The sequence below is a fragment of the Mauremys reevesii genome, linkage group 1 (assembly GCF_016161935.1).
Source record: "Mauremys reevesii isolate NIE-2019 linkage group 1, ASM1616193v1, whole genome shotgun sequence".
Classification (NCBI taxonomy): domain Eukaryota; kingdom Metazoa; phylum Chordata; order Testudines; family Geoemydidae; genus Mauremys; species Mauremys reevesii.
Genome location: NC_052623.1, coordinates 345010959 through 345153594, shown reverse-complemented (window position 1 = coordinate 345153594; position 142636 = coordinate 345010959). Strand labels below are relative to the sequence as shown.

The 142636-nt window shown below is 44.4% G+C and overlaps 3 protein-coding genes and 1 long non-coding RNA gene across 7 annotated transcripts; 1 reads left to right on the top strand and 3 right to left on the bottom strand.

The window, feature by feature from the left end:
* Positions 1–3814: 3814 nt before the first annotated feature.
* Positions 3815–10055, top strand: LOC120387200. Its single transcript, XR_005590059.1, has 3 exons — positions 3815–4185; positions 7636–7776; positions 9776–10055. It is a non-coding gene; the product is annotated as an uncharacterized LOC120387200 (long non-coding RNA).
* A 4723-nt stretch (positions 10056–14778) lies between these two features.
* Positions 14779–25214, bottom strand: UCMA (upper zone of growth plate and cartilage matrix associated). The gene is made up of 5 exons (XM_039507548.1): positions 25087–25214; positions 24489–24554; positions 24272–24367; positions 17455–17553; positions 14779–15221 (listed from the first exon to the last, which is right to left on the bottom strand). The coding sequence occupies exons 1-5, from the start codon at positions 25142–25144 to the stop codon at positions 15124–15126; spliced, it is 417 nt and encodes a 138-aa protein (XP_039363482.1). The 5' UTR covers positions 25145–25214; the 3' UTR covers positions 14779–15123.
* A 20973-nt stretch (positions 25215–46187) lies between these two features.
* Positions 46188–64317, bottom strand: PHYH (phytanoyl-CoA 2-hydroxylase). Of its 2 annotated transcripts, none has more exons than XM_039519379.1 (9): positions 64076–64317; positions 58601–58656; positions 57544–57654; positions 57161–57329; positions 56002–56083; positions 54699–54880; positions 52676–52825; positions 50913–51047; positions 46188–47439 (listed from the first exon to the last, which is right to left on the bottom strand). In XM_039519379.1, the coding sequence occupies exons 1-9, from the start codon at positions 64151–64153 to the stop codon at positions 47386–47388; spliced, it is 1017 nt and encodes a 338-aa protein (XP_039375313.1). In that variant the 5' UTR covers positions 64154–64317; the 3' UTR covers positions 46188–47385. The 2 variants fall into 2 exon arrangements, with proteins under 2 accessions (XP_039375313.1, XP_039375314.1); XM_039519380.1 differs by lacking the exon at positions 64076–64317 and adding an exon at positions 61775–61792.
* Positions 64318–89859: 25542 nt separating this feature from the next.
* Positions 89860–116358, bottom strand: SEPHS1 (selenophosphate synthetase 1). 3 transcript variants are annotated; one of them, XM_039519377.1, is made up of 9 exons: positions 116234–116358; positions 112660–112918; positions 109725–109828; positions 103510–103617; positions 102336–102490; positions 101333–101423; positions 98301–98400; positions 95543–95755; positions 89860–91168 (listed from the first exon to the last, which is right to left on the bottom strand). In XM_039519377.1, the coding sequence occupies exons 2-9, from the start codon at positions 112850–112852 to the stop codon at positions 90954–90956; spliced, it is 1179 nt and encodes a 392-aa protein (XP_039375311.1). In that variant the 5' UTR covers positions 112853–112918; positions 116234–116358; the 3' UTR covers positions 89860–90953. The 3 variants fall into 3 exon arrangements, with proteins under 3 accessions (XP_039375311.1, XP_039375310.1, XP_039375312.1); XM_039519376.1 differs by lacking the exon at positions 116234–116358 and adding an exon at positions 115403–116153; XM_039519378.1 differs by lacking the exon at positions 116234–116358 and adding an exon at positions 114878–114898.
* Positions 116359–142636: the final 26278 nt, after the last annotated feature.

Genomic DNA, 142636 nt, shown 5'->3' with positions numbered 1-142636 from the left:
ATCAAGACTTTTAGACTGATACCTCACAAGGCATGCTTTGTACAAAACATATCATAATTATATAACAGTGGTGGATCTGGCATTCAGGCCCCCTGCTTAGCAAGTGCAGTTCAGTTGACGGTAACCAGCACTTAATTTGTAATGAAAGAGGTGCTGGAGCTGATGCAATTAGGTGCCAGGGCTCAAGTAAGTTTTTTACTTTCATAACTGATGTGGCAAACCCAGAGCTCCTGCGACTATGAACTGCCAAGCCTAGATATGCTGGGCTCAGCCCTGATAAGCCCCAGAACAAACTAAGCACTGAGTGTGACCCCCCTCAATAAGGACAGGCTACGTACAGTTCTTCTGCCCTTTACTCATACAATAAGAATAACAACATTTTATTACCTGCGCGTTACTTTTTGCTATGACCTTTTGAGATCATGTTGAGATCATAAGTTAAGCAGGACTGGGTAAGAACAGTATTTGGATGGAAGCCCTGGTAAGAAGAACCAAAGGTGCTACAATCCTGATGGAAGTGGTGGTGGGTCAGCAGATGACCTTTCCTCTGAGTCTGTAAGGAGCTGAAAAACCTTTGCATTATGTTCAGAATAAGATTGTGCTTCTGAAGTTGTTGTCTCTTAAATAAGACTTAAAATGGACCAATTGTAGCTGAGTAGGAGTGTTTGCCCAAATAAAAATTTATTGAAAACACTAAGTTTATCACAGTCTGCTTACCCTGTCGTTTCAATAGAACTAGATACTGTCCACTTCTTATCCAAAAACATACTGTATTGTTAAACAGTTGTGGGGTTTCAAAGGTCTTGCCTTTCAGTAGTGGGTGAAATAATTCCTATATTTATTACTAGTTATTATTCAGATTATAGTAGTTCCTACATGCACTGAACAAGACAAAGGTCCCTTAGTTGTAGGTAGTTTACAAACACTTAGGCGGACAGAATCCCTTCCTCACAATCTAAAAATAACACAAGACCTAACAAATAAATATAACAATAAATAGGCTGGAATGGAGGAGAGAAATGGTAATAAAGCCACTCGATAACATAGACCAATGTTGTGATAATACTTTCTATAGCATTTTGGGTTCCCTCTGGATGAAAGAAACTATGTATATTCTCTCTTCTAGTTTTCCTCAGTGTGAAAATCCCCTGTAAGGATTAGTTATCCTAGAACGTTTTATCCCATTTTTGTTTTTAAGATAATGAAATGAACTAATAGTATTTGCAAACAATCAGTTCCATTTTCCTCATGCCCCAGGGGATGTTGTAAGATCTGTAAGTACATTAAGTATAGAGCTGAGCAAATGAGTGATCAAAAGATTTTAACCTCTTTTTCTCTTCATAAATTGTCTCTGAACAGCTCATGATTTTCTGAAATGTATTCATTATTCAGTCAGTAATGTCTGCAAATGATTCTTGATTCATAGATTGTGCTGGAGTATTGTATCTGATATGGAAAAGTAGAGCTGTGTTGGTTAGGTTTTATTGAGCACATAAGTCAGTTAGTGTGATGCTTTTCCCTTCAGCTCTTAGGCCTATTTTAGCTAACATATATAAAAGTCTAGTATAGACAAAGTCCACTGCCCTTAACACATGCTAAATTGGTCGAAAGAGCTGAGCCAAATATGGAATTTCTGTCCCCTGTGAAATTACAAGATTTCAAAATTTGATTTAGTCCCAAATCAAGATAAAATGTCAAAATGTTTTTATGAAACAAAATATTCCAGAATATTTCATTTCAACCGTATTGAAACAGTTTGTTTCAACTTTTATGTTAATAAGTCAAAACAGTTAAGTCAAAATGAAGTGTATTGACTTAGTCTTTAGCAACAAACTGTTCTGACCATATCCAAACTTTAAGAAAATTTCGAAGCAATCATTACATTCCTGTGATATGTTTCCATTTTGTCAAATTAGCTTTTTCCGATGGAAATGGCTCCTGAAAATTTTCTATCAGTTTTAGTGGTTTGAGAACTGCTGAGTTAAAGACCAGGCTAAACTCGATCAATTTAGCATATGTGGAATTTATGCACCTTGTCTACACTAGACTTTTGAAATGTGGTAACTAATATGTGCAATCATCCCACCTTAAATCCTCCTCCAGACACGACCTTAGAGTCATGTGTTCTTGTAAATACTTGCAATTATGAATTTGAAATAAGTTGTCTGAAAGTATTCTCCAATATTGCTTTTTACAATTTTCTGTTTCCATTTCTTTGAATAAAATGATTCACTAAAATATCTATGGTCAGCAAACACAACAGAGATATAAACATACTAAAACAAATTTGTTAAAAAATCCATCTGAAATGAATATGCATTGAAATTGCATACAGTAGTTACCCAGTTTAGTTAGATGGGCTCAAAGCTTCTTTTCTGAAGGTGGCAATCTCTTTTAAACATGTCAGCCCCATTCTAAATGTAGCAAACCCTTCCTCGGTGCTTTAAAGAGAGAATTAGACATTTGTGGCATTATTCTACTCTCACTTCAGGTCCGTCTTACACACTGACTTTAAGGGAGTTATCCTTGTTTTCCATTGGTGTAAGTGAGAGGAAAACTGGCTCACAAATTCTGTAATTAAGTAAATATTTTAATGCACCACTTAAGAATTTTGCTGCAGAATTAAATACATTTTCAAACACTGGATAGACAAGGGGAAAACTGCAACAGAATTAGATCAGAGTCAACAAAATCTAAACTTGGATCTGAAATCTATGATAATATTTTAGAGAGATTATTAAACATCCATAAAATTATCAGAGCATTTCACTCTTATTCATTTTGTTGGACCATCAGACTCCATAATTTGAAAAAGTTTCCTACTGTCCGGAACCATTGAGTCCTGTTCATTCCAGAGCCATGAATCAGCAGGGGATGGAAGAATACTGTGCTTCCCTTCTCCATAATGAGGTGAACCCTATTCAGAGATTCCATAGTACACCTTATGAACACCACCCTAGAAACAAACCGAAACTGAATTTACTTCATGGGAGAACTAGCATCCATAAAACTGCTGCCGCATCTCAGCTTTGGAAAACTCTGCACTATTCCATTTCAGGTCTCCGTTTGATTGACACTGGAGTTGACGTTTACTAACCAGGCTGGCAGCTGAGTGGTAGATCCTATGTATTGCATGTGGTGCTTTGAACACATCCAGGGAGGAGGACGACATTATGTGAAAGAGACTTTGTGCAGTCTGCTTGCATCCGAAGAAGTGGGTATTCACCCACGAAAGCTCATGCTGCAAAACGTCTGTTAGTCTATAAGGTGCCACAGGATTCTTTGCTGCTTGTGAGAGTAAAATGAAGCATGGGAATAAGCATTTGCAGGGTTGGAGCCTTTGCCCATAAAGTATATATGGTCTACTAAAGTAACATCACCCATACTGTAACTAGCAACACAAGTCCAGCCTGATTACACAGGAAGGGGTAAGGAAATGCAGACAACAAGGAGAAAGTGAATGAAGTGGCAGACCAGTGTAGACTCAGGCTAGATTAATTCGAGCTCCATGGGAAGGAGCTAAAGGTAATAATTGGAGATATACCAATCTCCTAGAACTGGAAGGTCATGGAGTCCAGCCCCCTGCCTTCACTAGCAGGACCATTTTTTGCCCCAGATCCCCAAGTGGCCTTTTCAAGGATTGAACTCACAACCCTGGGTTTAGCAGGCCAATGCTCAAACCACTGAGCTATCCCTCCCGCTGTTTTTTGGTTACGTATCTGTGCAGCGCCTGATGCAGTGGAACTCTGGGGTATGACTGGAACCCTTAGGTTCCTATGGCAGTACAAATAAACAAATACAGAAATAACAATACATTCAAGGTCTTCTCCTTGAGCCTAATCCCAACAGCTGTCCATGCTCAGACACTAGCTGTATTTTAGGGATTCCACCACTCGGCAGGCACTCACATTTCCCTTGAAGTACTCCCTGGGTTTGTCTTTACAGGCTTGTATTGGAGGGTGGGTTTTTACAGTACTACATTGGTATTTTTATTGTGTTTATTATTAATTGTTAGTCAGTGCCCCCAACCACCTCAGAAACGGGCTGCTTCATCAATAAGCTTATTAACTAACCTATAACAGTGCTTTCATTCAAAGTTGCTTCCCTTCTGCATTGAAGGATTAGCCAGCAAACTCAGCATGACATGTCACTCGTATTTCTCCCTGAGATTCTTTCCATGGTCAGGTAAGACATGGCTAATATTAGTGTGACTATGTAGCTTGCTATAATTAAGGTCATGTGAGTGCTTGTCTTGAAGGCTGTTTATAAACTGGGTGTAAAATTTGCTCAGGACTGTCACAGAGCAGAACAAAGCAAGAAAACCCTGGCTGGGATTTTCAAATGGGCATATGGGATTTACAGGCCCAAATCGCATTTAATTTAATTGGGAGTCAGGTGCCTAAATCCTTTATGCTCCTTTAAAAATTGCATCCTACAATACCAGCCATTCTTGGGATCTCAACTCTCCTAGTATTTACCAGAACTAAGCTGTTTTAGCAATTTACCATCCAATTAGATCAGGTCTAGTCCCACGGGTACTGTGCAGTTCCTTCAGTTGTTCCTTCAGCTGTGACTCAGATAATGCACTCGATCCCAGGATGTACTTGTGCTGTTTCTAACCCTTCACTAGTGATGTCACTGGGGGAGCCAACTGCAGCAGCCACTGACTTTGGAATGACAATGATTTTCCTCCTTTTTCTGCGCCTGGCCCCAGACGATGTGTGGGCACATGTGTGCGATTTCTCACTCCCACAGCTTTCCCCAGCACAACAGATCTAGCTGCAAAGGGTGCTGTCGGGAGGCTCATGCTAAATCAGAGTCCTCCACTCTTCCTTCCCTACCCACTGCAATATAGTGGGATGGATGGACCTTTCAGCGCCGTTCTCCCACCACTTAGAGCGCTCCTTTAATAATGTTGTGTACAGAAGTATTTGCTGCAGGCTATTTACTTGTACTTGCTTGTTACTTACTTGCAGTATTAAAAATCCCACACTTCAGCTAGACCAATAATGAACATCAGGTGTCCAGTTACAATCCAGTTGATATGGCACTGAAGGATGAAATAAGTAAATAATGCTACCACAACAGTGCAGCATACAGCACTCGTTTATCCGTTCTGCATTTCCACATCCGTTCTCTTTAGCAGTGTGAGATGACTTGCTGAGAGTGCAGAACATCTGTAGGGTATGTCTTGACTGAAAAAAGGGTATGTTCTTCAAATGTGTTCGTTCAATCAAGTGGCTTTTCCATCACCTTATGTTCTGTTAAGATGCAGGCTAACATAATAGGGTTAAAAAAAAGGACTAGATAAATTCAAGGAGGATAGGTCCATCAATGGCTATTAGCCAGGATGGGCAGGGATGGTGTCCCTTAGCCTCTGTTTGCCAGAAGCTGGGAATGAGTGACAGGGGATGGATCACTTGATGATCACCTGTTCTGTTCATTCCCTCTGGGGCACCTGGCATTGGCCACTGTCGGCAGACAGAATCCTGGGCTGGATGGACCTTTGGTCTACCCAGTAGGGTCATTCTTATGTTCTTATATTTGCAACTATGTTAACTGGTCCAGATCAAGCCTGAGAGGAGCCTAGGCTAGAACAGGGCTTCAAATATATTAGTGTTAGAGGTGGTTAGAATATTGGGGGACGGGGGTCAGTGGAAATTTTTGGCTTTTCATTGAAAAGCTGAAAGCCCAAACTCCAGAAATTTGTCATTTTTGGTTTTCAGCAGTTGGACAAAAAAATTTTTTTCCTGCCAAACAAACCAATTTTCAGGTTTCTTACAAAAAGCCAGGGTTTTTTTGAGGAAAGCAGACACTTAGAGAAAAAGTTGTATTTTCTCCAAAAAGTAATTTTCCTTTGAAATGAAGCTTTGATATATTTTTTTCAATCAGCCCCAGTTAACCTGCATCCCATTCCTAGCAAGGCTTTTCAGTGGTGTTCAGCTAATTCAGTTGAGCTAATATGACTGGAAATACATATCCTCAAGACAGGGCCTTTCAGCCACAAGGCATCATCTCTCTTTTCGGAACTCCTGGTAAACAGGAGCCTAGGAAAGATGAGTGTTAAATAGTAGTACACATTCCCATGCACTTTGTAAACTGCACAATGGCTGAGAGTGAACTGCAGTAAAATCCAGTTAGTTACTTTGAGAACTCACAACTATGGATTCCTTTTTCTGAAAACAAAAGCTTCCTAGTAACTAGTCATTTTAAACATATATGCCAACAGTTATTTGTAAAACCAAACCCCACCAGAATGTTGGGTTTTTTGACCTGAGCCAAGGACCAGTATCTGACGCGCTCTTCATTTTCCTGGAAATTCTGAATTTTAATAAGCAATTTTTCATCTAGAATGTTGTTTGATTTAGCGGCGTCCCAATCTCTCGATAACATCAGTCTATCTTGCACCTTTGTTGCAGACCTTTATAAACTCAGTTCTGGAGGGTGGAGGAGAAGACGAAAACCATTTTAGTTTTCAGGCATTGCCACCTCACTATTTTAAAACATATTACCCCAGAGTCTCTGCCTTGGCAGTTTTGTGTTGCCAGAAACAGGTGGAAAGCTGCCCTAACTGGGTAGCAAAGGATGTTCCCTGACACAGGGGACACCTCAACTGTGGTGCAGCCAGTAACTTTAGGTAGTCGTGTTGAGCATAAGAACGGCCATACTGGTCAGAGCAATGGTCCATGTAGCCCTGTATCCAGTCTTCCAACAGTGGCCAGTGCCAAGTGCTTCAGAGGGAATGAACAGGACAAGACAATTATCAAGTGATTCATCCTCTGTTGTCCTCTCCAAGCTTCTGGCAGCCAGCGGCTAGGGACACGCAGAGCATAGGGTTGCATCCCTGACCATCTTGGCTAATAGCCATTGATGGACCTGGCAAGGCAAGGTAGCATGCATGCCAGGGACATGAGGAAGTGGAAGATGTGTGGCACTCACAGCACTCTGCCCTATCCTCAGCCAGTGCGTAACTTAGAGCAGCTAAGGCCTTGGGTGGCCCAGGATTAGATGAGCAGAGGGTGGCTCAGAGACAGCTTTCTTCCCTTACTCGCAGAGCAGAGGAGAAAAGCAGGGGGCCAAAGAAGTGAGCTGCAGCTCACGAAAGCTCATGCTAAAATAAATTTGTTAGTCTTTAAGGTGCCACAAGTACTCCTGTTATTTTTGTGGGCCATTTGGGTGTCTCAGCTGCTTTATACAGTTCACCCTTGGCAAAGCCGAGGACCTGGCCTACTTTCTTTCTGTTATTTAATTGAAGCAATAAGTCCTTGATTACTGAGATGCTTCTGTCTTGTGACAATCCAGGACAGTCCAAATTAGTTGTGGTCTGAAAGAATCTGATTGTGTTGCTGCAGCTTATCACTGTGTACCTGAAGCGATCAATGTCTTCCTCAGAAACCAGACTCTTAACCATAATGTAACCATTTTCCTCACAAAAGCACCTCTCTTCTATGGTCAGCCGATCATTCTCCAGGCTGCAACTGTGAGGGGAATAAAAAAATCTTCAGGGAACTCATTTAGGCAAGAAGTGATCTGAACAGAATGGTCTCAGCAGTTAAAGGAAGAGAATGGAGTTCATTTAAATATAGACAGAATGTCAGCAGTTAATGTTACTAAATCTCCGTAACTTGATACTAGGCCCATTGGAGAATCTTCTGTGAGGTTCAGCCAAAAGAGGGATGATGCCATGGAATGGCTGAGCCTGCCTTGTGCACAGTTGGGAGAAGATTCTTGTGCAAAGTCGTTTCCTTGGGCAGATCTTGGAAGGATGATGGGCCCGTGAGTTCAGAGCTATGGACTTGCATGTTTGCAAGATTGTGTTCTAAGTGCCAGATTGTCAAAGGAGTCTAAACATGCAGGTAGCCCCTTAGTGGGATTTTCAAAAGCACCTAAGCAGGTTATGTGCCTAACTGCCATTGAGTAGGGGATTCCTCCCTAAGTCTCCTGTTCCTTGTCCCCTAACTGCCCCCTCCTGAGACCCCTCCCACCCTAACTTACCCCCTAGGATCCTACCCTCTACCTGTCCCCTGACAGCCCCAACCCTTATCCACACCCCTGCCCCCAGACAGCCCCCTGGGACTCCCACTCTCCATCCAACTGTATGAGAAGTTGTTGTGACCTTGTGTTAGATAAGTATGGAATGTAGACTAGAGTGTAAATAGAGGTGAGAAAAATAAGATACAAGGATGACCTATGTATAAACAAAATGCAGCTGTTGCTTATTATTGTATGAAATCAAAGGTATAAATGCTGCTGTAAATGTTTACCTGGAGAGAGACCTGCCTAGGTGGGGGAAACCCTGTGTCCTCGTGCACTCTCTCCCTCCATGCAATCGCTAGAGAATAAAGTATCTGACTTGCTGCACCCAACAAGAGAGGGAGAACTCTGTTTTTCTCTGACAATATTCACCCCTAAGTGAGCCAGGACTTTTCACTAGTTTAAACCTGATCTGTTTTACTTATTTAAAACGATCCCACTGCTGCGAGATGTGCACCTCTTGTCAGTGGAGACGCGTATTATTATACCATCTTCCCCTCCACCATTCCCTCCCGGCAGCTTGTTACCCCCATGCAGTGTGTATAACAATTACAGTGAAGTTGGAAGCTCTTTGGAGCAGGGACCACCTCTTCCTAGGACTTCGGCGAAGTGCCTCGTTTAGTCTGGAACCCTACAAAATAACAATGATAATGGCTGGGGACTGGAGCATTTGGTAGTTCTAGGAAGCAAAATTGAGCGCAGAGGGTATAGGAAGTGCACAGAGCCAAATAACCTTCCCCAAAATAACTCACCTGAAGGGGCAAACTGTGTGGAGATAGTTTGTGGGAAAGGTGCCAGTCCCAGGGGATGATAGAGGAGCGTAGGTATTTCTTGGGCCCCCACGTCACGCTCAGCACGGTACAGATTTATAGGAAGACACAGTCGCTGCCCCAAGGGCTCTATTATCTGTACAGAAAAGTCCTGTAGAATATAATCAGCATGAAACTTATAGGATTCTATAGATATTGAATAAAGTTCAGTAAAAATTACTCCAAAACCCAATAGACGTCCTGGTTTAAACATTCTCTAGAACAGTTTTGAGTCCAGGACTTTCCCATAAGGGAGGCAGTGCCGTCCAGTGGCTAGGACACGGCTGGGAGTCAGCAGGTCTGAGCACTAACAAGCCTAACCTTGCTTTATAAAGAGCTTTGAGAGCTACAGAGAAAAAGCACCAAAAAGATGCTAGGTATTATGATTAGTAAAAAAATAAATAAACCACAGAGACACACCATCTGTGAAGCCAACGGGGTCAGTGTGTCCTCCCCACCCACCTGACACGACAGTCAGCGAGAAAATCCTCAACCCAACCTGCAGATTTAAAACACACTTTCCCCCATTCAGCACTGGACGCAGGTCCACAGCACAGACTTACAAAGGGACGGCATTGCTCCGTGGGAGGGATACACAAGTACCAGAAGGGGGAGAGATTGTTGCTGAGTCCAGAGCTGCCCAGATCCGCCCCTTCTCCCCAAGCCCCCGGCCTTGCTTCGCCCATTCCTCACAAGGCCCAGCCCCCGCACTACCCCTTCTCCCCCGCCCCCATGCTCTCGCAGCCGCTTTCTCCGAGGCCCGCTCCTGCGCTGCCGCTTCCTCACAAGACCCTGACCCCTCTTGCTCCTCTCCGCCCCCTCCTCCTCACTCGCTCCCATGGCCAGTAAAAAGTGGGCGGGCCTAACCTGCCTACTTTTAAAAGTCACTTGTCTGTACTGATGCCTTGTGATGTCTTACTTGCCTACCTCAGTGCCAACTGTTAGGCGCTCCATGTGAAGAACTGCACACAAGATTTTACCGGCACCGCACAACAACAACAACTTTTATGGGTCCTACAAAATGCAGGAAGCAGCCTACATTCTTGACCACCGTCTGCTGCCACCGTGTCTACTAGCTTACAGTTCACATAGCTACAGCCATCTCTAGTAACACCAACTGCCCAGCTCCTGCCACTGTATCCTTCAATCTCCCATTAATGCAAATAAGAATGGCCATAGACAAGCAAAAACATTGTTCATTCCATGCAGAATGTTATCTCCTGCTAATGGCTGAAATAAATAAAAAAAAATCCTACAATTTGTCTGAAACTAATCATAATTTCAGTATGGTAGTGTCATAAACTAAAGATGACTACAACGTGGCTGAAGTTGCTTTGTTTCTCATGTGGGCATTACATGACTTTAAGGGGTGTCGAGGAAGGTTTCCTCCAGCTACTTTTCCTATCTAGGTATTAATTATTATTATCCAGACAATGGATGCATATACATTTTTCTACATATACAACACCCCCATAGTAGAAGGAGAGAACCTGGAGTACAAGGCCTGGTGCAAGACCTGAGGTCGGAACCAACGGTCCAGTGAGCGCTGCTAAAACACTGTCACTCCTAAGTACTAGGTACAGACTATCCATGTAAACGCATTCCCGAGAGATGGTACAGGAACACACCAACCCCGAGGAAGACAAAGATGGGAAGATAGAATGATGGATGGGGATGTTTGGTTAGAATGAGCAGGTACACGGGTTGGTAACTAACCATGTCAGGCATGTGATACGTAACTGGTTTGTACCAATGTATAAAAGAGAAATCATTGGAGGGGCACCTTTGTCCAGCCTAGGGGGGCAGCAGAAAGTCCCACTGCTGATTGAGCTGAGTCCATTGTGATGAGCCCACGTGTTAATGTACCTGTCACCATGGAGCCAGGGTGCTAGTACTGTGCTTTGTCGATAATAAATGTGGCAGAGCACCTTCGCCACCGAACTGAGTCTGTGGTCTTTCTGGGTAGTACTAGTAAGGTCTGCTGAACTAACTATCTACGCAGAGCCAGGACAGCATACGGCGAGAACACAGACACACGCCAAGTGACAACATCCCTTGAAGTATATAGACTGAATTCTGCTCATTAATTCCAAAGGAATGAGTCTGGGTTAACACAGAGCAGAATTTGGCCTTGTGATTATTTGAAGGTTGTAGGGAAAATACAACATTTAAGGGAAAACACAGGGCTATAAATTCAGGCACTGGGCTCAAATTAAGCTGCAGAAAATGTAAAAAAAAAAAAAAAAAAAAAAGCCCCGCCCCCCCCCAATAATAATAATCCTGTCAGTGAGATGTATCAGACTATGGAATAGTCTCCCAAAAGAAGTAATGGAGCCTTATTGTTTGAAACATTTAAAACTAGATTTGTCAAAGCCTTAGATAATGTACTTCTCTTAATTAACTACATTAATTAACAAAACCAGTGTAAGATCTGAGGCCATTTCAGCAGGGACATTGGAACAGCAGCAGCCATCAGCCAAGCAGCAGAAAGTCACCACCTCACAGTTTATCTAAATTCCATTAAAACAATGTAACATTGTGCTGTTAAGAAGGTGTTCCTGTCCTAATAACACCCACCACCACCGAATAAAGAAAGCGATCTTTAGATCGTTTAAAGAAAACGTTAACAGCCTTGTGTCTGGCAAGGAATCACTTATCGACAATTGGGGTTGTGAAATCTCTGCTTCTTTATTGGTTTGCCTTTATGAGCCCTACTTCTCTATTATATGTACGGTTTGGGGGTCCCAAAGAAAGTTCTTTGGCACCAAGGCCAAGACACAGCCCGAGATCAGAAATGCCAGACCTCAACACCCTGCCAACTATATTATGCAGAAGCTGGAGTCCCCAGATGACCTGATCCTGGCTGGCCACCAGGAAAAGTTCATCTGCCTTATTGTGAGTGGGGAGCATTGTATCCTTAGCATGTGCATTCTGTTCTGGTAACTGTTAATAAATAGAGGTTCAAGATATTACTGTGTAAGACTCTTTCACTGCTAAAAGGTCCCATAAGCCCACAGACGGTTGTGCCCTGAGCCCAAGGTAGGGGTAAGAGGATGCCTAAATTACCTGTGTTATGCCTTGAGCCCAGGGAACTGGGTAAAGGTGGATGCCCTAGTGCAGTGGTCCCCAATGTGGGGGCTCATGGGTGCCATGGCACCCACCGGGGCATTTATGTGAGCCTGCCTAGTGCCCAGCAGGGGAGAGAAGCCACGGCCCTGCGCCTGCCGGGGACAGAGAACTCCAGGGCCCACTGGCTGCGGGCACCGGTGTTCTCTGTCCCTGGCAGGCACGGGGCTGCAGCTCATCTCCAGCTTCGAAGCTGGAGAGAAGCCGTGGCCCCACGCCTGCCGGGGACAGAGAACTCCAGGGCTGCAGGCTTCATTCTATGTTAAAGTAAGAATAATAAATAAAATACATTTGGACCAGCAGTTCAACAATGTTTAACTTTTTTAAAATAAATAAGATGAAAACCGTTTATGATATTTATTTTGTAAAAACTCCTTAATTTTTCTTACAGGTAGTTAAAAATTAGCAAATTCACATGGCAAGGTGAAAGAGTAATTGCTGAATAATTTAATTAATACCTTTTACATGTAAAATTACTCTTTTTATCTTATGAATTCATATATTATGTAATATTAAATATGATGTTTTTCGTATTATTTAATGTACAAATACAAAATAAGCCTTGAAAAATTGTTGGCGCCCGCCACACTCTTCTGAAAACATGAATGTGCTACTGGCCACAAAAAGGTTGGGGACCACTGCTCTAGAGTGTGTGGGTAACACCAACAGCTTCTCACATAAGCCTTACAGTCCTCAAATGAGTGAGCAGAGTGGGAATGCAAGCGCTGATGCATCACCGGGGATGCTTTACTGACATCAGTGTTGGCTGGTCAGGGACGGTGCATGATACTTATCTCTTTACAAATACAGGATTGTTCAGAAAGCTACAAGCAGGGACCTTCTTTCCCAACTGGTGGATTACCGTTGGCAATGTTGAAATGCCAGGAGAGATCCTGGGGGATCTTGCCCCCTTATTCTCCTCATGAAGCCATACACCGGCCACCTCAAGAGCACCAAGGAGTGGTTCAGCTTCAGGCTTAGCATGCAGGAGTGCTGTAATAGTAACATATACAAGTCTGCCTCCTGCCTTCATAAGATGGACAAGCCATTTTATCCTGGGAAATTTTGCATTGTGAAAGCTGTGCCCTAGTTTTGTCAACCATTTTTCATTTCATGCAATGTTCTGATCACGTGATAATTGATCTAACATGAATAAACGGTCCCATTCCAGTTCCCAGTGGCTGAAGCCACATTCCATAACCTACTCCTATTAATAGCCCCCCTCGATCAGTCTCAACTGAAGGAAACTGAACTACATCTGATCCCTGCAAGTGATCCTGACTCATCACATTTACCCTACATTGGCAGCCAAGGGTTTTATAGGTCTCTGAGTGGAGAGCTCCAGGTATCTTTCCCGGTTCAGTGCATTTGGAACAGAAAGAAAGTAGCTCTTAGCACTAGCATTTCTGCAGGGATTTCCCTCCTTGATTAATAGCAGGATAATTAGCCAAAGCTTCCAATGGTGCTGTGCTTCGATTTGCAAGCTAGCAACGTAGTTAAGTGTTTGATCTTCCCCGTTGTGAGATATTACATTTTAAAAATGTGTCCCCTCCCCCTGCCCTTGGTTCTCCACAAAGATATTATTGTGCTGGGGCATCTTTCCATGTGTTCCCCGTGTTCTTCTTCCCTCATTCCTATAAGAATTGCTGGTTTGAGAGGGTTTCCCTGTGAGAGAAATTGTCTCTCCATGCCTCCTGCCCATGAACAACTGTCACAGGCTCTGATTAATTTTGCCCCAGTTAACAGAGCTTCTGTATACAGATAAGAATGGCTATACTGGGTCAGACTAATAGTCCATCTAGCCAGTATCCTGTCTTCTGACAGTGCCCAATGCCAGGTGCTTCAGAGGGAATTACCAGAACAGATAATCATCAAGCAAGCCATCCCCTGTTGCCCATTTCCAGCCAGGGGTGCTGGAACAATTTTTATAGTGGGGGTGCTGAGAGCCATTGAACCAAACTGTAAACCCTGTATATGATAGAAACCACTTCAAGCCAGGGAGTGTGGTAGCATCCCCAGCACCCCTAGTTCCAGTAACTATGTTCCCAGCTTCTAGCACACAGAGGCTAGGGTCACAATCCCTGCCCATTCTGGCTAATAGCCATTGATGGACCTATCCTCCAGATGGAAGTTCCCTAGTGTGATCCTAGCTTGTACTAGAATCATGGTGGAGCACTATTTCACGAGGAGGGTGGTCAAGCACTGGAATGGGTTACCTAGGGAGGTGGTCTTAGAGGTTTTTAAGGCCCGACTTGACAAAGTTGGCTTGATTTAGGTGGTGTTGGTCCTGCTTTGAGCAGGGGGTTGGACTAGATGACCTCCTGAGGTCCCTTCCAACCCTGATATTCTATGATTCTATGGAGCTATGTTTATTGATAAACAGCTATTATAGAAAGTGAAGATAGTTATTTAATGGCTGGTTAGAAAAGGAATAATGTAGAGGAAACATTTCTACTGTGTAAATGCAAGTCTAAGGATAGTTTCAAACTTTCTTCTTATTAGTTTTCCTGCATATAACTTACATCACTAGCTGCTTATGCATCTTGAAGGGACTGATGATAGTTAAAAAGGAAGTTATGCTCTTTCAAACATACAGAATTTCCATTATTTATAAGCTTAGTAAAGAGGAGTAATATTGAGTGATATTGCAGAAGCTAACACTACTGTTTAATTAAAAACTATTAGAATGTTAATACAGTTCCTTTTTTTAAACAAAGTAAAACATTACAGAGACCCTGGGATTACAGCAAACATAGCTTTTCTTTTCAGTGATTCCCAAGATATAGTGATTTGAAAAAAACAACCCATTCTTATCAGTTTACATGGGACAAATTCTGAACAGCCTAAACTATCCTGATTTATACGTGTCTCAAGGACCTAATTCTGTCTGCATTGATCCACTTTTGTGTTTTAAATCCAGATTTTGTCACACATACGAGCACCTCAAAATACAAAGCAAAGCAGCACCCCATGAGAAGCTCTATCCATTAAAACAGAGTCAATGCAAATAATATAGGAGGAGGGCTTGGTGGAGTAGATTGCACAGTGGGATCCATGACATGGCCAAGACTTTGGAAATGTGGTTGCTTCTTTGGTGTCCTGTGAACGGCTTAGTCAGCAAATATTTAACTTTTTTAGTTCACGCTTCTCACATCTAGATGTGGTGACGGTTGTACATGTAAGACGGGTAGAGACCGTCGTAGTGATATTGACGCCATTGCTCGATCTGTTCCCGGCTTCTCTCCTGCTGCTCTGTAAATGGGGGTGGGAGGGGAAAGAACAAGAGACAATGTGAACTGCGATTCATTTTCTGACAGCCAACTAATCTAATGCCAATCCAGCATTGAAATGGTGGCAAGGACTGTTGGCTCTCAAATCTCCAACTGTGCATCCCTGTCTGTCAAGCTCTGTGTATCATATCAAGGGAGGTTGTGGGGTAGGTTAGGCCCAATATGCTTCCCCAAAGACTGAGGGTTTGAATGTGGTAAATCACATGGGCCTCTGGGTTTTGTTGTGACTATTTTGCACAGCATGACCCTCTTCCTACCTCCAACGTATACTGGATCCAGGCTTACTATTTCAGGTTGATCTATCTAGGTACCTACCTGCCCCATCACTACAGTATCTTTGTATTAATCTTACAAACACACAATTAATGGGAGGGTTTTAATGTTCACGATGAGTGATCTTGGGGAAGTGAGGAAAGGTTGCCTTACATTTTATTTATTTCGATGTATGTTCCTCAAATCATTCTCGAATTATTCATTAACCCTTTAGGTGCTGGTCCACCATAGGCCATGGTGCCACCATATATGCTACTGAAGTCACTGGAATGATCCTTGCTGGCACATTTGATAGCACAGCAGGATGCATCATCTTGGCGATGCTTTGACAGTTGGGCTCTAGACGAAGTAAGTTACTCTGAATGTCATACAATGGTGTCACTCACATTTGCCAACTGGGCTTTGAGTGTTCCAGGTACATCCCCCGTATGTCTGGATCACACGGCTGCGTGAAGTCCAGATTAACTATCTGATGGGTAAAGAATGCTCAAGCTATTGTCAAGTTAGCCTGCACCTGCTGTGCTGCTGAATGTAACAGGTGTGTGCTGATCACCCATTAACAAGTGTAAATTCTGGACTTCACATAAACTTTGGATAGGTGCATCTTAATATCCACACTCTAAGTACTTATTTGGTTGGACAACGCCGGTGTTCTAAGGTTAATTTCAGTAGTATGGCACAGGCCCACAGAAGCACAGTGTGTCCAGCGCCAGGGCTAGCAGGTAAAGGATAAAAATGGTCATCAGGTTTTTAGGCTTAAGGCTACATTTAATTTCCTAAGGGCAGGTCTACACTATGGGGTTAAGTTGACCTAAGTTACGCAATTCCAGCTACGTGAATACCATAGCTGGAGTCGACGTAGCTTAGGTCAACATATTGTTGTGTCTACACCATGCTGGGTTGATGGTAGAAACTCTCCCATTGACTTACCTTATGCTTCTCATTCCGGTGGAGTAGCAGAGTCGACAGGAGAGTGATTGGTGATCGATTGAACGAGTCGTCACAAGACCTGCTAAATCGACCCCTGGTGGATCGATTGCCACAGCATCGATCCACGGTAAGTGGAGACAAGCCCTCAAAGGCACAAATATAGACATTCTCCAAAGCACCATTTTAAAACAGTGTGGATAGAGCACTGGACTGGGACTTGGGAGACCTGGAGTCTATTCCTAGCTGTGCTACTGGCCTGCTAGGTGGCCTTGAGCAAGTCAGATGGAAGTGTTACCATGCAGGATGCAAAGCCCAATTGAAACCAGAGGGGTTTCAGATATATGGGATGTGGAATGCCCCCAAATGATGGCCTCCAGGTACAGTGTTTGGTATGGAGGAGTTGCTGCTCACACTGGTTAGCAGTGACTTTATAAGAGTGGTCAGCTGGCTAGAATGTGTGGAAGCAGTGAGAAAACGCAATCCAAGAGACATTCTCCATTCCTAAATTCCCATCCCAGTAAACGGAAACCTCATTCCAGCAGCCCCTTTTCATCTTAAGGCAATAAATAAAACCTCATGGAATAGGCTTTCGCAGTGGCAGTGACAGTGAAGAGACTCCACAGAATCACTCCTAGGAAATGCAAACCTAGAATCCCATTATATAGTCCTATCTAGAATTTGAGCATCACCAGTAGGTGGGGATATAAATCATATGGTACAGAACAGAATATTGAGCCTGTGGGAATGAACAATGTGAAACCTCTGTAGAATTTGGCAAGAGTTGCTCTCTCGAGCAAAGAGTTTGATTGCAGGTTCTTTGGGGCAGGGGTTGTCATTTATTATATGTTTGTACAGCACCTAGCGTAACAGGGACCAACCTCATTGTGGCCTTTAGGTGCTGCTACCATATCAATGTTAAATAACAGTGATAATAATAATATCCTGCCAGCCTCCATCTAAAGTTTCACAATTTGTTGTTTTGCTGTTCTTACCTTTACGTTCTTCCTTCACAAAATTCTCAAATTCATTCCTTTGCTCTTCAAAGTACTCCCTCCTTTGCTCATCAGCAATCAGCATTTGCCGGGTCTCCGCTGCATAAGAGATGTTTATCGTATTAGCAGCAAAAAAATCTTAAGACGCCAGAGCATAACTTTTGTCCTCAAAACCCAGTGAATCTGATTAGCCTTGTATAGCAGCACCTGTATCCTGGGCTTTCACTGGAGGCTTAGTTGCTAAAATCCTTGTTTACAGCAGGCTAAGAACTAGACAATCTGTATTTCATCATCCCATTGTGCAGTACAATGAAACAATACATGCAATGATGCTGGTAGAGAAATTGCTAGCTCCCGTGTTATGCCTTTTAAATTCCATAGGTAAAACACAGGTTGTTCTAATTTAGTTTAGTGGATTGTAGTTATCATATTTGTCCAATGATTTAAAACCCTGTTATAAATGTCTACTAGTTAAAACTTCCTAATTAAAAGTTCCCAATGAAAATGAAATCTTATGACATTGTAATAATACCCCAAAGCCAGCCAATGTCAAAATGCATACTATGTTTGTTGAAAAGTTTGCTACGTTTTCAAATAGAGAGGAGCCCAAATTGAAGCCTCTGATACAGTCAACCTTTAATTTCAGGCTGTGGATTGGAATCAAATCCTGGATTTAGAACCTGATTGTGTTTTGGGATTGTGTTCCCAATCTTTGACCATGCTCTGTGCCCTTTCAGCTGTTCCAAAAGGGGGACAGAGAGCTGGCTTAAACAGCTGGCTGGAGAACTGCCCTTGCACAGGGGAATTCCAGGGTGGCAAAGATGGCATAGCAGGCTCCTCCTCTCATGGCATAGTCATCTCCTCTTCTCTGGGGCATGCTGGGGCAGGAGGTGGTATGGCAAGAGTGCCTTATGCTCCAGCAATCCTGGTTGACAGAATAGCTCCTAGGGGGCTATAAACAGCCAGCATAATTTAGAGTAGCCTTCAAGTCTCTCTAAATTGCACTGGAGGCCAAACTGTCCCCAAGACTGGTGAGGCAGCAAGATGACCTAATACCCTTCTGTCTCTACCTTTTGGATCTTTGGATACAGCCCCAGATGGTGGAAATCTTGTGTGACTTTCTTCAGTCACACTATTTCTGCCCAAGCTGGAAGAAAGTGAACAGGAAAAGCTAATTTTGTGAGATTTCTGCCATTTTGGGTTGAAATCTCATTAAAACAGCTAGGAAGATGACATCATCTAGCCCTGGTTTGGTCATTTGCACCTTGCTTGGTGATAATTTAGAGTCCAATCTTAGAAGGTGTAGGTCTCTGCCAGAAGATGAATTTTTCTAGAAAGTGAGTTTTAGTTGGAATTTGATAAGATTTTTGGCAAGGTATTTTGGTAGGAGATGCAATTGTTGTGCATATCCTCAAGATGCTTGTACTTCATCTGTTTCTTATGTCCATGTGCTTATACATATTTCTTACATCATTTTCTTTCCCTCTATTTCTTACATCACTCTTTCTCTCTCTCTCTCCTTTTACCTGTTGGCTTGCCTGGAAATGCAAAGTAAATAACCAGTTTCTATTTACAGCCATTCTTAAAATAAGGCTTTATAAATTAAGGTCTTGCTCAGTGGATGGGCAGACCTAGATAGAGTAACTTTGGTTTAGGGACCCAGGAGAATTTTTACTAGCTAGTTTGTTGAATCAATTCCCAAAGAGTTCAAGTGTTTTTTCAGGCAATAAGCAACATGAACAAGATAAAAGCTCCCACCACAGACCACACATTTCCCCTGTACTAGTGCTTTGCTGCAGAGGTAGCAACCCACACTTGTGACAAGGAAGGTTGAACTCTCAAGAACCAAGCCAGTCCTGTCCCACCCTATTATCAAATAGGATGTAACCAAAGAAAAGGTTCACAGACAATTGAATAAATCTCATTGTACACATGGGACTGGGAACCGAACTGAGAGAATCCTGAAGAATGTTATTGGATAACTGAGGGTGCAAGCCAAAGGAGCTTGTTTGAACGACAACGGAATTGGCTAATCCTGCCCCTTCCAAAGATTGCTTGAGTCAATATTGTTTAGGAGAGATTCGGGGAAGGAACACCTGAAAACAAGTGTAAAGCAAGCACCGTGACCACTTTATAGGAAGCCTTTGCCATACACTTGTATGGTTCCTAGTGTAATGCTGACAGACCCTGGTCGTCGGTGGGCAGGATCAAACCATGGACCTCTGGAGCTTAGTGCATGAGCCTCAACCACATGAGCTAAAAGCCAACGGGCTGTTAGCTCAGGCTGTAAAGCAGACTCGTTTTATCTCTCTCTTTAAGTGGCCTCGGTGCCACTAGATGGGACAGAACACCACACCCAGGAAGTGTGTGAGTTACACTAGCACAATGGGGCGCCACCTTGGGGGCAATGTAAATGTTAAATACTGATAATCAAGACTAATCCTATAAATAAATGAAACTGTTTGTATTGATGGCCCTACGTGTCATTAGTCGAAAGACTATAGGTATTCAAATAGAGAAAGTCCAACAGGTCTCCTTGGCCAATGCAAAAAGAACATGAAAGAACAATATTCCAGTCCAGTGCTTCAGAGGCAGAGCAAAGTGAATTTCAGATGAGTAGAAAGAAGTGAGGGATGGAAGTGCAGGGATTTAATCCAGGAAACAAACTTGAGGAGGTGGAAAATTAGTGCTTTTCCTTGAGATAGAATAAGCAGGAGGAATTCACGCAAAAGAGCAGAGCTAAGTTCTGTATCGTACTAGACTTGGCATCAATGAAAGACAATTGCAATTAGCTCATTTTCTTTGGGTTTGTTTAAGGTATAGATATTGATAATAGGTATTAAATCAATTCCCATGTGTAGGTATTTTTAAAAGTAGCTGAATACCTGAAAGTTCAGAAACCTGCTTTGTGACATTGGAAAAGAGATGAATGTAAGAATAGCTTTGAGAAAGTGGAATATAAATATATTGGCTTGAAAGAAGAAGGTAACATAACCACTGATTAAAGAACTGTAGGAAGTAGATGAGAATGGCTGAGGAAAATGGAAGGGAACAAGTATTGAGTTAATCTTTTGTTCCAAGATCTATCGTAGTTCTGGATGAGGTATTGACCCCAAGGTAGAGCACTGCACATTTAGTTATATTTGGAAGGTGTTGCACCTTCCTCTGAAACATCCAGTAATATTGGCCACTGTTGGAGACAGATGGGCCTGTGGTCTGCTCCAGTCTGCCAACTACTTAAGGTCTCATGTTTCTGGACTCGACCTAGAATAAACAGTATTTTACGTTCTCCTTCTCATTGGCATCACTTTGAATGTGTACCAATGCTGGGGTATAGATCTTTGCTTGTTGGGCGAAGGAGAAAACTGCCCTTACATTTAGCATATGATCATCTATGTTGGTACTCAGACTCAGTTCAGATGTGGTCTGATTAGACTGGAAGTTTAGCAGTCTTCAGTTGGGTTTCAGGTTGGGTTTGGGCAACTGGAAATATCCTTATTTCAGGACAGTGCTGGAGAGGCACAGGCTCCTTGCATTTTTTTTTTTTATGATGAGTGATAGGAAAAAAACTTGATGGGTCAAATTCCTCTTTCACCTACAGTGACATAAATCCAGTGTAACACCATTCAGAGTAACTGAAAGAAAAACATGAGCCAGTGTCTCTTTCTAAAACATCAGGCTACAGAATAAGGAAGATGTACTATAAGCTTCCCGAATGTGCCGAATTGCCAGTCAGATGCAGAACATCAGGACATCTCCAAGGTATAATTTTCTGTTCATGCTAAATATTCCCAGAGGATTAGGACAAAAAGCACCATGCTTCTCTTAACTCATAACATAAGGATGTGATCGGAATTGTGCACTGATGAAAGGCTGGTAATGTAACCAACTGTGCCATCTGATGCTAGTGTTGGGCAAGAATGAGTTCATCCAAACTATCTTGAGTGGGAGGAAATTGTTCTGGTTCGCATCAGCCAAAGCCTGTCTGTATCTCTATCTGGATGCAACCCTTTATAGAATAAACCAGTACTTGTTTGACGGAGGGTGACTAACCTATTTTTCTGCCATGGTTCAGAGACACTTCTACATCATTTAATAGCAAAGGAAGTGCCTGACAGTTAGCCCTCTGTGTTACAGGACACAAATATCATGAAACTGTTTAATTTATTAAGCACTTTACTGCCAAGCACCTAATCCCAGCTAAAGGTCCCCATCACCAGATCACTAATGCATGGAAGGATGGATGGAAATGGAGGTTCTTGGTTAAACTGGATTAAACAGAAAGGATGTACAATGACTCTGTGGACTCTGGCTAGACTTTGTTAGGGAGGGAGTTCTACAGATCAGACCCTACCACTACGAAGCTCTGGATCTCAGCCTGATCCCAGGTTGAACATCAGGAGGCTGATCATGGACAATCCCGCTGCTCAGTTATTTGATGGAACATCATCCACAAGTAATGACCATATAATCTGTACGCCTGTGCATATTTAATAAAACTAATGGGGCCAAATTTTACTCTGAATCACAGCAGTGTAAACTCATTCACTTCAGTGGAATTGTGTATTGGAATAGTGACTTTCACTGGGTTTACCCTAATGCAAATGAGAATACATTCTGACCCAATGGCTTTATTAAATGTCTGGGAAAATAGGTTACATGGTGTCACGGGGTTGGGACTCACCACCGCAGCACCACCCGCTGGTTACCTCTGGAATTAGCTCAGTGCATGGGGAGCACCCTCTGCTGGTGGTGTCCTGTCCATCGTCTGTTCCTTGCTGGTGTCTGGACCCGCGTTGCTCCCTGCTCAGCGGCATCCTCTTCAGGACGCTTCCCTCCAGCAGTGCTCCCTAGTCCATCCTCACCCCCTTCCAGGGGGGGGACGGGGACGGGTAGCAACAGTCTGTGCACTGGCCTCAGTAGGCAACCACAACCTCCAAAGTCTAGCCCCTTGTCTCAAGGGCCAGTTGCAGTTTGTTTCAGCCACCCTACTGCATGGCCAGGTGCAGTACAAGGGAGAAGGCGGGTGGGGGGGGACCCAGGCCCACCCACTACTCTGGATCCCAACCCAGGGACCCTTTAGGGGCAGCCTCCCTGCCCTCCTTCTCTCCCCTTGTCCATTTGTCCCTGGGCCACTTCCCCTCTGGCCCCACATATCCTCTAAGCCCTTTCTATCAGGGCCTGCAGTCTGGCAGGTATTGGGCCCTACTATGCTCCCCTTAAGCCTGCCCAGCACTGCTCTGTCTGAGGTGCTGGTCTCCTGCTCTGGAGACAGACATTCCCCCCATGAAGGTCTGGGACAGACTGCCTGCTGCACTTCTGGGCAGCCTTTATATAGGCCCATGCTGAGCCCTGATTGGCTGTCTCCAATCTCGGCCCTGATTGGCTCTCAGTAAGCCCTTTCCTGATTGGCTGCTGACCTGCGCAGCCTCTCTGGCCTACTTTAGCCCCCTCTCACATGGGAGTGGGGCAGCCGCCCCACCACACATGGTATATTGCTTCTGGACAATAACCCATCAAGTAACTGAGATCGGCAATGGAATGGCAGAAGGTTAATCGTGCTCACTTTATATAACCCTAAAAAATTGCACCTCATTAAAATATTACATTATCGGTTACCTCACTGCAAGTATTGTTTTTATAGACTCTGTTGTAACTTACCTGTAATGTTAGAAGGAACACACACTATCCTCCTCCTCCTATATGTTTATTACCCAATTACATGGACACTACCTGGTAATTACAATGTAATTAAATAGTCAACGGTTAACATACTATTATATAGTAAATACATGATATTTGTGCCCTGTATTTTAAAGTGTTACCAGTTAAATCAGCCCTCCCTTGCACTTTAACTGAGCTAATTTTCAGATTATTACTGAAAGGTTAACATCTCTCCCAATAACCTAGCAGAAGTTTTGCTGAACCAGAGGATAGATAAATTCACTGACTTGGGACTGTTATCCTCTTCAGTGCTTCAGCAAACAAGCCATGTGAATTCAGTTATGTTTTCCATCCCATGTGGAAATAAAACGGTGTTGCGAAAGCCAGGTGCATATTACTTAATGCTACATTTGCAAATGTTTTCCAAGAAGAGCTGAAAACATTCATTCAGCACTGGGCCTGAAACCTGCTTGTTATTTACCAGCTTTCATAAGATGACAGTGTGAAAGGAGCTGAGGAGAGGAACTAAATAGGCCCCTATATTCACTTCACCGTGCTGTCCTGCACCTCCTACAACAGCCTGCTGAGCTCGGCCTGCCCTGCTATATGTCTCAGCCCTTTTGAAAACCAAAGAATTGGCATCCACTTCAGTTCTATTAGCCAATTTCAAGAGATTTTGTAGATGAAAAATATTTCATTTTCCAAAGTTACCTCTTGCCTCATTTAAAAAGATGCCAATGAACAACCCTCATTTTGGAGAATTCAGTAACGACCGATCCCTTACACCCACCCAGAAATGATTCTATATGCCCTAAATCTTCCAGACTGAAAGTCTATAAAGTTCATTTTTTGTCCTTCTCCCATATTTTTTTTATTCAATTCATAAAAATTACATTTCCATCCACTCTCGCTCACACACTAATCCCTCTGGCTGCCCCCCACCAATTGCTCTTTGTAGGTACATTCCATAATTTAAAATGTAGATAATTGAGAAGAAACCTGTTCTAATCCAAAAGAAACAACAACAACTTTGATCAGTGAATAAATCCTTGTAGAGAGTAGCAGGCAACTTAGAACTGTCTCAAGGGAAGCGGGAGATGAAAGAAGGGCAAAGAAAATACAGCTTTCCATAAACACTCCTGAACAGCCTCACCATTGAGCTCATCTCTGGATTTGGTGGCTCGCTTGCCACGCTTTTTGAAGAAGTTAGAGGCATCCGATTCTTGTATAAAAATCTTCTTTTTCATACCTGAAAGCAAAGAAAGAGGACTTGATCGGCCATGGATAGTAAATAGGGGCATCAATGTACATTTGAAAGCCGTGGGAGCAATTTTTCTCCTCTCCCTCCTAAAATTTGCAGCTCCACTTACTTTCCTTGTCCTCTTCTCCAGCTGCCTTCCTGGTGCCCACAGCAGCGCTGTCGCTTTCCTCAAGAACTGGATGACAACAGCACAAACATAGTGTTGAATTCAGTGAAAAAATGCAGCATCCCACAGCAAAAACCTCAAGCAGACGTTGAAAGCTGCTACCTGCTAAAACCCTAAAAATCCTGCAGTCCAATAACAATCTGCCTGGGAAATTCACTTTTACACAGCAAGAGCAACAGTACAATCAGCAGCTATGTAGATATATATATTTTATATATCATAAAAATATATATATTTTTATATATCATAAAAATAGCAATTAACAAGACCTATGAGGACATTTAGTCCAGTTTATCCCATTATATTAAAAAAATTGTCTGTGTATTCTTAGTGTAACTTGATGCCTTAATCCTGTAGAGATTGTACTAGATTACAGTGGATTAGATTAGATTCTCACATACTCTCATGCTCATTTGACTAGCAATGTGGAAAATGACAGTGTTCTTATGTTACCCCAATGACACGAGTTCAGATTTCTATCGTTCCTTCCTGAAATTCTATGTTTCCTGCTAGCATTGTTATTACTCTGGATCATACATACCAATCAAGAGCACAAAAGTTGCAAAGCAAGAGAGAAAAAGGATTTCTTTCCAGTTCATCTTTGTTGCGCTCCGGTTGACTCCTCAGAAAAATAGTGAATATCACAAGAAGTTTCTTGAGATCTGCTTGCAAATTCCTCCTGTTAGCTGGAAAAGGAAGCAGGGAGCAGGGATGTCGGGGGGGAGGAGGAGCACTGGGTAGCACTTCAGCTGGCTGCTCCTTGCCAGACCAAAGGAGGTTTCAGGCAATTTGAAAACATCGTTATAAGATATATCCTGTGATCATCAGCATTTTGATGGAAGTCAGAGTTACAAACTGACAGGCAGTTGGGATGGCCTGGCTGGGAGATGACTATTATAAGCAAAAGATTATACAGCATATTATTTTTGGTCATCTATTGTATATAGTTTAAAGTACAATTAAACTCTGGGGGAAGAAAACCCTTTGTACTCGGAAGATCTGCTCTCTGCCTGTATCAGAGTCAAATCTAGTGAGTTTAGTGACTATACGAAGTTTTTAGTGCTTTTTAAACTTCCGTTAACCCTCCAGAGTCAGCACAGCTAAGAAAGGAGCCTGATTCTATTGCTGCTAGTGCATTACTAGCAGAATGGTTTACTGTGTTCATTCATTTACATCTGTGCAAGTGCCATTGAAGGCAATGCGACTGCACAGGTGTCACTGAGGACATAAACATTAGGGCCTGAATTCTCAGATGCACAAATGCCCCTTCACATAGCACTGGCAGCATAAAGGGGCCTTAAAATTGGTGTACGAAACATAGTGTCTGGAATTCTATCCCTCTGAGCTTCTGGAAAGCCATTAAGTATGTGCCCAGAGCTGGGAATATGTAGCAGCAGCACAGTCAAACCTTGTTTATCTTAACAGCATGTGGAATATAAAAATAATGTGGATAAGGTTGGGAGGAGTTTGGCTACTTAATGAGTATGGTATCAGACGAAAGCTCATGCTCCAATATGTCTGCTAGTCTATAAGGTGCCATAGGACTCTTTGCTCCTGATGAGTATGATGCAGGTCAAGAGACATGACTTCATTTTAAATAAGAGGAATTTTTGGACAACTTTAACCAAAGCTTTAGTGTAACACCTTGTCTGACGTTTGGATGGATGTTTGAATTGCCTGACTTCTTGAAGAACTCCAAAACAACCTGAATATTGCCTAGGGCTACTTTTGAGCTTCTTATATTATCATATTGCAGGACACTCATCTGTGGAAATGGCTTTCAGAAACTTACATTCTGGAAATAAGACTAACAGATTTTAAGGCCAGTAGGAACCGTTACAATCATCTCTTGCATAGCACAAGCCATAGAATGTCACCCAGTGATTTCTGCATCAAGTCCAACAACTTTAGGCTAAGCTTCAGCATATCTCTTAGGATGACATCCAGTCTTGACTTACAGACTTCAAGCAGTGGAGAATCTATCACATCGCTTGTTGGCTTATTCCAATGGGTAAGTACCCTCACATTTAAATATGCACACCTCATTTCCAGGTTGAATTTGTCTAGCTTTGGCTTCCAGACACTGGATCTTGTTATACTTTTGTCTGCTAGATGAAGCGCCCGCTAGTAACAAATATCTATACTTTCTGCTATATCAGTACAGGGCTGCCCAGGGTGGGGGCAAGAGGGGTAATTTGCCCCAGGCCCCGCAGGGCCCCCCACGGGAGTTTTTCGGGGCCCCTGGAGCGGGGTCCTTTACTCGCTCCGGGGGCCCCAGAAAACTCTCGCGGGTCCCGGGCCCCCGGAGCGTCTTCCGCTCCTGGTCTTCGCCAGCGGAGGATCCTTCCGCTCCGGGACGGAAGGACCCCCCGCCGGCGAATTATCGCCGAAGTGGGACCCGTTGCCGAAGTGCAGCTGGGTCTTCGGCGGTAATTCGGCGGCGGGGGGTTCTTCCGTTCCGGGACCCGCCACCGAAGTGCCCTGAAGACCTGCGGCAGGGACCCCCCGCCGCTCAATTAGCGCCGAAGACCCGGCTGCACTTCGTCGGCGGGTCCCGCTTCGGCAGTAATTCGGTGGCGGGGGGCCCCTGCCGCGGGTCTTCAGGGCACTTCGGTGGCTGGTCCCGGAACGGAAGGGCCCCCCGCCGCCGAAGACCCCAGGCCCCCGGAATCCTCTGGGCAGCCCTGTATCAGTATATAAATCTGTGTGCATTAGAGAGAAATTGTAAATTCAAGAAAATTAATTATAGGGAGGTAGAGGGGAAAACTGCAACATGAATTAAAGTCAAGAAAGATAGAAATTCAGTTGGTGGCATCAGCTCACATTGCCTGTTATATCAGATGGGGGCACAGAAACAACCTGAGTGAAGGGAAAGGGGTGTTTTACATAGAAAAGGGGGTGATCTCGCTCTTTCAGTGATGAATATTGAGAGGCAAAGATTCACATGCTGGACTGGACATTCCAAGGGTCAGAAAAATTGTGTTGGCAGTACTCAGGTAATGGAATATACATGAGGGTTTGAAAATAAACAATGTGAATGCTAGAGCTGTGCACTTGGCTTCGTAGCCTGAGAATTCAGTGAATGTGTGGTTTGTGTTCTGAATTCCCTGCAGGCCTTGACATTTTGGCACAAGTTGGGTGTCACACTTATGTACAGTATGTGAAATGGGTAAGTCACCAGACCTGTCTGGATCTTGGCTCCCGTCTGCTTTTATTAATGATGAATTACCCACCATAAAAAATAAAAGCAAATATTAGCTTTGTGTTTCCTCAATTAAAATGATGTACTTATTAGCCACCTAAACAATTAATCATATAGAATTATTCCATCGGGACATGTTGGCGGAAACACAATAGCACACGGCACAATTTGCCACATTGGCTCACTCCAAAGCATGAGATTTGATTAAACTTCTTATTTCATAAAAGAAGTGAGACCAATGAACACAAAGTTAGCCACACAAGGTGGGTGAGGTATTATCTTCATCTCTGTGTGACTCAAAAGCTTGTCTCTGTCATCAACAGAAGCTCATCCAGTAAAAATATTACCTCACCTGCCTTGTCTCTTCTATATCCTGGGACTATAGTCATGTTTTCAAGCTTTTCTCCATAACCATGAGGGGCTAGAAGCTTCCTTGAAAGCTGAGGTTCTTGTGCAATCACAGGACTCCAGGAGCTGGGATTTAAGACCACCACCAAATATCATGAGATTCAAAATAAAATCATAACAGATTATAACCATTTGAAACAAAGAGTAATAATTCAGCACAATAAAGACCTGAATTCTATAGAGGCATACTCAGAAAACAAATCCTAAACTTGGTGCCCAGCCCAAGTTGGGCTGGGTGCTAGGCAGATGTGCATGGGGAAAGAATCCTGTGCTGTTGTGTAAAGCTGTGGGTTGTCCCCATACACCCCCTTGGAACCCAGTGTGGTATTGCAGATATGCTCTGCCTTAATGTCCTCTGATTGGGGCAGCAATAAATTTTCTATAACAGCCCATGGCAAGGAGAAGCCAACATATCGTAACAAAATAGTGCATCCCAGTTTGATAAAGCTTCAGAGCAGAGGAAATTACAATAAACCATTCATGAGGAGCTTGATTTACTGCTCCCGAATTTAAAGGCTACAAAACCAAGACTGAGTCAATTTAGGCTGGTCTCTTGTGGGGGGATCCATGAAGGGATTTAGGCATTGTAATTGCTGAGTGTGACACCACCTAACTTTTAGGCACCTAGAAAATCCAGGAACAACCTTGCAATCCACCAGGCCAAGTTACACACCTTGGCTCCTTATACAGTGAATGGGGAGAGAATGGCGCCTGAGAATGGGCTCCACAGCAGCCAGCTTGCAAAGCGGGGAGCAATGGGAGGTGCTGACCGGAGGGTTCTGTGCTGAGCCCCACCCCTCTCCTGGTGACAGACCCTTATCCCTGCTGCCCATTCACCAACAGACAACGCTTTGGCGCCGAAGGGGTTCCTTGCGGCAACGAGTTAGGCACCTGCCTCGTTCCACACAGAGGAGGTGGAGGGATGGTGGGGCCGTTCCCCTTATACTTTTAGCTCAGTGGTTAGAGCAGGCCAGCTAACAGCAATTCTGGGCCCCAAGGCAGAACAGTCAATGGGCCCCCGAGCTGCTGGCTCTTCCACATGCCCGCCCGGCTGCCTTCGCTGTCACCCGTACCACCCTGCCCACGCCTAGGAGCATTGGCACCGACTTCCAGCATAGGCGCTCGATCCCCCCACTCCATCCTAGGCCCCTTCCCCCAATCCTGTTCTGCCCCCGCCCCCAAGGGCGCCCCATATACAACTGGTGCCTCCCCATAGTGGGGGGGGGGATGATCTAAAGGGCAGGTCACGTGTCCCACTCCTGCCAGCCTAGGGCCACCGCGCTCTACCCACCTCATGTTACCTGCAGGGGGGGAGCACTTTGTTCTCTTGCTGCGCCTGCCTCCCCCCTGCAGCACGTTCTGCTGCTCTCCCTAGCGGGCAGGAGCCCAGGTGGGGAGCAGGAGGGAGCCGGCCCCACCCAGTCGCTGCTCTGCAGCCCGGCCTGGCAGCTGCCTGAGAGAGCCAGGCTGGGGAGGAGGTGGCTTCCACGCCCCACCCGGCTCAGCGCTGGGGACCCCGACACCTGAGCCCGGGCAGGGAGCGGGGACGAGCTGATGGGCAGGGGTTCACGGGGAGTCACAGTAGAACCAAAAGTGGGACTTAGGCACTTAAACCCTAAGTCTGGGGTTTAGCCCCTAAATACTTTTGTAGCTCTCACCTCTAAAGCCTGAGAGAGAAAATAGCTCCCACAGGCTTCTCCCTTGCTCAGCTTCCTGGTTAAATAGCCCAGCCACCCTAAGCCTTCCTTGATTATGCCCCAGGCTGTCCCAGCTGTATGCTCTAGCCTGTCCCTCAAAGGGGTAGTTCACTCCTTCATATATGGTCTGGTCTGATTAGCTTCTACTGACCTTTATGTGCCCCTCCCCCCACCCCCCAATAACCCTGCAGGAGGGAGGACTAGCAAATCCATGTGACCCCTGCTTCACCATGTGAATACTGCATGGGAGGTCCCATGGGGGAGTGGAGGGCTGTTCTTGTTGTGATTCCTCCAAAAAAACCCTGCACTTTCACAGCAGAGCCACACCATTTCCTCTGCCTGGGCACCCTCTGCTGCCAGGAGGCAGGGGACCAGATGAGCCCCTGAAACAACCATGCACTGTCAGAGATGTGTTACTCATATTTTAACAGGAGCCTCCCACAAAGGTTTCCTCTTCACCTGTGGTAAACCCATGGAGTGGGGCCCATGTACTCAAAGGGGAGAGGAGAAGGAATGGGAAACCTATTCATGCACTTTCCTATTTAAACAGGAACCTTTTCCCCTAACCACAACCACAATCAGGGAAGAGGGCAACACTTGGCAAACACACTTACGTACTGAGGGCAGGTGTTTTGACAAACATTCCGACTAACCAGGTCCCTCTGATTCTCAGCTGTGTCCCAGGACTATGTCTACCTTTCCAGGAGATCATCTCTTCCCCCCTCCCCACACTCGCGCCATGCTCCGCTTCCTCTGCATAGGCATTTGCAGTGGCTGCTGCCTCGGCAGGCTTCAGGGAGACAGCCAGGCCAAGGAAAGGCTTGTATCTCCTGCTTCAACCCTTAGTGAGTGTCTCTTGTTGGGAAGCTTAGGTGGCTCTAAGGGCAGAGAGCTGTTTCCCTCCTGGCCCACGCTGAGGTATCACCGCTGTCCCCCTTTCCCAGGCAGCAAAGGGGCAGGCAGGATTGAAGATGCTGGCTCTGCTGGGTAAGACGCAGCCCAGGCTGGGAGGGGTCACCTCTGTCCTCTTTCTCCAGGCAGGAAAGAAGGCGAGCAGGATTGGAAAAGACATGGCTCTGGGGCAGGCAACTCCCGCTCCCCCATCTCTGAGAGGTGAGTAATGGCAGAAGGGCAGAGCACCAGATGGAAGATAGTGCCTGAATCCCTAGAGTCCACACCTCGTCCCCTTTCACTTTCCCGCAGGGTACAAATGGAGGGCACCAGACACAGCATGGACACTGCTGAGTCTGGACAGTGCATAAGGGGCCTTCAGGGCCAGCTCTGCCCTCATGCTGCCTCCTCTATAACAGCCTCCTCTACCCCCAGAAGATACCTACTCATATCCCAGGCTGACAGCCATCTGGGGGCTTACGTGGATCCCTTGAACTAGAGAGGGGTAGAGCATCTGGAGAGCCCATCCTTGAGTGCCAAGCCAGAACCTTCCTTGAAAGACCCAGACGGGGCTCATATGCGGGATGGGAGACATAAGCCCACCACTCCCTCACTCAAAAGGGAATTCTTTCTTCGGAGGGGAGGAAGGCTGCAGTGGATTAAAATAGTAAAATATATTAAAGAAGAAGAAGAAGAAGAAGAAGAAGAAGGGGGAGGGGGAAACCCACCAGAGGAGTGACACTTTCCAGCACAGTCTGGACCAGCGCTACAGAAGGATGAGACACACTTTGCCAGTGGGCGTCACAGATATTTGCTGACAGCGGAGGAATGGTCAGACTCAGGAATCTTGGGTTCCATTTGAAGTTCGGGAATATTCGCCGGTGGACACAGACTTCTGTCCATTGTCCCGCCACCCCTGCTTCACCCCCTCCTGCCCTTCCAACCTGTCCCTGTCAAATCCTGTCTCTTTCCCACCCCGGTTCTTATCACCGTCCCAGTCTCCTTTTCGATCGAGTCTCAGTCCCTATCCCTCAGCTGAAAGGACCTCTTTAAGCCAGGCGCTCGAATGCCAGACCCCTGTGAAAGCAGAGGGGGTGGGGACAGGTGTCCCAGCCAGAAGGTGTGGACTCTCCCTAAGAGTCCCCGGTCTGGTTTAACCTGTTCCTCCTCACTGTTCAAAGCAGAACTAAATAGCCTTCTCTAGGAGCCTCTTTGTTATTTTAAATGCCCAATAAGAGCTGAAATCACTCGTGGTGGGACTGTGTTTCTTCCCAGCCTGCAAAGAGCTGAAAATTATTGAGACTGATGTGCAGAGATTACAGCAGAGCGGCAGCAGAAGGTAACTGATAGTCATCCAGTGAATGAGTGGCTGACGAGGCAACGAGCAGCTGGCGAGGAACCACGGCTGGTGGGATGGCCAGTGGAGAGGAACCACGGCTGACAAGGCGGCCAAGCACCGAGGAACTGTGGCTGGTGAGGCAGCCAGCAGAGAGGAACCACAGCTGGTGGGGTGGCCAGGCAGCGAGGAACCACGGCTCAGTGCTCAGATGGCGCCTTCTTCCCCAGGAGGGAGATGAACTCACACAGATACACCTCTGAACCCTAGGTCCTCACTGACCAAGAACAACCACTGTGAGTGGGGTGTGGTGAGGGAGCAGAGAGGGGCACAGAAAAGGAACTTTTGGTTGCAGAACTCAAGAACATGAGGAAGAAGACACTGCTCCACGCACTCTGAGGTGGGTGTCCTGCTCACAGTTTTATGATTATGAATCCTGCTTGTGGCATTTTCCCTAATTAATATTGTGTGACGTCCCTCCTTTCATTAAAAGTTTATTTTCTACCCTCAGACTCTGTGCTTGCGAGTGGGGAAGTATTGCCTCTCAGAGGTGCCCAGGGTGGTGTGTAATTTTCCCAGGTTACTGGGTGGAGGCTTGAGCCGGTCCTGTATTGTATTGTTGAAAAAGAACCCCTAGATATTGAACCCGGCCCTGCTTCCTGCTGGCTCCACCTGGCAGAGGGGTTATACGTACAATAATAAAACATACCTCCTTTGGAATGTCCACATTTAAAGGATGATTCTGCTTCCCACACTTGAGGCACAATGCTATGAAAATCCCATTGTGCTGGAGCCGTGTGAAGAATAGGAATATTTATCCATGTTTATCTGAAAATTTCTTTTGAGCAATAAGGTCCACAGATATGAGTCACCCTGCAGACCAGTGGTTCCCAACCAGGTTTACATGTACCCCTCGGGGTACACAGAGGTCTTCCAGGGGTACATCAACTCATCGAGATATTTGCCTAGTTTTACAACAAGCTACATAAAAAGCACCAGCCAAGTCAGTACAAACTAAAATTTCATAACACAATGACGATTATACTGTTCTATATACTATATTAGGAGTTCTCAAACTGTGGGCGAGTGTTAGACTTGCTGGGACCCAGGGCAGAAAGCCAAAGCCCGAGTTTTTAAGTGAGGTGAATCTTAGGGTACTCAGACAAATCAGACTCCTGAAAGGGATATGGTAGTCTGGAAAGGTTGAGAACCACTGCTGCAGACAAATGGATCACTCAGAATAGAGCTGAAAATTGACAATGAAGAATTTGGGTTTGTTGTGGGAGTTTCCTATACTCTGCCACAGACTTCCTGTGTGAGCTTGGGCAAGTCACTTGGTCTGTCTGTGCCTCAGTTTCCCATCAGTGAAATGGAGATAATAGCACTTCCCTACCGCACAGGGCTGTTGTCAGGATAAGTATGTTAAGGATCATGAAGTGCTCATACATGCCCTTATTTCCATTGACTTCACCTTGAACTGTGGGTGCTCAGCACTTCTGAAAACCAGGCACAAGGTGTTCCAGGTTGATGCCCAAAATCAGTCAGCACTTTTGGCTTTCATGGCTGCCCATGGTCACACAGGAAGCCTGGGGCAGATGTAGGATTAGAAGTTAGAACCCATGATGTCTCCATACTTCCAATTCTGTGCCTTAGGCACAGGTGTATTTCTTCTGCCCTACCAATATATGACTGTTTATATTGCTCAATGTATGCCATGACTTAACACAGGATGTGCAGCAAGGGCAAGTTAATGTTTTTGAGGGAGCTTCAACTTTAGCATTTCTTGAGAGTTTGGGTTGTAAACCCAACACTCAATACTGCAATAATGCAGGATATCATTTTATTCAGTCATTTAATAAAGCTTGTAAAGACTTCAGGAACGATCTGATCTAGTATCTTTCATCCAATGTAGGTTCATTATTACTACCACTAAATCCAGCCACAGAATTTTTCTCCATGACCTTCAGATGAAGCCAATGGTTAAATACACTCACAATTAACAATCCATGCCTTATTGCTAGTCTGAATTTGTTTAGCTTCAACTTCCAGCCATTGGATTGTGTTATACCGTTCTCTGCTAGATTGCAGAACTCAAATTAAATATTTGTTCCCTCTGTATGTACTTATAGCCTGTATGTCAGAGAGTGTAGTCTGTAGTCTGTCTAAAGAGCAAGAAGTGCACCTTATAGACTAGAAGAACTTTTTGATGCATGAGCTTTGCAGAATGAGCTTGACTTGCAGATTGCATGGTGAAGAGTGGGTATTCACTCAGCTGCAAAAAAACATCTGTTAGTCTATAAGGTGCCACAGGATTCTTTGCTGCTTCTTATAGCCTGTAATCAAGCCAAGTTTTAACCTTCTTTTTGTTAAGACAAATAGATTGAGGTCCTTGAGTCTGTCATTATAAAATAAGCTTTCTAATCCTTTAATCATTTTTATGGCTCCTCTCTGAATCCTCTCCAATTAATCAATATTTGTCTGGACTTGTGAGCACCAGGATTGTACACAGTATTTCAGCAGCAGTTGCACCAGTGCCAATACAGAGGTAAAATAACCTCTCGACTCCTACTTAACATTTCCCTGTTCACACATCCCAGGATTGCGTGAGCTCCCAGTGTGACACTGGCCAAAAGAACTACTGTTCTGCTGATTATCCACCATAGCCCCCAAATCTCATTCAAGGTCACTACTTCCCAGGATAGAGGCTCCCGTTCTGTAAGTATGGCCTACATTCTTTGTCCCTAGACGTATACATTACATTTAGCTGTATTAAAATGCATATTGTTTGCTTGTGCCCAGTTAACATGATGTCCCAACACACACACATATCATATTAATACCATGCACATAATACCTATTAATGTGGTGTATACTGTGCCTAACATATGTATTGGCTAACATACTATACCTCTAAGAAAATCCTGCTCACTTTACTCATGCCAGTAGTGCCAGTGAATTCATGGAAGTTCTGTCTACTAAAGTTTTGCAGGATTGGGAGTAAAATGGGTTAAAAGTTGCTGAGAGTCCACAGACTATTGGTGAATGGGCAGCTTGACACTTTGAAAGAAAGAGAGAGAGGGCAGTTCAAAGCTGTCCCTTTGGGCTAGATCGGGGTGGCCAACCTGTGGCTCTTCAGAAGTTAATATGCGGCTCCTTGTATAGGCACCGACTCTGGGGCTGGAGCTACAGGTGCCAACTTTCCAATGTGCCGAGGGTGCTCACTGCTCAACCTCTGGCTCTGCCACAGGCCCTGCCCCCACTCCGCCCCTTCCTGCCCCCTCCTCTGCCCTCACTCCTCCCCCTCCCCCCAACAGCTTCCTGCGCACCATGAAACAGCTGATCAGGTGGTGCAGGGAGGGAGGGGGAGGTGCTGATCAGCAGAACTGCTGATGGGTGGGAGGTGCTGGGAGGTGGGCGAGGAGGGAGCTGATGAGGGACTGCTGATATATTACTGTGGCTCTTAGGCAATGTACATTGGTAAATTCTGTCTCCTCCTCAGGCTCAGATTGGCCACCCCTGGGCTAGATCCACAAAGGGGACTTAAACTCATGTTGCAATGCCTAACTCCTGCCACCTAGTGCAATCCATACCCCTGAGTAAATTCCCAGGCTCCCTATACAATGCACAGGGAGAGTTAGTCACCTAAGAGTGAGATTCACAGAAGCCAGCAAGCTGAGTTGGGAGTCACCTAAACTAGCCAACAGGAAATACTGAGGCAAGGGGTGTGGTCTATGCCCCATCCCTCAAAGAGAGATAGGCATCTAACTTGGGGCTGCTGGGGGTGCCTCTCTCTGTTCAGGACTCACAGCTGTGAGCCCTCTGCTGGAGGTAGGTATCTAAACCCTTTCTCAAAAAATATGAGACAGTGCCTGCTGTTAGCCCAGTGATTAGAGTACTTACAGGGCTGTGCTAGACCTAGGTTCAGATCCCTCTTCTGCCTGATGTGGAGTAGGGATTTGACCCTAGGTCTCAGGCGAGTGCCCTAAGCACAGGGCTACGAGATATTTGGGTGTGGGGTCGCTGTCTCTCCTGTTGAATCTGTTCCCCTTTGCATATATAAATCATTAGGCCACAGAAAACACAAGCTGGACTCCATAGTCCTCTGGTAAGGGCATTCAACTGGGATGTGGGAGAGCCAAGTACAAGTTCCCCTTCCACTGACTTTTTATACAAAATTGGGACAAAGGAGTTGGTGCATGGGTGTTGCATTGTCAAAAAGGCCAGCCAATCTAAATATTCTAACAGTAACCATTCTCATTGCCCTTCTTTGAACCTTGACCATATCATCCCTCTGGCTCTCATTAAATCAGGTAACAGTAACCAAAAAGAACAATGCATGCCAGATGAGGGAGTTTAATATTAGGTATATATCATGTCACTAAGATTGTCCATATGACGTTCTTTCCCCTTTACACGTGTACCCATGCACCCTATTTGCTTTCTTTACTGCTGCAGCACACTAGGCAGGTTAGTTAAATTATACCTGTCAGCTCCTTAAGAGTCTGTTTTACATGCCCCACTTTCAAACCCAATCCATTACAGTAGTGTTGTACCTGCTGCCCTACATTTCAGATTGTTGTAAGATGCTCCTTTATGTAGCTGGATAGCATTCTCCATCCCAAACAGAGGCACATTGTCACCACCTAAACCAAAGGCACATGAGAGCAGAGCGGTTTCGCTGGCTATTGTTTGATGAGAGAAACAGTAGAAAGGACAGAGAAGGAAGTATCAGATGTAGCAACAGAAGCATTAGTAGCATGACCTTGAGAAAAAGCTAAATGATAGAGCTTTTGGGCAGAGTGCTGGAGTGGAAGAGGCTTGGAGTTGTGAGCAAAAAGTCTTGATGCTGTAAGCAAAGTAACTATTTTCTGTTTGATCTCTCCTGTGTTCAGGGAAAGAGGACTTTGTACACTCTAAAAATAAACAGGGTTGCATCAAAGACAGCTGACTTCATCATCAATTTATCCTCCTAATGGAATCAATCTGCAGGGCCACAAACTTTAGTTAACTGCTCCGGGTCAAAAAAGGGGAACTAACAGTAATATTTTTGGAGAAGAGAAACAAATTTCCTTTTCAATTGGCTGTTGCATAGTTTTTTGCCCCATTATCATTTCCTGTTGTATTGAAATAATCCATCCAGTCACAGCAGATTTTGCATCTGTTACTAGCCCTCAAAAACCTGCTGTTAGAATGCAAGTTACTTTGTACCCCTAAGCTTGGAACTGGTCATTAATCTGCTGTTTGTGGAAGTAAACTGATTGCATGAACGTTTTGTTTTGTTGCTTGGCAAAGCTTCTCATTAAAAAAAGCATCAATGGGGGAAAGTGTGCATAGCCTCTTTCATTACACAGTGAGCTGTCTTTAGCAGTTCAGACTCTATCAGGTGAAATATACAACAGTCTATTGGGGACAGTCTGTTTTCAACTCAGTATTTATTTACTTATATTTAATATGTAATCTGTAAATAAATGGTATGGCCTAACCTCTTAACACTGATGCCATTGCACTGAAGCCAATGCATCAGTTATAGCGTAACTGAGAGAATTTGGCCTTGTAACTTTACTGACAACCCGAAATGGGACTGCATCCAAACTCCATATCTCAACATCCCCAGCCCTTGGCATAATTTTGATCTGGAACCCAGCTGCCTATAATGACCTGAACCAAAGCCTGTGATCTGAACAATTCAAGCCATTGGGAACTTCAGCTCCAAACTTTGTGGTTTGGGCTCATTATCTACTGAGAACTAACAAACAATCTTATTTTGTTGTAATCCTTCTGACAGTCAGAGTTGGCAGCAACAAGGGCCAGGTTCAGTATCTAGGGGTTCCTTTTCAACAATACAACACAAAACCGACTTGAGCCCCCACCCAGTGACCTGGGACAATTACACACCACCCCCGGGCGCCTCTGAGAGACAATACTTCCCCTCTTGCAAGCACAGAGTCTGAGTGTAGCAAAAAAAATTTAATAAAAGGAGGGAAGTAACTTTGCATTAATTTGGAAAAACACAGCAAACGGTTCATAAATATAAACCATGAGCAAAAGACCCACCCTCAACTAATTTGGACAGTGTCCTTTTCCCCTCAGGTTCTGAAATCCAGCAACCCAAAAATCCCTTTAATGTGCCCGTCCCTTCTCTGTACTCCACTCACAGCTGCTGTCCTGGGTCAGTGCAGACCCAGAATTCAGAGGTGATCTACAGAGTTCACTTCCCACCCTGGGGTAGAGGAGGAGGATAAGAAGGCACCTTACTCACTCCGCTGCTTGGGCACTCGGTCTCCGGCCCTCTCTGCCAGCTGATTACCTTGCCTTTCCTCCAGCCACCCTTCTCACTGAGATGTCTTCAGGGCCTACCTCTTAACACAGCTCTCATTGATTTCAGCTGTTTGTTAGGGAGCCTGACTGTTGGTACATACTGTGCAGTCTCTTGCGTCAGAGACACTATCCCAAAGCAGGTCTAATACTTAGACCTAGATATCAGTGATTTCAGCTCTGCAGTGTGTAACAAGACTCTCAATTGAGTCTAAATTAGCTCTGTTATTACACAGTGGAGAGAAAAAAGGTCAAATAGTATCTACAACCCTTAAACAGGACCCACACCACAAAAGTAAAGTCAAGTGCCATGCTGTGCTCCCCTCCCCTCAACTTTGGCACCCATGTCCCCTCCCCTGCCTAGCGAGTGCCATTCAGTTGAGGGTGAGTCCCTCCATCGGGCTATGCCACGTACAGTTCTGCTTCCCCTCGATTCACACAACAAGGATTACAACTCTTTATTGCTCCTGCCCCAATAACAAGGAGACTGGGGATCCAACACCGGCCAAAAGTGATCATTTGGGCAAGCAATCCCATCATGCTGAGCACCTAGGCAGGGTGGGTGTGCCCATGCAAACGAGATCAGCTCCTGAAGTCCTCTTCCACAGCTCACCACTAGATGCCAGCGGAGAGCTCATACAGAATCTGCTTACTCTGTCATCATGGCAAAGGTAAACCCCCATGGCCTTTGATGGCATTTTCCCAGGGCTCTGAAAGTTAATGATAATGACTGACATTCACATAACGATTTTTGACTAAAAGCTCCTGAAGCACTCAACAAAGTTTACCAACCAATTAAAAACTCTGTGGGACTACATCTAGTTATATTGCCCTGCTGGCCTTGGTTGCATCAGTGAGTGTGACTGTACCCCCGAGCCTGTAGGGGCAGCTGTGCCACACGGCAGATTCACTCCCAGGGATTTCACCAAGCAGGAGCAACTTTAAGTTCCTGGCTGGATTGCTCCAATTTCTGGGCTGCTCTGGCCAGCTCCAGGCCCTCTAGGCAGAGTGTCTATACACTAATGTTAGGAGCCTGGATAATAAGCAAGAGGAATTGGAATTGTTTGTTTATGAGCATAAACTGGACTTAGTTGGTATTACTGAACTGCGGTGGGAAGATTGGCACGACTGGAATGTTAAAATCACTTGTTCTAAGCTATTTAGGAAGGATTGAGTAGGCAAAAGGGGTGGAGGAGTGGCACTCTGTCAAAAAATGGCATTACCTGTTTCTGAGTCACTGACACCTCCTGAATGCTTATGGATCAATGCTCTAACAGATAAAGGACAAGGCGGGGTGCTAGTTGGTGTCTGCTACAGACCACCAAATCACACTAAGGAACAAGAGGCTCAGCTTCTTAACCACCTATCTATATTATACTGGGATGGGAGAAAAAAAACTTGTATTATCACTTGTATTATCATTATTATTCAGTGTGAGTGATATATGCTGGAGGTCTCATGCTGTCAGTACTAAAATGTCCTTGGAATTTCTAAAAGTGATAGATGACAGTTTCCTAACTCAAAAAGTGTTGCGTCCAACTGGGATAATTCTATATTAGCCCCCATCTTGACAGATAAAGATAACTGATCACAGAATTAAAAGCTGATGGTTACTTAGATGGAAATGACTATGACACGGTTACATTTATTATGTACAAACAGAACAAAATCTCAACACGCTATATATACAGTTGGTGCTTTAAAAAAAGCCAGTTTCACAAAGCTAATTTTAATAATTTAGCCAAATCAGCTGGGGGAAAGTTCCAATCATCATTCATATTTTTCTGTTTAAATTCTATCTAAGAATATTTTCTGAGATGCCCCAAAGGCCACAATCTGACAGAGAAAGAAAGCTACACTGGTTACAAAAACCAACCTAGGGACAGTTGATCTGAATGAATATAAATAAGAAACTAGAAGCTGTAGCGCATTAATAAAGGACACAAAAGAACCCAAGGAGAATCTATGGCCAGCGGAGTTAAGGACAATAGGAAGGAGGGTTGTTTTTGTAAGTACATCAGGAACAAAACAATACTTAACAATGGTATTAGTCCATTACTAGATGTAAATGGTAGAATTATCAGTAGTAATGCAGAAAAGGTACAAGTGTTTAATAAATATTTCTGTTCTGTATGTGGGAAAAAGCCAGATGCAATACTCATGTTCATAAGCTGATGATGAAATACTTTACATTCCAACAGTAACTAAGGAAAAATTTTTAACAGCAGCAAGTAAAGCTAGACATCTTTAAATCAGCAGATCTGAATATCTTGCATCCAAGAGCTTTAAAAGAGCTAGCTGAGGAGCTTCCTGGACCACTAATGCAAATTTTTTTTTATTAAATCTTGAACAACCAGGGAAGTTGCAGAAGACACAAAGAAAGCTAATGTTGTGCCAATGTTTAAAAAGTGTAAACAAAATGATCTGAATAATTATAGGCCTGTCAGTGTACTCTCAATCTTCAGCAAAACAACATAGCAGCTGATACAGGACTTGGTTAATCAAGAATTAAAGGAGGGTAATATAACGAATGCCAATCATCAGAGGTTTATGGAAAATTGATCTTGTAAAACTAACTTACCTGTTTCCTGATATTATAACTTTAGTTGATAAAGGTAGTAGTGTTTGTTACCAGAAATTGGGCCAGCTAGTAAGCTTAGGGAGGACTAATGACCCACCAGAGTTTGGCAGAAAGAAGCACGTTTAGTATATTGATAGCTAGCTCAAAAGAAGCAGGGGGGGTCACACTCATATTTGCATACTCACGCTCCCAGGACAGGCACGGCACTGGAGATGTCAGGATCCTTCAAGGTAAGTGTTCCACAGCACAGTGATGGATGGTGCGCTGTAGGTAAGTCTTCCCGAGGCACGATGGAATGCAACACGGTGAATCACTGGCCAGGTGGTCCGGGCGAAGGGCCTTCACGAGAGGTACAAGCTTGTGAGTGTACTCCTGAGCACAGAGCCCCTTCCCCTTTTAAGGACCTGCTCCTCATGGCCTGCGACTAGAGATGACTTGCCCGCACCTGGTTGGTCACACTCCATCTCGGCCAGTGTCCATGCAGTGTCCATGCATTGGGTGTGTGAGTGCTGCCTAATTAGAGTCCCAGACACCTTGTCTACATGCGTCTGATGAAGTGGGTATTCACCCAGGCAAGCTTATGCTCCAATACATCTGTTAGTCTTTAAGGTGCCACAGGACTCTTTATTGCTTTTTACAGATCCTGACTTACACGGCTACCCCTCTGATACTTGACTACCTGGAAGCTCTTCTGATCTTCCAGCTGTTCAACCAGCCCATTCATCCCACAAGCATTCCAGGAAGGAGGGGTGGGGGAAGCCACTTCACAGGTATTCAGAGAGGAAGCGGAGACAAAAGGGTGTGGGGGGGAGAGTACAACAGACCTTTTGAGTATACAGGTTATACATAGCATAGTTATACAGCACATACAGATCACTGCTGCTCCTGCAACACTGTTGATCTAATATAGTTAGGTCATCTGCAAGGCATTTGACTGCACAACAATTTGATTAAGAAACTAGAACAATACAAAATCAACATGACACATATTACATGAATTAAAAACTGGCTAACAGGTCTCAAAATGTAATTGTAAATAGGGAATCATCATTGAGAAGGTGTGTTTTTAGTGGGGTCCTATAGGGATTGGTTCTTGGCTCAATGGTATTTAATATTATCATCAATGACCTGGAAGAAAATATAAAATTATCACTGATAAAGTTTGCTTATGACACAAAGATTAGGGACATGGTAACAAATGAAGAAGACAGGTCACTGATATAGACTGATCTGCATTGCTTGGTAAACTAGGCACAAGCACACAATATGCATTTCAGTATGGCCAAATGCAAGAGAAACCAGCCTCGAAAGCTCTCCCTTAGCTGAGCTTTGGACTATGGTCAGTTCTAGTAGGAGGGAAGAACAACATAATGCTCCCCTATAAGTTGTGGTGTGATGCATCTGCCCCCCAACTTGATTGATTTATGTCCCGAATATCTTCTCACACTATGCAAACCTTTGATCGCAGATTTGGAAAGAGTGTTAGTCTTGCAATTTGTTTTCCCTCCAGTAGCATATTATTGAGCTTGACTTCCAGAAAATAATATTTTTGACTTTGCTATTCTGTACTATTGATAGGCTGAGTCTGATACCATTTAAGTCCATGTGAGTTTTGCCACTGGGTTCAATAGAAATAGGACAGAGCCCATTTTCTTTATTGCCACTGAACAAAGTAACCGAAAGGGGAGCACGTGATATAGACTCAGCTGGGCACTGACAAATTCATTGCTGGAAACCAGTCTGTCTCCCCTGTGTGGTAGTATGGTTAAGACAGGTATTGAACTTAACATAAAGTGTTTAGTATTTAAACTTTGATATGCTCATAAATTGCTGCATGTATTAAGCTCACTGATAATAGCTTTATCACGTTATTATGCTTTTGCTTTATGACTGTACAAAATGTTGTTCTGAAACTGTGAACCCAGTCAGGGTGAGATGCCATCTCCTGCTGATTATAGCTCATCTTAATTAGCCTCTTACAGTTGGTATGGTTACTTCCACTTTTTCATGTTCTCTGTGTGTATATATATCTTCTTACTGTATGTTCCATTCTATGCATCTGATGAAGTGGGCTGTAGCCTACGAAAGCTTATGCTCAAATAAATGTGTTAGTCTCTAAGATGCCACAAGTACTCCTATTCTTCTAACCCTCAAGAAGGCCTATGAAAACTGAATGGGCCCCTGTGAAACATTACAATAAAAAGACTTTGTTAATTCCCCCTTCACACCCAAGAAGAGGCTATGTGCAAAAAGACTCATCCCATCATCATGAATCCTGGATGAAGGAAATAAAAACAGCTGGCCAAAAAAAAAAAAAAAAGATGAAAAATGTGCTTTTTGGACTCTCAGCAGAAACAGAGATCTCCAGGGTCAACCAGGGTTAGCCTTAAAAGACATTCAGAGCTGACAGATTACTACAACTGTCACCTTTTAAAACCATAGACTAACTCAGGGTTTCTCAAACAGGGGTCACCGCTTGTGTAGGGAAAGCCCCTGGCGGGCCAGGCCAGTGTGTTTACCTGCCCTGTCCGCAGGTCTGGCCGATCGCGGCTCAGTCAGTCAGCATGGATTCACCAAGGGCAAGTCATGCCTGACTAACCTAATTGCCTTCTATGACGAGATAACCAGCTCTGTGGATGAGGGAAAAGCCGTGGAAGTGTTATTCCTTGTCTTTAGCAAAACTTTTGATATGGTCTCCCACAGTATACTTGCCAGCAAGTTAAAGAAGTATGGGCTGGATGAATGGACTATAAGGTGGATAGAAAGCTGGCTCAATGGGTAGTGATCAACAGTTCCATGTCTAGTTGGCAGCGGGTATCAAGCAGAGTGCCCAAAGGGTTGACCCTTGGGCCAGTTTTGTTCAATATCTTCATTAATGATCTGGAGGATGGCATGGACTGCACCCTCAGCAAGTTTGCAGATGATACTAAACTGGAAGGAGTGGTAGATACGCTGGAAGGTAGGGATACGATACAGAGGGACCTAAACAAATTAGAGGATTGGGCCAACAGAAACCTGATGAGGTTCAACAAGGACAAGTGCAGAGTCCTGCACTTAGGATGGAAGAATCCCATGCACTGCTACAGACTAGGGATTGAATGGCTAGGCAGCAGTTCTGCAGAAAAGGACCTAGGGGTTACAGTGGACGAGAAGCTGGATATAAGTCAACGGTGTGCCCTTGTTGCCAAGAAGGCAAATGGCATTTGGGGCTGTATAAGTAGGGGGATTGCCAGCAGATCAAGGGATGTGATCATTCCTCTCTATTAGAGGCTGGTGAGGACTCATCTGGAGTACTGTGTCCAGTTTTGGGCCCCACACTACAAGAAGGATGTGGAAAAATTGGAAAGTCCAGCAGAGGGCAACAAAAATTATTAGGGGGCTGGAGCACATGACTTATGAGGAGAGGCTGAGGGAACTGGGATTGTTTAGTCTACAGAAGAGAGGAATGAGGTGGGATTTGATAGCTGCTTTCAACTACCTGAAAGAGGGTTCCAAAGAGGATGGATCTAGACTGTTCTCGGTGGTACCAGATGACAGAACAAGGAGTAATGGTCTCAAGTTGCAGTGGGGGAGATTTAGGTTAGATATTAGGAAAAACTTTTTCACTAAGAGGGTGGTGAAGCACTGGAATGGGTTACCTAGGGAGGGAGTGGAATCTCTTTTTTTAGAGGTTTTTAAGGTCAGGCTTGACAAAGCCCTGGCTGGAATGAGGTCCCTTCCAACCCTGATATTCTATGAGCTATGGGGTATCTCAGTCTTGCCTATTGAAGCTGCTTCACTTTGTATACAATGCTTAATTAGTCATTGGGGACAGGGGTTAGAAAAGGAGAAAATATGACTTTATAGCCCAGCCCGGGGGTAGGAGGCACTCACCTGGGAGAGAGTCACTGCTTCAGTGACTAAGGGCTAGTCTACACTGGCAGTGCTTTAACATGGCTTGTGTGGTCGCAGCACACAAGGCAAAACCACCTTCACAAGAGGCATAGATAGCTCCCAGCGCTGGTGCACTGTCTACACTGGCACTTTACAGTGCTGAAACTTGCTGCGTTCAGGGGAGCGTTTTTTCACCCCCTGAGCAAGAAAGTTGCAGCACTGTAAATTGCCAACAAGCATTTTCTCACTGGCTTCATTCTGGTATTGCGTACACAGTGAATGACGACCTCTCATATGCTATTTTGGTGACCTGATCTACTCCAGACAAGAGTCACAAGGAAACATGGCAACATCTCACTTTTGGGCAACTAGAAAAATCACTGGGATTCACAAAGCCTGAGTTAGGTGCCTTGGCTCCCAGCACAACGAATGGGGAGAAATAAGCATCTGAGGGTGGGATTCACGGAATGGATACTTGCATGGCACAGGGATGGTTTAAATGATATAACTGTGTGCAATCCCTGATGAAGGCTAAATTAGCTTAATGAAAAGTGTTAACAGTTGCAGCCTACAATATCATGTGTGCACACACAATTCGAGGCTCACGCCAGCTCCCACTGAAGTCAATGGGCATTTTGCCATTGTGTCTAACTCTAGTGGTTCACAGGTAGTAGAAGGGCTGAGTTTAGATTATAGAGGACTAGTTGACCTTAGCTGTGTCTTTCCATACTCTTTAAGGAACATAAAAATCATTTTGGCTGCAAATTCAAAGTTACAGGATTCTGTAAAAATGTAAATGTTCGCTTAAGGGGTTTTCCCTGAAGTGATAAATTTAACTCAAAACTTAGCAAACCTTTTTTTAAAGATGGAGTTAACTGGGAATTTGAGAAAATCTGCAGCTCTTCCATGACCACAGCTCCCTCTGCTGTCAGCTAAGTTACATGCACACAGCTGTAAAGAATCAAGTCTGCTAGTGAATCTTGTCTTTAAGATGTTGCTGTCAGATGTCACCACAAAGATCCCATGAAGGTAGTTAGAAAAGGTCTGATCCAAAGCCTACTGAAGTCAGAGACTCCCATTAATTGAAGAGGGCTCCACTAGAGAAATTCAGTGGGCTCTGGATCAGGCACAAAGATGCCATAGAAAAATGGTTTCCATGTTTTCAGGTTAAGCATATTTTAACTATTTATGGAATAGTTTTAAGGCTACCTCTTAAAAGGATCATGAAATTGACAGAGATCAATCACCACAAGCCACAATCTTTCTGTCATAAGGGTTTTCTATAGATCTGTCACCAGACTATCTAATATGTACAAATAATACAACAATGCACCCATGATACTTGGTTTTAGCTCTAGTTTAATCTGTATTTCAAAAAAACATTTTTATTTTTGAAACAAAATGATTTAAAAACAATTGCATTTCAATACACCACAGATATTATGCCCTGTGATAATTATGAGCATCCCCATTCTTCCAATTTTTATTTTCTTTCATTTTGTATAACTTTCCTGCACTGGAGTCAACTACCTAGCCTACCCCTACAAATGCCAGCTTCAAAAGAGGAAACCCCTTCTCAGTTGTTTAAAAATGGGAAAGGATGCAAGTAAGGTTAAAGATAAGTTACTCAACCCCACACAATCAGTTTCAAATGAATTCATTGTCCACAGAGATAACCACTGTTCCAGCGATGACTATACCACAGTTAAAATTGCTTTGCTTCCGATCAGAATATTACATGTCTTTTAGGGAAAGGGCCATTTTCCTCCAAATTGTGTTCATTTCAATATAGTACATGCTGATAGTTACTGTGAATTCCATGCACACACTAAGTCTTATTATTTGACGCATAAGTAACAAGGAAAGAATTATTTAGGATGATAGGGAGTAATGGTAGAAAGTTGAAGAAGGGAAAGGTAGGCTAAATATTAGGAAAGACTTCTTGGCAGTGAGATCCATTAGACTCCGCAATAGCCTCCCAAAGGAACTGGTAAAAGCACAATCGCTTCAGACATTTAATAAACTAGACAAAGGACTAGAAAATGCACAGTCATGCTCCAACAAGGGGAAAGGGCTAGATGATGCTATTGGTCTTTTCCACCCAGGTTTACACTCACTAGAGCCATGAGTTAGCATAAGAGTTACATTAACAGCAGCCCAAAATTACATCAGGATAGAATCTGAATTCAAATTGGTTCTTAAGTAACACAGTGATGAGTATTTAAAGAGCTGATCTTATGGGAGTTCTCATCCATTTAACAAACAGTGGATTTTAAAACAAATGATTTTTAAAATTACAAAAATAGAAGTATTTACTGTAGTGAATAGGTTAAAAATATGCTAAGTATATTAGCTAAATTTTGTTAAACTTCAGTGCATTCATATTACAATATTTTGTTGTAAATGAACATTTGGTACAATATTTGAATAAATTCAAACAAAAAAAGCAAATGCAAATTTGTGAGGATCGTGGTTTCTGATCAGGGAACACAATACTCAGGCACACATTTTTCTAACTCTGCCATCAAAAAACTATTCTAAAGATTAGTTCTTTCTCCTTTTACAAGCCGCCCTCGTATCATCCAAGTATCCTAAAAAAAAGAGCAAAGACAGAAGAGCTTATTACACAAACCAGGACACAATGTTAACTTCTGCTGTCTTCAGAAATAATTCTCTCTACTTACATACATATTTTAAAAAACAACAAAGTACAACATCAACAAAATTATTGATCTTCCCTCCAAATCCATAGGCTCTGAACACATTACCATTTGTTGCATTATAATTTATTAACGTCAAACAAAAATATTGAAGATCACCAAAAAGATGAATTCATCTGTGAGATTTATATGAATTGCATGATGCATAAAAGGCAATCAAGAAAGGCAGCAACAGGAAGAGATACATGAACAGCACTACACTGAAATTATTGAACCAAAACCACAAAGCTGTCACATTTAAAAATAATGTTCCTGGCGAGAATCAGCCTTATATTGCAAATAGAGAAAGCCAGATGACAAGGAAAAATAAACATTCCTTCTCATTTTCTTGTACACATTATATTATGCCTCCTCAATGCATTTTCAATTGCTCCTATCTTCTCTACAATTCAAAAAGCACAAGGGATTTCTCAAAGTCCATCTACTGCTGGCAATGAACATTATGTAGGCATGCAATGCTACTACTTATGCACCACACAGAAAGTAGGGAGGGAACAGATTTAAAACAGAATTCAGTGGACCAATATCAACTGCAAATAGGAACTTTCTCACTTTTCACTTTAGACAATTAAAGAGCAAGGAATGATTGTTTATCATGATTGCTATCACAAAGCAAAGAGTCACAGTGGTGCCAATTGATGAGATAGCAGGGGGGGGAGGAGTGATGGGCTGAGGCTGAGCACAGAACTCAGCTATTAAGTCAGCTTTGACTGCAGTTCTGATAGCAACTCACTCTTGCCCTGGGCGAGTCATGCAACCTCTCTACCTCAGCTTCCATATGGGAATATTTGGAGATGCTGCATGGATTAGTTATTTTTAATCTTCAAAGCATTTACAGGCATGAACTAAGTGCTAAGCATTCTTCAGAGGAAGCTTAAAATCTGATTAAAACAGATTTGAAGAATGGTGTACTCCTGGGGGAATTCTGTGCCAAAAAATAAAAAGTTCTGCAAAATTCTGCATATTTAATTTGTCAAAATAATGCAATATAAATCACACCAGTTTCAATTATGTTGGTAATTTGTTTCAACTACAATACAGGAAATAAATAGTCACAATAACTATCCAGTATTTCCTAAACACATGAAAGTTAAGTTACAAATACTTGGTAACCTCATACCCTGCATTCCAGCTATAATCCAGAGGGGCTACTTTGGGCTGATATTTTATTTGCTCTCAGTCTTTTTTTTTTTTTTTAAATGGGTAAGTAAAACAGATCCTGAGTTGTAACCACTGTGCCACTCTGGCACAGAAAAAAAAAAAAAAAAAAGAAGAGCAAGAAAGCACACAGATCTCCCTGACGATGTTTACAATAAGGCTCCTTTACACCACTCTGGCAATGTAAAGGAGCCTTAAAACCTTTACATGTGTTTTATGCTCCTAGGGGGAATTGACTAAGAACGGGAACAACTAACAATAGGATCATTAACACCTACGTAGGCAGGCTGCTACATTTCTGCTCTTCCTCAGGGGCCTGCCTCAAGCCCACAAGCCCTACCCGTCCATGCCGGGTGCGTGCGAGGGACAGAGTTTCTCACTTGCACGCACAGCACCACCCCCTGGCATTGATTAATGTCTTCACACACACCCAGCACACACACATACCCACTCCCTGCTGTTACACCTCTCCCAGCTGCTCCAGGCGCTCGAACAGATGCGCCCGGGACCGGGTTGCCGGGGAAGTGGCACGTCACCTGCAGATTTTGTTGCTTCCCCATTTTTCTGTGGGGAAGCAAAGAAATCTGCGGATAATCTGATTTCTGTGCCTGCGCAGTGGCGCAGAATTCCCCCAGGAGTAATGGTGAAATGCACTGAATTAATTTAGATGTAAAGGGTTATCAATGTAAGCAAGCAAACTATAGAAACTGCTCATTTAAACAAGTAACTGTTCCTACATTAACACTCAAAATATCAGTGTATAACTAGTAATGCAGGAGTCAAAGGCAAAGCAGACTTACGCTTTGCAGATAAATATACACTTCTAACTCGACATAACGCTGTTCTCGGGGGCCAAAAAAACCCCAAAAGAACCTTACCACGTTATAGGTGAAACCACGTTATATCGAACTTGCTTTGATCCATCGGAGTGCGCAGCTCGCCCCCACCCCCACCCCTGGAGCGCTGCTTTACCGTGTTATATCCGAATTTGTGTTACATCGGGTCACATTATATCAGGGTAGAGGTGTATTTAAAAATCTGTCCCTAGATACTTAGGGGCCTAAAGATGCAGAAAGGCACCTAGTGAGATTTTCAAAAGCGCCTTGCTGCCTAACACCCATTGATTTCCAATAGGAGTTAGCTGCTTTTGAGAAGTCCACTATGTGCCTAATTTTTTTTTTTTTTAAATCTAACCCCAGATACTATATTGATTGGTGGTTTAGAAATGCAGCAGATCTGAGTTTGGAAGATTAGGTGGCACCAAAACCCAAAACAATAGTTGGATTTAACCCACTCCAGTTGTCACCCCACTGTAGAAACCAGATTTTTGTACTGCGGATTTGAGAAGAACTTGCTGCATTCGTTATTTTTGGAATGGATCAGAGCACAAAGGAATACCTCCCATGCATCCACTCCCTCAAAATACTCCAAGTTTAAGTGGTTGCTACTGGATTATATTAAAATGAGTCAATGTTTGCCATCAGATATATGGGTGTAAGTAGTGATTTCAAACAGGAGTCGCACCCATTACCTGAAGACAGAATTTTGCCCTAATCCTATAACCATGCACTAATCTTATTTTTCTGAACATAGTAGCATTCAGCCTGTTGCTAACAAGTACAAAAAAACTGCATCTGCAAATTAGGAGGGCAAGTACCTTCTAGCTGCTAATATCCATTCTGTGCAGTCCACATGTAACTGAAAAGAGCTTTTAAAATTTTTTTAGATATTCACCCACACTGTCAACCTTAGAAGGAGGAGTATTGCTAGCAATATGAAATCTGTATCCACACTGCCATATAGGGGATCACCTCATTAGCACTATCCCTATCATTTCCTAAGGTAGCTCTGCCATTCCACACAAAACAGTTAAACCAGTTAGAGAAAGGTGCTTTAATAAAAGGTGTGATTAACAACAACTAAATCTGCCAGCCACCATAACAATTGTCTTCCAAAGGAAATCAGGATTTTTTTCCCCCTCAGATAAGTATCTGCTTAGACCCAGGATCAGTCCTACTTAAACCCACAGTGTTATATATGATTGGATGGGTTGATGCAATTAAAACTATTATAAAAAGCACAAGTAGTAAACAGATACTTATAGAAGTAAAATGTAACTAACCCTTTGCTGTGTAAATAGAGTTAGTGTGTAATATACTGTTGTTGCAGGACACTTTTAAGCTTACCTTCAGAGTGATAGGCGTGCTCACACCATATTTTCTTTGTGCAATTTCTACAACTTCTTTCTCAATGTTTTCTTGACTCGTGCCCTTGACTTCAATATAGTGGCAATCTGCACTAGCATAGTGACAAGATATCGCCTGCATGAAGAAAGTCAGGAGTAAATCACAACACAGCTCGCAAGTCAAGAATTGTTGATCAGTGACCTGTATTAACACCCCACTATCTTAAATGCAAATATCACCATTGTAACCAAATTTGAATATTTTCTCTGTTTCTCAGGCTTTTGGAAATGTTCACTTGGAAAAAAAAATCTTGCTAGAGATTCACACAGAAAACTTGCACAATAACGTAAGCTTAATGAATCACTTTTTCCATCTTCTCCTCACTCATGCGGTGAGGTCAAAGCACCCATTTTGTGAAATTGCACATGATAAAGACATAATTATGACTGCTCTGAAAGGGTAAGCTGGACTGGGAGGAGGAAAAAAAAAAAAGACATTCATCATCAAGGAAAACACAAAGCGCACTAGCAAAGTGAACTGCTTTTTTCCACAGTTACGCAATCTTGTGTGTTGATCTCAACCTTAAACAGAATTGTGTTGGGTGGGTACTTGGATAAGAGACCTCCAAGGAAAACCCAAGTTCTATACTGCTGATGGAATTGGAGTAGTGATAGTAAGCTCAAATGTTTCTCTCTCACCAACAGAAGTTGGTTCAATAAAAGATACTGCTTCACTCACCATCTCTCTATTATTATAGGATCAACAGCCATAACATTGCATATTACTCTTCCTTCTTATTTAGCTCTGTAGGAGGCTAATGGAAGGTGTTAAACAAGAACCCTCATAACACTCTAGGTTTTTATAAAACAATTTATAACTATCGCTCCATTTCACTATAAATAAAGTCAATGGGCCAGATTCTCAGTTAGTGCACATCAGCACACACTGTTTTCAGCATAGCTATGCCCTTCTTCCTAAATTCTTTGTCTGATTCTACAGTCAGTTAGGCCTTGTCTACACTACGGGGGTAAGTCGACCTTAGCTTAACATAGCTGGAGTCGACGTAGCTTAGGTCTACTGTGGTGTCTACACAGCACTGGGTCTACTGGAGACGCTCTCCCATTGATTTCACTGGAATGAGAAGAGTAAGGGGAGTACTGGAGTCGACGGGAGAACGATCTGTGGTCGATTTAGCGGTTCTTCACTAGACCCACTAAATCGACCCCCCGGTGCATCGATCACCACAGCGTTGATCCCTGGTAAGTGTAGACATGCCCTTAGAGTAGAGTGCAGTATAACTCCATTTACTTTTTCAGTAAAGTGCTATGCAGGTATGCATGTATACAGGTAATTCATAATTAAATTATGCTGTTAAAATCAGATTGCAGTGGCCTCCGGTCCTCAGAGAAGACAATGACAAAAATTTCATTCACAGCTGGTCAGGACTGAGGAAGAAACCTTGTGCAGAAGCAAACAAGAAGAATCCAAAACTGTCCACCAACATGTTTTTTAAAGGTCCCGATTAAGGAATGCACATGTTTAATCACTTCCCTGAGTCAGAGCTGCAACGTACGCCTACCAAGAAATGTAACGCAGGGTTACATAATTTTTCCAAAACTAATTATCCAAGATTATCATTACAGCAAAATTACACCAGAAATCTATAAAACCAAAACAAAAAATAAGATTACAAAAATCTATTCATATGCAAGAGACTATACAATCTCCATAAATTTGGAGGGGGGCTTGAAATGGTTTCCTACCTTCCGGAAGCCTTGAGTTCTGTTCATTCCAGAGCCATGAATCAACAAGGGATGGAAGAATACTGTGTCTCCCTTCTCCATAACAAGGTGAACCCTGGGAAGGTTTTTGTTGTAATCACGCACCCCATGGTACATCTTGTTAACACCACCCTAAAAAACAGAGTTTACATCATGGGATAATTATTAAAACTACTGTGTCTTAATGTGGACAAAAATCTGCACTGTTCAACTTTCTTTCAGATAAGAATCCAAAGTATGCAATACGCTTGCCTGAGAGTCTGCCTATTCACCTTTGAATCTTCTCACCCCTAAAAGCCCAAGTCTAGCTCAGCCGCTAAGGACATGTCTGCACTGCATTTAAAAACCCATGGCTGGCCCATGCCAGCTGACTTGGGCCCCAGGGGCTCGGCCTAACGGGCTGTTCAGATCCCAATATCCGAATCTGAATTCCTTGAAAAGAAACAAGATTCTAGTCTTACATGACATTCACATTCCACATTCTTCATTTGCTTTCTTTTGACCTATAATAGCTTCCAAGTCCCTCTGAAATGTTCACTTCAGACAACTATATTTGATGCCATAATGTTTGTTTTCTGCTTTAAGAGGACAGATTGGAATGAGCGGTCAGCGTGATGGAAAAGGCTTGTTACTTATAACTGAAAACTTCCTGGACACGGACACCACAGTGTGTGTCTGAAATGTAACAATGCACCCTGTCATTCAGAGTACCTAACCCACTACAGAGAACTCTGGTGCATTTATGTTCGAGCTTCCAAAAAGCACATTGATCCAGAAATGAATAATGTCCAGTACCATAGTCTTGCACTTGGGTAAGGAAGCACTCTCTCCCAGATTTCAAAGACTGACTTTGGTTTGAATAAAAGCCATGAAAAATTCCAGCAAAAGGATATTTTGTGTGGAACAGAAAAAGTCTGCTAAAGTTCAGTTGGTCTTTTATTTATACTAAATGAGAAAACAACTTTTTGCTTTGAGAAAATGTTCTGTTCAAGAACATTACTCGGATAAGAAAAAAAAAACACCTTAATTTTCAAAAGCTTCAGCTTCTACATCACCCTAATGAGGGATGCACATTTTGCTAAGATACAAAAATATGACATGCATATGAAATGGATGTGTGGTGCTCCCAATTGCCTTAGGAAGATAAACATGTACTTACAAAACCTTTTAGGCCCTAGATTCTTTTGTATATGCTAGACAAGGTGGGTGAGGTAATACATTTTATTGGATCAACTTCTGTTGGTGAGAGAGACAAGCTTTTGAGCTTACAGTGCAAGCTCAAAAGCTTGTCTCTCTCACCAACAGAAGTTGATCCAATAAAATGTATTACCTCACCCGCCTTCTCTCTAATATCCTGGGACCAACACAGCTACAACACTGCATCCATATCTGCTAAACAGCTTGACAGAGGTTAATAGTCTGTCAAGACATTGTGACAATGGAGTGCTGGGGAGAATATCCTCAACCCTCCAGAGGTAGCTGCATAGCCCATAGGTGGCCAAACTCCTCTCTCCCCCAGGGATAGAATCTGACACTAACACACCTAAATGCCATGAAACAACACCAGGGAGCCACTAAGCAATCACAATGCCTTCTCAATATTTGCATATGGGTGGGCTCCTTCCATTGCCCTACTGTTTGCTGGAATGACCTTGGCTAGGTCAGCCTAGTGAACAGCTGACTTGTGCAGCTGTCTACAGGGCATGTGAAGCACACACATTACAATCATTATTACTCTGATTGCAGAAGCACCCACCACAAGCTAGGCACTTTCCAGTTACAGAGGAAGTCAGTCCCTGCCCCAGTAAGCATACACTGTCACAAGATTAGACGTGGAAGAACTTCAGAGACATGAAAAGGTTTTGACCAAGAAAAAGAGAATATTCATAATTGCCTTGTAAAACTTGACTAATTTTCACCAACTCTGTTGCGAACCAAAAAACAAATCCCCTTGCCTCCACCAACTCCAAAATGCAGACCACATTAATCCCACATGCAGATCTACCTCCCAATCAGGATAATCATGTTGCTTCAAGGAACCCTTGTGTGTTCCTGGCAAAACAACCAGGCAGCCATTGCTGCGATCTATCCGCTCCATGGCAGTCCAGGAACACACAATGAGATCTGCAGGCCGGAATGGAAAGTAGTGCAAATCCTGATGCATGGGATGGCGAGAGCTCTTCTTGCCTGGAATAAAAGAGAAGAGAGTTTGAATAAGAAAAAAAAATTCAATTGTTTTATACTAAACAAAGATTTCTCACTGTTCAATTCCACTGAGGGGACAGGGCATGCTGCAAGAATTAGTCCTGCTCTGCATTTGATCAAAAGAACAGCTATATTCAGGGGGCATCAGAACAAACACTGAAATCCATTGTATTTCCAACAGGTTACTTCTGCCTTTGCTGCTTATTAATTTTATCAACTTTTTTAAAATTGTAGTTTGTGCTGTTTAAATAACATTCCACATGGACCAAGGCTATCAACCATTTCCTACTATGTTTCTAAACTCCTATTTTGTAGCCCTTCTGTATTTTTTAACTAGGGTGAGAGGGTTGATGGTATGTATGAACTAAGTACTTTAATTTTTTGACATAATATCTGCTGAAAATACAAAGCAAGATCATTGTGAATAATAAAAGTAGCATATATCTGAATATTATGAACCCATAATAGTGTATCCAGAATAAAAGTCTCTTTAGAAACCATTACTTCATCTAAAGTACTACAAACCTCACTAATCTCATACATCTTAATGTCAAGATTTCAAAAACAGGAGCCAAAAGTTAGGCTTCTAAATCCATATTTTGGCACTTAAATGTCCAGATTTTCAAGAGTTCAGAGCACCCAGCAGCTTGCACTGAGGTCACTATCTACATTTCTAAACTAAATTTGACATACTGTATCTAAACTCTCAGTCCAAAGAGAGTGTATGTTGTATAGCTGAAGGACACTCTTCCTCTATTCTGTTCAACGGAGGTCAATGAGAGCTGCTGAGTACCCAATGCAGGCTGCTAAGGGCTAGATCCTAAACACAGAGCCATGATTCACTACATGAGACTACTGACATGCTAAGTTAGGCATGTGTACATTGCTGCATCGGAGCCTAACAGCCAGAAAGTGAAACAAGACTATTTTAATTGTCAAAATGAATGTTACTCTTATTCAAACCAAAAGAATTTTTAAAATTAATAGGGTAACATTTTTAATATCTTAGACATTTGTTTTTTTGTGTTTTTTTAAAAACTAGATCATGTCCCCTTTATACAAAATAAAAGTCCTTATTTCTTCCTCACACAAGTGTCCCTTACCAGAATCTGGAGGTTTATTTATCAACATCGTGTGCATGGCCATGATGTTTGGCCCTGTGAAGCACTCAACGTATTTTAGGATCTAAAGGTGTAGAACATATATTAGGAAAAAAGTTAGATGTTTACACTGCAATATATATTACAATCAAACCAAAACTGATCACCACACATCATGTAAGCCAAGTATACACTACAAACTTTTTCCTGAATAAGTACGTTGGTCTGGGGTATGATGAGGTGCGCTTTATGACCGACATAGCTGTGCTAGGCAAAAGCCTCTAGTGTAGACACAGTTATTCAAGCACAAATGCACTTTTGCGGTTATAGCTTACTTTGCTCAGCTGGGGGTGAGGCGAGAGAAAAGTGTTGGAATAACATATGTAAAAGCACAGTTTTGCCACTATAAATTGCATCCATGCTAGGAGCACTGCACTAAGTCTGGCATATTAGTATAGCTATATCAGCAAAGCATTCCTAGTGTAGACCTAGCTGCAGTGTCTGCTGCTATGAAAGTGGTTAAGAAAATGTGAACTCACATATACTTATACCTGGCTAGAGCAATGACAGAAGAACAACAACATATTCTGTGTATTTATCTGTGCTTTTCTAAATTAGTCTGCAAGATAAGTGTCCTTCAAAAGCAACATTATCTGGTTTTAGGTTGATATGTGCAATACAATCTGATTACAAAGAGGATTTATTTATACAGCAACTGCATTTTAAATAGACTTATTTCTTTTCCAAAGATCACTTCCATACACCATAGGGTGACCAGATGTCCCGATTTCATAGGGACAGTCCCAATTTTTGGGTCTTTTTCTTATATAGGCTCCTATTACCCTGCACCCCCTGTCCCGATTTTTCACATTTGCTGTCTGGTCACCTTAATACGCCATCATCCATTGCCATACATGTGGAAGAGGAATGTGAGGAATAGCAAAAAATATTCACATTGAGCATTAACATAAGCTTTCTAAACTTGTACAGAGCCTTAAGTTAAGCTGCATCTAAATATCTAAACATGAAAATTCAGTTGGTTATTCTGAGAACTCACACAGATTCCTCTTGTTGTTTTAAGAAAAATTATAGGAAGTGATTTCAGTTACTTTTCATGGGCATATACTTAAAACAAACGTACACCAGGATTTTCCCTTTTTACCTGAGGCATGGTACAATATCTGAAGAGCTCTTCATCTTCCTGAAAATCCTGTATTTTAGTAACTGCTTTTTGATCTGGAACAAACTCTGATTTAGCAATGGCCACATCCCTCATTATGATTAAGCCGGGCACTTGTACCTCCTTTTTACAGATCTTTGCAAATTCATTTCTAGAAAGAAAAAAAAAAACACAGTTAAAAAAAATTTCAAACACACATTCTACCATTTTATTATACCAAAACATTTTGTTTAAATGAAGGAATAAGTTATTTGTTAATAAAATGCTTCCATTTTAGGAGAACCCAAGTTCATGCTGTTTCAAAAAGCCTCACAGCATTACTAAATATCAATATGATTCTGTCTAGCAAAACAGCTGTTCTGTACCTGAAACGCTCAATGTCTTCACCAGAAACCAGGTTTTTAATGACCAGGTAACCATTTTCATCATAAAAGTGCCTCTGCTCTGGAGTTAAAAGGTTATTGTCCAGGGTGTAACTACAAAGAAACAAGAGAAATTAGAAGGCTCAACAAAAAGCAATCTGATGAGAATTTTCTCAGCAGTGACCTGAAAGGAAGAGGACGAAGTTAACAGAACGTATTTAATTTTCTTCTGTCAAAAATTATCTGCAGACTCTCAGTAGTTAATGTAGATTAGAACAAGCCTCAAAAGATGTAACCAAAACAAAAAGAAAAAACCAAAACACATACATTGGTCTTACAATCTGCTCTGTGAAATCAAATAGTCAGAAAAATAATTTTAAAAATGGAGAGAATTATTCTCTCAACGTGAAGTTTTTATCTCCAGTAGAAAAAATAATTTATACAGTAATTTCTACTATGAGTTAATATTTGTATACAACTCCAGAGATGTGTGTGTGACAGTTTATATAGAATACACAGAAATGGCCCAGTCCTCAGAAATTTGCAGTTTTGGGTGGAACAACATGACTAGAAGTAGGATAAGATGCACACAATACGCCATGAGGAGACGTGTAGAGGAAATGAGCCCTTTCACAAGATACACCTGTACTTTAATCCTGTTGAGTATATCCAATGCATTACATGATTATTCAGCACAACTGTTTTTCCCATTTGTAAATGGGAAATATTTTGAGGCAAAAGATATACCTTGTCAAAAAGAGGGAGTGGAAAGGTGATGTCTGATCTTCAATATTCTTACTCATAGAAACAGTACTTATGTAAACAGACCCTTGAAGTCAAACTATTCACATTTTCAAGATCAAGCTCTAAGTTACTTTATTAAGCCAAATTAAGCAGCTCAGAAAATATCCTTGCAAGATTTGAAACTAGATGAAGACTTCTAATCAACATGTCTTCTATAATTCACAAGAAGAGATATGGAAATAAGAATAAAGATTATATACAGATGATAAATTAATCTTCAAATGTAATAGTAGAAAGATAATAAAATGTCACTTACTGAAACTCCATTGGGTGTTTAACAGAAGCAATTTGTGTTGAAGTAGGAAATGTTGTCTAGAGCATAAATTAAGGCAAATAATAAAGCACAATAACTTGAGTATCAGATCTGAAGTTGGTTTAGAATTCCAGAATCTGATACTTGGTTGTAATCCAGGTTAAATAATTAAAAACGTATTTTGTTTTAGATTGTTGTCCATTTCCCTCCCCCCCAAGAATCTACTCCCCCTTCCCACTTCTTACTTTGCTGCAAAACTGTCTACTCAAAATAGAGAATACCTGATCCTGCACATGCTAAAGTCAATGCAAAACTCCGAATAGGAGCCAGATCAGCCTCTTAGAGCCCCATCCTGAGGTGCTGAGCATTCTCAGCTCTCATTGACTTAAATGAGATGCGGGGGGTCTTAGCACCCCACACGACAGGGCCCTCTATGAGAACCCAATGAAGATTAATTGAGGTAAAATAAATTTGTGATATTTTAACAACTTTAGCTTTAATTAGTTAATACTTTGCGATGGATAATTTAATTTGTAAAACAATTAAGTCTCACATACTACCGAATGAGATTCTACTACAGCCTCATTTCTGCTTATCAGACCACTGCTGAGAGATAGATCGTTCTATTTTTGTGCATATTAGTGAAGTATGGATATGTGAAGTTCTGCTGTCCTTGGTTAGGTTTTTAATGCCTCAGGGAGCCATTTATGTGCTCAAAATTATTTATCATGATGGTGCAACTATCTATGAACTGAAATACCAAGAGAAGACCAAATCCTAGGTAATTTCAACCCTATGCGTGGCTTTGACAAGCCTGTAAAAGACTAATGCAAACAACTCCCAAACCATACCAATTCTAGACCCTGCACACACACTTCGCAAATACAAAACCAAATGGAACACAGAACATAAAGAAGCTACAAATGGTATGTTCATCTTTAATTTGAACAATAGGACCGGGTACATGATACCTTTTTCTCCCCACTTCCCTTCAGGAATATTTTATTCATGGAAAATACACATGTTAAACCAAATAAACAAATATCTAACACTACAGACTCCAATATTTTTGTTTTAGTATTTGATGATTGACACCTTCATAAAACCTTCTCATTCATAGTTCCTCAACTGCTCTTCACTGGCAGCAACTTCATTTAGGTTGCCTAACACTTCCCATTGCTATAAAAAAATCCTTAAAGCTTTGTTTTACAAGCTCTAACACCTCCATTGTGTGAAGCGGGATTTTGAAATCTGCCAGGGAAAAAGCTCCGCGTAGGGACAAAGAAGTACCTCTCCTGAAATTCCATTCGGATTAAGCAAAATTATGAACCGTTAAAAATCATTTCCCTTTTCTTGTGGAAGAGATTCAGGAAAATGCTACCAGCATGTCAAAATAATAACCAAGCACAAAGTCTACAGTCCTGGGCCCACGCTATCACCAAAAGAGCAGCACATGCCTTACTTGGAGCAGCTGTTGGAGCAGGGAATGACATGGGCCAGGCTGTCCCTCCCCCACAATCACATTCTCCAGACCAAGCACAAGGCACAAGCATCTGATGCTTCCCTTCACGGGCACCTCATGGGGCAGTTCAACAAACTCCTAGCAAGTGGGTACAGGGCTGGGCTCCCCCTCCCAAATGCTAGATATGGCCCCAGCAGCCCAACCCTACCCTACCTCTGAGAGCACCACATGAGGCAGGAGCCTCCCACCTCCTAGGATGGGAAGTCAGGGGAGGAGAAAGAGTCAGACCAAGTACGTCTGCAGTCCATCTCCCCTTTAAGATAATGGTTTTGTCCTGTTTCTAGATCTACAGGACTAACAAGTGGTAGAATTCTATGCCACAGTGCTGACAGTTCAGGCCTCAAACCCTGCTAATAATGCATGATGAGGTTTGGTTGTTTTTTTGGTTTTGGTTTTTTTTTTTTTGGGGGGGGGGGGTTGCACAGTGGCACGAGAGTTCCAGTTGGACATAAAGAAAAAAAGTAAAAATAAATTCTTAATAAAAAACACCAATGAAATTAAACAAAAAAGCCTGCATTTGAAGAAGTTATCTTGGTTGCAGAGCTAAGCACTCATAAGTTAGGAAAGGCCAAATTTATGGTTCCCCGTGCAATCTTACTTCTGCTCCCTTATGCAGTTGCATTATGGTGCAGTGAATTGTATAATTCACATTTTTCCCACAGAACCCCTGCCTCAGTCAGTGCAAAGGTTGGACACACAAGGGGGCAGAATTAAAGTTGCATGGGCAGTAGTAAATGGGCATTTCCTAAATACATTTTCTTTTGTGTAGCTTTTTTGTATGCAATATTGTACTCCAGCTTCTTAATTCAGGTGCCCGTGAGAAATCTTCTGATGGATTATCTCTATCCTTGAAAACCTCACTCTGGACACGATCAGGATTCAAGGGTCACAGTTTGAGAATTACTGTACTATATAAAACCATTTAGGCACATAGAATGTAACATTCAGTGGGAATTTATCCAGGACACTGGAGTTCGCCTCTCTACTATGGAGAAAAAAAATGAAGTGGGATTAATTTTAAATAAACACAGCTGGACAGGACCTGAGTTTTACACTTTTTGGGGGGTGGGTGGGGGGAGAGGGACGGACGGACAGCACCTCCTGCAGCATTTGCTCAGAAAAAGCTCAGAGGGAAAAGTGTCACCTTCTAAATCACTAACACCACTTTATGCAGCACCTGCATTTTTCATAGTTGTCGCTGATTCAAGTGCTGACAAGACCAGCTTTGCTTAGCTTATCAAATTTGGCAAGACCAGAGCCTGAAGTGATTTGGCACCACAAGTATAAACTAGAGGATTATTACACAAAAAAAAAGACACATGCATACATCTGCATGCCCACCAATACCAGCTCAGGGCAGGTCTACACGGGGGGGAGGGGGGGAAAATCGATCTAAGATACGCAACTTCAGCTACGTGAATAGTGTAGCTGAAGTCGAAGTACCTTAGATCGAATTACTTACCCGTCCTCATGGCACGGGATCGATGTCCGCGGCTCCCCATGTCGACTCTGCTACTGCCGTTCGCGTTGGTGGAGTTCCGGAGTCGACAGGAGCGCGTTCGGGGATCGATATATCGTGTCTAGATGAGACGCAATATATCGATCCCTGAGAAATCGATTGCTACCCGCCGATCTGGCCAGTAGTGAAGACATACCCTCAGAGTTAGGTTAGATGGTCTCAAGGCTGCCTGAATCTTTCATAACCCTGGAGATGTACGATGTCACTATAGAGAGGCTTTGCCATCTTGAAGGGAATAACAAAAAAAGAGAATGACATTTTCTACAATGAGAAGCAACCTTTTAACCATGTTCAAATCCTCCACAGAGTTTAAGATGGAAAAGAATTGCACGCACAGCTAGTCCCATCCTATTTATTTTCATTAGTCTCAACTTCCCCCACCTGTTCATTTATCTCATGCTGGGTCATATCTTTTAAATTCTAAACTCTGGGGCAGACTGTCATTTGTTATATTTCTGTACAATGCCCAGCACAATAGAGGACTCAACCAGGTTTGAATCCTAAGTGCACTAAAATATGTTAAATATAATAAAAATAATAATGGAAAATACCTACAGCATTAGGTCACCCCATCTATACTCAGCAGATGTAAACTGTTCCCTACAGTTTGCCTGTCTAGTTTTAGACCTTTCATCAGAAATTTGTTCCTTTCTCACTAACAGAAAGTTTCTTCTGATATGCAGCTTAAATTTCCCATTCTTAAGTTAATCAAATTTCTCATATGCCATCCTAAATAATTACTATCCATCTGTGGTGTCTATAACCTTCAGATATTTGTAGACTTATGACCCTCTCTATCACTATCTCTTCACCAAATTATTACTCAAAAGCATGCTGCTGACCTCCCAACTTTTGCTGTGAATTTAGTTACATATTATAGCTGAACTGCAGCAAAAACAAAGTATTTCACCATCGCTCAGTTACATAACTCTTCCATACCTCAATTTCCATACTTGTAAAACAGAGATAATAATTAATAGCCTTCATGCAGTCCTTTAAGACACTAGGTTGAAATGTAGCACATACAAAATAAATCACTATAAAAAGCTTCCTCTCATCCCATTTCTGCCCTATACCTTATGTTTTTCAACCTTCTAAGTTTCCCATTCACCTCCCATGACCTTATGTTTTAAGGGACCTTTTCAGAAGTATAGAACATACTTAACCAATAACCTTTCTGTGTTTGTTTCCACATGGGGCTGAGCCCATATATCTCAGCATGGTCTGAAATTCACCATGAAATTTGAGTACCACAGAATTTAGCCCCCCACAAACTCTTGGAAAATAGGCAAAAGCTTAACATGTACAAGCCTCTTTTCTTTCCCAGATTTGTGTGCACAAACTGGTATATATGTGAGCAAATCAGGTAGCTGTACACAAAAACGGGAACTCCTTTGCATAGCTATGCAATTTCTGTGCACAAATAGTGCAGAGCACCTTTGAAAATCTGCCCTTTCATGTCTAGCATTTAAAAAACAATTCCAAACCAATTTCAAACTGGGGAACACCCCAAGTAATAGTAAGGCTGTCATATGCCCCTTAGGAAAATGTAACAGGTACAAAGGCCAACTAGCAGCTAAAGGGTTGGAGTTTCAGGAAGAAAGCACAAGGAAGGAGGAGGTGCATGACAAGGGTAACAAACACCCTGCTCCCTGTAAAATGATTCTCTGAAGTAGCAAGCAACTGTGGAGCGATGATTGCAGGGGGTAAGGGCAAAGGTACCAGCCTGCAGTGGGTGGTAGAATCACTGTTATTTACCCAGTCGAACAGCATCCTCAGCACTGTACACAGAAAGAGACATAACCCCCACCCTGCAGTCTAATACAATCACAGGGCAAAACAGTGACAGCAGGTGTGTGTCCAGGCAGAAGGTGGGGGAGGCAGCCCTGGCAGAAGGCAGCCCAGGCAGAAGTGGGGGACACATACACACACACAAGGTGGAAGGCAGCCCAAGAAGGGGTGGGGAGGAAGGACATACACAAGGGGGAAGGTAATCTGGGGAAGGGATGGACAGGAAGGGGGAGGCAGCCCGGGAAGGGGGAAATGGGAAGGGTGAAGGCAGCCCAGGCTGAAGAGGAGGTGGGGGGGCACACACACACAAGGGGGAAGGCAGCCCAGGCTGAAGAGGAGGTGGGGGGGGGCACACACACAAGGGGGAAGGCAGCCCAGGCTGAAGGGGGGGTTGGAAGAGGGGAGGCAGCCCAGGAAGGGGAGGAGGGAAGAGGGGCTCAGCCCAGGCTGAAGGGGGGTGGGAAGAGGGGAGGCAATGGGGGGGGACGGGAAGGGGCAGGCAGGCCAGGGTTCCGCCCCCACCCCAGACACACGCGGGGGAGCCTGGGCCGCGGACTCCAGGAGGGGCGAAGGGAGTAACGGGGCAGTCGAGGCTGCCTCCCCCCCCCCCGGCTCCCCACCCCGCGGCCCGGCTCGGGAAGGATACGAGGGCGGCAGCGCCCGTCCGGGGGCGGAGGTGCCGTAGGATGGTGCCCAGCCGGGCTGCGGCCGCGGCATCCTCCATGGCGCCTGCGGCTGGTGAACTGTCACTGCCACAAGCCAGGGCTCTGACTGCAACGCCGAGGTGGGCGGGGCGACGCCGGGCCCCGCCCAGACGGGGGCGGGGCCCCGAGCCTCACCCACCACCGGCACGCCCCAAAAGGGGAGCGTTACATACCGTCCGAGCCAGGCGGGCGATCGCTGCTTCTGCGCATGCGTGAACGATCTGCGCATGCTCAATAAGGTCTGCTGAAGCCGCTGCCCTCAGTCTGCCTGCCCGCCCTTACTTGCCGCCTTGCTCTAGAAGAGGACAGGTCAGTAGCGAGGTGGGCGGAGTTTGTGCCGAGGCCAGGTTGTGTGTATGGGCGGGGCCGGGGGTCAGACAGCTGGAGGGGGGGCAGATAGGCAGAGTCCGGGTAGGTTGACCAGATGTCCTGATTTTATAGGGACTAACACGGATACCTCCTGAGACCTGATTTTGGGTCTTTTTCTTATATTGGCTCCTATTACCCCCATCCCGATTTTTCACGCTTGCTGTCTGGACACCCTAAATCAGGGTGAGGCTGCAGGAGGCTGGGGTTAGGGATGGGTGAGATGAGCTGCCAGACAGCAGCAGTGGGATCAACGTTATCACCCCGGGGGTGAGCCAGCTGCAGGGGTGGCCATATAGGAGGCAGAGACAGCGGGGTGGTTGAAACAGCTCAGCACCATTTCCACAAGGCTGTTCGTGGGTAGCCCACGAATGCCCATCGAAAGCTGCTCTTCTGGGTCAGAAATGATATTTCACACCCACCACCCTAGAACGGTTCATAATTATCACATATGGTTTTGGTGTTAAAGTAATTCCCTGTCAGTTTACATAGGCGTAACATGTCCGTGTATCACCTCACAGCAGCTCGCACATTTGTCTTACCTACTCTTCTGGTTGCCTGAATGGTACTCCACTTCCTGTAAGCCACGGTAAATGTAGTTTCACTCCATTTATTTAAAAGTGGTACTTTTATGACTCATTGTCCTTAGAATACCATGATTTATCTTTGCAGTGTTGTTGTAGCCGTGTTGGTCCCCGGACATTAGAAGGACAAGATGGGTGAGGCAATAATTTTTATTGGACCAACTTCTGTTGGTGACACAGACGAGCTTTCAGAGCTTCTTCCAGTCTGGGAAAAGATACTCGGAGTGTCAGCTAAATACAAGGTGGGACAGGTAGTTTAGCAAAAGTAATTAACACATATTCTAAGGACCATTCAAACTGAAGTGACCCGTTCATCCTTTCAGTCATAGATCAAAATAGAGGGGTTAGCGGATTACAGATTGTGGTAATAAACTGTAAATTCAGAATCTTTATTCAGACCATGATTTTTAGTGTCTAGCAAAGTTATGAATTTCAGGTCCCAGGCTCATCTTTTGAAGGTGTTGTGCAGGTTTCCTTTGAGGACAAGGACTGAGAGATAAGATATGCAGTGCTCTTTTGTGACAAGTGTTCAATAGGTGTTATGGTGTTTGTCTATCATTTTTCTGTGAGTTCATTCAAGAGTGTAGTGATTGTTTGGTTTCACCCACCCATAACTGTTACAGGGACATTTAGTGCACTGGATGAGGTACACCACATGTGACAGACATGTGAAGGACCATGGATTTTGAAACGTGTGTTTTGGGGGGGTATTGGTCATTGTAGCAGTGGAGATATGTCTGGAGGTTTTGTATCGGTTATTCTGGCAGGGTCTGGTGCCACTTTGAGTTGGTGGCTCCTGGTCTATAGGAAGTTTACTTCTGATGATGAGTTTACTTCGTGAGACTGGGAGGTTGTTTGAAGGCCAATACAGGGGTTTCAGGAAAGATTTTTTTCATGACATGGTCCCCATCGAGTATGGGTTGTAATTGTTTAATGATACCCTGTATGGGTTTCAGTGTGGGGTGGAAGTTGACAACTAGGGGTGTGTGATCAGAGGGTTGGGTTTTTTTATATATTGAAGCAGGTTATCTCAGAGTATTCAGGTATCCTGTTCCATGATACGATCTGCTTCTCTGGTAGAGTATCCTTGTTTGATGAAGGCAGTTTTAAGGTGTATATCCCAGACTTTCTCCTCGCAGCATATTCTGTGGTGTCTGAGGACCTGGCTGTAGATAAATTTCTTGGTGTATTTGGGATGTGTAAAGGGGTTCACTCACCACTGGGGCACCTCCTAATGGCTGTGTCTAGGGTATCAGCTCTCATCCAGTGTGGCGCCCCCTTCTATCATTTGCTCACTGTGACTGAAAGCACCCCTGTATTCACACCCTACTCATTATTGTAATAATCTTTGTGCAAAATATGCCTAGTGAGATATCCTTTAAAACTAATAACACACTGATCATTAATATTCTTTTATAATGTATGTATGAAATGCATATTAAGATGAACATAAACTGAAATTATGATTATAATGGGTTTACCAGACATATCTGGGGAGTGGGTAAATTGGTTTATCAAAGACAAAGGACAAGTTGGTGTTCTAGCCAGGTGTCATCAAAATTGATTGGCAATCACCTGTCAAGTGGCCATTCTTTGGCAATGAAGCGGGGCAGAAACAGTTTGATCTGCATTTTAGCAAACAGCAGCCTGGAACCTCTTTCACCATGTCTCCTTCCTCACAACTAGAATTAACTTTATCTGGGGATAACCCTCAGGAAAATGCATTTCAAAGGGTGACTGGATTATAAAAATGAGGGGCAAAAACACCCTGATTCATCTCTCTTTCACCCAAGAAGACAAAGAAACCAGCCCTTTGACTTGGAGGGGAGATCCTGACATGAGAATTTGGTCAGTCATATTGCTGGGAACATGTAGTAAGGATTTTACCTTGAACCAAGTCTAGCTTGTTAAGTTTTGTCTTCTTGAAAGCATTTTACCTTTACTTTTCTTATACCATTTCTGACTTTAAATACTTAATACTTGTACTCACTTAAAATCTTTCTTTGTAGTTAAATAAGCTTATTTTATTTTTAATCTAAACTAATCCAGTGCTGTGTTTAAACTGAACTGTTTAGTAACTCTAGTTAAAGTAGCAGACTGTGAATATTGCCTTTACAGAACCTTTAATATCTCGCCTGCCCCAGAGAGGGCTGAACAGTGCAGAACCCAGGTTTTGGGGGGAAATTGGGGCTGGGGAGAATGTGGAGTCATTTTACCAGTGGTTAACCAAGGCTGGGAAGACCATTGGAAGTCCATGGTGTGGCAGGCAGGCTCCTGAAATCCAAAGCATTTGACTAGAGCGGTATAATACACAGAGATTAAGTTCATACTTGTTGCTGTCTGTGGGTGTTCCAGGCAGAAGACCAAAGTGGCAAGGCATCATAAGGCACAGGGTAAAAGGTGACAACTCTTCATTAGTCTGGATTTCAAGCTAGAACTTCACATTCACCCTGTGGCCTCTCTCTCTGTGCAACTCATGCTGCTCTCTCTCTTCGTGGCTCAGTTCTCCAGCTAGGTAACTATATAGTCCCCCTTTAGGGGCTGTCAAAGTGCCTCTGGACAAGCTGTCCAGTTGATGTCTCCCACAATCCTGTGCCACATCCCAGTGGCTGGTAGTGGAACCCCACCTGCTTGCTACTCTGGGTTTCACAACCTCTGATCTCACTGCTCTTTCACTGGGCTGCTTCCTGCTTCATCTCCCACAGGGTTTCTCCTCCACAACTTCTGAGTAAATCCTTCCCTCAGGGCCAGGATCCCAGGATATCTCTCTGTCCCTAGGGTTTCTCCTTTTGCCTCTCTAAGCCCAGAGAGTGACTACCAGCTTTTACACTGTCATGGAGTGTGGGGGAGTCTGGCCCTGCACCCCTCTTCCTGGGACTCACAGTGACTCTCAGCCAGCCAGTAAAACAGAAGGTTTATTGAACAACAGGAACACAGGCTACAGCAGAGCTTGTGGGCACAACCAGGACCCCTCAATCGAGTCCTTCCGGGGGTTCAGGGTGCTTGGATCCCAGCATAGGATTCCCTGAACTCCCACCACCCAGCCCCAAACCGAAAACTGACCCAACCCTCTCCAGCCGGCTCCCTGCCTTTGTCCAGCTTCCCGGGCAAAGGTGTTGACCTCCCCTCCCCCCTGCCTAGCTCAGGTTACAGGCTCAGGTATTGTCCATCACCCAAAGTCCTCCCCGGCTCTCCCATCCCCCACACAGACAGTCCCTACTCCATCACATCTCTCCCCCCTTCGAGACTGAACTGAGCGGGGTCACTCTGCCCAGTGACCTGGGGAAGTTCAGGGCCCCCTCTCCAGGACAGCGCATCCGCTATCAGGTTGGCGCTTCCCTTCACGTGGACCACGTCCATGTCATAGTCCTGCAGGAGCAGTCTCCACCTCAGGAGCTTGGCGTTTGCTCCTTTCATCTGGTGCAGCCAGGTCAGGGGAGAGTGGTCGGTGTACACGGTGAAGTGGTGCCCAAAGAGATATGGCTCTAGTTTCTTAAGGGCCCACACCATGGCCAGGCATTCCTTCTCAATGACCGTGTAGTTCTGCTCCCGGGGTAGCAACTTTTTGCTCAGGTACACGATGGGGTGTTTCTCCCCCTTTTCATCCTTCTGCATTAACACCGCCCCCAGTCCCGTATCTGAGGCGTCGATGAACACCATAAAGGGCTTGTCAAAGTCTGGGTTTGCCAGAACTGGGCCACTAACCAGAGCCTCCTTCAGCGCCCGGAGAGCCTGCTGGCACTGCTCGGTCCAGACCACCTTGTCTGGCTTCCCCTTCTTGCACAGCTCAGTGATGGGGCAGCTATGGCGCTAAAGTGGGACACGAACCTTCGATAGTACCCCGCCATCCCAATAAAGGCCTGGACCTGCTTTTTGGTTTGGGGAGTGGGCCAGTCTCCGATCACCTCCACCTTGGCTGGTTCTGGCTTTAGGCAGCCGCTCCCCACCCGATGGCCCAGGTAAGATACTTCAGCCTTCCCCACCTTGCACTTCTCAGCCTTTATGGTTAACCCAGCCTTTCGGAGTCGGCTCAACACTTGTTTAACCTGGGACACGTGGTCCTCCCAGGTCTGGCTGAAGACGCAGATGTCGTCAATATACGCCACGGCAAAACTCTCCATCCCCCTCAGTAGCTGATCCACCAGGCGCCGGAAGGTGGCCGGTGCTCCCTTGAGGCCGAAGGGCAGGGTCAGAAACTCGTAGAGCCCCAGAGGGGTGATAAAGGCCGATTTCAGCCTGGCATCTGCGTCCAGCGGCACTTGCCGGTAGCCCTTGGTAAGATCCATGGCGGTGAGGTACCGAGCGCCTCCCAGCTTGTCTAGGAGCTCGTCAGGCCTTGGCATGGGGTAGGCATCAGATACGGTGATGGCATTGAGCTTTCGATAGTCCACACAGAACCGGATCGACCCGTCCTTCTTGGGGACCAGCACCACCGGCGAGGCCCAAGGGCTGGAATACGACTGGATCACCCCCAAAGCCAGCATGTCCCTGACCTCTCTTTCTAGGTCCTGGGCAGTTTTCCCGGTGACCCGAAAAGGGGAGCATCTTATAGGAGGATGTGACCTGGTCTCCACCCGGTGGACAGTCAAATTAGTGCATCCAGGCTGGCTGGAAAACAGCTGTCGGTACAGATGCAGCACCCCTCTGATCTCAGCCTGCTGGGCCAGGGTCAGCTGATCAGAGAGGGGAATTGCCTCCAGGGGGGAACCAGCTTTTGTCCCAGGGAATAGATCCACTAAAGGGTCATCTCCCTGCTCCTCCCAATGTCCACACACGGCCAACACCACATTCCCCCTGTCATATTATGGCTTCATCATAGCCACATGGTACACCCGGCGGTGGTGCGCCCGGTTCGACAGCTCCACCACATAGTTTACCTCATTTAGTTGCTTGACAACCTTGAAGGGCCCTTCCCAGGCGGCCTGGAGTTTGTTCTTTCTCACGGGGATGATAACCATCACTTGATCCCTGGTGGCGAAGGCGCGGGCCCATGCCATGCGGTCATACCAGACCTTCTGCTTCCTCTGGGCTCGGGCCAGATTCTCCCTGGCCAGGCCCATGAGCTCGGCAAGTCTTTCCCGGAAGGTCAGGATATACTCCACCACCGACTCTCCATCGGGAGCGGCCTTCCCCTCCCATTCGTCTCTCATCAGGTCCAGGGGCCCCCTTACCCGCCTTCCATATAACAGTTCGAAAGGCGAAAACCCAGTAGATTCCTGGGGTACCTCCCTGTACGCGAACAGCAGGTGAGGTAAGTACTTGTCCCAGTCCTGCAGGTGCTGGTTCATAAATGTTTTTAGCATCATCTTTAGCATCCTGTTGAACCTTTCCACCAGCCCGTTGGACTGGGGGTGATAGGCTGAGGCCCAGTTGTGCCGGACCCCACATTTCTGCCACAAGTACCGGAGCAGGGTCGACATGAAGTTGGACCCCTGGTCCGTTAAGACTTCCTTGGGGAACCCCACCCGGCTGAAAATGGTCAGCAGTGCATCTGCCACGGTGTCTGCTTCGATAGAGGACAAGGCCACCGCCTCGGGGTAGTGAGTGGCGAAATCTACCACCACCAGAATGTATTTCTTCCCTGACCGAGTCGTCTTGCTGAGAGGTCCCACTATGTCCATGGCCACCTTCTGGAAAGGTTCTTCTATGATGGGTAAAGGCTGCTTTCCCCTTGTCCCGGGCCTTCCCCACCCTCTGGCAGGAGTCACAGGATCGGCAGTACTGTCGGACATGGGTAAAGACCCCAGGCCAGTAAAAGTTCTGTAGCAGCCTCTGCCTGGTGCGCCGAATTCCCTGGTGCCCTGCGAGGGGGATGTCATGGGCCAGGTACAGGAGCTTGTGGCGAAACTTCTGGGGAACCACCAGCTGCCTCCTGATCCCCCATGACTCCACTTCCCCTGGGGGAGCCCATTCTCGGTACAGGAACCCCTTCTCCCACAGGAACCTCTCCTTGCAACCTCTCCTCATGGTCTGTACCACACTGAGGTCAGCCAGGTCCCTTGGCCTCCGCAAGGAGGGATCTTTCTGCAACTTGGCCTGGAACTCAGCAGCTGGGACAGGAATGGGGACCTGCTCTCTCTTACCGGCTGGGTCTGAGGCTGCAGCCTCTTTGAGCCATGTCCCTGGGCGTTCCTCCCCACCAGGTTAGGGTCCTGCGCCTTGGGCAGAGTACCTTCCCCGTTGTCAGGGCGCAGTGCCCTGCGCCGACTCTGACTACGGGTCATGACCAGGGCACCCCGGGCGTTGGTTGGCCAGTCCTCGAGGTCCCCCCCCATTAACACCTCCGTGGGCAAATGTGGGTGTACTCCCACGTCCTTGGGGCCCTCCTTGGCCCCCCACTTCAGGTGTACCCTCGCCACGGGCACCTTGAATGGGGTCCCGCTCACACCCAGCAGGGTCAGGTAGGTGTCGGGCACCATCCGATCTGGGGCCACCACCTTGGGCCGGGCCAGCGTCACCTCTGCGCCTGTGTCCCAGTACCCAGTGACCTTCCTCCCATCTACCTCCAGGGGAACAAGGCACTGTCTCCAGAGGGGCAGCCCCGTGCCCACCCTGTAAACCAAAAACCCTGAGCCTGGAGCATCCAGCCCCCCAGAGGAGCTGACCTGGGGCCCTCCTCCCTCCTTCCCAGGTGGTACGCTGCCAGCTCCCCTTTCCTGGGAATGTTGCCCCTCATCCGATTGGGTCTTTACCCAGTTAACCCTCTGCGGGTTGGGTCTGCTCGGTCTGTCCCTGAGCTTGGGGCACTGGGCCCGTATGTGGCCTCGTTGGCCACATTGATAGCAGCCCATGTCTCGTGGGTCCCCTCGAGTGGGTCGGATGGACCTGACGCTGGATGTTTCCCTTTGGTGGGGGTTCTCCATAGGCCCCTGCTGGGAGGTCCCATGGTGACTTTCTCTCTGCGTTGAGGCAGGCCTGCTCCTTCGAAACTCCTCCCTGTTATCTCCTGCCCGACTGTCCACAAATTGGTCGGCCAGCTGGCCTGCGTGCTGCGGGTTCTCCGGCTTCTGGTCCATCAACCACAGCCTCAGGTCGGGTGGGCACTGTGCATACAGGTGCTCCAGTATGAATAGGTCAAGCAGGTCCTCTTTAGTTTGGGCCCCAGCTGTCCACTTGCGGGCATACCCCTGCGCCCAGTTGACCAGTTGTAGGTCACCTCACGGGTTTTATGTTGACTCCGGAACCTCTTCCGGTACATCTCAGGAGTCAGCCCAAACTCGCGGAGCAGGGCCTGTTTGAACAGTTCGTAGTCCCCTGCCTCCACCCCTTTCATTCGGCTGTACACCTCCACGGCTGTGGAGTCCAGTAAGGGGGTGAGAAACGGGATCCTGTCTGCAGGGTCAACCCGGTGCAGCTCGCAGGCATTCTCAAAGGCCATCAGGAAGGTATCTATGTCCTCCCCATCCTTACGCTGGGCCAGGAAGCCCTTATCAAAGCTTTTTGTAGGCTTGGGTCCCCCCTCACTCACCGCAGCCGGGGCCCCGCTGCTCCTCAGCCGGGCCAGTTCCAGCTCATGCTGGCGCTGGTTCTCCTCGTGTTTACACTGGTTCTCCCGCTCCCTTAGTTCTTGCCTCCTTAACTCAAGCGCCTCCCTGTCATATTCCAACTGCATCCGTTCCAGGGACGGGGAGCTCCGCTGGGACGATCCCCTGCTGGCCGCTGGGGTCAGGGTGCCCTCAGTATTCACTGGGCTTCCCCCAACCCCTCCCCTAGGCATAGGTGGGCAGGGTCTTGGGATGTCCTCGGCAGCAGTCTGGCCCCTCCCAGCCATGTCAGGCCCCGGGGCCCACACTGCGTCTGCTGGGCAGCTTCCCTCTGGGACAGGGCTCGGTTCACCCAAGCGATCCTTCTCCTCCAGCTGGGCAATTAGCTGGTCTTTGGTGGACCTCCCAATGCTCAGCCCCCTCTGCCTGCACAGCTCCACCAGGTCTTTCTTAAGGTGCTTAGCATACATCTTCCTGCTGGCCACTCGCTGGCCTGTGCTCTCAGCTTCCCACCGGTTCCAGGGAGACCCCTCATGCACCAGTCCTTCTTCAGGTCACCCCCTCTCTGCCAGGGTCGAGCTGCAGACTCCTCCGCCCCTGGGACTGCTCCTGCACTCCCCTGGGGAACCCTGTTACGGCAAAGTCCTTCACTCTGGTCACACACTCCCAGGGGTTAATCGCCTCCTGAAATCGCCCCTTCGTTTTACTGCTCCCCAGTCACTTACTGCAGGAAGCGCCGGCCACGGGGTGCAGTACATCCCACCGCTTCCACCAGTTGTCAAGGAGTGTGGGGGAGTCCGGCCCTGCACCCCTCTTCCTGGGACTCACAGTGACTCTCAGCCAGCCAGTAAAACAGAAGGTTTATTGGACAACAGGAACACAGGCTACAGCAGAGCTTGTGGGCACAACCAGGACCCCTCAATCAAGTCCTTCCGGGGGTTCAGGGTGCTTGGATCCCAGCATAGGATTCCCTGAACTCCCACCACCCTGCCCCAAACCGAAAACTGACCCAACCCTCTCCAGCCGGCTCTCTGCCTTTGTCTAGCTTCCCGGGCAAAGGTGTTGACCTCCCCTCCCCCCTGCCTAGCTCAGGTTACAGGCTCAGGTATTGTCCATCACCCAAAGTCCTCCCCGACTCTCCCATCCCCCACACAGACAGTCCCCAGGATATCTCTCTGTCCCCCTAGGGTTTCTCCTTTTGCCTCTCTAAGCCCAGAGAGTGACTACCAGCTTTTACACTTCAACCTGTTTCTGCCCCCAACTTCCTGGCTTTATTCCTTAGCCAATTTCTTCCTCCACTGGGTTTGATCAGCCATGAGTCTCAACCAGAGATTGTAAGGTTAACTGGCCCTCTCTTTGCCACCTTAGGGCACATCTACACTTGCAAAGTTACAGTGCCTGCAGTTAACAGCACTGCTCAGAGAGTGCTGAAGGAAAACCACTGTTGTGTGTTCACACTGACAGCTGCCTGCGCAATAGCGTGTTCACACTTGCGGCTCTTGCAATAGCGGAAGGGGTCGCGGGGAATCCTGGGTCCTGTCCCAATGCCCCATGATGCATTGCTTTGCATCCCAGCAATCCCTGTTCTTCCATCCGCATTTAGTGCCATCTTTCACTGTTCCCGGATCCTGCTGTACACTGGGCATGTGGCTCTTGGGCACTTGGGGAGAGCCAGCACTCTAGGGTGGGCCTGATAATCATTCCTGTCCCCACACATTCCACAGGAAGTAATCATTATGGAACATATCTCGCTGCTGAGGGTGAGCAGGGAATCAAGGGAATCTCCAAGCCTGCAGCTTCCGCCCTGGTCCCTATGCGGCTAGCCTGTGTGCAGCAATGGTTCCCCCGCCATCCCCCGTCACCAGTGGTGAGCTTGAGCCGGTTCGCACGATCCAGTTGTTAAATTTAGCAGCCCTTTTAGAACCGGTTGTTCCAGGACAACCAGTTCTATTAGGGCTTTATTTAACAAAAGCTCCGGCCCAAGCTCACTTCCCCCTCCTCTCCTGCTCCGCCCCCCCTTCTCCTCCCCCTCCCCTGCTTCCCGCGAATCAGATGTTCGCGGGAAGCTTGAACAAGCAGCAGGCAGGCAGGTAAGCTGGGGCCCGGGGGGGAGGGGAGGTGCGGCTGGCTCAGCAGCTCCCGGTCCCAGAGCGCGGCTCCCTCCAGCCTGGTCCCGGCCCCGGCTGAGCGCCCCCAGCTTCGGCTCCACAGCTCCAGCCCGGCCCCCACGGTTGCAGCTCAGGCCCCGCGGCGCCGGTGCTGGTCCCGGCCCCCATGGTTGCAGCTCCGGCCCAGCTCGGGACCCGCAGCCCGCCCGCCCGGGAGTCGGGCCCCGCGGCCCGCCCCGTGCCAGCCGAGCGCTCCAGCCCAGCCCGGCCCGTGCCGCCCGGGAGTCGGGCCTCGCGGCTCCGCCGAGCGGCTCGAGCTCGCCCCGTGCCGCCCGGGAGTCGGGCCCGCGGCTCCGCCGAGCGGCTCGAGCTCGGCCCCGGTGTTGGCCCGGGGAGTCGGGCCCCGCGATTCCGGCCGAGCGGCTTGAGTTCGGCCCCGGTGCCGGCCCGGGGAGTCGGGCCCCGCGGTTCCGGCCGAGCGGCTCGGCCCCGGTGCCGGCCCGGGGAGTCGGGCCCCGCGGTTCCGGCCGAGCGGTGCCTGCTCTGGTCCAGCTGGGCTTGGGGAGTTGGGCCCCGCGGCGCCGGTCGTGGTCCTGGCAGAGTGGACCCGGTCCCGGCTCCAGGCAGTGTGGTAAGGGGGCAGGGAGGGGTGGGTTGTGGGGTTGGATAGGGGTCAGGGCGGTCAGAGGGCAGGGAACAGGGTGAATGAATGGGGGCAAGGGTCCCGGGGAGCAGTCAGGAAAGAGCAGGGGTTGGATGAGGTGGTGGGGGCACTCAGGGACAGAGAGAAGGGGTGGTTGGATGGGGTAGGGGTCCTGGGGGGCCATCGAGAATGAGAGGAGGGGTTGGGTGGGGCGGCAAGGGGCAGTCAGGGGACAGGGAAGGGGGGATGGGTCAGGGGTCCCAGGCGGTGAGTGTCAAGGAACATGAGGGGTTGGATGGGGCACGCCCCCCCGGGGGGGGGGGAGGAGGGAACCGGTTGTTAATATTTTGGCAACTCATCACTGCCCGTCACAGCAAAGTGACGCAGGAAAGTTACCGTTAATGGGGCAAGAAACAAAGCATCTCTGCCGAGGAGCCTGCGGCAGCAGATTGCCCAGTATCTCCAGAAGAGTTTCCTGGAGATCTCTGAGGGAGATTCTCGTGAAGTGACAGAGTGTATCAACAGCCTGCTCCACAGCTCAGACTAGGCATGAGGTGGGAGACAAGCCTGCTTTCTGCAACCCTCCCACCCCTAACAACTCACTTCAGCAATTTCCAAAATCAGATCCACTTACCAGGGGCCTCCTCTCCTGTTTGCACTTTGCCAAGATCCGACTGCTGTGACTTGCTAGGCTCCTCCGGGGTAGAAAAGAGCTCCTGACTGCATGCATCTCTGGCCTCAGAGTCATCTTCTGCCTCTGGGTCCCCCTCCCCCTCTTCATCCAAGATTGCCTCCTCCTGGCTCGGTCCACTCTTGACTGGCATGCAAGCCAACGAAGTATCCACAGGGGCCTTTGCAGTGGAGGTGAGGTTGCCACCGAGTATTGTGTCCAGCTTTTTGTAGAACCGGCAGCTCGTGGGCACAGCACCGGAGCGGCGGTTTGCCTTCTGCGCCTTATGGTAGGCATTCCGCAGCTCCTTCACTTTGACCCTGCACTGCAGTGTGTCCCGGTCATGGCCCCTTTCTGTCATCTAGATCTAGAAATCTGCCCATAGGTATCATAATTCCGATGGCTGGAGCACAGCTGTGACTGCACTGCCTCCTCTCCCCAAATGCCGATGAGGTCCAGCAGCTTAGCCTTGCTCCAAGCAGGAGATCACCTGGTGCGTGGAGCAGGCATGGCCACCTGGAACGATGCGCTGAAAACACTGCACACATCACCGAGCAAACAGGAAGGGGACTTTCAAATTTGCAAAGGAATGTCTGGGGTGGGGCTGACGGTTGGTCACCTGAGGGCGGGTTGGTCACCTGGAGGCCGCGACAACACAAGCCATGTTAAAGCGCTGCTGTGGCAGCACTTTAACGTTGCCAATGAAGACATGCCCTTAGAAGAAGATAGTGATTGTTTTTGTCTGTGTTTACCTATATCTTGTTAGAGGTTAACAATTTAACCAGACGGTTCCTGTTTGTCACTATGTTCTATTGATTCAAAGATCAAAAGGAGATGTTAACATTTAGATAAACTGTGAATGTAGTAAATATCATTGTCTTTATTTCTCTTTGAAGTTTGTAGTAAACTACCTGTAAATGGCAGGAGATGGGCAGTTGCCTTATGGTAATCCGTGCAGCTAATTACTGGTGGTGCTTAGGAAATAGGTCTTACTTCAAAGCCATGATGGTCACCTATTATTCACTTAGGCTATGGCTACACTTACGGTTTGCAGCGCTGGTAGTTTGCAGCGCTGGTCATCCAGCTGTGCAGGGCCAGCGCTGCAGTGTGGCCACACTGACAGCTACCAGCGCTGCAGTGTGGCCACATTGGCAGCATTTCCAGCGCTGTACTGAGAGGTGCATTGTGGGCAGCTATCCCACAGAGCACCTCATCCCGTTTTGGCGCCGTTTTGGCGCTGAGTATTGTGGGAAGGGGAAGGAAGTGTGTGGGTCATTCCGCTTCCTGTTCCAACGCCCCGTGGTGCATCGCTTCACTTCCCAGCTGTCTCAGTTTCGCCGTCCACGTTTCTTGCCATTGTGAGTTCAGCACGCTGTGAAATGGAGCCTGAGCTGCTGAGGAATTTGCTGCTGACTGTCGCCAGCACATCACGTTTGGCAGTTGAGCTATTCCTCCTTCAGCTCCAAAGTGACAGTGAGGAGTCCGATGATGATATGGATTTTCCTAAAGCGGGTGACATGAAAATGCTTGTGGCGGTAACGGAAATGCTCAGCACCGTGGAACGCCGCTTTTGGGCTCGTGAGACAAGCAGTGAGTGGTGGGATCACATTGTCATGGAAGTCTGGGATGACGAGCAGTGGCTGCAGAACTTTTGTATGAGAAAAGCCACTTTCATGGGACTGTGTGCTGAGCTCGCCCCCACCCTGCGGCGCAAGGACACAAGATTGAGAGCTGCCCTGACGGTGGAAAAGCGGGTGGCTATTGCAATGTGGAAGCTGGCAACTCCAGACAGCTACCGGTCGGTCGGGAACCAGTTTGGGGTGGGAAAGTCGACCGTTGGAATCGTGTTGATGCAAGTTTGCAGGGCCATTAATCGCATCCTGCTGAGGAGAACCGTGACTGTGGGGAACGTGCAGGACATTGTGGATGGCTTTTCAGAAATGGGTTTCCCTAACTGAGGAGGGCAATAGATGGACGCATATTCCTATTCTGGCACCACCCCACCTAGCCTACGAGTACATTAATCGCAATGGGTATTTCTCTATGGTTCTCCAGGCGCTTGTGGATCACCGTGGGCGTTTCATTGATATTTACACAGGCTGGCCTGGAAAAGTGCATGATGCACGCATCTTTCGGAACAGTGGCCTGTTCAGGAAGATGCAGGAAGGTACATTTTTCCCAGACCGAAAGATCACAGTAAGGGACGTTGAAATGCCCATTGTGATCCTTGGGGACCCCGCTTACCCATTAATGCCTTGGCTCATGAAACCATATACAGGGAAGCTGAACAGGAGCCAGGACCGTTTCAACTACAGGCTGAGCCGATGCCGAATGACTGTGGAGTGTGCTTTTGGCCGTTTAAAAGCTCGCTGGAGATGTCTATATGGGAAGCTAGACTTGGGGGAAAGCAGCATCCCTGCGGTTATATCCGCGTGCTGTACCCTCCATAATATTTGTGAAGGGAAGGGTGAAGCATTCAGCCAGGCATGGACCAACGAGGTGCAAGTCCTGGAGGCTGAATTTACACAGCCAGACAGCAGGGCTACTAGAGATGCCCACCACAGGGCAACAAGGATTAGGGATGCCTTGAGGGAGAAATTTGAGGCTGAAAGCCAACAGTAATGTTTTTTTGCCTTGACCAGGAGTGACGTGCACTGGTTACAGTGCTTTTAAGTGCCTGTGTTTTCCTTGATGTTTGTTACCTGTGTTTTCATTGCGGTTTGTTATCTTTCACTTTATGCAATAATAAAAACTGATTCATAATCAAAGAAATCATTTATTTAAAAAAAAGGAAGTACACGGGCAGGGGGGTTGGTTGTTGAACTGTACATTCATAGTTTTTCATATGTACTGCCAGGAGTGCTGTGCACCTCAGGATTGTACTGTTGCATGGTGATGGGGGTTGAGTGCAGAGGGTAAGGGTCGTAGTTCTCTGGGCTCATAGGTGACCGTACAGGTGTCGGGGGCAGCTGGTGATGGTTTAGGTAAGAACCTGGATGCTGGGGAACGGGACTTGGAGCTGACATTGGTGCATAGGGGAAAGAGGTTTGGGAGGGTGGGGGTTTGGCACGGTAGTGCTCTGCCTGCATTGCTACCATTGACTGCATACAGTCTGTTTGGCGCGCAATGAGGTTTATAAGCTGCCTCGTGGTTTTCTTCAGCGTCAACGCCTTTCTCCTGCTTTCTGTTTGCCTCCAGTGATGCATCTTTTCTCTCCATTCCTGCGCATTTTTATTCTCTGTTGCACACTGGTTCATAACTGCCTTCACGAGTTCTTCTTTGCTCTTGTTCGGTTTCCTCCTCAGGTTTTGCAGCTTTCTTTCAGTCACTGATAAGACTGGCCCAGGACTACTCAAGGTCACTGTAAAAATGCAGCAAATGATACATTTTAAGAGAGCTTCCATTGTGTATAATCTGAAGTTATTTTAAAGTCTCACAAGCATTCCTCACACATTTCAGCAACTGCTAGAGAATTCACAGCCTCCCAGAAATGGTAATGGTAATTAACCCTGGGGTTTCCTTCCGCGGTGTGCTCGAGCAGGGTGCTGCTGCTTTGTTAAACGCAGCACCTCCATCTCCCTCAGGAATTAACCCTGGGGTTTCCTTCCGCGGTGTGCTCGAGCAGGGTGCTGCTGCTTTGTTAAACGCAGCACCTCCATCTCCCTCAGGAATTAACCCTGCGGTTTCCTTCCGCGGTGTGCTCGAGTTGGGGAAACCAGCACTGAAACACTCCCTCCATTTCCCACAGGAGTTAATACTGGAAGATATCTCCCTTCTGCGGGTTACCAAAGAAGCAAGGGAGGGTCTCCTACAACAATGCGGATTCCGCCCGGGTCCTTATGCAGCATGCCTCTGTGCAAGCATGGTTCCCCCACCCCTCCTGGAACAGTGGCGCGGACGCGTTAGCCTGAATGGGACAGGGACCACAATGGCTCTCCCTTTAAACTTGGTCACGCGAATTGCCTATGCTCTTGCAGAAACTTTTGAAGAGATTACAGAGGCAGATTACTGCGACGTGATAGACCACATCAATGGGATATTCCATGTCTAGGCATGCAGGCATGCAGCCATACCATCCCCCCTCCTCTCCCAAAACCTTTGCATTGCAATAAATGCTGCTTACCTGGGACCTGCTCCTGTGATTCTTCTGCACCAAGTTCCAGGGGCTGCGACTGGCTAGCTTCCTCCTGGCTTGAGAAGAGCTCCTGACTGCATGCCTCCTGAGACTCCGGGGTGTCTTCCCCCACCACAGTAGCCTCACTGTCTGCCTCCCCCCGCCCTCCTCTACCGGCTCTGAATTGTCCATCGTGGTCCTTGGATTTACAGAGGGGTCACCCCCATAAATCGCATCCAGCTCCTTGTAAAACCGGCAGGTCGTGGGGGCACTGCCGGATCTGCGGTTTCCCTCGCGTGCTTTGCAATAGGCACTCCGCAGGTCCTTTACTTTTACCCTGCACTGCACCGCGTCACGCTCATGGCCCCTTTCCATCATGGCTCTCGATACCTGGGCAAAGGTATCATAATTCTTACGGCTAGAGCGCAGCTGTGCCTGCACAGATTCCTCCCCCCAAACACTGATGAGGTCCATCAGCTCGCCATTGCTCCATGCTGGGGCTCGTTTGCCACGTGGAGGCATGGTCACCTGTAAAGATGCACTGATTGCATTCCATACCTGGCTGAGCAAACAGGAAGGGGATTTTTAAAATTCCCGGGGCATTTAAAGGGCGGGTCACCTGAGGCCAGGGAAGTAGAGTCTGACCTGATGAGCAGAGTGGCTGAACAGGCATTCTGGGATACATCCTTATACCCTGGAGGCCAATCACAGCGCTGGTGTGTGGCCACACTTGATGACCAGCGCTGCAGCACCAGCGCTGGAATCCTTATTCCCCATGCCGAGAGGGGTGTTCGGCCAGCGCTGCAGCCAGGGAGTTGCAGCGCTGGAAGTGCCTTGCAGGTGTGGCCACTTACTAATTGCAGCGCTGGTGGAGGCTTTCCAGCGCTGCAAATCGCCAGTGTAGCCATACCCTTACTGTCAGGAGGCTGTCAGTAGCCTTCCAGAGATCTATAAAAGAACGCTAGGGCCCTGATCCTGTTATCTCAGATCTGCCTAAGCTTCGTCAGGGGAATGGTTCACCCTGATATTGGACATTGGACTTTAAGCTATGGAACTAATTCTGAAAGAACTCTTTGTAACTCTAAAGCTCACCACCTCTACTATGAAGCCGACCTAAGAATTTTATTCATGTCGGTATGTCTAATGATCTTTTAACCAATAATCTCTCTTTTCTTTTTAATAAATCGCAGTTTAGTTAATAAGAATTGGCTGTATTTGGGTAAGATCTGAAATATTCATTGACCTGGTGGTTAAGTAGAACTTTATATATGATTAACAAGATTTTCAGTAATCCCTATCATATTTGACTTGGGTGTCTGGGTGGGAGCCTAAGGCTGGATTGCTTTAAGGTAACAGTGTTTTTGGCTTCTGGGTAACCAGTAAGGTATTGTAGAAGCTGTTTTGTTGCTGGCTTGGTGAGTCTAATTATTAGAATAATCACCAGTTTTGGGGATTGTCTGTCCATTAATTGCAGTCATAGGTGCCGACTTCTAATGGCACCGGTGGGTGCTTGACCCCCCTCTATCCCTAGCCCCACCCCGACTCCACCCTCTTGGAATTGTTTGGGGAAGAAGCTAATGAGGTTAAACCGAGGCGCGATTATTGCTAGTTGAAAACTTTTGATTATATCCTTAAATTCCTGGGTGAATTGTGGTGAGGAGTCATCTTTGAATGTGGTGTCAGAGGGTTGCCGGTTGGCCTCACCGATGTAGTCATCATGGTGATACCAGTCAGCTCTGTGTTTTTGGGGAACCAGGCCACAGTATCTAGCCTGTCTGACTCATGAAAGACACCGCCCCCCACCCCCACCCCCAGTCTCTGTTTGAACCAAAACCAATCAGAGAAAAGGCTTGCAGAGAGCAGTGAAGGGTGTTGAGAGATACAACTAGACCCCTCCTGACAAGGGTGACAAGATTAAGACATCTCCATTAGCATACCGAATGGAGAACAGAGAACCGCACTCAACTCTGGGACCAGAAAAGCAGGGAAGCACTGCATCATGGGGAATCTCTGCTCCAGATGCTAATGAACCTATGCCTACACACACCCAGCTCAGCAGTTATCAGACCAATTCTAGTAATGAATCCTTGATTGATATCCAAAATACTGAAGCAGCTTAATTGCATTGTGAGCTCCCTGGAAGAAAACACCACCTATAGCCAAGAGTGATCAGCTCCTATTGTCTAGCCTAAAGAAAACCCTTGAGTCATCAGTTTACCCATAAACAAATCTGGTGTTCTCCCTTGAACTATTGTTGTTTCTCTACAAAAACCCCTACCCACGCTCAAGTAAGTGTTCTGATGCCTGGATCCAAACTCTGCATCAGTTCCACTGGGACTCCATCTCCTGACTGATCGTGCTGGGGGCTCTGCCTGTCTCCAGCAATCAGGGCCCTTAGCTACCACCATTACCTAGGAACCCCGAACAATTCAAGCCTCCTGGAGTGGAAACCCCACCCAGGTCAAACCTCTTTCTCTCTTTCTGTTTTCCTTTCTACCTCAGGTATTAACCTTTAATAATGTATGTTATGTTGGTTTAGGCTCCTTATGTAGTTATCACTATTATCCAATAAATAACTTATGGTTAAGCTGGTTGCTTACCTTCCTCTCTCTCTGAACTTTACTCTTTTGTGTTTTTTGTTTCCCCATTTACTCTGCAGCAACGCTCCTCTTACCTAGGCTAAAGAGCCCTGTAGCGCCCAAAAATACTGTGGGGTTTGCTCATCAAGTGGAGGGAGAGATAGCTCAGTGGTTTGAGCATTGGCCTGCTAAACGCAGGTTTGTGAGTTCAATCCTTGAAGGGGCCACTTAGGGATCTGGGGCAAAAATTGGTCCTGCTAGTGAAGGCAGGGGGCTGGACTCAATGACCTTTCAAGGTCCCTTCCAGTTCTAGGAGATTGGTATATTTCCAATTATTACCTTTACCAGTACAATTGTGATGTGAAAGTGGGGATAGGGATAGGGATGTGCTGAACCTGTGGCATATAAGGGTGGCAGCTGAAAGTGCTGCTTGTCCCAGCCTATTGAGTACAGGGACATATAAGGGGGTCAGCTTGAGAGTGCTGATTGACCCGGTGCACTCAGACTTGCTCTGTTAATGTATGTGTGTGTTCATCCGACTCTGGGTCTGGAGGGACCTAGCCCTGGGGAACCTAGGTCCTACAGGATAGCTCCAGTGGGAGGTGACTTGCATAAGGGAGAAGTAGAGCTCTGTATGAAAACACACGTGACACAAGCAGTACAGCAATAGAATTACAGACACCCCCCCCCCAAAAGAGTAACTAATAAATGAGCATACCCCAACATAACAGGCAAATCTGGTAACAGTGGTTGAGAATTATGATGGTACCTCTGTTGTCCGCTAGTTTGATCACTATCTGGTGGTCAGATTTCATGGATGGTACAGCTGTCCCCTCAGAGATGGAGAGATTGTGGTGGATGGCAGAGATGACTCGTACCTACCGATGGCGAGGGGGAGGCAGAATGAGGGCAGCAGATGTTACTGAGCATACTGGGCAGTGTCACCTAAATTGCTTGATTCATCTACTGCAAGACATGTATTTGGCGGCTTTTTTTTTTAATCAGAAAGCAATGCTGAAGCAATTCTTGTACATTACCTCCAATCTTCGCAGTACCGTGGAATCAGACAGGGGAACTTGCCTTCACACAGTTCACAACGTCATATTTGTTTTCAGCTCCAACAAAAAGCTCTTCTACGATTTCCAATGGGCACTCCTTCACAAGCTTGGCATCCAGGAAAGGCCTTTTCTTTTTAGCTAGAATCAACATTATCCGAAGCGAAGTGGCTGTTTCTTTTTCCTGTACAGTCGCTGATGTCCTGCGAATGAATTTGAAGTGTGATCCGAAGACTTCAGATTTTCAATTTTGTCACGTTTTGCAACACTGCCAAGAGGATAGGCCCCGCTGAAGTTACTGTGCTTTGATTCAAAGTGGCACCTCATGTTGATCACCTTACACACAGAGAGTGATTTGGCATATTAAACACAAAGGATTTGCATTTAAATGAGATGGCATAATAAAAGGAAAATCAATTGTCCAGTTTGGATTAAAAGCTCAGTTTTCACTGTCTACTTTGCAACATTTACTCCTGCTCACATTCATTTTTGGCTCTATTTCCATCACTAATGAAAAAATGGGTGGTGTCTTAGTTCACTCTTATCCAGTGCTATCATGAGAACTTAAGATCGAGTAAGCATTTTTTGCCCCGGCACCTCTAGGCTTGGCAGTTCATAACCCAGGCACCTCTGGGTTCCCACCCAGCAGCCAATGCCACCCTTACTTCTGCCTTGCAGCTGGCAGTGATGCTGCCTTCAGAGCTGGGTGCTCGATCAGCAGCCACCACTCTCTGGCTGCCAAGTCAGTGCTTAATTTGTGCCGGGGCTGAGCTGTGGCACCTCTTTCATTATAAATTAAGAACTGCCAGTAAGTTACTTGGTAAGGAAGTCGCAGGCAAATGATAGGCAGCACATCAATATTCATGAATTTAATTATAAACACAAGCCCACGGGCTGCCTATAGAGTATCACTACCCTAGACCTTCATCATCACCTCACCCTCCCCCAGGCTTCTCTCCCTTCTGCTCTAGGAAAACACCATTTGTTATGAGTAAGTAGCAGGTTGTTATAGAGACTGAAACCAAGCCATAGCCGCTGACCTGAATACATAAACTAAACCAGGGTAATAAAGGCAGGGAGGGATAGCTCAGTGGTTTGAGCATTGGCCTGCTAAACCCAGGGTTGTAAGCTCAATCCTTGAGGCGGCCACTTTAGGGAACTGGGGCAAAAATTGGTCCTGCTAGTGAAGGCAGGGGGCTGGACTCAATGACCTTTCAAGGTCTCCTCCAGTTCTAGGAGATTGATTGGTAACCTCTGATTATTAAGGCTCAATTACAAGTCACATTGCATTAGAGGATCTGTTTATGATACAGCTTTATGTTGTAATGTAGATGGAATCTTAGTTGTGTTCCTGAACGGCACTGAAGCCTTGGCCATGTCCAAGAACGAGTAAAGGTCATCTGTAAATACTTAGCACTGTTTCAGAACACAGTTAAGGTCCCATCTAAACTACAAAATGGAATACATTTTAATTGGAATGAGGGACGACTATTGTATCTGGATCCCTTAATATGGTGCTGTTTGTAGTGTAGATAGGTGCTCATGCTGCCTGCATAAATACATTTCCTACTGGCTGCTTATACAGTTTTGTTTGTATAATGGGAAACAATAAGTGAAACAGAGAGAAACCTTTTGATTTAGGGTTTGTCTACATGCAGTTTAGTATTGTTTTATCTATGTCAGTTTAGAAACTGGTCAAGGAACAGGAGGCTAGAAAATGTACAAAACAAACACACAAACTAGAATCTTTTGTGTTCTGGAATTGTTAATGTCTCCTTACCTCTGGCTGCCCTGTCATGCATAAAGAGCAATAATAATACTGGATGATGAAGTAGTTCTTAGCCTTTCCCATGCCCTTTAATGTTGTCACAACAGAAAAACAGCTTGGGGACACCACATCTATAAAGCTGTAGTTTCACTGATTCCAAGACCAGAAGGGTCTACTGAGATCATGTAGTCAGGCCTCCGGTATAACACAGGCCAGAGAATGCCCACAAAATAATTCCTGTGTCAAATAGAGTACCTTTTAGACACTATATACAAAAGGATGGTGATCATCACCACCCCAGACCTGGATGTGTCCATCAGTTTGAGAGCACTTGTGGACTAGTACATTTCATAGCCAATGCACTTTATACACATTCATTTTTCAATAACAAAAATATAGTATTGATGCCAAACACTGCAGTAACTTGTAGTGCTCTGCACCATTTCTGTAGAATAACTAGTACTTTTGATAGATTCTTGCAGCATGTGGCATATTCAGATTCTTTAACTATAGGGGAATTGTATAGATTTTTCATTTTATAGCAGCTATATTTATATGATAGAAGGTTAGGTGATTAATCAGTTCTGACTTTTGAATCTTAGCCTAATAAACAAGACAGGCTGGAGTGAGTTATTTTTATAGCCATGTGACAAGATATACTGATGTTCAGTTTGAACATTCTCAATATAGAAAAAGGACCGTAGGAGAGAAAAAAAAATAGATGAAGGCCACCAGAAGCATTCGATCGAAGTTAATGGCATTTACCAGGGACAGTGGCTTTGGTAAGTATTTTCCACTGCTATGTCTGTCATTTTTCTGGATTTTATAGAACATTTTTATATCACTGTTTTGCATTTAGGTTTAATGTTTTGTTCATTAAATCACAAAAGTAATAAAAACCAAATGATCAAAATTTCTACAGCAGTGCAGGAATAGGCCTAATGTACAATACTATAATTTAGCAAACATCTTGATTGACTATTAAAATCCACATTAAGATCAGAACTGGAATACAGAAGATGTGGTCTTCTGAAAGCTTCATTTACTATAGTGGAGAGGAAGCTGCTGCTGCAACTCAGCAAAATTATTAAAAATAAAAATACAAAACACCCTTGCTCTAACGGTGATAGATCCAGACTAAACTAAACACCAGAGGTTTCAATTTATTTGCCTATTTTATCAGTAACTTGGACAGAGTGAAAATTGTTGGCCTTTTTTGCTCTATGAACAAATGGTGATGAGGCCATACGTAGAGAAATCTAGATGAGTAGAGAAGGTCTGATAGAAGGATAAAATGACTTTTTTCTTATTACCTTAGAAATATTAAATACATTCTTAACTTCCCTGTTTTGGTCTCTTTGAAGGACCAAAGAACTAGGATGGAAGCATTTTCCCCACACCCACTTGATGGAAATTTAACAAAGAGGTCATTCTTCCCAACTGTTTGCTAGATACGAGTTAAAAAGCAACTAAACAAAATAAAGTATTCAACAATCTGCCTAGACATCCCTTCCCTTTGCAATTGCCCAGGTTTCACTTCCTTGGGACTCATGTCATGATCCTAATAGTTTTCAATTCTTCCAGGAGGAAGAGGGTAACAAGACCTGAATCTCTAGCAAACAGCAGCAACAGAGCAGAAAAATTATATTGACAAAACCTTTCAACTTCTTTATACATCGTAAAGAAAGAAAAGAACTCCCCTCCCATTTTGGGTCATCTTTACAGCAAAAGGCTCTGGAGACATTAAAAAAAATATTGAAAAATTATTTTCAAACACAATATACTTTGCCTTCCAACTTAATTGCTTTGGCTTGTGAATTCCTTTTATTGCCTAGAAGTTTTCACCCCTTGATTATATTTGTTTGAAGTTTGAACATTTAAAACTGAATGCATTTCTCTCTGCTTATGTACACCATGTACAAATGGCTTTGTGTACTTGGCTGATGGAATCTAGCTTTCAAAATAATGCATAATCATTCATTATCTTTGGCACCCACATCTGAAAAATTTGGCCTGAAGCAACTTGCTAAAAACTGCATAGGAAGTTAGCGCCAGAGCAATGATTAGAACTCAGGCGTTGCTGGCTCTTTGTCCGAGGCATAACACCAGAGCATGCCCTCAGTATCTTTTTGTTTTGTTTTTTTAAATGTCTACAGCCTTCTTGCTTTGTTTGAGTTACAATCTGCATTTACCAAGACAAAACAAAAAAAACCTGTGACATACAAATTACATGTTTCTAGCAAGATTAGTTGTAAAGTGCTCTATTATTGTCACCTAAATAATCACCCATTTGGAGTTTAGAATGGTTCAATTAGAAATAATATCCATATCAATTCTGACTAAGGATAACACTGCACTTGCACTTCAGAATGTAAATTCAGACAGAACAACTTGATTGCTTTGTCAGGCACTGCAAAATGAGAGAAGGTTTAGAAGACACAAGGCACTGGTAGGAGAAAGTTGCTTCTCTGAAAGGTCAGTAAAAAAGGTTCTCAATGAAAAAGAAGTTAATTTGACTGATTGATTGTTACAGATTTTCATTCACATGTCATCTTTTGTTAGTCTTAAATATTCTACCCTTACCTAAGATGTTGATCTTTTCAAGCTATCTTCAGTAAATGTGAAATGTTCCCTTCAGATGACTGGTCAACTAACCAGTGTAACAATATCCACAAAACAGTGTATTCTTCTGCTCAACCCCAGTCTCATGTCAATCATTGGTCTGAAATGTGACAGATCTTTATAACAAGTTTTACACTTACAGCATCTCTGAAGAATGCAGAGCGCTTTATAAATATTTATTTAGCCTAAATGAGATGCCTGAGACAATTATTTTACAATTGGTTAAAACTGATACAAAAGTAAAATATGCAGTGTAGTTGTAGCTGTATCTTTCCAGGATATTAGAGAGACAAGGTGGGTGAGATAATAGCTTTTATTGGCCCAACTTCTGTTGGTTTGATAGCTTCTCTCTCTCACCAACAGAAGTTGGTCCAATAAAAGATATTAACTCACCGCCATTGTCTCACATAAGTCTCTCATATGTGATCTTCTCCAACATCAAAAAGCAAGTTAATGAAAGTCAGACCCTGAGTTCTGAGTCTCAGCTCCCTCGTGTAGACCACAGGATGTACAGAATGGCCAAAGAGATGTAGATCCAATTTTTTTGCAATGACAACTGGTTTTGTGTGCCCCACTTCAGACCCTCAGCCTCAGTACAAATGAGCACCTGCAGTTACCACTGATTTCATCTGAAGTTGTGGGTGGTCAGCACTGCAGAAAATGTTGACTTTTTGGGGTCAGATTTTGGGTGTCTTGGGTCTGATTTCACAAATGCTGAGCACCCACAGCTCCCATTCACGTCAGTGGAAGTTATGCTCTTCTCCGGAGGTTGAGGCAGTCGGGGGAACAAGACCAAAGTTTTCTGAAGTAGCCACTAAAGGCCTGATCCTGCTACCATTGAAATCAATGGGATTTTTGCTAAAGATTCAATAGAAACAAGACCAGACCTTTAAGCATCTGCTGGATGAACAAGCCAGGTTCATCTCTAATGATTATGGTAACTCTTATTTAAGATTCTTAGTTTACAACCCTTGATATTCTTGAGGGTGGCTCCTGGACACATTTCTTGCAATAACAATCACCAATTTGATTCCTTCCCAGCCTGAATTTCAATCAGTTAATGAGACCCAGTGGGTGAGGTAGTTCCTTTTGGTCAAATAAAAGATATTACCTCACCCACCTTGTGTCTCTAATATCCTGGGACCAACATGGCTACAACACTCCATACAACAATCTGGCAAACACATTTAAAGCAATTGGTTCAGCAAAATACACTGAATTCTGTTCAGCAAGAGAGCTGTATAGGGTGCAAGTCTCACTCTTTTTGGAAGGTGATAGAGCACAGCTAAACTAAGCATATGCATGCAGGGCTCTTCCTCCTGGTATAATTATTAGTAGTGTTCCTTACCCTAGGGTACAATTACACAGCCCAACCCATTGTTGGGGAAGGCAGATAAGCTTTTAGATAAACAGCATGATGCATTCCTTCCACTGTTAAATGGAATCTCATTTGGGTGTTTTACAGCACAGAGTTAACTGCTGATTTATGGATAAAAGGATTAAAAAGCATCGCGGAGTTTATGCTTCTTAACAAAAAGAATTAGACACTTTTAGATAATCAACTCATCCCACTACTTTGATATCACAAGAGATGTCAAGCTGGATGGAACAACTATCACAACCTACCTATTAGGGCAAGAACAAGTTTTAATAATTCCACTTTTAAAAAAATGCAGGTAGGATGTTTTCCATCCCTGTAGTTTAAGTACAAATCAAAAAACGTCATGCGCTTGTACAAGAGCAATAAAAAAAATTAAATATTTATTTGAATAACAAGCTTAAGTTCAAGCTGCAAAGTTGGCAATGTAGATTTTAAACACAGATCACAGAAGCGTTCACAAAAGGTATTTGAGCAAAGAACAAAAATACTAAAAATATACTAAACAGCTGCTGATTTTAAAGAAACAAAAAAAGGGCTTGTAATCACTATACAAAATGTAAAATGTATTAAACACTACCATCCACAGAACAGAGGTTTGTTTTTAAAGTGATTATATTTAAAAATTATTTGTGTAGTTAATTATATAGTGAATTGTAAATGAATATTATACAGAAAACTCCTTTTGGTCTGCAATTCCTTTGTTGCACTATAGCACATCCAATCACATTGCAAAACTGAGCAATTATTATTTTTTCCTTACTATCAATAAAGAAAACAATTATTGATAATACAGTAAATATTGTCAGGTCTACAAATAATGAAATTAAAATTTATCCTTCAACTATGAAGTGCTTTCCATGCAAAGTTAGCACTTGCTTGTTTAACAGAGTGTGCTACCAAGCAATGTCCAGGGTTGTAGATGCTGTCGAGTAAAACTAAACTTTACAAATCAAAGAATGAATGTAATCATGCAACCCTCTTACTACTTGAGTATACCCACTGTGTCACCTATCAATTTACTGCCTTTCCAGAATATCGTTCAAGGCATCCAAAATTAGACAATGATAAATATACATATAATGAAAGGACACACATTGCTATTTGACACTACTACTGGTAATGTCTGTGCTACGTGAAAGCACCTTTAAAAAGAGCCTATGCGGCAAGAGATAAGTGTCTAAAGATTCAAAATGAATCAACAGTATTGGATAACAATATAATTCTCAACTCAGAAGCTGCCTCAAGATTAGGTGCATCTTCAGTTAATGTAACAGGAAAAAAAGGCAATGGATTTTATTTTATTAATTGTATCCACTCAAACTGACCTAAGGCCATCAGATGTGCAGACACAATGAAGTTTTTCTTTCTTTTTACAGTTCTTTAAATTGTAGGATGATAAAGGAATAGATCTATTTAAAAACAAAACAAATAGCTATTTTATCTAGATTAAGAAGTGGCACCAGGTGTTGGGTTCACATTTTGAGTGGCCACTTGTGGTGCAACTTCAATGATTCGTGGTTTATCTATTATTCTGGCAGTACGATTGCCCTTCTCTACAATCCCAATAATCCATGCTTGGTGACCCTCGCCATATTTCGGAGATTTGATCTCGGCGCAGAAACGTGCTGCCTGTTCACGTGGTAAACAGATAAGGAGACCTCCTGCAAAGAAAAAGGATCAGCACATTAACTTTTGGTTGCATTTCAACATCAAAACATTTAGAACCTTACCCTGCAGCCCCTATTCAGGCAAACTCTTCTTGGTTTCATAGGTTCTCTGACAGAATAAGGACAGCAGAAGATGATTTGGTGGAGGCCTTTCTGCTGTCACTGTAAACATGAAACTTACTATAACCATAAATTTAACAAATAATGTGTAACCAAATAAGCACTGCAAAAGTTAGTGAAAAAGCAACATGCTAAGGACAACAAAAGATATATTGACAAAGCGTCCTGTGGCACCTTATAGACTAACAGAAGTACTGGAGCATAATACATGAATTATGCTCCAGTACTTCTGTTAGTCTATAAGGTGCCACAGGACTCTGTCATGTTTTACAGATCCAGACTAACATGGCTACCCCTCTGATAAAAGATATATTGAAACACAACAAAGGCACTGCAAAACTATAACAAATATTGCAACTCATCTGTACTACAAATTCACATATAATCATTATGATTAATAAAGGGCCCTATTCTGATACCCTGACTCCCATGTGCATAGCACCTTAATCCTCAAATAGTTCTACTGAGTTCACTGGAACCTCTCACAGAGTAAGGTGCTGTTCAAGATGAGTAAAGGTGTCAGAATGTGACTCAAAGTTGTGTGTAGGTCTTACCCTTACAAGTCTTGCTCAGTTAGTCTCTCTGATTTTAGTAGGGCTGCTTATGTGAATAGCGTTTTCAAATATACAGTCTTCTCCACAAAACTCTCCCCCACACGCTCATTATTGATTGAAAATAATATTGTTTGCTAATGAAAACAGCATATTTAACATTCACTTAGGAAAAATAGGAATACTGTGGTATTTCTTCAATACATTTCTTCCAACTATTACTTGCAAGACCATCCTTTTTCAGGGCATTGAAAGGTACTGGAATAGACTTTTGGAGATATGGGTTCTTCCTGTGGGACCTTGGGCAGGATCATTAATCTCTCTGCCCCTGTTTCTTATGTGTAAAAATCTGAAAATATTTCCCACCTCAGAGTGCTGTTGTGAAGACAAATCTAATAGTGTATGTGAAATGATCAGACACTATGGCAATAAGTGCCATAAAAAGATCTGTAAATAAGTTGATTTTACTAAGCAAACCTCACAGCACCCTGATGGTAGGAAAGAGACATATAGGAACTGATATGTTAAAACAACTACCACATTCAATACATAGCAATCTCACACAACTCTCTGGTACAGAAAATGGATAGTCCCTGAAGAATTTAGCCAGGGCACTCTTATGAGAAGTGCCACAGTATCTTAAGTGACCAGAAATAGTAAAGACTTTGGGTCTTGCATCTAATCTAGGATGGCACATCCAGCAGCACAGTGCCCACTATCATCATAGCAGGTCACTGATTTAGAAGAGACTCTGGGAGAAGAGCACCATCTACTGAGTCACCCACAAAAATTCCAGCAGTACACAGGAGTTTCTTAAGCTCTTGTAAAAGTGTGCCAATCCTACTCATCTTGTAAAATCGTATAGATCACAGCTTACAGGGGTATAGCTGCAGGCTACTAGCATGCCATGGACTTCAGATTTTTTTTGTGCATACTGAGTATCTTCATGTACAACATGCTCCTCCCATATGGGCAAGAAGAGAAAGAAATTACATGAAACAGAAACTATCTTTAATTTAAGGCTGCAGAAGAAACAGTTTTTCAACAGTAATGGTAATTAAAAAGTAATATATATAAACATTGTTTCTTGGTGCTATGTGAACTCACTATGTCTGCTATGCATGAAAACACCTACATCTCCCAGGCATTTGAAGATATTCACTCCCCCGTGAATATCTTTAATCAAAAGCAACAAAAGCAGAAAGGCAAAAAAAAAAAAAAAAAGTGTAAACTACTCCAAACATAATGGGCCAAATTAACCCCTGGGGGAAGCAAGTGCTATTCCCATAGAAGTCTCTGGTTCAGATTCAACAGTGACTTCACTGGTGATGCAAACGGGTCAGAGAATAAGTTTAAATAATAAAACAACATAACTTGCATTTGGCATTCAGTGAACAGCTTGCAAACCAATTAGACAAAAGGGAGGAGTGGTGGGAAGTATACAGGACAAATGATTAATAAAGGTGCAAGGAAGTAACCTGCGCTCATCAATTTTCCCCCTCAGCCCCTCCTGTTAGTCGCCTATCCTGCTATCGTATGCCAATAATAAATCTGCCTTATGATCTTTAGAAATAGAGATGTCATAAGTTGAGGCTATTTGCAAGTTTCCACTGAAAACAGTTCTCATCTGAACACCACGACCCCATGTGCTGGCCAGGTATACATCACTAACTCCTAATGTAGAGTCTACTATTTGTTATTAAAGTCTTGTCACCCTGACACTGGTATTGGTGGATACTCAAGAAACAACAGTTATGAGTGCTTTCCATCATTTGCTGTACTCTGCTACCAAAATCAGTTTGCAAAATATGAAGCTACAGATGTAATATTTCAGGAAATTAAGAAAACAATGGGTAACTGCTCCAATTATCCTATAAGTAAATACAGGATATGCTATAAAATATCCATAAAATCCAAGTCACATGTTCTGTAACACCTGTCAAATCCAAGTCCATAAATACCTGTAAAACTGGTGAGAGGTATTCAAGCAACATCCATCCACATCTACACTGATTGTAAATAATTGTGGAGAAGCCAATTGAAAGGAATTCACAGAGTTTAAAAGACACCTTCCTTGTGAATCATCTAATTTGTTTTCCAGAGTTTCATCTTTTCTAGGAAAAGACAGTGCTGGCCCAAGGTGTGGGATGGACAGCCCTGAGACTGAAGTGCTCTATTGCCAAGGATAGCGCAAGGGCCAGGATATACCAGTGCAAGTTTCTGTCCAGTGCTATACCACAGCCTCTCACTCATGAGGGAAGTGCCTCAAAGAGTAAAGTAGTTCAGTCTCCATTCCCAGGCAGTGTTTGGCCTCTCTGCAACTGCTAACTAAGGTGGCAATTAGTCACACTTGAGGTGGTGTTTGTTATGCAGATATCTGTCCACCAAGAATGGGACTCAGACTAGCAAACAAACACATTCATGTAAGTCCCCAGACAGCCACCACATAATATTTTTCATCTGTACTGACTGGGTCTGAACTCTTGAAAGGGATCATATTCCACATCCTAAGCATCTGAGCCACAAAGTCTCCCCAGAACAGAGCTTCTCTTTAATCAATTATGGCTAAAGAACAATTGACCATATTACAGTAAGTTGCATATTCACTAGGGGAAAGTTTATAGCTCTCATTGCGATACCTCTTTCCAGATCTTCAGACTACGTTTTGCTTTCAGGGGCCCTCTTTCTGCAGAGAACTTGAATAATACTTTTGAAGAGAGGAGAGAAAGACAAGAGATGCAGAGGTTGAAGAGGAGAGGAAACAAAAAGTGAAGAGTGGGAGTAAAGAAACAAGGGGAGACCAAGAGGAAAAATGAGGTAGTGAGAGAAACTTCAAGGAGAAGAACAGAGCTCTTATTCTGAGAGGCTGTATGGCCAGGGAATTAACAAGATACGGAGCCGTTTACCTCCTGGTCTCCAGTTCAAATGCACCTCTAGGAGGTAGTGACGAACAGTTGTTGCCACCTGATGGCTGTTTAGAGGCTTATGTGAAATGAATTTGGTTTTATCACCTTAATTTCTAATAGATGAATGCAAATATGACAAAATCATCACTACAATCCGCATCTTACTTGACAGTCTCTAGAGAGACTAAGTATTGAATGGGTCTTAGAGACTGAATTCCTTTCTCAATACTAGCAATAGTATCTCCAGGTCAGGTTTGGGACACAGTCACAGGACAGTGGGGGAGAAACCTGCACTGTTGATGCTTGTGCTAGATAGAGTGACGGCTTCAGTCTCTGGGGTTGGCAATCCAGTACTAAAATTAATACACAGATTTATAAAAGAAAAATACAAAATACATATTTGATGGACAGTAGCATTGCAGGCAGTGTTACTTTTGAGAAAATGCAGTGCTAGCTATGTACATATTCAAATATTCACTGATCTGTAATTAATATGTTAAAAGAAATAAGAATTTAAAGAAATTCAGAACCAATCACTAATTGTAAATACTAAATGTTTCAGATATTCCCCACAAGAGGTTTTAAAAATACAGTATTTCATAAGGGAGGAGAGAGGCACATTCAAAATAGCTTGGTGGTTTGTTCACAGGCTGAAAAAAGTTAATTGTGAGCAGCTATATGGCTAACGCTCTTACTAGCCTGGTAACACCATTTAGAACTCAACACATGGTGTCTGTAGCTACACCTTTGGAATAATGTGAAATTCTGAAGGGAAAAAATAAGTCACTTACCTGATGTCTCAGGACAGGTCCCATGCATGAGGCCAAACATATTGCCACATGCTTTGCTAACTGCAGCCATCTTGGCTAGGACAGGAAGGTTATGGATAACGAAGGACACCTCATTTCGCTGTTGTTTGGCTAGGTTCTGTGCATGCCCCAGGATTCCAAATCCTGTGATATCTGTAGCTGCGTGTGCATTGAAAGTGTGCATGAGTCCAGCAGCTTGACAAGAAAAAATAAACAGGGAAAGTAACATTTATAGAGTATGACAGAGACAATTAAAATGCTGTTACAGATCTTTAAAATAAATATCTAACCTCCCTGCTCTAACAGAAACCATCAAGCTTCAAATCTTTCAGTGGAAAACATAGGGACAACAGAAATTCACAGGTACTGAGCAGATTCCCTTTAAATATTTGATTTGACAGTGTTTTTTTCAGTGTAATTAAATACAGCAAAATATAATTTTTAATTACATGATATTTATGAGCATGTTATATAAAATGTGCTAATGGTACCAGATCCAAGTTTCCCCAACGTTTGGGGATGAAGGGTGTTGAGTGCCCCGGGTTTTGGCTTGGCCCATTAGCTGTAAAGTTGAGATTCAGATTGAATTGGTTTGTTGGTTTCAAAATTTACTTCAGAACTTTTAACAGGAGGCCTGCACGTTGCATTCCGAGGGCTTAGAGAAGACAGCATGTACAGGTCAGGCAGTAGAGACAGACAAGCAGAGCCAACTCCATAATGTTCCAGCCTCCCCACCTAGGCATTCACGGAATCCTTGGGCATTTGTAATTGCCAAGCTCCTGGCGGGTAGAAAGGAACTCCCACGTGCAGGACAATAGCTTTAGTTAAGAGCATTTAAATGCTGTTGAAGCTGACCTACAAAGGGGAGCGAGAAAAATGTTTTGCCCTTTTTAAGCACTTTCTGATGCATGAACAAGGTTTGAGAGGGGTTTTTTACATTAGAAATCCAGATTATCTAGTCTATTTTTTCCTGGAATGGGAGGGCGAGTACCAGGGAAGTAAAATCTGAGAAAGTGAGAGGAGAAGAGATTTTTAAGCATTCCAGCATCCTCAACTAAAGCTTAAAAAATTCCCATATTCAGTTCTATCCCCCTCCAAAAAGATGTCCAACAAAAAATAGGGACACGCCGCTTGCTGTTTCTATGGTAAAAAGCAAAAAAAAGCCCCAAACACTAAAGGAAAGAATTGACACATCACTTTTTCCAGCTGGAAAAAGGGAGGGGGAGGGGACGGGGAAGCAAGAAAATGAGAAGGGGGAGAGAGGTTGGCACGAGGGAAAAAGATCCTGAAACAAAATTTTGAATTAAAAATAAATGAAAAATATCATTTATTTGAAAAGTTTTTGTGAAAATTAAATTTAAAGTTTTGACCACCCCTACTTTCAGGGCTTCTTTAGGCATCACAGAGGAAGAAAAAAAAAAAACAACCAGCAGCATCACAGACCCCAATTTCCCTTTAAAATATTCTCTAACTCAGAGGTTCTCAATCTTTTTCTTTCTGAGGCCACCCCAATGTTCTATAAAAATTCCAGGGTCCAGCCGGTGGTGATGGTGGTGGTAGGGGGAGCGGAAGAGACAGACAGACAGAGGGGATGGAGGAGGGGAGGGCGCCTTGTGTAGAAGTATAATTTGACTTCCATATTGCAGGAGCAAGGCCTGGTGGGGCTTGGACCAGCGGTGCCTGGCAGGGCTCGGGGAAGAGAGTGCCACCTCCACCCCCTGACTCACCTCAGCAGGCCACCCAGCCTGTCTGGGCTGGGGGAGAGAGGGGATGGGACACAACCAAAAATTATAAACTCGGGGACTCGGAGGGGGGAATGCTAGCTCAAAAAGTTTGAAAACAGCTCAGGGTGCAGGCAGGGGGTAGCTAAGGGCTGTGTGCAATGAGGGCTGTTGGTAGCTAGGGGCTGTATGTGGGCAAGGGAGTAGCTGAGGGTGCAGGGAGAAGGGTAGCTAGGGGCTGTGTGCCAAGAGGGCCCCCCCTGCATTTGCTGCTCCCCGAGAGCTCTGCCAGCCCCAGAGCCAGGTACCCCTGCCTCGGCAGCTCTTACTGGCTGCGTGAATAGTCAAATTGGGCTGGGAGCAGAGGAGCAGCTGCAATCCCAGCAGCAGAAGATGGGGGAACACCGCGGCTGCCCACTCCACGACTCCAGCCAGAGCAGCAGTTGCCCTGCATTGCTCGGCTCCAGCTTCCAGCCTCCACTCTGGCCATGGGGCGGGGCCTTAGGGGTCTGGGGGACAGGAGGAGGTGGGGGGTGGAGCTGACCCCAGGACTGCCCCACTCTGCATAAGGGACTGCAGTTTGGGGGAGCAACACCCCTCGTGCTCCTCCAACTTCGCCCATGGGCTTGGGGCTTCAGTCCTGGGGGTGGGGGGTCACCAGGGCTCCAGGATTCATCCCAGCACCTCTGGACTTTAGCCCTGCGGGAAGGCTGGAGCTTGGACCCCCTGAAACAGCTCAGGGCCCCCAACAGGACCACAGAACCCCAACTGAGAACTGCTGCTCTAACTCACATGTTATTTACTTCACTCACCCAGAAAACATTTATCTCAGGCACTATTTGTGCCTTTGCTATATAATTAACAGGGGTCTTTTTAATCTTGCTTCATGAACATTGAACAGATTAAAGATGAGAGGCTGTGCTGATGTAGCTTATTTCCCCACAGCAGACAGCAGAAATTAAACGTGGAAAGCAAACCCAAAAAACCCCAGACCTCTAGGGCATTCTCATTCTTCATACCTGTTCTGTTGAGCCTTGCCATGTTCATCATTGCCTCCTGGTATGCTAACTCCACATCTTCTTGAGTTACCACTAGCTTTATTTTATTCCATTTTTCTGGCTATTTGGTGGGAGGAGAGATATGATTTAGTTAGTTATTTTCTTAGTTTTGTGGATACGTGTTTTAAAATGCATTCAAATTTATGCAACTTTAATCCAGATGTACTTCCACTTCTTGAATGTTTAGTTTAATTTTTAAAGGGCTAACATTTTAAAGTCAATGATATTTTACTAATATGTCTTTACGTTTGCAGAAATATAAAACAAGTTTCTCCATTTATATTTGATCACTCTGTTGTGCCTAGATATTGCAGTTCATAGGGCATTGTATTTAAAGATTTATTAGATACAACATTTAAGTGCTGTACACATTTTACACTGCCCTCTGTGGGCAGATGCAGCAGGGTAATCTATCCTCTAAATACCTCCCTCTGACAGAACTCATGCAGGATTAAAAGAGATGCACCTTACAACATGCCCCAACATCTAGCAAACCAAGGCACTTTTGGACAAAGAAAGGGAATAATTGCACAGCTGGGAACTCTCCACCAAGAAGCCTGGGCCACCAGTACCCAAGAGTTCAACCCTCAGGACTGACAGCAAGAGTTTCAAATGATCTTTCCTTGTTCCCTCAGTTCTGAGCACTGTAGGGGAGAGCATGCTCTCACTAAGCAAGCCGGGATCATATCATCCTGTAAGGTTCAGCTCCATTTTAAAAAGTTACCTTCCTTTTTCCAAACGTTTTCACAGATTTACTCCATATTAAATCCCTTAACTTGTATTTATATAGTGCCTTTCATCCCAAACAATCCCAAAACACTTCGTGGAAAGATACTCAATAAACAGAGATAACTTAATTCATTCCTGGAAATAATGCTACATCTAGATTAACAGTTGATTTGTTTCAAACAGTTCAGAGCAACACTATGATTGGAAGTGAAAAGAGTATGCAATGAAAAACCAAGGGAGAGAATTGGAATAGATGAAAATATAATTATCCAAGCTGGAATCTGGTCAGGACACTGCGATTAACACTCTTATAAGAAGATCTATACAATCATTAATAATCACTAGTGGACATTGGTATTAACCAATATCTGAAGGAGAGTACTTTCAGTAGCACAATTACCTCCACCATCAGGCTGCAGCACTGGTTTGGTAATGACTCAAGAGAATTCCACCTACCAATATTATCATCATCACCCCTTTCTGTAGCACACAGTTTCATTTGTAAATTCTCCCAATCAGATACTGACCCATCTTAGATATCTGCAAGTCAGAGCAATCCCACTCCATGCTCTTCAATCTTTGCTCCACTCCCTGCGACTACACAACTGAAGGAGGAAGATGTGAGCTGCAGATCTTCCCTGCATCATTTCCTATCTTCAACTCTCACTAAAATCTTCCTTTTCATTTTTGCCTATGAATGACACAAAGCCCACTCATATTTCCTAATACAGCATCCTTCCACTTCATTATCCCTATAGCTATAGTCTGCAAGAACCTTCCATTACTTCTTTACCACATTTAATGTTTTAGCTCACTTTTTACTCTGTAATCAAGGTCATATTCAAGCTTTCCTTTCTTCCTTGTACAAAAGTTGCTGTACCATGCAGTCTCTCTTCAAAGCATTTTCTGGTACAAAGAATCTATTTATATAATATAAAGTAATACCCCTTTAGAAGCTTTATATATACATAAATATGATGGGTAATCTCTGTTTTCTCTTCTTTTTTAAAAAAGAAAACAAAAATGGTGGTGCAACCTCAACAGAATTTTTCTTTTGCTCACAATTAAAGATATACATTGATTTCCTTTCTGCCTCTGTTTTTCACAGCAGAAAAGTGCTTTGGTTGACAGTCAAGAAAAATTAGAAGTACTTGAAATATGTGGCACTTCAGAATAGCCTTCATTTGTGAGTCTGTATGTCAGTGAAACATGTCAATAAGTGAGACTATGGTCAGAAAAGAGACCATAAAAAGGTCATCTTGCTGTTTCATGTTTATTTCCCACCAATAACTTTCACATTAGGTATTTTCTCTCAGGCCCCCCATCCTGAGATCTGATTGGCACAGGTGGGACTCTGCAGCTACACAGATTGCAAGATCAGACCTTAGATCTTCTTTTACAAATTAAAAGAGAAAATAAGTGTTTTTTCTAGCTGCCCATTCTTCAGACTCAACCTAGGCTCCATATGGGGGGGCGGGGGGGAGGGGAAATCAAGCAAGTTTCCCACCCCTCTTTTGCTAATAACAGAGATTCTGGCATTAGAATTCATCTGGCAATTTAGTGGCTGACACCCCAGGCAAATTAGATATCGGCTCACTCTTCTGCCAGTCTATTGGCTCTGCAGTCCCCAGAACAGTAATAACACATCTTTTTAAAATGCAAACTAAGCAGTGGTAATTCTGAAGACATACAGTGAGAGCCAAATCACAAACAGATGCCAATTTTACAATCACTTTTCAGCTCAGCAGCTACACGTTTGCCTTAAGTAACACATGGAAATATTTCCATGTACACAGTGCAACTATAGATATTTTCTTAAACTCCAAGTGTAAGATATGGACTGTAGAGATATTTCCATGTACCCATATACAGAAAGTCCATGAACACTGGGTGAAATCCTGGCCCTACTGAAGTCAATGGGGCCAGTATTTCACCCAGGATGTCAAGTCCTTGCTTTGTTCATTGACAGGCGTCCAGATCCATTTTTTTTTTTTTGTTATTAATCTTGTTTAGTACAGTAGTGCCTAAGGACCAACAAAAAATGGACCCCCTTATGCTTGGCACTGAACAAAGAGTAGCAGACAGCCCCTCCCTGGAAGAACTTGTAATCTAAACACAAAAGGCAGACACAGGGTGAGGGGAAAGGGATAAGACAGCAATCCTCTTAAATACTACTTAAACTAGTGAGCATTCCCATTTCAAAATGTCGTGTCCCTTCACGCGATATCACAGACCCTTCACCCCATTCTAAGCAGTTTACTCACAATATCTAGCCATTGGTGGACAGCTACAGCCACTTGCGTTCCCAAGGGTTTAGTCAACACAAGCACATCTCCTGGCACTGCATTGTCTGGCCTGCAAACAAAGTGTTCCCATATTAATTACGAAGTGAAATGTACACTTGAATAGGAGTATTAGGTTGGAAATATTTCCACAATACCATACATTCCATTGCACTTAAAAGACATATACAACTTAGAAAAACCCCATATAATTACCCTGTGGATTTCATTGTTACAGGATATTATTGAGGCAGAGAGCTTATGAATATATTTAAAAGGAGATAAGATCTTCATATAAAGGACAGTGCCTTCAGTTGCATAAGATCATGCATTTTTCTATTAAGTTGTTGGGTACATCAGGACAGAAGAAACAAAGGATATGTATGCCTTGAATTATGAGGACTGATAACATGAATCACCAGCTGTGGCCAGGGGGAAATTCCTTCTTATGGTATAATACTCCACACATGGAAGGGTTGATGCCTTCCTCCATAGCATTCAACATTGGCTAACATTGAATACGAGGTAACAGATACCCTGAAAGCTGTAAGCACAGCACTGGTGTGACATTTCTTGTGTTCTTAACTATCATTAATATGGTACTTCAGATACCATTTAAAAAAAAAAAAAATGAACATCCTAACCAGTTTTTAGAAGCCAGGCTATCCATCCCCAGCTATCATTCAGATCTAAAGGTTCCAAAACTTAAATCCGCCTCTTGAAGGAGCACATATGAGCACAATGTCTCATTTCTGATACTGTACATTCTTTTTGAAAAAGCAAACCAGTGCAAGAAAGATGTTGGCAGCAATCCAGATATCTCTAAGGTATCCATCACAAGGGTACCCAAATGCTGAGAAAATACATTTTTATTCATCAGAAGAAATTAAAATAAAGAACATGATACGGTATTAAAAAGGAAGATACACCTTTATTTAACCCTTTGATATGGCACCATGCGATTTTGTTCAGTGATTTAACTTACATTATAAATTCATTAGGCTGACAGACTGTAGTGGCCACTCCTCCTAAAACAATCCAAGGATTTAACACTGTTTGGCCACCAGTCACAGATGTTCCTGCCTCTTCTGCTGCATCTTTGAAACCCTGGATAATTAGAGGCATCACTTTGTCCCTTTCCTACAGATCAAAGTACAGAGGTCAGAGTTTCATATAAGCAGTGTCTACTCATTTCACAACTGGATCAGGGTATTAGAAACTCAATCCAGCTCCCACTGAAGTCCAGGGCAAGATTCTCACTCAGCAGAAGCTGGATCAAGCCCTAAAAACAGTTAGCCTCCAGCAACTGACATTCCATACAGTACTGTCATGGTTTCACAGCTCCTTGTAAAATGTTGAAGGAACATCCCCAAAAGGTCACACAGGAGCTAAAAAAGCTGGGACATGAACCAAGGATTGCATAGATCCAAGTCTCTGCTCCTTATGGACCAAAGAAAATTCTGAAAATTCAGAACATCCTGCTGTTTAATCTGGGGCAGCCCACAGGATGTTAGTGCCATAGGGGAAAGTGGAATTTGGCCCTTGGCCCCTGAAAAAGAGATTGCTCTCTATTCTCTGTTTCCCACTATCCCACCCAGCTGAGCAACCCACAGGGTCCCAGGTCATTTCTTCCTTCAAGAGAGCAGCTCTTTTTCTGCTCTGCCATCTGCCACAGGTGCTGGTGTTTTCCAAAAATCCACCTCACTTTCTTTGGCACCCGATCAGTAGTGCTTCAAAGGAAGCATTATATCAGCTGGCACAAAAGACCCCAGAGAGTACCTATACAAGTTCTTATACCACACCTATCAACATGGTATTCAAGAGCTGTCTCAGGCCCCTACTGTGGAGGGCTGAGCAGGAACAGGGACACCATTTGGGAGAAGACAACTAAAGTACTGGCAGAAAAAGCGCAGCCAGAGAAGAGATGTTCGGGGCCAGCCTGTCGGCAAGCAAACACAGAAGTCCTATCAATATGCAAGTGACTGATTCTTAGGTGTAGCATCCTATAAGACCACCCACCAAGCCCCTTTTTAAAAAGGTCCAAAACTTTGAGGAAAAAAACATTAACATGTGTACTGCAAAGCTAAATGATCATTTAGGGTAACACACTGTGGGAGGTTTGGGTTCATTTGTTTCACAGTAATCATCATGGACCTTACCCTATCTGTCATTTTATTACTGATCCCAAGGAGCATCAACATGTTGTCGCATTCTGTGACCCCCATAGCATAAAGGTCACTTAGGACATTGGCACAGGCTATACGTCCCTGCAAAGAAACAAAGACAAAAAAATCCAGATCAACATTTCCATATGTTCAGATAATACTTCACAAGAATAGGACAGTCCTAGTCTTTAACACGTGTTTATACTCTGAGGTTGTAAAACTGGCATGTTCTCACTCCACAGATCTGCCCCCTGCCTCTACTCTAAATAAGAGCCAATTTACATCAGCTGAGGATCTAGCCCCGTAAGTTTATATTGCTTTCCACTTCTGTTAGCCCTCCAGAACCAGCATAGCTATGAGACAGCAAGTTGGATTCCAATCCTTATTTTACATTATCTCAGAATTGTTTACTAAGTTCCCATCAGTTATACCTGTGCAAAACTACTGATGGAAATGCAGAGATATCACTCAGGACATAATGTAGTTATGCAGACAAAACTGAAGGCCTATTTAGCCTACAAAACAGTTTTTGTCAGACTGGTAAGAGCAGAGAGGAGATAGCAAGCACTCCTTGCTGAGTGAACAGAGCTGAAGACACTGAGATCTCTGATGAAGAACATGCCCAGTAGGAAGGGATGTCAAAACAAAACCAACCAACCCCACATCATCATCCAAATTCTGTTCTCAATTACATTGGTGTATGTCTGGGGTACCTCCACAGGCTTTAATAAAGTACTTCTGGGGGGATTGTGTGTGACTGTGCACACACAGAAAACAGCACCCCTCCAATTCCTGTGATGTTGGGGGGGGGATTGCTTCCCCCCAAACAGCGGTGAGGCATTGGGGGGGGCACGACACACGGGGTTACATGCACTGCCATCGCCCTTCCCCCAATTCTGCAAACGCAGAGCTGCCCACCTGAAGGAGGCTGTCTCTGAGCTCTGCTGACACTGCAGCTGAATGCCGCCTCTTGGGTCTTGTGCTCCCCTTCTGTGTGCTGGGAGCATTCCTGTTTTCTGTGCAACAGTGAGTGTCTGCAGTGGGGCTGGGTAAGGAGGGGGGTGTTGGGGGAAATGAGGAAAGAGGGATGGAATAGGGTAGGGAGAGGGGAATGTGGGAGTGAGGGGAGGGGATGGAGAAGAAAAAGGGGATAGGGGAATCACGGGGGGAGTGGAAGCCCAGCATGTGGTGTCCCCTTGGCAGCAGCTGGGGCTCACCCAATAATCAGGCCCATCAAACCCTCAACCTGACAAGCCCTACCCCCTACACCTGGACCCCTCCCCAGTGAGCCCCTCCACATCCAGACCCACCCCCCGCCGAGTCCCATCGTGCCATACCCAGACCCCTCCTGCTGAATCCCAACCACCTTCACTGGATCCCCTGCAGAGTTCCATTGCCCCTGCACTTGGAACCCCCAAACCCCTGTGCATCCAAATCTTCCTCTGAGCTGCCTCCACCCAGACTGCCCCACACAGAAACCTCTCCCCCCACACTGAGCCCCTCCACACTTGGATTCTGCTCGGCTGAGCCTGCCCACCCACACCTGGTGCACCTGGCACAAAGGGGGAGAGCCCCGGGGTGTTTCTGGGGCAGGCCCAGCTCTTACACTGTGTCAGGTCAGGTGCAGCCTCACTGCAGAGTCCCAGTACCGGGGGAGGTCAGGGCTTCAGGGTGATCTCCCACCTCAATGCAACCAGTGGTCTGTGCTCCCCACTGCCATGCTGGAGCCCCACTTATTGACAAATAAAATTTGCAGAATATTAAAATATTGTGCATATAATTTTTGGCACAGAATTCCCTCAGGAGTAATAAAGTTAATCTGGATTTACATCTATAGAGATGGAACAGAATCTGACTCTATGTTTTTAATAACCATTTTTCTGGAATTTCCCCCAAAAACCTTAATATGATAAAATAACTGCTCTGCATATTTAAGCACAACAATTTGGGCCAAAGAAAAAAATCCTAGCTAGAAAGCAGATAATTTTGCTAGAAGGTGCCCAGCTCAACTTCTGAACATACTGTTTTACAGCATACAATCTGACCACAATGGACCATCATCCAACTTCAGATACACACATAGAGCTCCCCACTGATGTTAGTGGGGCCCTCTGCATATATCTGAAATTGGAATATAATTGACTATTTTAAATTATTTTAAAAGGCTTGCTCACTATGTACAATGAATGGCTCCAAGGAGATCCACTGCTAGTTTGTGTAGATGAGTAAGGAAGCTCAAACATGTCATTTTCCTTTCTGTACTGGGATTATCAAACTATTAAGCCCTATCTTCAGTGTTTACCAAGCAAGCTGCTAGTTATGCTCTCTTAAGAGCAAGTGATTAGGTTTTCAAAACCACAATGACAACAGTTCTCTGGTCTAATGGCAGGAGGTCAATGCAATACGCTACCAATAGGTAAAACCCCCAGGGAGACACACTCAGGAATTGCAGTTCTCAAGTCTGAGAAAACTGAGGTGGAGACAAACTTGGCAACACACTTACTTTGCCTCCAGTATTGGCAAACACCAGAAGGTTCATAATTGTGGATAGCCTGGGTATAAGTGTCCAAGCTCTTGGCTGGTTATCTGGGGCTTCAGCCTGCAAACCTTTAGCCATATGATTAGTCCCATTGAAACAAATGGATCTGCTTTTACGAGTAAGGACAACTCATGAAAACAAAGCTCTTTTCTGCTCCTGTACTTAAAACAAGCCTCTTACATTGCATGCGGAGCTTGTAGCACACACCGCCTATTAAGGCTCCCCTCAACATGTCCCTTTAGAAGAGCTGTTTTCAATTGCTTAGAACTTTGCCAAACTATAACCATTTGGACTGAAATTCTGCATGCCTTGTATCTGCCTCAGGTTTAATGTTGTTGGAAAATTTCAGCCAAAATGATTCAGCCATTTCCAAAAATAAGGCTACGAAAAAATGTTTTGTCCATGTTAAAAAAATTATTGCAACTTTTACTTAAAAATGATCTAGCATCCCCATGCTTTGAAGCAAGGACTTGAAATCTAGAAGGAGGGGGTGGCCTTTGTGTCAGAGATGAGCCTTTTGCTATCCATGTGAAAAATCCACCCACATTTGTCCCAGTTATAAGCTCTTGGAAGAGGGGGAAAAAAATCACTGCTTGCACATGCTCAGTAGAGACTTCCGGGAGCTTATCAATTAAAATGTCCAAAGATTCTGTCCTCTATCCCCTCCCAGTTCCTAATATTACTCAGACTGCACATCATGTGCTATCCTCACAGGCAGAGAGACTGGGACAAGGAGACAGGGAGGGGATGGGAGTAGCAGATTGGAGGAGGAGCCAGGAATGGGAAAACTGGGATTTGCTGGACAAGGATACTGGGACTGGGTGTGGGAAAGACCAGGAGTCAGGGGGAAAACTGGAACTCAGAGTGTGCTCATAGGGGGAGGCTAGGATGGGCTGAACAAGGAGACTGAGGTGAGATGTCTGAGGAGAGGAGACTTGGACTGGAACAAGATATTAGGAGTGGAGTGATACGTTGCAGTCTATATGGTTTTATAAAAATACGCTAATGAGTAAATATAATGCAACTGGAATATGCTTCATGCAAAAGGTCTCTTGTAAGGTATCATTACAAAGCTTATAATCTACTGAGTATGATCATCCTATTTGTATAAATGTACCACTCTTGTATCTGAAACTAGAAATATAAAATATCTCTCTGAGGGTCTATTGTAATCATGCAAAGCGTGGGCCATTATTGGTGGTTTTGAATCTTGATGACTCCTGTTAACCAGGACAATTGTCTGCAGATGGCTCTGTTTTTACCTGTAAGTCTTCCTGTATAAGTGTGTGCTGGCAAGTGGGCAATGAAGTCTTGCAGTGACATGTGATCATGTCACCTGAACTGGAATCCATCTTTAACCTGGTGTCTTTCCATTGAGAAGGAGCGGGTGGGAACCCAGAGAGGGACAAAGGATTCCCGCCTTATGCAAAAGATATATAAAGGGGTGGAACAGAACAAAGGGGGAGGAGCCATCATAAGGAATCCCCTAGCTACCACCTGGGCTGGAACAAGAGCTGTACCAGGGGAAAGAATTGTGCCCAGGCCTGGAAGGTGTCCAGTCTGAGGAAAGACTTACTGAAGCATCTCTGAGGGTGAGATTATCTGTATTCAGTTTGATTAGGCATAGATTTGCGCGTTTTATTTTATTTTGCTTGGTAATTTACTTTGTTCTGTCAGTTACTACGTGGAACCACTTAAATCCTTAAATATTTAATAAAATCACTTTTTACTTATTAATTAACTCAGGGTATGTATTAATACCTGGGGAGCAAACAACTGTGCAGCTCTCTCTATCAGTGTTATAGAGGGTGAACAATTTATGAGTTTACCCTGCACAAGCTTTATACAGGGTAAAACAGATTTATTTCAGTTTAGACCCCATTGGGAGTTGGGCATCTGAGTGTTAAAGACAAGAACACTTCTGTTAGCTGCTTTCAGGGAAACCTGCAGCTTTGGTGCAAGTAATTCAGACCCTGGGTCTTTGTTGCAGCAGACGGGAGCATCTGGCTCAGCAAGACAGGGTGCTGGGACCCCGAACTGGCAGGGAAGGCAGGGGCAGAGGTAGTCTTGGCACATTGGGTGGCAGCTCCCAAGGGGGGTTCTGTGAGCTAACCTGTTACATGGCGAAGAGACAGAACTGGGACAGGTTGGAAAGGATGAGACAGAAGGGGTGAAACTTGGGGGAAATGGTTGGAAGAGTCAGCGCCAACATGATACCACCTCCTCTAGGGCTTGAAATGGAACCCAGGATTCCGGAGTCTCACTGTTCCTCTGCTGTCAGCAAATATCTAGGAAATCCACTGACAATGTGTCTCATCCCCCTCTAGTGCTGGTCCACACAGAGGTTTGACAACCTACTATTATATCAGTTACTCCATTAGTTCAAGTGGCAGAGGTCTGCATGGTGGATCTATAAGTTCCAACTCTGCTGATGATGCCACATGATGGTATTTGTTTTTTCGGGTATATATTTTTTTAAAACCTAGAAAATCACACACAAACTTCGTTTAAAGAACATTAGCAAGGTTGCAAAGTCAAGCACTCAGAAGTTAGTAAATGCCAAAATTAAGGTTGCCTGAGCTCTGTCCATCCAGTGTACTCAATAAGGCAGAGGTGCTATAGAAAAAATAGTATGTGATCATGTTACTAAAGCTGTAGCATAATGCACATGTGCAAGGGAGCTGTATTAAGGCTGCATAGGCAACCTTAATTCAGGTATTTCTTAACTTTTGAGTGCTTGACTTTGCAAGCTTAATAATGGTCTTTTAAAATATGTTTGGAGTATAATACAGATCACCACCAGTGCACATAGCACTGTAAAAACACATGCATCTCTTTTGTGAGAGGCCGTAATATAACCTGAGTACAAAACTGGAAACCAGCCCCGAATCCTAATCCAGTTATTGTTCCTGGGCTTTAATCCTCACTCTGCCACTGACTTGCTATATAACCTTGGACAAGTCATGTAGGCCCAGATCCTCAAAGCTATTTAGGCACCTAATTCTCATTTAAATGAATGGGAGTCACGTGCCTAAATTCCCGTGAGGATCTGGGCCATAATCTCTCTGAATCTCAGTTTCTCCATCTGCAAGGTAGAGACAATACAAAGAAGTGTTGGGGAGACTAGTGATTTTGCAAAGAGCTCTGAAGTTGAAGAGTGCAATATAATTGCTAAGTATGATTATTTAGGCTCTTCCAGTCCTACAATTTTATCTAATCATTTGAGAACCCCCAAAACCATCCCAACACGAATTTGGTTCCATGAGTAGGTCAGAGGATAAGAGGGGCTTTCTATTAAATCTGAACCAGTTTGCCCAGTACCTCACAGAGAACCCCATTTCCCTCAGTAGCACTTTCCCAACCAAAGTGACTCACTGAACAGCAGTAGGGGGCAGCTTTGTTTTTAATCTTAGCTGTTCTCCTGACATTCCCCTCTTTAGAAAGCACTGCTGCAACTGCATTGGCAAATATGGGAATGACACAGGAGTGGAAATATGAAAGAGTTTCTTTGTCTCATACATATCTCTGAGAGAGACGGAACATGACAAACCAACCAGTGCAATGGCTGATTGTACAAGACAGCAAGTTCTCACCAGCATAGACAACTCAGATTAATGAAAGCACAAATCAAAGTCAGCGATACATGTAATTGCAAGTTTAGCCAACTTACCATCATATAAGGGTCATCCACAATGGGATAAATGTAATCTGTTGTCTGGACCAAAGACAAACCACCATGTCTTAAAGGAATGACACAAGTGTCCATCCCAATTCCTGCAAGGACAGGAAACCATCAATCAACTGAATAATTTATTCATCCCTTAGATGACTGTAATTCTCAATAAAAGGGAATTTGTAAAACAGGCCTATGAAATACAAGCCACTGCCAAAGGAGCAATTATTATGATTTTGTTCCTTACAGGAGGTATATTGTAAACAAATGAAACAAACTAAGACAAAGAAAAACTTGAGAATGGGACAGGAAACTGAAGTGGGAAAGCTAAACATCCATGAGTTACAATCTAATGCAATTGAATAATGTATGGCAAGTTTGATTATGATGGGAATTTCTTCATTTTTGGAAAATGTTTGCCCTGTATTATGTCATTCTGTGGAGAAACCTGGCAGCTGTACTTCAAGTCTTCTAGGTGGCTGTTCTCGGACCATCTTGCCAAAAACATTGTAACAGTAGTTTTAATCTTCAGTAATAATTTATCACAATCATCATGGCAAATCACAAAGGGACGGAGCCTTCTTGCAGATCAAGCACGGCTCAGATCAGTCTCTAGCTAGGTCCTTAAAACAGTCTTGCTGGATGTTCAGTCTAAATCTGTTATTGGCAGTCTTACTGTGCCACCGAAGCTTTTGTTACCCTCATGATCACCAATTGTGTAGCAACATTCCTTGGTAAACAAGCTTTGTAATCCATTGATCTTCCATCCTAATAAATCCATACCAAGAAAGATGCTGAAACTAAACCACTCTGATGGAAGTGGTTGGCTATATAGCCTCAATATATACTCTCCCCATTTGGGGGGGGGGGGGGTGGAGTGAAATGTGCTACAGTCCACATGTGCTACGGCCCTCATTCTGCAAGCTGGTTCATGCACATGGACCCCCTGTAATTGTGTGAAGTTCTACTGATCTCAGTGGGGTTTCACAGGTGCAAAAGATTCTGCCATACATAAGAGCTCAGAGGATTAGGGCCTGAGTGCCTAAATCTGCAATCTCTTACTCATGGAAGTATTCTGAACTGCATTTGGGACTACTCTGAGTGAGTCCTAACTACTTGTGGGAGTAGGGCCCAATTCTGAAAAATCCTATTATTGGTATTTTCCTTCCTAACAGCATCTCAGAAGTACCATCCATACACACAGATAAGGAAGTCACTGGCCTTCTTTTAAAGCACAACACATCAAAAGAAATACTGCCAAATGCATTTCTTGATGCATTTGTTAAAGGGATATTCATCTTAAAGCACATTTTAAAAAGACTTAGTAAGTCTATTAATAAACACAGATGAGAAAACTAAGTTTTGAAAATTCCTTCCAGCTTTTAACTTATTTTCCCTCCCCCCATTTATTGTTGCCCATTCACAAGGCTAAACAATAAAAACTAAACTAGCAGTTTCATTGTTGTTTGGAGCCAGTTTTGCTTTCTAGCTCTCACGGAACAATAGTGGGTTGAAGAAGTGCAGAGAACTAATTAAATCCAATTAAATGAGCACTTTTTTTTTTTTAAACGCATGAAAACATTTCTATTATTTAAACAAAGGCGACACACAAACATTAAATTTTGGGCCAGAATAAGATCAGTGTCCCTTATCATCGGACCTCTTAAATTATATTGCCACTGAGCCTCACACACAATTACTTCATAGATATATTTCATACAAAGATTGCCCTTGTTTAAGTGGGAACATTGGCTTTCTACTGATTTTCACTGATTCTGCCCTCTTTGGGAAAACCGTGTTGTTACCTGTTAGTCTAATAAGGGTTATCTAGTCACATTAAAATTGTTTAAAGTGAGCTCACTGTATGCCAGATTAAATAACAGTAAAATATTTTCAAAAACGAACAACTAAGTTGGTACGCCTGAAGTGAAAGAATTTCTAAAATTTAGCCTGTGGAAAAGAGATTAAATACACAGGGCTAAATAAACAGATGAACTGAATTAAAAAGCTGTCATTAAACATTTTGTCTTGACTAATTTATCTATATCAATATTAGGTACTGTAGCTGGTATCAAAATACCCACATGCACCCTGTTCCCTGTGAAGGTTGCTTCTGCAGGTTACTTTTCTGTTCTCCTTGCATCACTATGCAAATACCAAAGAGAAAGCAAATCTGGCAAGAGCCATATAGGTCTTGTAGAGACAGCCTTTCCCATAAAACCTCTACAGGGAGAACAGAAAAGTTATAAAGAACATGACACAATGAGAGGACTGAAAGACTGATTTCCCCCCCCCCTTCCCTTTTGGCTCACAACAGTGGATTCAATTTAGAAATGAAGGGAGGCTGGACTTGGGAGCTGGATAATTATTTACAATCAATTCTCAGTTTCACTTTAAGTCAGAAAATAAACTGTTCAGTATTTTAGGGGAAAACCCCAAAACTATATCGATAATTCTGAAACAGTACTATGACCATTTTTCATTCACTGAGGAAATACTAAAATGGATACATTTGTTTTTAGAAATCAATTGTTACTATTTTGGTTACTGAACTTCCACATAATTTATGTACAGACTCTATTAGTGAAAAAGACTATTGTTCTTCTTATATTATAAGAACTCTGTCTCTCTACGTTTAGGGTCATTTCATAGCTCCTTTTTTCTCCTCCATAGTTAAGTGCTTTGCAGATAGGATATTAATAATTGCAGTACAAAATTATTATTCTTGTACAGCAAGATGACAACTGCAGGTTTATCCTTCACATTTCTGGACACAATCCCAATCTTGTTAATGTATATGGATCGGACAACAGCTTAATTTTAAAATAAATTAGCAAGCTAATAAATTAATAGGCTAACAGCCAACTTGATCTACTGTTTATGAAACAGGGAACCAGCAGTATCACTTGTTACTAGAGAAACAAACACTCACCCAACCTGGGCATAACTGCTCCCAGAAACTGTTCATCTTCTTGAAAATGATTTTCTTGTAGGGACTCAAGCAGTTTCTGTAAAACATCCTGAGGCACTTTACAGCCTGTGCCTTTAAGTTCAGTGAATCGAGTCAGACGGAAGCTCTTGTCCAGTTCGTAAGTTTCTGGGTTAAAGGACTCCCGAACAGACATGGTTCTGAGTGCTACCTTCCCCCCCACCTTGAGCAAACGTATCTGTTGGTTTCTCTGCTGATCAACCTAGTTAGAAAAATTGGGAACATTAGAAAATTCTTAGAACCTACAAGACAACAAGTTAGTGTATGTACTGTAAATAATATATATCAAAATATTAATGTAGAGGTTTTTGGGAGGGATCTTTTTGCTGTTTTTTCCTCTTTTTTTTTTTTTTTAAAGAAGAAAAGTAAAGCACAGCATTGAGCAGACATCATCTGTTACAATAGGAGGGCATATCCCACAAGATAAGTTTCTTGAGGCTACAAAGGAATGGTTCCTCTTCCATCTTCTGACATTTAAACTATAACACTGTCAGGCCAGGCAGAGGAGTGATATGACTTTTCCCCTAGTTATGCCACACGAGTGTTTAATTTAAAAAAAAAAAAAAAAAAGTCCACAGACCTCACTTAACAGAAATATATATAAATAAGTGTTACAGTTTTAGTTAGTGGGAACAAACCCCAAGAGGAGAGTTAGGCCTTGATCCTGCAACATACTCAGGCTCGGGGTCTTTGTACACAATGGAACTTCATCAGCAAAACTTGTGTCATTTGGGGTGTTTAAAGAAACACACACACATACACACACACACTCTCTCTCCAAACAGCAAAAGTTTTACCGATGAAAAGCACCCGTGTGAACAGCACATTGTCATCAGGAGATAAAGCTGCTGACACTTGTTGGGGGAAGTTTTTGTCGGTGGGAGAGCTCTCTCCTGCCGACAAACAGCAGCTACACTGCGCACCTTTTAGCGGCAAGGCGTCGCTAAAAGGTGCGTAGTGTAGACAAAGCTTACGCTCATTGCAAGATCAGAACCTTAGGCAATAGCCTCTTTATTTCATATGACACCTTTCAAACAATGGGGCAAGCTCAGTTCTGGTTTAAGAGGACACAACTCATTTGGAGTCAACAGAAATACACCTGTTCACACCAGTGGTATATTTTCCCTAGGAGACCTATATGCTAGTAATATAAAGCATTAAGAAAGGAAAACATTTAATTAGGATATTTCTGCTAAAAGCATATTTTATGATGTTCATACACTAAAGCTGTTCAAAAGAAACAGAGTTCATGCCTCTCAGGACTTTTTTTGGAACTGAACATACTTAATCAGAGTAAACCTCCCATTAGAAAGTTAATGTAAAAAGACACGGATGAAATTCATTTAATAAAATTCTTAACAATGCATGTCTAATTTTAGAACTCTTTTTCCACTGAGTCAGACCTACAGCACACTCCAAAACTAATAAGAGGCCTAACTGAAGCGTTTAACTTCTAAACAGGAATGGTGGTGATATGGTGCAATTTGTCTTCCTTGGAGAAAAAGCTTTTCTGGAATTATTTAAAGTGACCTACATACAGTAGTGTCTTAGAAAGCAAATGTCATGCCTATCAAAAGGGTTCAACATGCAGCACTCACTGACTGCTGATCATGTTGATACTGGGTTAAGCTGGGTATGTTTGATACCATTTAAAAAAAAAAAATCTACAGCCGTATGCAACTAGATCCCCCAGTATACTGCTTATAAACAGGCTGCCTCCCAACAAGTTCTACAAACTCTCAGAGATGTTATTTTATTGACTATGGTATAGAATGGCAATTCAAGTTTTAAAGTCCCTGAAAAATGTCTGATTAGGAACTGAACTCCGCTTTACAGTGTTTTCCCTCCTTTCCTGGGAGACGTGTCACTTATTTAAAACAAATCTTCAAAAGCCCAAGCTTGGGCAGTAATCCAAGCGCTCATTACAAGAACGTGTCTTGGGTGAGCAATGCATCTGGTTTGTAACTTTTATCTTCAATGCAAGGCAATAAGCACTAGAATCAGAGAAGATACTAACTAGAAAACAACCTGTGGAGAGAAGTAAGAGGAAAAAAGTGGCTTTTAATGGAAAGATATTTTTTAACTCATCAGGCTACTTATTTCCAGAAAAACTGTAAAAAAATTGTGTTTTTCAAGTGGGGAAACATTTCCCTTCACTTACCCAAACACTGGTGTATTCTTAGCACCCCCTATCCACTTCTATAGGAAAGGATTTAGAGGCCAAAGACAAGCAGAACTTTTTGCATAGTCTTGAGTACTAATACACGCACTTAAATATATTCCGATTTTAAAAATAAACGTTGTACTAGACAAGTGACAGATACTTAGTTAAAAACCTCAATAGGGAAAGGAGCACAAAAGGCTTCTTGGTGAAGATCTGAATGTGCTGCATGCAATAATTTCATACACTACCATGGAAGCAACCTTGCAAGATCCAATTTCATGTGACTTTTGGCACCCTGCATAAACATGCATTTCTAGCATCCAGTGTATTTGCAAAATAAACAACCCTCCCCATTAGAATAAATCGCCCCCATACTCCAGATGTTTGTTACTTTAAAACAATGACAAATATTAGAAGATAGAATTTAACCCTTGCCGCTCTACAACCCTGACCATAAATAAAAATGTACGTTGGAGGGTGGCAAGGAAAAAAAATGACTGCGGAACAGGACCAGATACCTACCCAAAATAAACCCAAGGACAGGGAATAGCAACACAAGTGAGGTGCATCTACAAGGCAAGGAACTGCACCGAGCATTTCTCCATGGAGTGTAGCGCAGAAGGCTGCGGAGAGACATGGCTCTGGGACACCTTAAATTTCAAGCTGCTGCCTTTAAAGGCAAGCAAGGGCCTCTACTGCTGCTCTTTGTGCAGCCGTGTGGGAGCCTGGCTGGCTGTGCACAGGAAAGAACCGTGCACACAGCAATCCCCTTCTACCCCCCGCAAAGAAGGCTCCTACAAACAGATCTTTGCGGGGGGGGGGGGAATGATCTCCCTTACACACGAGATTATTAGCAGCAAAAGTGCGGGGGGAGGCAGGTAAAATGTCAGCAGAAGCAGAGTTAACCCTTCGCTGGAAGCAGAGATGCAGGGGCAGCGTTTAAAGGCGAAGAGCCGCTGCCGCCCCCCATTGCCGCCGAAGCCCCGGGGAGGGCGGGGAGGGGATGGAACGTTCCCCGGGAGCGGCGCGCGCCAGGCTCCCCGGCCAGGGGACTCCGCGGCGCGGGGCCCCAGCAGCAGCAAAAATGTCGGCGGGTGAAAAATTTAACCCATCGCCTGCCGGCCTCGCCGCCGGGAGTTTTTTAAAGCGGCCCCGGCGGCGCCTCGCATCCCCTTCCCCCGCCCCCCCGCGGCCGGGCTCAGGGGCTGGGGCCAGGCATGCCCCGTGCGCCCCGGCCGGCCGCCGCAACGCGGGGAGGCCGCCATCCAGTGCAGGGCCGGGTGTTTAACGGCGGAGGCGGATTCCCCTTTAAATCTCCCCGCTTGCCCCCCCCTCCCCAGGTCTCCCTCTTACCGGCTCGCTCCTCGCCCTCCCTCCGCCTCCTCCCGCGAACGGGACTCCCAACCCAGTCCCACAATGCACCGGGCGCGCCGGGCTCCCTCAGCGCCGCCTGAATGGAAATGCCGCCGCCGCCGCCGCCGCCGCCGGGCGGGGAGGATGACCCCCCCCCCCCACTATCCCCCTCCCGGCTCCGCGCCGCACGGGCCGGGGGGTTAACCCCCGCTGCGCCCGCGCGCGCACACACACCCCGGGCCCAGCCCCCCCGCCCCCCCCCCACGGGCTCCGCGGGGCACGAGTCAGGGCTTAACCCTCCCCACATACCACCCCCACTGGGAACTGCCCCCACGGCTCCGCGCGGCACGAGTCGGGGTTAACCCCTCCCCCACAACGGGCTCCGCGCGGCCCGAGTCAGGGAGTTACCCCCTGCCCCCACCCCCAACGGTCTCAGCGCAGCACGGGCCGGGGGTAACCCCCCTGCCCCCCCCCACCGGCTCCACACGGCACAAGTCGGGGTGGGGTAACGCCCGCTCCCCCCACACCCCACTGGGCTCCCTCTGCTCCCCCTCCCCCACACACTGCTCCGCGCCGCACGCGGGTTAACCCCCTACCCCACACCGCCCCCTATCGGGCCCTGCCCTCCCCGGGCTCCGCGACGCACTGGGGCCAGAGGCCTTTAACTGCAGCTACCTCCCTTTAAGGGGAGGGAAGAGCAGAGAGGAGCCGAGACTCAGTGCGCTAGAGCGGGAAGGAGCCCGCAACGAGGGAGGCCTCTAACCCCCGACGGGAATGGGGGTGACCCCCCGGGGATCCCCGGCCCTGCAACCCGCTAAGGAAATTGGGGTGCAACCCCCCGGGGATCCCCGGCCCTGCAACCCGCTAAGGAAATTGGGGTGCAACCCCCGGGGATCCTCGGCCCTCAACCCCCGAAGGGAATTGGGGTGCAACGCCCCGGGGATCCTCGGCCCTGCAACCCCCGACGGGAATTGGGGTGCAACCCCCGGGGATCCCCGGCCCTGCAACGCCGTAGGAGAACGGGTGGATGTAACCCCTGCGGTGGGGAGAATTGTAAACTTCACTGGTTTTCTCACGTCTAGTTGTGGGGAGTGGAGTGTTCACTATTCCCTAACTTCAGCCATGCACGCGGCGGGGGATTGAAATGCAAACTTCTGTGGGCCTCCTGTGTGAAGCTGGGAGAGTGGGGAATCCTAAGCATGCAGGGAGGCTGAGTATGCAAACTGCACTGTGTTTTGCATGCTCTTTAGTGAATTATTGGAAAGATTTGTAGCACGGTTTTGAGATCGCTCTCTGTCTGAACTCCTTCAGTTTCAAAGTATGCTCTTCTTTTTCGGGAGAGAACAGTATAATTCACCCTTAGGGCGTCAATCGCTTTGTAAAAAAAATCTTTAGTTCATACTAACACATAGGGCTTGAAAAAAATCCAAGTAGGTTTTCCTTGGAAAATGCCATTAACATTTACAGAATTTAAGCTTTCATTTGAAAAACAAACACCACACAACTAGCTCCTACCGTGCCCAAATAATCCGATATGGAGGGTCACTAGTGCTGTGCTGCCTTCCTATGGGCTTGTGTCTACACAGGAAAACATACCAACATAATTACACCACTTTTACTACCTGTGTGGGCACTCTTTTCCAGTACCTGTTCCAGTTTAGCTTATACCACTTACAGTGTGACAAATCTGCAGGGAGACAGCTCTAGTGGTACAGTTAGGAGCAGGGTGTCTTGGATGTGCTGCTCACCCATTTGAGCATGGAGCCTTTTGGAGGTGTGTCACTAGCTGGAGCATGGGTTCTACTACCCCAAAAGAGGTCTCTGCATAGCTGGGGAGGCAGTTGATGGTACTATTCCATTAGTGCGGGTTGGCTCCTGCTGCCACCAAGCAGAGGGTTTCGGCTAGAGTGGAGGCTGGTCCTAACACCACTTAGGGTTTACAATTTTGGTTGGATGTATTCCTGGAGGTTAATCACATGGCATAATATTTAATTAAACAATCTTTAGTTTTTGGAGCCTCAGGACAACCCTGGCAGGTTGGCAACCCTAACACCACTCCAGCAGAGGGTTTTGCAGGATATGAATGTGGACTCCCCATATGGAACCACCTCTGCTGGCCTGGTAGGAAGCCTGCCCACCCAAGAGCCCTCTGTATGGTGGGGTAGTGTTGGCAGGGGACCTGTTACTGCTGGTCTTCAAGATTAGGGTGACCAGACAGCAAGTATGAAAAATCAGGACGGGGTGGGTGGTAATAGGAGCCTATAGAAGAAAATGACCCAAAAATCAGGACTGTCCCTATAAAATTGGGACATCTGGTCACCTTATTCAGGATGGATGTGGCTTCACTGCTCTTCAGCTGCTTCTTCCTGTTTTAGGACAGGAGAAGAAAAATGTCAGCCCTTACTTCTCACCCCAGAAGAGGACTGTGTATTTGGGGGCTAACACAAATTGATTGGAGGACTCTCCAGGTGGTAACTAATTTGGTATGGGGGGTGGTGAGTCAGCAGTCATTGGAAGCCCAGGGTCTTGAGCAGGGGTAGGCAACCTATGGCACGCGTGCTGATTTTCAGTGGCAGTCACACTGCCCGGGGCCTGGCCACCAGTCCGGGGGGCTCTGCATTTTAATTTAATTTTAAATGAAGCTTCTTAAACATTTTAAAAACCTTATTTACTTTACATACAACAATAGTTTAGTTATATATTATAGACTTAGAGAAAAATGTTAAAATGTATGACTGGCACGCGAAACCTTAAATCAGAGTGAATAAACGAAGACTCAGTACCCCACTTCTGAAAGGTTGCCGACCCCTGGTCTTGAGGCCCAAGCAGTGGATTGACCATCAGGAGACAGAGGGCAAGGGAGTGTAGCTTGGGAGGTGCATGACTCTGCATGGTTATATTTCAGCCTGATGATAAGGCTTAGTTCTTGATCTAATACGTATCAGGAACATTTTTTTCAAGCTCTCTATATAGGGAAAATATAGGAATATTTCGGTTAAAAATCATTGCTTAAAAATAAGTCATTATCTCTGCTGCAAATAATACATTAGATTATTAACATCAATAGAAAATTTAAAAATATTACTTTCAACCCTTTAAATTTGTTCACATTCTACATTTTTCATGTGGACTGTGATAGACTAGAGTCAGTTTCAGGTGTTTACAGTAACTTTTTGGCTTTCATGTGGTTTGCTTGGGCTGGTCCCATGCGGCAGTGTTTCGATTGCAAATACGTGTGTTTAAGTACAAATCTGAAAAATAAAAATGGTGTTTGGTGTCTCAATAGGTACTTTAATACCACCTTTGACCATGTCTGCATTGGGGGGGAAGTTTGTATTATTATGTTAAAATCCTAGTGTAGACAATGGAAGTTGGGGTTTTAGTACCTTAAGTAGTAGAGGTAAACCTCAGGAAGAAACCTAAAGTTTATCTCATCCAGATAACATACTAAAACTATAATTTGCTTGTCTACACTAGGATTACAAGATATTAAAAAAAATCTTTGAAATCTATGTTCCTAGCTAAAGCAAGGCTTGAGAGGTTAGTTTCACTGAGCACTCAGAAAGACTCAGTCCATCCCTAAGTGTTTAACTGCTTTTGGCTGTGTCTACACTAGGAAATTTAGATGATGCTTAAGTTTAGGGTCTGAACCTACAAGCCTTACTGGGTTTGCCAACAGTATGATAAGAGGTGTTGTTTTAAAATGTATTAGATAACATGTAGGGCTGGTTGAAAACGGAATTCCTGTCCCATGGGAAAGTACAATATTTCAACCTTTTATTTCATCTCAAACTGAGACAGAGAGTAGAAATCTTGGAGTTTTTCATGAAACAAAATATTCTGAAATATTTCGGCTTTAGGAAAATGTTTGTTTTGATTTGGTCAAAATGTTTCAACTTTATCATTTTGATTTTTATGTTATATTCAATAATACAATGTAAAAGTTTAAACAGTTTTGTCAGAACAAAATGTTTTGTTAATTTCCCATAGAAAATTTCAATGAAATCAATATGTTAACAGCAAAACGTTTTGATTTTGTCGAATCAGCATTTTCTGATGGAAAAGCCGTCCAGTTCTAACATTTTAAAATCCTAGCATAGACTGTGCAAGTTGTATTTTAACACATTAGCATGTTGTAGCCTAGGCTTCCCCTGACCGCATGGTTCACTTTGACCAGCTAATGCATGTTAAAATATTACTTACCCTGTTGAATGTGTTTTGAAAATACACTCTTTATACCTGGTTTAGACATGCTCACTGAACTAGTATTCGGTGGAACTTCTTGCTTCAGCAATAGTTGTGGGATTTTAGGGTATGTTTTAGCCCAAATGTAGGATTGGGCTCTTCATGCATCTGAAATGAAATTATGTGACCATAAGGTGCTCAGATACTGTGGTGATCACCCTGGTATAAGAACCTGGATAGAATAGATCAATAGAATATCATGCTGCATATTTTTTTAAGATTTCTTTGATGGGTTATTACGAATCAAACATTTCTTCTGTTACTGGCTTTTTTCCCTCGGTGGCAGTATAAAACTCTATCACCATTTATAAGAGTGCCTCCCTCCAATCCCTTACCACCAGCTATTTTAATTAACAGAATCAAAGTTTGGGCGCTCCCACTCCTTGACAATGTCTCCAACGTATTTGCCCTAAGCCAAAAAGTGAGTCAGTGCAAGACCCAGGAGTTCTTGCTGCCACTTTTAAGGCAGTCTTGCTGTCATCTCTCTTTTTAAAAGAGCTCTTGTGTGTAAATTTGAAAAATCTATTTAAAAAAAAAAAGACCTATAAGGAACATAGATGACATTCAGTCTAGTTCAGGGAGCACACACAAACCTCTCTGTGCCCCTTATGTCCCACTTAATACAGGACCTACATGAGGTGTAAGTCTTGTTATGGCCCTCTGGACTGGAATGTATTTCACCCGGTAACTGTTCAGGGAGTCTACTGTCATTGCAGCCTCAAGTCGCTGGATGCCCGCCCCAAATAAATCAGAAGGGTTGTGCAGTTGTAACAGACGGCAGAATTTGGCCCACATTGTATGTTCTCTTGACATGTTTCAGACACATCATGTTTTATTAAGATAATAGGCCTGATTCTCCTCTCATATCAGTGTAAAATCAGATGTAACTCCAATAGGGTTATGCTGATGTAAGCGAGAAGAGAATGAAGCCTACCAAGTACAGCAATAGCTAAGGGGAATGGAGAGTAGGGGGAATTGCAACTGCTCAAACTAAATACATTAAAACAGGCACCAAGCTGAAACATTACAAATGCAGAGTCTCATTCCAGGGCATGTGCTGTTAACATGTTTCCAAAAATGAATCTGACCTCTTGGAATCTAAAACAATAAAAAGGGCCCAGATTTCGGTCTTTTTCATTTGATTGTATAATGCAGAAATGGTTCTGATTTTTTTAAATTGATTTCATTTCCAAGAAAAGAAAACCACATTAATAAAAACAGCCAAGATGCTTTAGCTTAAAACTTGTCTGGCTGCACATGCCTGGCAAGTTTTCTTCACAAATGTGAATATTTTGTTTTTATGGATAGCATAGGACCCAATTTTGTAATTACAGAATAGATCAGAAAGGCTGTTAGCATATTGTAATGTGCAATTAAGTACCTAATTAAATAATTAGGTGGTGGAATCTCCTTCCTCAGAGGTTTTTAAGGTCAGGCTTAACAAAACCCTGGCTGGGATGATTTAGTTGGGGATTGGTCCTGCTTTGAGCAGGGGGTTGGACTTGATGACCTCCTGAGGTCCCTTACAATGGATTAGAATTAGAATTCTCTGATTCTACCATAATTGCCTGCTAAATCAAAGAGTGTCTTTTGTGGGACTGTCTTTGAAAAAGTCCGGTCTAAAAATAAATAGAAACAGAGGAAAATAAATTGTTGCTTTTCTGTTTTTAATTGATCTTTAATTTGTGAGGGAATGTCATGTTCCTGGGCCCAGTCCTGCAAGATGCTGAGCAACTGACGTCGTTGCAAGTTGGACAACATAAGAACGGCCATACTGGGTCAGACCAAAAGTCCATCTAGCCCAGTATCTGTCTACCGACAGTGGCCAATGCCAGGTGCCCCAGAGGGAGTGAACCTAACAGGCAATGATCAAGTGATCTCTCTCCTGCCATCCATCTCCATCCTCTGACAAACAGAGGCTAGGGACACCATTCCTTACCCATCCTGGCTAATAGCCATTTATGGACTTAACCACCATGAATTTATCCAGTTCTCTTTTAAACGCTGTTATAGTCCTAGCCTTCACAACCTCCTTAGGTAAGGAGTTCCACAAGTTGACTGTGCGCTGCGTGAAGAAGAACTTCCTTTTATTTGTTTTAAACCTGCTGCCTATTAATTTCATTTGGTGACCCCTAGTTCTTGTATTATGGGAATAAGTAAATAACTTTTCCTTATCCACTTTCTCCACATCACTCATGATTTTATATACCTCTATCATATCCCCCCTTAGTCTCCTCTTTTCCAAGCTGAAGAGTCCTAGCCTCTTTAATCTTTCCTCATATGGGACCCTCTCCAAACCCCTAATCATTTTAGTTGCCCTTTTCTGAACCTTTTCTAGTGCCGGTATATCTTTTTTGAGGTGAGGAGACCACATCTGTACGCAGTATTCAAGATGTGGGTGTACCATCATTTATATAAGGGCAATAATATATTCTCAGTCTTATTCTCTATCCCCTTTTTAATGATTCCTAACATCCTGTTTGCTTTTTTGACTGCCTCTGCACACTGCGTGGACATCTTCAGAGAACTGTCCACGATGACCCCAAGATCTTTTTCCTGATTAGTTGTAGCTAAATTAGCCCCCATCATATTGTATGTATAGTTGGGGTTATTTTTTCCAATGTGCATTACTTTACATTTATCCGCATTAAATTTCATTTGCCATTTTGTTGCCCAATCACTTAGTTTTGTGAGATCTTTTTGAAGTTCTTCACAGTCTGCTTTGGTCCTAACTATCTTGAGCAGTTTAGTATCATCTGCAAACTTTGCCACCTCACTGTTTACCCCTTTCTCCAGATCATTTATGAATAAATTGAATAGGATTGGTCCTAGGACTGACCCTAAAAGGTCAGGTGCTCAACAATTTATAGGATGGGCCCCCATGAAAGAACAGGATTAATAACATATAGCTTCTTTGCAAACTTCCCTATATAGATCTGTTAATGTACTTCAAGTTCTTCAGCTGTTCCAGTCCTAAGCCTCTCCTGGGTGGAGATTGTCTGTTTTCATGAAAGTTTTTATGATGTGGACAAACGGGGACTAGGATGAGCAACCTCCTAATCACTTTTGACCTAGATTTTTAGAAGATGGTTTGATCTATGGCAAGGGCCAGTAGGAGATCAGGTGATGTTTTGTGCAAATTGAGCCAGTGTGATTGTACCTGTTTTTATAAGATATGTACGTGTACCTAACGGTTTTGATAGCAATTTTAATTAAGTCTAAAAAAATCAAAGTGTCTCCATAGGTGACAAGCTAGTTCTCTTAACCAGTGGTCCTCAAACTTTTTGCCATCACACTATTGCCAACTCACAGTATTAAAAAATCATGAGTCAAGCGCCCAGAGAAAGTAATGAGATTAAAAGAAATAACTCATGATTTAAAGTCAAATAATACATTGTGGGTTCTTTTTCTTTGCCTTCTGATTTGAGTCTTTAGTGGTACTCAAATCTTCAAGCTTTTCTCCACAAGCAGGAGGGTTAGAAACTTACTTTGGAAGAAAGAAAGCTGAGATTCTCAGTTTGTTCCATAAGGGTGCTGGCTTCAATCTGGTCCCAGGTCAGGGGGACTGGCAATGAAATATGGGGCCTTGACTCCTAGACCCGTTACCCACAACTCTGGGAGCTGGGCTTTAAGCCAAACACCAAATATCACAAGAGTTGTGATAAACTTCCTTCCTTCTCCACCACTCCTCTGGGTTTACCCTTCCCACAGGATCAGGATCCCAGGGTTTCCACTTTGCTTTCTCCCCACCAGGTTTCCTCCTCGCTTCAGTAGCCCCAGAAAGTGACTGCAGACCACCACAAGACAGCCTTCTTCTGCTTTCACTTCCTGGCTTTATACAAGCCCCCAGCTACTCCTGCCCAGATGGACTCCATCTTGAATTAGAGCTTGACAGTCAAGCCTAAGACTCCCCCCAGTACACTGCACCTGGGGAATTAACCCCTTCTGAGCCACCTGAACTCCTTCAACACCCCATCACAATTAGATGAGATGCGTGCTCTCTATACAGGTTTTGGAGGAGTTTCCACTTGCAATTTCCCTGAATTTTCCCACCAGGGATGAATATGTAAAATCTCCCCTTCCTAAAGTCATAGATCTCAAGGTAACTGCAGAGGGCAGGGACAGCCGCATGGGGACGAGCGCTGTTACACTGCTCCCTGGGCTCCTTCTTCTTCTGGGGATGACAGCGCAGCAATACAGTACACTTAGGCTGCTAGGCAGCACAGTGATTCCTGATTCTAACATTCAAAAACCAATAGGAGAACATGTCAATCTCCCTGGTCACTCAATAACAGACCTAAAAGTGGCAATTCTTCAACCAAAAAAACTTCAAAAACAGACTCCAACATGAAACTGCAGAACTGGAATTAATTTGCAAACTGGACACCATCAAATTAGGCCTGAATAAAGACTGGGAGTGGTTGGGTCATCACAAAACCTAAACCTAATTTTCCCCCACACTAATTTCCCCCTACTGCTACTCACACCTTCTTGTCGATTGTTTGAAATGGGCCACTCTCATTACCACTACCAAAGTGATTTTTCCTCCCTTGGTATCCTGCTGTAATTGAATTGTCTCATTAGACTAACCTCACACTTGGTAAGGCAACTCCCATCTTTTCATGTGCTTTGTATTTATACCTGCTCCTGTATTTTCACTCCATGCACCTGATGAAGTGGGTTCTAGCCCATGAAAGCTTATGCCCAAATAAATGTGTTAGTCTCTAAGGTGCCACAAGGACTCCTCGTTGTTTCAGTCAGTTCAGGCTTTCTCTAACAATGGGGTCTGTAGTGTGGCTGGTGAGGCCTGAAACTATTGTGTTATGACTATATTTACAACCTTGAAAAGCACATCAATGCATGGGATTTCTTTCAGATTCTCTACATACTTCTTCCAACTAATGTTTTTCTCCCACTACATTCTCGGCAGGTCTGCAAGGACTGAGTGTAGAGGACTGGCCTCTTATAGGGGGCACATGCCAGGAAATGCAACTGGTTGGTGCAGTCAGAGTGGTCTCCGACCAAGTTAAAGATTTGGTATGCTAGAACCTCTTGTGTTGCTTCTCTGCAGAGAAGCTTAGCTGCAGACGGTGAAATAGGGAGAAGCTGAGGACTATGGTAATAAGGATTGAGATAGTGCAGACCTTAGCTGCTGATTGTGGAACATGGAATAGTGGGTGGGCTTAGTTTCCCATACCCACCACTTGATTGGGAAGACTGCCTGGGATGGCACCCAGCCAGTGGGTCTAGTAAGACTTTGTTCCCCTGGAAGGGGAAACCTGTCTGGTGATCTGGATGGAGGCCCAAGCCATGAGGAGGAGTCACTGTGACTCCGAGAGAGCAAGATGGACTGTGGTCCAAGGGAAGGGGGCATCACACTGGGCAGAACTGATCCCCAGATGCAGCTTTGAGGACATAGGCACAGGAACTAGGGACATGGGGGGCAGTGCTGCACCACCCCAAGGTTTTATGTGGGGCTCCGCTCCTGGCCTGCACACGGGGTCAGGGCTGCCAGCCCCGCACCCAGGCTCTGCTTCTGGCCCCACACACAGGGTCCCGGCCTCGCACCCAGGACTTCACTTCTGGCCCTTCCCCGCAGCGTCCTGGCTGCTGGCCCCACATCTGGGGCTCTGCTGCTGGCCCTACACTCAGCACTCCAGTGCTGGCCCTGTGCCAGCCCCCAGCTGTGGCCCCAGCCTTAGCCCCATTATACCTGTCTGGGGCCCCCCCCCAGACATGACCCTGCTTGAGGGGGGCACAGATGGGGCAAGGGGGCTGGCTTTCAGCACCCCCACGATCAGGGTGGATAAAAAGCAATTATTTTAAAAAATGAAAAAAATCGGATTTTTTTATTTAAATCGGATTTTTTTGATAAAATGTTTTTTGAGGAAAACACCTATCTAAAGATAGTTTTAATTAAGATACATTATAACTCAAAGAGCTCTCATCATGGAATAGGGATTATAAATTCTAATTCTATAGTATGAGACCATATATTCATGTAATGTTTAAGAAAAGTTTTGTAAATGTGTTCCAATAGTTCATGGATTAGGGACCCAATCTTATGGGGTTCCAGGGGCTTCTGTATAGATTATTTAGGTTAATCTTTCTATCTACCCAATGGGACTCAGTGCTCCGTCTAGAAGATACCATCAGAGATGCTTAGTTTTGCAGTTCTCAAACTGTGGATTTGTGTCTCCACAGATAACATGCTTGTTAACAGCAAAAATGTGTTTAAATAAATAATATATACAGGTGAGAAATAACAGACCTCAACCCTATTGTCCCTCTGCAAATTTGTGTACACAGAGTCAATCCCTTACCTCTCTCTAAAAGTGAAAAGTTTCAAAAAGTTCAATGAATAGAAGATTGTTGGGTGCGGAATAGATCTGGACAAGGAGGAGAAGTCTGGAGATAAATGTGAGAAGGGAGGGACAGGCAGTAGAAACAAAAGTGAAACTATTTGAGCAGCATATTCCAGAAGCCTTGAGGTCTTTCTGAGTGTAGCCTTCATTGATTTGAGATCTACCATTCCATTCTCTCACTAGGAGGGAAAACCTATAATGGCAGCAGGCCGTAAAAGAGACCCAGTTTGAGAATAAGAAACATTCAAGAAATATATGTTTGCTGATGATGTTTTAAAGAAAGCCACACCAGTGAACTGGTGGAAGTCACTTAAGCACTTGGATTCAGAGACTGTTGAAGTGATAATCTCACTTTTACCAGCCGTAGTTTCTTCTGTCGGTGTAGAAAGAACTAATTCATTCCAAACTGAGAAACTGTTTGGGACCTGAAAAAGCAGGAAAGCTTTTATTTCCTAGATTATGAACAAACAGGAAAATGAAGGTGAAAACGACTGAGTTAGCTGCAGAAGCCAATATTTTAAGTTTCTCATGTTGACCTGACTGACATAGTCATTTTAATTTTTGTGGTTTTTAAAAAATATTTCATTTAACTATTTGAGTTAAAAACAATTTTAACAAAAACAAACCTGATTTAAAAAAAACTTGAATGTTTAACTAAATTCAAAAATTCATATGCTTGTTTTGTTAAAATATTATATGTTTGCTGTTGAAGAAAAAATCCAGAATATATAACGTTGTTTAAGTTAAATAAAACAATTTAAATGTCTGTCTGGTGATGTTCTCCTCCTAATACAACATGGCAAGAAAATCCTCCAAATATTAATGATTAACCTGTTGAATTGGAGATAGTTCACCTCCAAATGACTTCATAAATATCTGCTTCAATTACCTTTGGTAAATGAAATAAGCAAACAGTCATTCATTTTCTGATATAGCTGTAAAACTAATCTGAAAAGTTTTCAAAATAAATCATTTAAAAATGTATAGTTTGTACCTTCTAAAAATGAAACCTACATCTATCTCTGAGTTGTGAAGAATATGTATTAAGGTTATAACGACCAACAAGAATGCACTTACGTAGAAATCCATTAAATCGAGTCTTCATGACTAGTTTGATTTAAATCAAATCCACCCTGCCCACTATTAAAAATTCCAGTGCCACTGTATGAGGAGGTGCACAAGTGGTGAGTAAACCCAATGACACTAATATTCCACACAAAATGTGTTAAGAGAACACTAAGACTGCATGGTTAAACACCTGGCAGTCAGGAAATGCCAACATTAAGATTGCATGTGTAATTTAACTGCTTCCTGCATTATCATACAGTTCCTAAGTATAATCTTAGAAATACATACTTTTTTGTGTGGCATTCCCGAGGGTTTTTTAAAGGATTTCTTTTTTAAGGACTTCAGAACTGTCTGGCTTGCAAAAAAACCTGGCCATAGCATGTATAAATTCCATGATCTGGAACTACTTGGCCAGATGCCACTGTAATGCCAATGTCTCTCCACTGCAACCCTTAAGAGCTACATGGCTCCTAAGCTGCATTAAAGCAGGGCTGTCTCCTGTGTACCTTACTAAGCATGCAGCAGCACTCCTTAACCTTGCTATATGTTAAGCCAGCCGCAAAAACTGAGTTTCTTAGGTCTCTTTCTCTGATGATTCAGTATTATAAGCAATTAGATTGATTTTGCCAAAGAGTATATACATAGCCACGTATCAGAAAGGTAGCCGTGTTAGTCTGGTTCTGTAAAAACAGCAAAGAATCCTGTGGCACCTTATAGACTAACAGACGTTTTGTAGCATGAGCTTTCGTGGGTGAATGCCCACTTCGTCGGATGCAAAAGCCACATAGCCAAGTTACATTTAAGCAATGTTGCTTGGTCAGTTTAGCCCCCAAATTTTGGTTATGTAACTCTGTTCATCACTAAAGAAAAATAATGGAACTATTTCTAACAAAACAAATAAGCATCCTCCTGCGGTGCTTGTAACTAATACATTGTAACAGGCTGCTAACATAGGAGAACTAGAAAATAGAACTGATTAGAACCATAATTGTAAACCATGAAAGCAATTATGATGGTGTCCTAGTTTAAGTTCTGTTGGGGTGGTAAATGGTGATAAGTGATAAAGAAGTATATATTAGGCCCTGATCCTGCAAAGACACCTTCATGTGCTTAGCTTTACAGGCACAGTAGGACTACTGACTTAAATGAACATACATATGCATAACTCTAAGCACAAGTTTTTGCAGGACTGGGGCCTTATATGTTAAATAGTCTCATATGTTAGAAAAGAGTTTTCAAAATATGGGATTTTTTAACCTGATTGACATTTTGAACTGCATGATAAATTTAATTGGCCCCTGGGGTTTCTCACACTCTTCCCTAGTTCTTGCTAATAAATGTTATTGTTGATAAGTCACTTTCCACTTCCTCCTGCAAATCATTAATACATAGTAGTAAATAACCATGATTCCAATACTGACCTCTGATACGGCTCAATATTTACTTCTCTTTACTCAGACAAGCAGATGTTTGTTATGATTTTGTTTTCTGTCACTCATTAAGGACTTTGCCCTTACTGTATGATAAGTTACTTTACTTAATTTTTTTTTATGAGGGACTTTATCAAAAGCATATGAAAATCCAAGTAAACTATGTTCAACCAGCTCACTGTTATCCACGGTTTTATTACATTTCCCCTAGATTATTGTAACAGTGTACAGAGTGCAATTTTCCCTTATGGAAGCTGTGCTTACTTATCCAAATGTGCTGCTACCCCCTTTCGCCCCTCCCCCCATAGACACAGACATACACACAGACACACGCAATGATGGGAAAGCAAAGTGCATATCTTGCAACTGTCCTAATTTTGCAGCCAGATGTACTTCCATTCCACATAGATCTCTCTCTGATTCGGGCATTTATGTGGCCATAATTACTGAGGTAACAGGGCGCCTATCCATTTTTAATGCATTTATCCTCACAGCACCTGTAGATAGGGAAGTGCTACTATCCCTATTTTACAGATGGAAAATTGAGGCACAGAGATTAAGTGATTGACCCATGGTCTCAGAGGAAGTTTGTAGCAGAGAGGAAACTGAATGTGCGTCTCAAGTCCCAGGTTAGAACCCTAAATGTTGGACTATCTTTCCTTTCTCCCCCTCCTGCCACCAAAACTAACTGTACATGATTTTAACCCCTTTGTTACTGGATACTGCTGCTATTCCTGTGCCTCAACATTCTCTGAAGTTCATCAAATGAAATCCATCAACATGGGAGTGTTTAATCCCTTAGTGGTATAAGGGCCAGTAGACAGGACATTGGACAGGGACTTAGGGTCTATTCCTGGGTCAGGCACTGACTTGCTGGATAAGTCACTTCTCTTTATCCCTTAGTTGCCAATCTGTAAATGGGAACAATAATACTCCATCTCACTTCTTGTGTGTTTAGATTGTGAAGTCCTTAGCACAAGGCTCCTTGCTCATTCTGTGTTTACACAGTGCCAATTGGATGATGCCTCCAGCTGCTAGTGCAATACTAGATCAATGTAATGCCAATCCCCAAAACTAAAATTCTGGCATTTCACAATGTCCATGTGAATGTATCCCACATAACTTCTGTCTTTCTCCCTTGCTAGTCCTGCTGTGAGCCTCACTTTAGGCCTTTTGTCCTGTGTTTGGATGGCTGAAAACAATAGGCTATTCACTTCTTCGCTTTTATGTATTTATTTCCCCACTCATGCCACTGGTTTAATAATGGTTTGTGGCCACGCAACTTTGCACGGATCCTGTTGGATCTCACAAGAAAGTTAGCCAGGATCAGGGCTTCAATGAGGGAGTGCCAGAGAAAACCCAGCATGCCATAGGAACTGGTGTGGGTGATTCAGTAGGTAGGGTTCTTCCCCACAATTCCTCCAGGATGGTGGGGGTGAGGTTTGAAGTTCCAGCCTCTAGATGCGAGTTCCTTCACTTGTGATCATTCTCACATGTGCAATTGTTCTTGAATGGTCCTGTTTTCAAGAGGGGGCAGCTGTTTGGTCTGGTATTTCTCCCTCCCCTCCCAATTTCCTGCCCTAATCAGTTGGGTAATGCTACTGTGTCCTGTTCAATAGCTTCCCCACTTCCACTCCTAGAAATACAATATCGGGAAAGTCTGTAGTAAATGCATATTTTGTCCCAATCCTGCAACTGCATCCAAATGGGCCGGCCTCTGAACCAGCACAGATCCCATTGACTCTAGTGGGGGCTCTTTGGAGGCTCAGATTGCAAAGATGCGATTGCAAGATTATAAAAAACTGGGTGAAATCCTGACCCCACTGATCCAATGTCTCACAATTCCCAGGTGACATCCACCCCACCCCACCCCCCAACACACACAACTTTTGTTATTCTGGGAGCTGGGTTAAGCTTTGTTGAAGCTGGTGGATGTAATTGTAGCCCTTCATTCAGGATAATATAAGAAACAAACAAGCTTCTTTGTGGAATAGACAGCTGAAACTACAGGAGCCACAGCCTGGAACACAAGCCCTATGGGGCCAGTCAGAAACTCAGGTATGTAGGTGGAGGGGGTTTTCTGGGCATTGTTTGAGGGAGCTGTGTGTGTGAAGATGCAGCCAGAAACTCTGCAAACCCACGCAAGGAAGCATCAGACAGACACAGCAGCATTAGTAGTATGACCCTGGGGGAAAAACAGAGAGCTTTTGGGTTAAGTGCTGGCCAGAAGGGGGCTTGAAATTGCAGTGGTGTAACAAGGCCCACGCAGACCCTGATACAAGAAAAGGTAAGATGTTCCCTTCCTGAGTTTGAAATCAGCTCCTCCACAGCCCCTATCCAGTCCCAGAGCCAGCTAACGGCAATCTGCCAGCCTCGGCAACACTTCAATGTGCCATCCGCCATGCTACTCAAATTTGGCCTGCCTATCCCTCCATCATGACTGAAAAAGGGGGTGGCTGGACCAATCTGAATGAGTGGCATTGCAACCTGGTGCATGGGGTCACAGTGCCAGGACAAAGGGGGCAGCTGCCTAGAAATCTGCTGCCCTGAGCAGCTGCCTAGCTTGCTTATAGCTTGATAGAGCTGCATCTGCTGCCCCCACCCATTCTAGCTTCCCCCAACCCACCTCGCTCCCTTCCAGTCCCCCTCACTCTCCCTCCACCCTCCTCCAGCCAGCCTCCTTCAGTCCAGCCCCAGTCGAATCACCCCTCCAGGCACTTAGTTCCCTTCCTCTTCCCCCCACTTCCTTCATTTGCCTTCCCCCAGATCTCCCCTTAGCCTCCTCCTGCTCTTCTCCAATCTTCCCACTCCCCCATTCCCCTAGCTCTGATCTAGAGCACCCTGAGCTCTACTCCAACCCCCACCCTCAACAGCTCCAAGCCAGCCCTCCGGCTCCACGCAGTTCTCTCCACTCCCTGCCCCATGCAAAGGGGCCACTGCTTTTACCTTGCTCTCCATCTCTAAGATGGTCACATCTCCTACCTTCAGACACCCTTCTTCAACCCCCAAACATCCCCGCCTTCTCCACACATGCTTACTGGCTGCTTATACCCAAAGCCTTGGGTTGTCCTGTGCCCGAGTGGCCCACCATTCCGGCTGCCCCCCTGCAATGGGGGACCAGCAGGTTCCACTGTCCCCTGGCAATGGCAGCCTCAGTGGTTGGGCTCCCATAACCTCATGGGCCCTGGTGCAACTGCACCACTTGCACCATTGTAGTTATGCCAGTGTGGAATTGTGAACAAACTGTCTCGGTCTGTGTTCAGGGAAACAGGACTTTGCACATTCTTTGTAAATAAACGAGATGTCATCAAAAATACCTGACTAGATCACCAATTTCTCCCCCTAAAGGAAACAACTCACAAGACCCCAAATTTTGGCAATGGGGTCACTTTTCCATTAAAACATAGTGACGTTTATTTAAAAAAGTTTAACTTTTAAACAAAATTGGAAGTTGGAGTTTAAAAAGCAATTTACATGAGGATTTCTACAGCTTCTGACATTTAGATATTCTAGTTTCCAGATTTCAATCATAACTACAGCATTCTAGTTATGTTTGAAACTTATAAATATCTTATTTACACGACTGACTTAAAGAGGTTTTACCTAGAAGTTTCCTTAGTGTTTTTTAAAAATAGAATAAAAAACCCAAATCTTAAAAAATTTATTTTCTGTTTATTCCTTACGCAATTTCTAAAAAAAAATTACAAGTCACATTTTGGAGAAGATGGTAGAAAAACCATATTACCCGTTTAAGTCCGAATTCATCAAAGTACTTAAACATGTGCTTAACATTTCAGTTCTAAGGACAGCAGTAAATCCAGTGCTCAGATTACTTTTTTGGTGTGACCAGGCTATTCTCACTTCAGCAAGTGAGTCCATGCCCCCCCACCCTGTCATTTTCATTGGTTTTCTACCTGTCTCTGAATTCAAGTTAAGTTGTTCTTCCTGATTTTCAGAACATCCCATGGACTTTATTTGATATATGCAATGTACTCATTACCACAGTCTCTGGAGCATGTAAAAAAATACAATTCCTTTTTAAACCAAAAGTCATAGACTATCAGGGTGGGAAGGGACCTCAGGAGGTCATCTAGTCTAGACCCCGTGCTCAAAGCAGGACCAATCCCCAGACAGAGTTTTGCCCTAGATCCCTAAATGGCCTCCTCAAGGATTAAGCTCACAACCCTGGATTTAAGCAGGCCAATGTTCAAATCACTGAGCTATCCCCCTAATTGCAATGCCCCCCCACAAACTACCATCCCCATGAGTTTCAAGCCTTATGCCTCGTCTAAAGTAGCTAGTGTAGCTATACTGACAAATCCTCCTAGTATAGCCAGACACACCTTATGCTGGAAAAGGTTATTTTGTCAGTGTAGCTTATACCAGTTTCCAAAACAAAATAAATGATACCAGCAAAATGAGATATAATTGCATCTACACTAGGGCTTATACCAGCATAATTATGTCAGTTTAAAAAAAAATCATACCCCTAACTGACAGTTCTGCTGGTATAAATTAAGCCAGGATTTAGCTTCCATCTCAGATCTGGGGGACTGCTCTCACTTATAACTCTTTATCTACCAGATACTCTGTCCCTCTCCCTTTACAAGTGACTAGAGCATTTTTATGATACTGAATATTAACCATTGTTGCTCTTTCACTGGTTTTCTTTTTGAAATGCTACAATACCCAGAACATAGATTCCAATCCAAAAGACTTTGGCCAGGTCTTCACTAGGAGCACTAGTATGCGGTACCAACAATGCACTCCTTGTGTGAATGCAGCTTATACTTGCAAAAGTGCAGTCTTGCCAGTATAACTGTAACTACGCCAGGGGCTTTTGCTGGCTCTGTCGGTCAGGGATCACACCTCACATCCCTGACCAACACAGGCATGCAGGCAAGAGTTTGTATTGTAGATTTGACCTTTATTTCCTAAATGGCGTTGATTGCTGCTTTGCAAACTGGTAAGATGGAAGCTTTGATTAATCAGTTGCCTCACTGACATCAGATTCATTTTTCATTGAATGCAGCCAGCGCACGCTATATTTTTCTGTATCAACATTCTCTCTGCATCTGGAATTTGAACAGTCTTAAAGCCTCACCTTCTACCAGCGTTATTGCACCTCCACCATCCCCCTTTGTTTCAAAAAAAGGTGCATAATCATTGTCGCCAGATCTGTAGATATCCGATACGTGGGCTTAACTCTCTTGGGATGCACCCTAAGCCCTAATTTCCTGAATTACCATCTCCACTGTGGAACTGAACAGGCTATCGTATTCCAGCAGCTGGCAGTCGCTAAAACATCTGCCTGGCCTGCATTGTGCACAGCTTCTAGTGAGTCATTTGAGAATATAAACTGAGTTCCTGCAAGTTGGAACCACCTGCTTCAGATAATTTTTTTGGCATATCATCTTCTTAGTAACTCTCAATCCAGGATTTTTTTTTTTTTTTTGGTGCCAAACCCACAGCAGTAGCTCCTGATTTTAGTAACTTCTGCCCTTAAGTTTAGCTATACACATAGGGTGATTACTCTGCAGGGGCCCAGCACCAGGCCTATGCACCACTTAAATCCCTTTTAACCCTCAAATAGGACTTGCGTGACATAGAGGAAAGAACTCATACTGGTTCGCTGCACAGGGGCAAAATTCACCTTTAGATCTTTTATCTTCAGAGCACAGACCTACAAATCAGGAGAGCTGGGTTCCGTTCCCACCTCTGCCACTGCCCTGCCTTGGTGTATCAGGTTGGGCAAGAAGTCACTTAAACCTAAATTGTCAGAAGTGGCCTCTCATTTTGGGTGCTTAACTTGAGACATCTTAAAGAGGCTTGCTGGTCAGTGGTGCGGTGTTACTGAAATCAGTGGGAGCTGCAGGTGCTCGGAACCGCTAAGAAACTCAGGTTCTAGGTGCCAAGTTGGGCACCCAAAATTAGAGGTCACTTGGGAAAATTTGGCCCTTCACCTCTGTAGATCCACTACCTTATCTGGGAAATGGGCATAAGGATACACACCCTCTCTGCATGATGCTTTGAGATCTGAAGATGAAGAGTGTGGTCTAATTTAGTTATTAAATGCAATTATTTCCATGTGTACTGCTATTAAGTACAGGTACATTTTCCCTTTCATTGTAGGGACTAAGTCGCTGCCAAACTGTTGCCATAGTAATTTTGCTGCAGTGTGGTCTCTATGAACACAAAAATTCCCATGTCCTATCTGTCAGTCCATCTAGTTTTTGGAGAAACAAGCATTGGTAAATTGAGGACAACATTAGTAACTTTCCAGGAGCCCCTGATTTGCATAAAATGGAGTGGACGGCAAACATTGTTTAATGGAGACATGTGACCCATGGAGAGGATAGGTCTCAGCATGCAATACTCCATCTAGCTCAGTGGTCCCCAAACTTTTGTGGGTTGTGCCCCCCTTACCCCTGTAATCAGTGGTCCCCAAACTTTTGAGGGTTGTGCCCCCCCTACCCCTGCCCACCCCACTGCCAGAGCTGAGACTACACCTTGAAAACTGTGTCCAGTTCTGGTTGCCCCATTTCAAAAAGGACATAATGAACTGGAAAAGGTTCAGAGGAGAGCAACGGAGATGATTGAGTGTATGGAATGGCTTCATATGAAGTGAGACTAAAAAGTTTAGGGCTTGTCAGCTTAGAAAAGAGATGGCTAAGGGGGGGATATGATAGGTCTATAAAATCATGAATGGTGTGGGGAAAAATGAACAGAAAAGAGTTATTTACCCATTCCAATAATAAAAAAGCAGGGTCACCCAATGACATTAATAGGCAACAGGTTTAGTACAAACAAGAGACAGTACTTTTTCACACAATGCATAATTAATCTGTGGGATTGCCAAGAGATGTTGGGATGGCCAAATGGATAACAGGGTCCAAAAAAGAACTAGGTAAATTCATGGAGGATAGGTTCATCAATGGCTATTAGCCAAGATGGTCAGGGATGCAACCGCATGTTCAGGGCGAACTTAAACCTCTGACTGCCAGAAGCAGGCAGCGAAGACAGGGATGGATCGCTGCAACTGCCCTGTACAATCCACCTGAAGCTCTAGTACTGCTCACTGTCAGAGACAGGATAATGAGCTAGATGCACCATTGGTCTGACCCAGTGTGGCCATTTCTGTGAGCTGCACTGTGGACTTCATTGGATTCTCTCTGGTATGCAGGCTGTAGCTGGTTCCAATTCCACCCAGATTGGTGGTGACCAAAGGCTATTACAATCGGATAGTAGTGCACCAAATTCATTTCACGCAGGCCATTGGTACTGACCTACTTGGAACTGGACTCGGGCCAATATTATGGATACCATTGCCAGGTATGAACCACCCTCCACCCCTAAAGGTGGCCTTCATTCAGGAAAAGCTAGAAGGATACAGATAGGCCAACGTACAGAGGCTGCATTGGGCTGTGTGTTCTGTGGATATGGAGTGGATCTCAGTCTTCAAGGCCACCTTTCACCAGCATTAACAGTCACATGAAAAACAGAAAAGCGCATTGTACCCCCATTGTCTCTTTCGTACTCTCTCCCATTGCTGGGCTCAATGTCTTTCTTCCTGCACTTCGCCCGCATCTGGAACCCCTTCCTCTTTCATTATCAAGTTCTGAGTATTTCCTTATGCTGGAATCTAGGCCTGTCACTGCATAATTGTCTGCTGTGGGAAATCTCCACCTTCCTTTGCAGTATCTAGTGCTGGCCAGATTGAGTGATCGCTGGTCTGACCTGGTGTAGCATTTTTTGTCTCTAGTACTGGAGGCAGGGTCCAAGCCACAACGAGCACTCTGGTCCCAGGTGAGCTCTCAGTTAGAAACAGCTTCTCTTGAGTTGACAGCTGGGTGCAGCTGGTCTAGACTCTGCTCATTATAACTATGGGACTCCACAGTGTTATGCTGATGGAGCCATTTTCCAGAGTAGAGGCCACTGGGATGGGAAAGGGGAGGAGGCTGCAGCTGCAGAAAATGGCCGCAGCCTCCCATCTGCTAAGGGAGCAACACCTGCTCAAGGAGCAGACATTGCTGGCCAGGAAGGGGCCATGGCCCAGGCAGCTAGAGGAAGTGCTGATTCAGCAGCCTCCACCGGTTTGGCTCCTGGGCTGCCTCACTGCTGCACACACCCTCTGGCTATCTGCTCTGTGATGGAGGCGTGCTGGGTTCCTTCAGCATTAGTGACCTCGTGGGATGGCTTGGCAGGCACTCTACAGCCTGGGCTAAAGATGCCTCCCTCTGGCCCGCTACCGAGGAGCCCAGCTACATGGGCTAAAAAACTTGGTCCCATGTGTGCAGCTACTAGCTTAATTTTCCCCTTGGAAGTTAAGTTTCTACTGGGCATGCTCATTCCCACATGTTCAAATCGTCATGACTCGTTTTTTGAGAGACAACATTCCCCCCTGCCCTGCCCTGCGCTGCCCCCGCCCCCTACTCCGTACGTACTGCTCATTAAAATCTGTTTACAGATTCCAGGCTCTGGTCTGCACTACAAACCTAGATCGGTATCGCTGCGTTGCTCAGGGGTATGAAAATCCACATCGCTGAGTGATGTAGTTATACCAACCTAACCCCCCACCTTTAGACAGCTCTATGCTGTTGGTAGAGTTTCTCCCACTGACATAGCTTCGGGAGGTGGATTAATTACCTGACAGGAGAGCTCTCTGCTGTCATCTTAGTTTTCATTAAAGTGATACAGTGGTGCAGCTGTGCAGAGCAAGATTAGGGGTTTGTGGGACCCTGGGCCAGAACAAGTGGGGGCCCCTCCCCCCGCTCCACCTGCAGTCCCCCCCCCCGGCCCTCCTTCCGAGGAGCTAGGTCAGGGCACAGGGGCTTCCCCTGCCCACACAGTGCTCCTTCAGGGGAGTGGGGTCAGGGTGTGGGGACGTCCCCTGCTCCCGGCAGGAGTACCAGGTAGGTGGGGATGGAGAGAGAGAGGGGCAAGCCCCTGTGCCTGACCCAGCTCCCTGGCAGGAGCGCCAGGTGGAGCAGGGCACCCATTTTTCTGGGGTCTGCCAATTGGCCGGGGCCCCTGGACATGGGCCCCATTGGCTCAATGGCTAATCCGTCACTACTGCTGTGCTGATGCAGCATTTTAAGTGTAGACTTGTCCTAGGGAATAACCATGGTGTGCCGCATGCATTCTCCTGATTTCAGGTTCACTGCATGCCGGTCCAGTCCCTTGCATAGAATACAGCCTCAAGGCTGCTCTGTCTTATGTCTAGCTGTCCATGGGCCATGCTGGCAGCTAGGAATTGGATGAAGGTCACAACTAAGGCTGGACAAATAACTGATTATTTTTTTTCAGCTTGGTGATCCTACCAAAAGCCTGAAAAAATCACTTAGGATCAACCTGAAACAAAATGTTTCAGTTTCATTTTGGGGCTTTAAAAATGTGTTTAATTTTCTTTTTAAATAAAACGTAGGTAAATTCTGAAAGAGAAAACATCTTTCCAAAATGAAAAGTGGAAGCATCTTGTTTCTGCATTTCTGAAACAACTGTTCTGATATTTTTGAAATTCCTTTTTTCCCCCCTGAAACTATTTGCCAAATTTGACCTGAATTTGCAGATAGTTTGGGTCCACTTGAATCCGCATCTTTTGGATATCAATCTATTTGCACAACAAATTTCACCCGCTTCTAGTCAGAATTCCATTCCCCTGGCCACACGCACCAACCCTGCTCTATATCAATGGCTTCAAAAGGGGCATCTCCAGGAAGCCAGCTAAGCTAGCTGTAAGGATACTTTGGCCTGCTGCTAGACCAGCCCTACTGGGTGTAGAATTTAGCCCCATGTTTGCAGCTCTGGAGCCATGCATGAGCTAACTCTAGTCTACAGGAATATAAATTGGTCAGAATGCTGTTGATTTTTGAATAAGAAACATGGTGGAGGTTCACATGAATGAGAGTATTTCCTCTAACTTAAGCTAACAAAAGACAAAAAGTCACCATCTAGCAGACCAGAGACCAAGGAGCAAAGGTGAATGTTGTGGGGAGCTGATAATGTGTAAAGACAGGAGATTTGAATAGAAACTGTTATGCAGCCTTCATTACTGCAGTCACTGCTAGTGGAGCAATGCCAAGTTTTTTGTCTGACTTTTTCCCCCACACAAAAAATTTCAGATTTAGATTGACCGGAACATTTCAAGAATTCATGTTGATTTCACCAAATTGTTTTGGTAGAAAAAAGCTAGAACAATTCCGGAAAAACAAAACCCTAAATGTTTTGTTTTGGCCTCCTTTAAATGAAACATTTTGATTTTTTTCAGTTTACTTCAATTTAAAATGTTATTTCTTAAAAAACAACTACTCAGTGTTTTATTTGATACAAAACACATTTTTAAACTTTTTGTCTTGCTGAAATTTTCAAAAAAGTTTTCAGGTTTTTCAAAATGTCCAACAAAACAAAAATTTCATTATTTGCACAGCTCTCACCATGAGTCTGGCCACTCAGATTTCCAGACACATAATTACACCCCCATCCAAAACTAAAACAAAACAAAAAAAAACCCCACCCTAAACAAAATATTGAGTGAAAGATCAATACTGAAACAACGCTAGTGCTCTGTGGACAGTAATGGCATTTCAAACAAAAGCTACTGGCCTAAACCTGATTCTCTTCTCACTTGTAGTGGTGTGAAGCAAGAGTAAAGTCAATAGAATCACAGGGATTCAACGCTGGTGCAACTGATGTCAGACTCCGGCCCTCTATCTTCAGCCCACTCTGTTTGGTTTGTAACCCTTCTGCCAGGTGGAGCCAGCAGCAACAAGGGCCAGGTTCAGTATCTAGGAGTTCCTTTTCAACAATACAACACAAAACCGGCTCAAGCCCCCACCCAGTGACCTGGGACAATTACACACCACCCTCTGGGCGCCTCTAAGAGGCAAAACTTCCCCACTCGCAAGCACAGAGGCTGAGTGTAGCAAAAACGCTTAATAAAAGGAGAGAATTAACTCAGCATTAATTTGGAACACCACCACAACTATGACTCATAAACACAAACCATGAGCAAAAGACCCACCCCCAAGTAAATTGGGCAGTATCCTTTTCCCCTCAGGGTATTAAGTCCAGCAACCCAAAAGTCCCTTTAATGTGTCCGTCCCTTCTCTGCACCCCACTCACAGTTGCTGTCCTTGGCCAGTGCAGCCCCAGAGTTCAGAGGTTCATCCTCACAGTTCATCTCCCACCCTGTGTGGAGGGGCAGGGGTAAGGAGGCACCTTACATGCTCCACTGCTAGGGCACTCACTCATCACCCCAACAGCCAGTTGCCATGCCTCTGTGGGGCTGTGTTCTGGCCCTCTCCACCAGCCTCCCTACTGACCACTTGTGGCACATTTCCACCAGCTGCCCTGCTGGTTGTTTACTGTGCCTCTCCACCAGCTGTCCATTCACCAAGACACCTTCAGGGCCTCCCCCCACTTAACACAGCCCTCAGTGATTTCAGCTCTTAGTGGGGAGCCTCACTGCTGGTGCATACAGGGTCATCTCTTGCAATAATGAAACCAAAGTAGATCTAATACATAGACCTAGGTTGAGTGATTTCAGGTTTACAACATGTAATAAGATTTTCAATTGACTCTAAATTATCTCTTTTACAGAGAAAGAAAAGGTCAAACAGTGTCTAGGACCCTTAAACAGGACTCACACCAAAGATGCACATATCTATCCCCTCTTTCTCTGACGTCATTGGGCTTTGGAACTGCCTAACGAGTGCCATTCAGTTGAGGGTGAGTCCCTCCATTGGGGTATGCCAGGTACAGTTCTGCTGCCGTTGGTTCACACAACAAGGATAACAACGCTTTATTACTCCTCCCCCAAAAACAAGGAGACTGGGGATCCGACACCGGCCACAAGTGATCATTTAGGCAAGTAATCCCATCATGCTGAGCACCTAGGCAGGGTGGGTGTGTCCATGCAAACAAGATCAGCTTCTGAAGTCTTTTTCCACAGTTCACCACTCGATGTCAGGGGAGAGCTCATTCAGACCCTGCTTACAGGTTTATATATTACAGCTGTTGGGGCCAAATCTTGTTTATCTCATTATCTAGATTTTTAGATATACTCGTATGGCTCCATTACGAAAATATCTAAACACCTCACAACCTCATTAATGGATTTATTCTCACAACACCGCTGTGAGATTGGGCAGTGCTATTGTCCCCATTTTACAGATGGGGAACTTGGGTACCGAGGCTTAGATATGGTTGACACTCAGTTTTTGTACAGGTGTAACTATGTCAGCTAGGAGTGTGGGTTTTTTTTACTAATATAGCCAGTGGTGAAAGTAACTGAAAGGACTTACCGGTACTGCAGGAGTCCTGGTATCATCCGGAAGAGGCGGGGGCTCTCAAGATTTAAAGGCCTTGGGGGCCTTTGGCTGGGAGCCCCAGGGCCTTTAAATCACCCCGGGGCTCCCAGCTGCAGAGGTGGCTGGGAGCCCCTGGGGCTCAGGGGCAAATTAAAGGGCATGGGGCTCCGGCCGCTGTGGAGCTCCGGGCCCTTTAAATCCCCGCCGCAGCTCCGGCAGCCGGGCTTGGGCAGGGATTTAAAGGGCCTGGAGCTCCCGCCACTGTGGGAAGCCCCGAGCTCTTAAAATCCCTGCCACCAAAGCCAGTGCGGTCTGGTGCGGCGTACTGGCTCTTGCCAGTACACCGTACCGGACCGTACCAGCTTACTTTCACCTCTGAATATAGCTATACCGGTGCAAGTGTTCCTTGTGACTTAATCGCTTCCCATACGGTACCGTTAAAGCAATATAACTTTTGTGGTTAGACACGGCCTAAGTGACTTGCCCAAGTCACAGGAGTCTGTGGCTGAGCAAAGAACCTAGGTTAGTGCCCTAACAACTGGGCCATCTTTCTCTGCTGAGTAGCACTTACTTGTGAATGAATTCCATTGAAGATAATGGGCTAGATTCCCAGCTAGTGTAAATCAGTATAGTTTATTGATGTCAATGGAACTATTCTGATTTACTCCAGCTGAAGATGTGAAGCTGATGAGATTATTCAGATTATTCCCTTGTATATGCAATGGTGTGATAGTATATTATAGGCCAAAGGCGGCAAAGATCAGGATAGAAAATTGCTAATAGGTTCTGTCATTTATGGTATCAGAGGTAGTTTTGAGTCTCAGACTTACCGAATGTAAGCAAAACCACCTCATCCACCCACAGTCGCTAAATATTTAGTCATTTTTAACAAGTTAAACAAAGCCCTTTGATTGGATTTATGCTAATGGCTCTTCTGTCAGCGTTTCTAATTCATTTACATTTCATTTTAAAATTGCCTGTGTACAT

What these genes read in the sequence shown, in the direction of transcription:
- UCMA (XM_039507548.1), bottom strand. Translation starts at nt 25,144, where the DNA reads ATGAACTGGAAAGAAATCCTTTTTCTCTCTTGCTTTGCAACTTTTGTG. An exon ending in TGGAGAAGAGGACAAGGAAA is followed by an intron (nt 24,368 to 24,488) that starts GTAAGTGGAGCT and finishes CTTTGCTTTCAG; the next exon opens with GTATGAAAAAGAAGATTTTT. An exon ending in TGTGAAGGAAGAACGTAAAG is followed by an intron (nt 15,222 to 17,454) that starts GTAAGAACAGCA and finishes CCCCATTTACAG; the next exon opens with AGCAGCAGGAGAGAAGCCGG.
- PHYH (XM_039519379.1), bottom strand. Translation starts at nt 64,153, where the DNA reads ATGGAGGATGCCGCGGCCGCAGCCCGGCTGGGCACCATCCTACGGCAC. An exon ending in GGACGGGCGCTGCCGCCCTC is followed by an intron (nt 58,657 to 64,075) that starts GTATCCTTCCCG and finishes TTTATGCTCTAG; the next exon opens with ACAACATTTCCTACTTCAAC. An exon ending in GATATTGTACCATGCCTCAG is followed by an intron (nt 56,084 to 57,160) that starts GTAAAAAGGGAA and finishes CTACACCTTTAG; the next exon opens with ATCCTAAAATACGTTGAGTG.
- SEPHS1 (XM_039519376.1), bottom strand. Translation starts at nt 115,477, where the DNA reads ATGCTCGGTGCAGTTCCTTGCCTTGTAGATGCACCTCACTTGTGTTGC. An exon ending in GGCAAGGCTCAACAGAACAG is followed by an intron (nt 95,756 to 98,300) that starts GTATGAAGAATG and finishes TTTCTTGTCAAG; the next exon opens with CTGCTGGACTCATGCACACT. An exon ending in GACCTGTCCTGAGACATCAG is followed by an intron (nt 91,169 to 95,542) that starts GTAAGTGACTTA and finishes TTTTCTTTGCAG; the next exon opens with GAGGTCTCCTTATCTGTTTA.